Source organism: Lethenteron reissneri, chromosome 2 (genome assembly GCF_015708825.2).
Source record: "Lethenteron reissneri isolate LAM-NWPU_2019-01 chromosome 2, ASM1570882v1, whole genome shotgun sequence".
Taxonomy (NCBI): domain Eukaryota; kingdom Metazoa; phylum Chordata; class Hyperoartia; order Petromyzontiformes; family Petromyzontidae; genus Lethenteron; species Lethenteron reissneri.
In genome coordinates this window covers 4,588,488-4,732,666 of record NC_083780.1, presented here as the reverse complement: position 1 = coordinate 4,732,666, position 144,179 = coordinate 4,588,488, and the positions used below count along the sequence as shown (strand labels likewise).

General features: G+C 56.1%; 1 protein-coding gene and 1 long non-coding RNA gene across 2 annotated transcripts; one reads left to right on the top strand and one right to left on the bottom strand.

Moving 5' to 3' along the window:
- The first annotated feature begins 13,251 nt into the window (after positions 1 to 13,251).
- On the top strand, positions 13,252 to 20,244 carry LOC133342973 (uncharacterized). Its single transcript, XR_009755205.1, has 2 exons — positions 13,252 to 13,453; positions 19,466 to 20,244. It is a non-coding gene; the product is annotated as an uncharacterized LOC133342973 (long non-coding RNA).
- Positions 20,245 to 30,652: 10,408 nt separating this feature from the next.
- Positions 30,653 to 136,191, bottom strand: LOC133341979 (ankyrin-3-like). Its single transcript, XM_061550824.1, has 54 exons — positions 135,913 to 136,191; positions 121,746 to 121,964; positions 106,876 to 106,977; positions 105,495 to 105,593; positions 104,399 to 104,497; positions 103,901 to 103,999; positions 103,239 to 103,460; positions 103,084 to 103,107; positions 102,319 to 102,417; positions 101,670 to 101,768; positions 95,374 to 95,472; positions 94,453 to 94,650; positions 93,700 to 93,798; positions 93,208 to 93,306; positions 91,541 to 91,639; positions 91,127 to 91,324; positions 90,826 to 90,924; positions 89,792 to 89,890; positions 87,198 to 87,395; positions 85,910 to 86,008; positions 84,729 to 84,827; positions 83,824 to 83,922; positions 78,478 to 78,576; positions 78,028 to 78,100; positions 75,801 to 75,848; positions 75,371 to 75,497; positions 74,558 to 74,666; positions 73,372 to 73,463; positions 72,658 to 72,690; positions 71,921 to 72,092; positions 70,534 to 70,616; positions 68,984 to 69,138; positions 65,228 to 65,439; positions 64,650 to 64,760; positions 64,162 to 64,255; positions 63,483 to 63,579; positions 62,162 to 62,414; positions 61,549 to 61,674; positions 59,104 to 59,211; positions 58,938 to 58,964; positions 58,687 to 58,729; positions 47,519 to 47,596; positions 44,232 to 44,296; positions 43,869 to 43,983; positions 42,748 to 42,897; positions 41,436 to 42,416; positions 40,506 to 40,614; positions 38,848 to 40,390; positions 36,173 to 36,271; positions 34,748 to 34,831; positions 34,269 to 34,589; positions 32,962 to 33,108; positions 32,744 to 32,838; positions 30,653 to 32,238 (listed from the first exon to the last, which is right to left on the bottom strand). The coding sequence occupies exons 2-54, from the start codon at positions 121,941 to 121,943 to the stop codon at positions 32,142 to 32,144; spliced, it is 8,472 nt and encodes a 2,823-aa protein (XP_061406808.1). The 5' UTR covers positions 121,944 to 121,964; positions 135,913 to 136,191; the 3' UTR covers positions 30,653 to 32,141.
- Between the last annotated feature and the right edge of the window lie 7,988 nt (positions 136,192 to 144,179).

Below are 144,179 nucleotides of genomic sequence, written 5' to 3'. Positions count from 1 at the left end.
AGAGGAGCGGAGTGGCGAGGAGGGGAGGGAGAAGGAGGGGAGGAGGCTAATGGACGGGTTCACCACGGACACTCCCTGGGGGGAGGTGGGGGGGGGGTGTCTGGGTGAACGAGGAGGATTGAGGATGAGGTGGATGATGATGAGGGGTGAGGGGTACCTCCCCCACCACCACCACCACTAGTCCTCCCCGTGCCCCCCCCCCGGGGGGCTCTTCGCATAACTGCGCCCCGCCTCTGCCGCCTCTGCTCATGGCGACTCCGCTCTTGCTGCTGTTCTCGCTCCCGGCCCAATAATTAGCGCGCCCCCCTCCGCTATTAGTGCGGCCCCCGCCCTCGCGAATGGGGTGGTGGGGGGGGGAGTTTAGTGGGGAGGGGGGGGGTAAGGCTCTTTGGCACACACACACACGCAGGTACACACACGCACGCAGGTACACACACGCAGGTACACACACGCAGGCACACACACGCACGCAGGTACACACACATGCACGCAGACACACACTCGCAGGTACAGACACACGCAGGGACACACACACGCAGGTACACCCACGCAGGCACACACACGCAGGCACACACACGCACGCAGGTACACACACATGCACACAGACACACACTCGCAGGTACAAACACACGCAGGAACACACACACGGAGGCACACACACTTGCACGCAGGTACACACGCAGGTACACACACACGTGTATAAAGACAAAGATCCCTCGTATAGCCTGTTAGCGAGCACTTATGAAGGCCAGCACGGCACACAAAGGGGTGGGTGGCGAGCACGACGCCCGGCCGCCTTTGTCTCCCGAGTGGCGATGTTTACATGCCGCACCAATTACTCATTTGAGGCTGAGTCGACCTAGAGAAGGCCCAGGATCGGTTCAGATAATCATCACTGGTGTTGGCCGTTAGCGGGAATTCAACCCGGGTCGCCGGGTACACACACAGACAGACACACAGGTACATGGGCACACGCGCGAGTACGAACGCACGTGCACGCAAAAAGGGTACACGCAGGTATACATGTGTAGTGACTGTGATTGTCACTGTGTGGTGCCGGGCTTACGAAGGCACGGTGGATAATGTGCTGACATTATGTGTAGCCCGCTTATGGGGCATAGTACCAGCCCTAGCGGGGCTTGGGTAAGTGCTGGTCAGCGTGGAGGCACCGCGAGCAGTGTGCGGTGCGGGCTCCCGGTGAGGGAGCGAGAGAGAGCGTCAGCCAGCCTGGGTTACGTTGGGGCATGATACGTTGGTTGATCTGCTGACACATGACCGGATGATAATGGAGGGGGGAGCACCAGTGGACGGGGGCCGCTGGATGGTCATGTGGTCTTAAAGAGCTATCAGGAGTCTTCGAGAAAGAGCTCGAGAGATCTGGAAGGTGGGCGGGGTGAGGGGCGGGGCCAGCCATAGCCCAGAGGGATATAACGGGGGCCCCGTGAGGAGCTTGGGGTTCTTCGTGTGCTGGTGTGAAGAAGATCCACGTCGGGGAGAAGAAGCCTCGAGCCACGCGGTCCGGGACCCAGCTTGTGGTCCGGGCTGGGATAGCGAACCGTGTCTAGTTCTGCCGTAGCGTGCTTAGATGGGCGTTCGAGACCCAAGTGTAGATTGTGTGATGTTGTGTTAAAGTGGCGTAATAAATAGTGTTGCTCCCAAGAAAACGTCTGTGACTCAGTTGAACTCACTACAACCGGTGTCAGAAGTGGCCAACTTGCTAGACTGTAGCTAGTGGAAGACGAGTCATGTCTACGTGTCGCAGAGTTCGTGTACGTGTGTCGGACAACGAAGACGACGAGGAGTTGATTCCGCCCACAGCCACCGAGGAAGGAGCGAAGACGCTGCCCGTGGAGCAGGGCACAGTCGGGGTGCGGAGCGCCTCGCCTTCATTGGAGGAGCTCGTCAGGATTGCGCGCAGCCATCTCACTGACCTCCTCCAAGCGGCGTCCTCCATCCTCGTCGAGATGCGGTCCCTACCCTCGACGGCAAAGGAGATGGTGACTTGGCCGCCATTTCACAAAAGGCGGGAACGCCATCGCCGCTACTCGCACTCGTGGGCGCTATTTTGCCGCCGGCGGGGAGCACTGAGCCCGCCAAGCTTGAAGCCGGGACGTCCTCGTCGATCGACGTCCAGTCGCTCCGCCGTCGGCTACCCTTCATTAAGTTATTTGTTGCTGCCAGCGGCGATTGGGTGGCATTTAAGCGGCGATTTCTCACAAATGCCGACTTGGCGGGATGGTCGGAGGTGGACGCGCTGAAGGCACTGCCCGCCGCCCTCGACGATGATGTTTTGGCGGCGTTCCTCGCCATCCCGCTGTCCGAGAGGTCCACCCTCATGTAGGCGTTTGATCAGATGGCCGCTGTTTTCGAGCCTCCGCTGAACACCCGTCAGAAGTTCGCTGTGAAGTGGAAAGGGGAGGGTGAGTCGGCTCTCGCCTAGAGAAGTGCGCTCTTGGCGCTGGCGAAGGCCGCGTTCCCGAAAATGGATCACGATGGCCTTGACGCCTTGGTCCTCGAGAAGATGTTGGGACTCGCCAAGGATCTCCATACTGTGCTTCCCGCCAAGGACGGGGAAGTGTCTTTGCTCAAGATCGCCAGGTACATTCAGGCGCAGCAGAACCTGCAACGTGACAGGGTGTTGGTGGCGTGCTCCGCGTCTTTTGCGGCACCCGAGGCCCACGCAGACGAGGAGCCTGGTTCCACGTGCTCGCTGCATCAGCGGAGCGGCGATCATCGGGGTAATGGAGATCGGCGGTGGGTCGACCGGCAGCAGGCAAGGTCTGCTTTGTCCCAGTCCAGCAGGAGATGGGTCACCTGCTACAACTGCGGCCTGCCGGGGTACGTCCAGTCAGGCTGCCAGGTTCCTCGACGGTGGGCCCCGGGATGTCCGCCTTCCTACGACTCCCTGCTTTCTAGGGCGATTGGCGGCGCACCTCACACTCGGCCCCGGGGTTCACTTCACCCATCGAGGGGGTCCGATTTGCGTCGGATTCGCGCGCGGTTTCGGGGGGAGTCGGTGCATGTTCGCGATGCGTGGCCGCTCCGACCAGATTAGTGGTCGGAGCTGGCTCATCGCGTGGTCGCAGCGACCGTGGGGTCGTCGGCCCTGAAGATTTGTATCGACCAGGGCTGTTTGGAATTGTCATCGGGACGGTGTATGGCATTTCTTCTGTTCTCGACCCGCATGTATTCTGCTCACGCTACGGTGCAAGCACTTGCATGCCGAACGGTGCAGATTCCGCCCGGCGCGCAAATGTTGGTGCCCTTTCGATTGCGTAAACCGCTCGATGCGCACACTGTGGGGGACGGTATTGTGTTGGGTCCCTCCAATAAGCTTAGTCGGGGGATGTTGCTCGTAGCAGCTCAGATGCTGGTTTCCCGAGACCAGGCACCATTTATTCAAGTCCTTAATGCCGGGTCAGACACTACGGTTATTCAGAAAGGTTCCGTGATCACTCATGCGTCTCCGGTGTGTCTGGAGGCGGATGTCGTGGGGAATGTCGGGGTCGGCGTTTGGTCTTGTGGACCTCCGCTTGCGGATGAGGCATGGATGGACAAGCTGTGCTCGGAATGTGGTGATTTATCCGCGGGTCAAATGGGGAAGCTAAGAGCGCTCCTGCGGGAGTTTTCAGACATTTTTTGCAAAAGTAAATTTGATATAGGTCGCACGTTTCTGTTGAGCCACCATATTGACACGGGAAATGCCGCCCCCATTCGGCAGAATCATTACCGCCTGAGTCTGGCCAAAAAGGAACACGTTCGTGCGTTGGTAGATTAAATGTTGGCCGCAGATATCAATTTGCCCTTCTTTTTGATGTATGGGAGAGAGTATGATCCTCCCATCGATGTCCGATTACAGGCCGCGCCCGCCCCGAAGGTGTCCAAAATTTCTGACTCGATTTGGTTCACGATCGGAAAATTTTACGAGGCACGGGAAGCCGCCAGTATTACCTCTCAGGCTAGGCAGCTGGCCAACGAGCGGCTCAAAGGTGCCCGTGTTTCCATGTGCGATTGGTCGCTGGGGGACAAGTGGTCTAAAAGAGCTCTCGGGAGCCGTTGAGAAAGAGCTCGAGAGATCTGGAAGGTGGGCGGGGCGAAGGGTGGAGCCAGCCCCAGCCCAGGGGGATATAACGGGGCCCCGTAAGGAGCTCAGGGTTCTTCGTGTGCTGGTGTGAAGAAGATCCACGTCGGGGAGAAGAAGCCTCTAGCCACGTGGTCCAGGACCCACCTTGTGGTCCGGACCGGGATAGCAAACCGTGTCTAGTTCTGCCGTAGCGTGGTTATATGGGCATTGGAGACCCGAGTGTAGATTGTGTAATGTTGTGTTAAAGTTGCGTAATAAATAGTGTTGCTCACAAGATAACGTCTGTGACTCAGTTGGACTCACTGCAACTGGTGCAGAAGTGACCAACTTGCTAGACTGTAGCTAGCGTTAGACGAGTCATGTCTATGTGTCGCAGAGTTCGTGTACGTGTGTCGGACAACGAAGACGACGAGGAGTTGATTCCGCCCACAGCCACCGAGGAAGGAGCGAAGACGCTGCCCGTGGAGCAGGGCGACTCAGTTGGACTCACTACACGTGCACAGACATGTTTATATACAAAGATCCCCGTATAGCCTGAAAAGACTGTTGCGGCAAGTGCTGCTAGCGAGTACCTATGAAGGCCGGAACGTCGCGGCCTATCAGGGAGTGGCGTAATCCAGCAACCATGCCCCGGCCACCTTTGTCTCCTCAGTGCTGATGTTTTATACACACCACACCAGGTACTCATTTGAGGCCGAATCGACCGAGGGGAGACTCAAAACCGTTTTAGATATTCGCTCCCACTGTTATTGGTCCCGCAAGCGGGAATTAAACTCGGGTCGACGGGTTAGTAGCGTAGTGCGGCACGAAATGCTGCGCCACGGCTCCCCCCCCCCCACACACACGTACAGACAAAGACACACACACACACGTACAGACACACACACGTGCGTCTGTGCGTGAGCCTACCACACATTCCGGGTCTCTCTCTCTCCGACAATGACCAAATCAAGAGCCACACAGAGAGGAAGGGGACGTTAGCGAGTGACATGAATAGTGCGAGGGGAGACAAAGGCTGGCTCATGAACACACTCACACTCTCACAACACTCACACACTCACCACTGTCACACGCACACGTACACCTAACACACATACTCGCAAAAAAAAAAGATCCCAGTTTGGCCTTAACAGACTTTTAGCGGGCACCTATGAAGGCCGCCACGGCACACAGTAGCGATGTTTGCACACCGCACCAGGTACTCATTTGAGGCTGAGTCGACCTAGGGGAGGCCCAGGACCGGTTCAGATAATCGTCACCGGTGTTGGCCGTGAGCGGGAATCGAACTCGGGTAGCCGGGTTCATAGCGCAGCGTAGCGCTAACCGCTACACTACCGCTCCCCACACACAATCTCACACACACTCACACATAGACAGCACTCTAACATACACAGACACGCACACAGACACACTCACACACAGACAAAACAAAGGGGCCGTCCATGAATTACGTCACGTACCTGGGGGGGGGGGGGGGTCAGACATTTGTGACGATGTGTGACGAGGGGGGGGGGGGTGAGAAATGTGACGTCACATAAAAATGCGCAACTTTTTAATAAATATAGACAACACGTTCTACTTAATTAAATAGACTTTTTAATAAATGTTTTCTCCTACAACATCAGAGTGCAGCGCCACATTAAATACGCACTACAATGACAATATTTTAAAGCGATTTGAAGCATGTTTTTTTTGGGGGGGGGGCAGATCTTTGTGACGTCATATTTGAGGGGGGGGTCTGACTTTTTGTGACGCGAGTGTGACGAGGGGGGCGGGGGTCAAAAATCGTCCAAAATCGTGTGAAGTCATTTATGGACGGCCCCAAAGACAAAAATCCCCCCATATAGCCTGAACAGACTGTTGGACAAGTGCTGTTAGCAAGCACCGTTGAAGGCTGGCAAGGCACACGAGGAGATTTCTGGCGAGTAGCACAGCCGGCCGCCTTTGTCTCACCAGTGGCTCATTTGAGGCTGAGTCCACCTAGGGGAGGCCCAGGATCGATTCAGATAATCGTCACCGGTGTTGACCGTAAGCGGGAATCGAACTCGAGTCGCCGGGTTCGTAGCACAGCGCGCTGACAGACACATTCACACATAGACAGTACTCGCACATACACACTCACACAAACGTGACACACACAGCATCCATACACAGTGAGTAGATAGTGTGTGTTAGTGCGTGGTGTGTATGAGTGTGCGCCGCAGTAGAGAGATGTTAACAACCTCGCCTGGTATATAGGAGGTCGTGGGTTCGATTCCGACCATAATGCCTGTATATTTGGAGTGTGCATGTTCTCACCGGATCCTCCGGGTTTTAGAGTATTTGGCTGTTAGACATTTCCACGTGTTAAGCATTGCCAGGTATGCTGAGCTATCATTTCTAAAAAAAGAGCTCATTGGGCCTTACCTGGTTAAAAAAAAGGTTCATAGTGTGTATGTGAGTGATGTCGTGATAAGGTTTTAGATGCTGTGAGTGGTGGTGGTGGTGGCTTATGCCCCCACCGAGGATGAAGATCAGTGGAGGGATGCAGGCAAGGCTGATGAGTCGGATGCCTTCTATGACCTCTTGTCCCAGGTGCCGGCTAAAGTGGCCCCTCAGGATAAAGTCATCTTGTTGGGTGACTTTAATGCCCGAGTAGGTCATGACGCAGGCACTTGGGCCGGAATGATTGGAAGGCGTTGGCCAGATCAGCTTAATAACAATGGAAGGAGGCCGATAGACTTCTGTGCAGCCCATGGGTTGTAATCACCAACACGCTGTTCCGGCATCGGCACATCCGTATAACATCTTGGGTGTACGCCGGGTCCAAGCAAGAACATATTCTGGACTACAAAGTGACACCAGAACTCATTTGCCCACTGACCATCGGCTAGTCATCTGAAGGATGTGCCTGCATTCCATCGTGGTGGTGGGCGTCCACCTCGGACCCCATTCAAACCAGAAATAGTCTGGTCTCGGCTCGCTGATGAAGGTTGCAAGCGAGAATTTGATCATCGCTTGCAGCTGGTGTTGGCATCACCCCCCCCCCCCCTCCTCGTGAAGCCGAGGGGCAATGGGTAAAGTTCAGGACTGTGGCTCATGCAGCTGCTATGGCTGCATTGGGTACGCGTTCCAGACCTCCCCAGAGAACCTGGCTGACAAGAAGTGTTCCGGCTAGCTGAGACAAAACGACAGGCCCACGACCACTGTCTACAACATCCCACAATGGAGAATGAAGAGGCTTGCCGCAGCCTTCGCTCAGATGTTTGGAAAGCTGTGCAGCGCTGAAAGGATGAGTGCTGGTTATGGTTTGCTAATAGGATGAAAACTGCCTCAGTTTAGATAGCATTATTGGGGCAATATGAGGCTGACCCTGCTAGGTATGAAGTATACTCTTCGTTTTTTCGGTAAAGTCACGTAGGTAAAAAAATGTTTAATTAAAATTAATAAAAAAATTACTTGTATTTAAGAACTTGCATCTTGGAATCCCTGCCTCACTTGATACAGCAAATCTGGCTGTGACGGTCCCACCTGATGACGGAGACTTGTGTTGCCTCCGAAACGTCGTGAATTGTATTATTTTATTAATTTTAATGTAATGTTTTACCTACGTGACTTTACCGAAAAAACTAAGAGTATGAATCCTTGCAGTCACGAAAGCTTCAAATCTAGAATTAAAAAGGTATGAAGTAGCCACCCCATGTGAGTGGCTGGCTGAGGTGCCATCTCATGAGAAAGAACAAAGAGGAATCCGGCACCTGAGACCAGGCACAGCGCCGGGTCGAGATAACATCCCGAGCGAACGTCTAGGGTTGCGTTTGTGTGCAGGCTGCCATATGTGACATCAACACAGCCGTCTGGTCCACCAAGCCGGGTTGCGCAGAATTGGAAGGATGCCATGGTGGTCCCCTTTATGAGAGAGATAAGAAAAGGGACCGAACTCTTTGCAACAACTACCTGGGAATCACTCTCCTGGAACGGATTATTCAACATCGCATTGCCAGGTATGCTGAGTATACTCTCGTTAAGCCCCAAAATTAACCGGTACGAACTCCCCCGAGATCGACTCCCTGGTGTGATGTGTAAACATCGCCACTGGTAAGACAAAGGCGGCCGGCCGTGGTGCGTACCAGCCACCCCCTCTTGTGCCGTGCCGGCCTTCAAAGGTGCTTGCCAACAGCACTTGCTCCAACAGTCTGTTCGGGCTACACGAGGGGTCTTTGTCCTTGTTTTTGTCTGTTTTTCTGTGCGTGTCTCTGTGTGTGAGGGAGACGGTTAGTACTGGGCCTCCCCTAGATCGACTTAGCCTTAAACGAGTACCTGGTGCGCTGTGTAAACGTCGCCACTGGGGAGACAAAGGCAGTCGGGCGTGGTGATGGCCACCCACCCCCTCGTGGGCCGTGCCGGCATCTTCATAGGTGATCTCTAAAGCACTTGCCACACACAGCCTGTAAGAGGCTACACGGGGGATCTTTGTCTTTGTCCTGTAAGAGAGACGCGGATCAGTGGGGTGTGACTGCTGCCTCCGCTGTCTCCCCTCGCGTGCAATCCCCGGGATTAGGGAGCGAGGGGAGTGAGAGGGGAGAGGGAGGGGAGAGGGTAGGGAGAGAGATGAGAGAGAGATAGGAGAGAGAGGGGAGAGCGACAGGAGAGATTGGAAAGAGAGACGCGATCGAGGCGAGCGAGAGGGGAGAGAATCTGCACGTGCGCACATATTTGTCACGTGCGCCCAGGTATGTACTCACGTGAGCGCACGCGCGCTCATGCGTGTCTCCTGTATGTGCATGTCACGTACATGGTCAATCAGTCACAAGGAACTCGCTGATCTTGACAAATCGATCCCTTAGCCACGTCGCGCCAGGAGGACACGGGCGCCCCCTGCTGGCACATTGGCTCGATTCTCGACTCGGGCACATTTCTGTGTGGAGTTTGTGCCCCCCACCCCCCCCCCCCTGTTTTGCAGAGTGAGCGTGTGAGTGGACAAAGTCCTATAATCGGTAAGCACCTCCGGCAGGTGAGGCTGCGTTGGCTGGATCACGTAGCCCGCATGTCCAGCCACTACATGCCCAAGCAGCTTTTGTTCGGCCAGATAAAGGGGGCTAAACGGGCACGTCACGGGCCGGAGTAGAGGTGGAATGATGCGGTGCAGGAGGATGTGCAGCTGAGTGGATTTGCCAATGACCGGTACCAGCGGTGTCAAGATCAACCTCTGTGGAGGAGAGTCGGGAAGGCCGCTACTGGGCAGTTGGGAGGCAGTCGCCCTCCAAACAACAGCGGAGGGCGGAGGAGCAACGCTCACAACAACAAATAGGGAGCACAGTTCGTGCATCTGCCACTTATCTCAGTCAACCCATGGCATATTTATCTGTCCCGTGACCTGTCAGCGAGCCTTCGACAATTCACATGGCCTCAAAGTGCACTTAGCCTGGCACAGTGCGCCGTGGTGACATCACCGCTACTTCGTGGCAAGCAGCGCCAGTGGAATTGCTATCGGCCAAATCACATCCCCACATGGTGACCTAAAATTTCCTGCAAATCTCTCAACTGGGATTCCACATCAGAAGCAGCAGCAGCAACATTGCCACTGATACTGTGATAAACCCGACAGGACCCTCCTGAACACGAGTCCCGAGACTCAAGTGAGGCTTTACTGGGTGAACGAGCAGAATGAAAATCATAAAAATTATAATCCGTGCAGGGTTGGTCACGGAGGAGGCAGGAACACTCGGGAGTGTTTGTGCACAGAGGTACACCACTTGGATACAGATTGTACTGAGTGTGCTTCTTAACACCATCATCATCACTCTCGTTAAACAGTTGCGAAGATCATCCTTTCGCCCACAGAGAGTTGATGGGCCAGGGAATGGAGGAGAGATTTAACCCCATCTTATCAAAGCCGCATATATGTTATATTTATAGCGTGTGTCCACATGTCACCCCCTCTCGATACCCGATCTACCTCTAGAATGTTGGTTACTATTTCACCCCCCCCCCCAGAAAGAACAAAGCCATACCCTCCCTCTAGGTGGGGGGGGGGGGGTACCGAAAATTCAAATGTTGTTCTCCCCATTCCGAGACTTCTGCAAGTGCTGGACAGCTCCCTTCGTCTTCCCCCTCGTGCGGTTTGTACGTCTCCCACCCCTCTCCTTAGAAATCCCCGGCGCGTTATACCGGATTTGTGTGCGTATACTTCAATACAAAACATACTAAAAATATAATAAAAACTGTTGCAAAGATCAAAAGCCCCAAAATGCACAACGTAATACATATACATGCGTATATGTTCGACGACACACAGCTGATCAGCGAGCCCACCGCTACCACCGCACTACCGGCTGCCACTATATACATCTCATCAGCGATCCTGCCACCACCGCACTACCGGCTGCCACTACATACAGCTCATCAGCGAGCTCATAGCCACCACCACACTACCGGCTACCACCACACACAGCTCATCAGCAAGCCCACCCCCACTACCGCACTGCTGGCTTCCACTCCACACAGCTCATCAGGAACCCATCGCCATCACCGAACTGCCAGCTTCCAATACACACATTTCATCAGCGAGCCCTCCACCACCACCACACTACCGGCTTCCACTACACACATCTCATCAGCGAGCCCATCGCCACCACCGAACTGCCAGCTTCCAATACACACATCTCATCAGCGAGCCCTCCACCACCACCACCACCTCACTACCGGCTTCCACTACACACAGCTCATCAGCGAGGACACCAGGTGCACGAGTGGAGGAGATTCCTCCTGTGGGCTCTTGCGGCTACGAACACCACGGCCATAGAACCTCGCACTGCTACACATACAGGTGAAGACGTGGATGGGTAAGTAGGTAACTTGGTGAGTGGTTGGTGAGTGGGGGAGTTGGTGGGCGTGTGAGTAGGTTGGTAAGTGGATGAGTGGGCGAGTTAGTGAATGGATTGTTGAGTTAGTGGGTGAGTGAAGGAGTGGATGGGTGAGTGGATTAGTAGGTGGTTGAGTGAAGGAGTGGGTGGGTGAGTGGAGTAGTGGGTGGGTGAGTGTAGTGGGTGGGTGAGTGGAGGAGTGGAGTAGTGGGTGGGTGAGTGGAGTAGTGTGTGGGTGAGTGGAGGAAGTGGATAGATGAGTGGAGTAAGTGATTTTAGAAAGTTTTTCGGTTTGGCCATGTTTGTTTGTTGTAGTACAGAGTTAGACTGATGGCCTTAATCTCAGTTGTCTTGTGGTTGTTGTTGTTTGACTTGCATCCCACTGGGATTTTTGCACAGTGTTGGTGTACGGTGCTTTTTCTGCAATATTTTGCTATATTTTCTTGGATTTTCTGTTTGCACATAGTCACTTTAAGATGTTTTCTTGTTCATGTTTTTGTTTTTTGTTTGTTGCGGTTGCACCCGATTCAAGAGCCGAATGGCTCACAGGGCAAAACATAATAAATTAAACTTGAAACTTGAGTGAAGGCAGGGGGTGGTTGAGTGGTGGAAGTGGGTGGGTGAGTGGAGGAGTGGGTGGTTGAGTGGAGGCAGTGGGTGGGTGAGTGGTGGACGTGGGTGGGTGAGTGGAGGAGTGGGTGGGTGAGTGGAGTAAGTGGGTGAGTGGAGGCAGGGAGTGGTTGAGTGGAGTAGTGGGTGGTTGAGTGGAGTGGTGGGTGGGTGAGTGGAGGAAGTGGGTGGATGAGTGGAGTGGAGGAGTGGGTGGAGTAGTGGGTGGGTGAGTGGAGAAGTGGGTGGGTGAGTGGAGAAGTGGGTGGTTGAGTGGAGTGGAGGAGTGAGTGGAGTAGTGGGTGGGTGAGTGGAGTGGGTGGTTGAGTGGATTAAGTGGCTGGGTGAGTGGAGAAGTGGAGTGGGTGAGTGGAGGGTGTGGGTGAGTGAGTGGAGGAGTGGAGTCGGTGGGTGAGTGGAGAAGTGGGTGGGTGAGTGGAGAAGTGGGTGGGTGAGTGGAGTAGTGAGTGGGTGAGTGGAGGAAGTGGGTGTGTTCTATCTACAATTGACCAACTCTCAAAGAAATTGAATGGCGAAATCATAACTGAATCTCCAACAGTTTATCTTCATTTGGCCACACGAAATATGGAAAACCAATATGCTGACCACACACGGTCAGACGGATTAAAACAAACCACGTGCAGCTTTTGTTGAACCAAATGCTGCGAGATCACGGTCTTCCAAGGAGGCTGATGGGATGTGAAAAACACTTTTTGCACGTGGAGAGACAAACATGGGGAGGAGGCGAACGATGTGTTTTTTCAGCTCTGATCCGACACGAAGGCATCAACTCTACCACGTCACCTCCCGTCTCACTTGCAAGCCTCATCATGGCTGCTGAGGCGGGGTGGTTTCTCTTACATGCGACACGGCTACCGTGGACGACGTGGGGGAAATCTAACGTGGAGAAACTCACCCCGCCACTCGGGACAGCCATGACACCAACACCCCCAGCTAACAACAACCCAAGCAATGGGCGAATACACAACACAGGATGGCGTGGCTGCAGCGGGTGGTCGCGTTGGCTCTACAGCCGTGCTATTGCTGGCAATGTCGTGGTGCCACGGGGCCCGTGGTCCTGTGCCATGGGGCCTCGCCCCTGTGCCTGTGAATCCCACAAACAACGGCCGGGCACAAAATGGCGGCGCTGGTCAGTGCCTTCACTCCTTGCGGCCTCGTGCGAGCCTCAACCTGCGGGCTTTGCGGGCTCCGTTCGTCAAATGTGCACTGCCAAGTGTCGTCCCACGCTTGGGAGACGTGAACGACTGCTAAATGGTGCCGTTTATTCGCTCCAATATCTCGGCGAGGGCAAAAAAGTGACGGCCATTGGGCACCAATGCAAACGCCTCTCTTTGCCATTTGGGTTCTTGCTCCCTTCGATCACGTGACCGGGCACGCTGCCCACCGTGTGATTGGTTGCTCGGGAGGGCGGGGGGCGGAGGGAAATCACGTGATACGAATTACTTGCCTCTGATTGGTCAGCCTGGGCTTTGAGTTTGCACTTTCCGGGGCAGAGAGTTTGCATTGGGAGAAACCAAGTCAACCCCTCACGGGGAGGGGGGGGGGGTATTGTGGTCTGTGTGCCGGGGGTGCCGAGTATTGGGTAACTTTGGCTGCAGGGACTTGGCCACCCCTTCCTATCCGGACGACTTAGTCTGGTCAGGGCCGACATATAGAGGCAGCGCGGCCGCTCGCCCTCACAACGAGGGAGTTTGTGAAGCGGGAAGGTGGAGACGTTAAGGGGATCCTGGCCACGGTATCGAGGTCTAACCGGGGGTCTAACCGTAGTATGACTGGGTTCCCACAGAGCTCCCGTGTCCTCTGTGCAACAGGAGAAGGATGCACAGGGGTCGGACGGAGCAGGTGAAATGTGACCACGACCCCTCCCCGCGCACAGCGGACACTGCAGGTAAAGGTGAGTGCAAAGGTGCGTTTGCTAATGGGGTTATGCATGGTGTTAGGAGGGGTTGGATGAGGTGTGCATGCATGAATGTTGTTCTGCGTGGTGTGTGTGTGTGGTGAGTTGGGTGTGTGTGTGTGGCGTGTGCATTGCGTGCGTTGGGGGGTTTTGTACGCAGTAATAGATCATCGCTAACAGAACGTATACCACGAAGAGTCTGGGAAAACGCTGTATGGGTGATATTTCTCTGCATCGGGTGTGTGTGTGTACGTGGAGGTGTCTATGCTTGAACTTTGTGAACGAGATATGTGTACATTGGTGGGTGTGATGCGCGTGTCTGGGTGTGACACCCACTCCACACACACGCGGGGGAGGGGGGGGTATGAGGTGTGCCTGTGTGGCGTGTGAGGTGTGTGGTGCTTTGTGTGTGTGTTATGCACGGTGTGTAAGCGTATCCACCCATGATACAACGTTTTTATTCTAAAAGTTTGTTTGCCACAATCTGTCACTTTCTCCCATCACCAGCCATGCGCAACTCCAATGCTGGATGAAGGCAGATGCCAGTGGGATTTTAGCAACGAATGCAATGGATTTTAAGAAACCTGTCCCCAATGTTTCACCTGCCGTGCCGGGAGATGGAATTGAGCACAGTGACCTCTGGATTGCAAGGGCAGCGTGCTCCACTACCCCAGTGTCCCTCTAAGTCTGTGGGTCTCTGTGTGCGTAAGTTTATGGGTCTGTGTGTGAGTAGGTCTATGGGTCTCTGTGAGTAAGTCTATGGGTCTCCGTGTGAGTAAGTCTATGGGTCTCTGTGTGCGTAAGTCTATGGGTCTCTGTGTGAGTGAGTCTATGGGTTTCTGTGAGTAAGTCTATGGCTCTCTGTGTGAGTAAGTCTATGGGTGTTTGTGTGGGTAAGTCGATGGGTCTCTGTGCGAGTAGGTCTATGGGTCTCTGTATGAGAAAGTATATGGGTCTCTGTGTGGGTAAGTCTATGGGTCTCTGTGTGAGTAAGTCTATGGCTCTTTGTGTGAGTAAGTCTATGGTTCTCTGTGTGCGTCTGTGGGCCGGTGAGTAAGTCTATGGGTCTCTGTGTGCGTCTGTGGGCCGGTGAGTGAGTCTATGAGTCTCTGTGTGAGTCTGGGTCTCTGTGTGAGTCTATGAGTCTCTGTGTGAGTCTATGGGTCTCTGTGTGGGTTTATGGGTCTCTGTGAGTCGGGTGGGTCTACGCTGCTCATCACCTCCCCCCGCTGTGACGGCTGCTGCTGGAGTCTCGGATAAGAAGGTGAACGAGTCAATTGTATTTACTGCTCGAGACCCCGTGGTCTGTGTGTGCGGCAAATCGGTAATAACATACATTTATTTATTAATTTAACCGGGTTTATTGTGCAGTTAGGGTTGTTTTTGAGACCATAGTCACATATCCCAGCTGTTGAGAATATGGGTTACGGGGCTATATGGCTCTCTTTCAGAGGCGACCTGCCCAATGAAGTGGCTTATGTGGGATTGTCGAGCAGACAAATACACCACAAAAGCACGTATTTTTTTGTTTAATGTGGAGGGAAAAACCGGAGGACCTAGAAAAATCCACGCTACCATGGGGAGAACACCTCGTCACGCCCGTGCCCTGGTGAGGGGGGTCTCAGGGGTTCAGGAAGGGGACCAACAGGCAGGCATATTCACACTGGCACACACGCACGTACACATGCACGCGCATGTGTACAAACATCACCCGTATAACCTTTAGCAGACTGTTGGGGGCATGTGCTGTTTGCGAATAGCACATGCGAAGGACGGAAAAGCACACGAGGGGGGTAGGTGGCCCAACACGTGTACACACACATACACGTGTACACACACATACACGTGTACACACACACAACAAAGACAAAGATCCCCGTATAGCCTTAACAGACTGTTCGGGCAAGTGCTGTTAGCGAGCACCTATGAAGGCCGCACACATACACGTGTACACACACACATGCACGTGTACACACAGATGCATAGAGATAGACGCATGCACAGGTGTGTGTGTGTTTCTGTGTATTTGTGAGCCAGGTATATACACACACACGCGTGTACTAAGGTACACACATCCACAGGGGTGTATATCTGGGTGTGTGCAAGTCTGTGCACCCAGGTATTTTCACCTGCTCCCTCAGGTACACACACACCTGTACACATCCAGTTACTCTCGCACCTGCTCCCCCAGGTACACACACCCAGCCTCCGCACGCTCACCCACGTGCCCTTGAGCACATTCTTGTTGTTGCTGTCTGGGGAGTGGGCAGATCGAAACTTGTGGGTGCTCACCACAGGCATTCTTCCCACTGCGGGCGTGGGTGCGGGCGTGGATGCTTGCGTGCTGTTACTCCTGCGGTTACGCATGGCGCCTTTGCATGAGTTGAGTTTGTCAGACATCTCATTTAACCCATTGCACCTGGGTCTGTCCCGTGACCCGCCAGAGAAGCGAGCCGTCCACACGTCACGTGATGGCCTGCACCTAGCCTGGTACAAGTGATGTGGTAACATCGCCGGCAACTTCATGGCGAGGCTGTTGTGTGTTGTAGTGTTGAGTGTGTGGGTTGAACGAGGGGAGCGGTAGTGTAGCGGTTAGTGCGTTGCGCTACGAACCCGGGCATCCGAATTCGTTTCGCGCTCATGGCCAACACCAGTGTCGGTTATCTGAACGGGTCCTGGGCCTCCCCTAGGTCGACTCGGCCTCAAATTAGTACCTGGTGCGATGTGTGAACATCATCACTCGGGAGACAAAGGCGTCGGGGCGTAGTGCTGGCCACCCATCCCCTCGTGTGCCGTGCCGGCCTTCATAGGTGCTATTCGCTAACAGCACTTTCCCCAATAGTCTGTTGAGGCTATACGGGGAATATTAGTCTTTGTTTTGAATGTGTATTAAGGTGAGCAAGTGATTTATGGGTGTGCGAGTGCAGTTCTGTTCCCGAGTGAGTGAGTGTGGTGACGTGGTGGTGGTGGTTTCTGCTCTCTAAGTCGCATGGTGATTGTAACAGGATCCGTGAGCAGATGCGACGATTTTTCACCCAGGGAGAGCCTCATCGAGTCTCATGACTCTTTTAAGGAGGGTCCTGCCAAGTGGTCGAAATAGGGGGGGGGGAGGGAGTGATTGCCATTCCTGTGTAATCTCAGTTTGCGGGAAAACGTTGGATTCTTGTCGCCGACACACAATGGCCTACACTTGCTAATGATGTCATGGGAATCTTTATCGTCCACTGCGAGTGGAGCACTGTTATGGTTTTACAACCGCAGCATTAACCAGTGGGGCCGTTGCATTCGAACCATGAACCTTGGCAACGAGCGGCGATCGCCCCCCCGCTGCGCTGCGTCACTGCCCCACTGCCCCCGAGTGTCAAGACTCGGTGTGACGCCGGGTGACGCGGTGTGACGCCGGGTGACGCGGTGTGACGCCGGGTCACGCGGTGTGACGCCAGGTCACGCGGTGTGACGTCGGGTCACGCGGTGTGACGCCGGGTCACGCGGTGTGACGCCGGGTGACGCGGTGTGACGCGGTGTGACGCGGGGTGACGCTGGGTGACGTGGGGTGACGCTGGGTGACGCGGTGTGACGCGGTGTGACGCTGGGTGACGCGGTGTGACGCCGGGCTACCCTGTGTGACGCCGGGCTACCCGCCGCACCGTCTCCGGCGTGGCGCCCATGCCGCTCTCCGCATGGCGTGGGGGGGGGGGGGGACCACCCCAGTGAAATGAGAGAGTTTAATAACGAGAAGTGCTTCACTCGAGTCGAGCCCATTGAGCTAAGGACGCTGTTTTTCAAGGGCAACTCGGCCACGGCAAAAACGTTCCATCTCGACACGGTGCACAGTTTGTTGTTGTTGTTGTTTACTAAAAAGACACTCAATGAAATAGATGGTGTTCAACAATTACATTTTCACTTTGACGTTTTGCCGCGCACACGGATCACGTCTTAGAGCGGTCAACACGGACGAGTCGAGCTTCTTCTTAGCTGAGACATGGGGTGGCAGCTGTCACAGTGGGGGGGAATGGTGACTCGCACGGAGAGCCACAGACTGGAATAGAGGGGCACGGACACCGTGGTGGTGCGCTGCACTCGCAACCCAGAGCACTCGGGTTCGATTCCATCTCCCGGCACGGCAAGTGTGACGGTGCGGACAAGTTTCAGACGTGACCGCCCACGTATTGGCAAACGGTTGTGTGGATAGTGGTGTGTGTGTGTACGGTTAGTGAGTTGTGTGGTTAGTGGGTTGTATGGGTGTGGGTTGTGTGTGTGTGGGTAGTGATTGTGTGTGCGTGCGGTTAGTGGGTTGTGTGGATAGTGGTGTGTGTGGTTAGTGGGTTGTGTGGGTGTGGGTAGTGATTGTGTGTGCGTGCGGTTAGTGGGTGGTGTGGGTAGTGGTGTGTGTAGTTAGTGGGTTGTGTGGGTGTGTGGTTTAGTGGGTTGTATGTGTGTGTGTGTGGTTAGTGGTGTGTGTGGATAGTGGTGTGTGTGTGGTTGGTGGGTTGTATGTGTTTGTGGATAGTGATTGTGTGTGTGTGGTTTGTGCGTGGATAGTGATTGTGTGTGTGCGGTTGTGTGTGTGTGGTTAGTGGTGTGTGGTTAATGGTTTGTGTGGATAGGGTTGTATGTATGTGTGTGGTTAGTGGATTGTGTGTGTGGGTGGTTAGTGCGTGTGCGCGAGTGGTTTGTGGTTTGTGTGGTGGTTCATCGTGGAACGGTGGCACAGTGGTTTGCGCACTGTTCCAAACCCGGCGATCTCAGTTCGATTTCTGCCCACGAACAACATCGGTGGCATGTATCTGCACCTGCCATGGGTATCCCCTAGGTAGACTCAATCTTAAATACTACCTGGGTATGGTGTGTAAGTAACAGTACTAGGGAGACAAAGGTGGCCGGGCGTTCACTTGCCCCAACAGTCTGTTAGAGCTATACGGGAGGATCTTTGTGTACGCGTGTGTGCTTAGTCAATGTATGTGCGTGTGTGGTGATGGACACGTGTGTCTTTAGTGAATGGTTTATGAGCGCGTTCGTGCCAAACCGTATCCCGCAAGCCTGTTTTCTCATCCCGGTCTCATTCTCTCTCCACCGCAGGAATGTGTGTGCGTGTCTGGTTGCGCGTGCGTTTGCATGCGCACGTGTACGTAGGGTTCTTTTAGATGCGATGTAATGGTAATTGAACGGGCGCGGCACGGGGCGAGAGAAGAGATGGACTTATGCGGTACAGGATGTGGAGTTAATTGGACTTGCCGATGACCGGTACCAGCTGCGTCAAGATCGGTATATGTGGAGGACGCTACTGGGGAGTTCGAGGCAGTCTCCCTTCAGAAATAACGGAGGGCAGAAGAGCAGTGTTTACAACAACGAGCGGAGAGCCGTGCGGCTAATGCGCAGTTAACCGTCGGTCAACCGATGGCACTCGGGTCTGTTCCGTGACCTCCTGCTGCCTTGGACAGCAGGCCAATGACACTTAACATTGCCTCAAAGCACACCTAGCATGGCACAAGCGCGTGGTGATGTCACCGCCGCTGAGTGGTGAACGGTGGTTGTTATGACTGTGTGTGTGGATGTATGGCGGTGTGTTTGTGTGGGGAGTGGTAGTGTAGCGCGCTGCGCTACGATCCCGGCAACCTGGGTTAGATTCCCGTTCACGGCCAACACCGGTGACTATTATCTGAAACGGTCCTCGGCTTCCCCTAGGTCGACTCAGCCTCCAATGAGTACCTGGTGCAGTGTGCAAACATCGTCACTGGGGAGACAAAAGCGGCCGGGCGCGGTTCTGACCACCCACCCCCTCGTGTGCCGTGCTGGCCTTCATGAATGCTTGCTGACAGCACTTGCCCCAATAGTCTGTTAAGGCTATAGGGGACATATTTGTTATTGGATGGATGTATGGGTGTGTATATTATGGCTTTCATCGGTGCTTGCTGACAGAAATTTCTCCAGCAGTCTGTGTCGCCTGCATGGGGGATCTTTGTCTTTTTGTGCATGTGCCTCTCTGTGCGCATCTCTGTGCGTGGACAGAAGGACAATGGTGGCCGATGATCGCGGCTTGGAGTGGAACGCGTTCCAGAGGACGTCCACAGCGGAGATGGGGCGACGGAGAGAGCCCGTGACTGAGCTGTGAATCCACGTGTGGAGTCTGTGCCAAGGGCCCCATCTAGAGGCGCACGGAGGTCATTGCCAATGTGATGCTTGATGCGATACGCGGAATGTGGTGTGTGAAACTAAACTATTTGATATTTTACCAGGTAAGGCCCACGGAGCTAAATAGCTCTTTTTCAGAAGCGACCTGGCCTCAAATGGTAGCTCAACAGAGGCGGTGGAATTTCATAGCAGCCAAATATCCTAAATGTGGAGGGAAACATCTGAGGACCCGGAGGACAAATCCGCGTGAGCACTGTGAGAGAGAACGTGCAAACTCAAATATACAGCAGGTGTCAGCTTCGGGATGGAACCCACGAGCACCTGTATACCAGGCGAGGTAGTTAACATTTCACAACCGTGGCCAAAGGTGGCCGGTTGCGGCCTTTGTAGGTGCTACTTGCCAGCAGCACTTGGGCCTAACAGTCTTAAGGCTATACAGGGGATCTTTGTTTTGACCTGCAGTGTGGTGGTCGAGTGGGCGGTTGTTGTGGTGGACAAACGCGGCGCGATCGACACCAGCGTCGCGCTGACCGAGTCCTCGACATGGGAGGAGGAATTGAGCGAAGTTAACGGGAGCCGTATTCGTGGTAGTAGCCATTGTCGAGTAACGAGGCGACTAACCGCCAATGTTTGAAAATAAAACGGCTTGAGTACGATTTGGCTCCGTGTGGTTGACCCCATGTGTACCGACACGCCACACACGCGTACGTAGCCACAGACGCGTGTTTACCTGGAAGAGCCTCATCGAGTCTCAAGACTCGCGTTCATGATGCCTGCGCAGCGCGACTCACGACCTCCTCTTGATACCAAGATCCAGGATGGTCGTGTCTATGCGCTGCTTCTCGGTGGCAGCCCCAACAGTCTGGAACGATATCCCTCTGCACATTCGCAGCATCACCTCAATCGCCTCCTTCAAGAGAGACTTAAAAACTCACCTCTACAACCACGTGCTTTCGAGCGACTCTGAGCTTGGCTCCGCGCCTCTGAGTTGCAGCCACTACGTCTGCAAATTTGCGCGCGTTATAAATTTAACTATTATTATTATGAGGGTTCTGCCAGTTTTGTCACAGCAGTAGGGGGGGGGGGGGGGGGGGGGGGCTTTGTTTCTGTTGCTGTGAGATCCCGGTTGAGAGATTTGAAAGGAATGTCACCATTGGGGTTGTTGTTTGTCCGATAGCAGTTTCACGAGGTGTGTGGGTTTAGCCATGGGAGTAAACGGGAACCCGGAGGATATCCATGCACAACAGAGAGAGAGAAACATGCAAACACGATGCAGAGGCGCCCGGGTTGGGAGTCAACTCAGGGGCTGCTTGCGGTGTCACCATGGCAGAAGCGTGTACCCACACACACACAGGTGTCGCACACACCTGTACCCACACACACACAGGTGTCGCGCACACCTGTACCCACACACAGGTGTCGCGCACACCTGTACCCACACACACACAGGTGTCATGCACACCTGCACCCACACACCTACAGGTGTCACACACACCTGCACCCACACACACACAGGTGTCACACACACCTGTAACCACACACCTACAGGTGTCACACACCTGTACCCACACACACACACAGGTGTCATGCACACCTGTACCCACACACACACAGGTGTCACACACACCTGTACCCACACACACACAGGTGTCAGACACACCTGTACCCACACACACAGGTGTCACACACACCTCCACACACACACAGGTGTCACACACACCTGTAACCACACACCTACAGGTGTCACACACCTGCACCCACACACCTACAGGTGTCACACACACCTGTACCCACACACCTACAGGTGTCACACACCTGTACCCACACAGGTATCACGCACACCTGTACCCACGCACACCTGTATCCACGCACAGGTGTCATGCACACCTGTACCCACACACACAGGTGTCACGCACACCTTTACCCACACACACAGGTGTCACGCACACCTGTACCCACACACACACAGGTGTCACGCACACCTGTACCCACACACACACAGGTGTCACGCACACCTGTATCCACACACACACAGGTGTCACGAACACCTGTACCCGCACAGGTGTCACGCACACCTGTACCCACACACAGGTGTCACGCACACCTGTACCCACACACAGGTGTCACACACACCTGTACCCACACAGGTGTCACGCACACCTGTACCCACACACAGGTGTCGCGCACACCTGTACACACACACACAGGTGTCGCGCACACCTGTACCCACACACACAGGTATCACACACACCTGTACCCACACAGGTGTCGCGCACATCTGTACCCACACACAGGTGTCACACACACCTGTACCCACACACGCACAGGTTTCACGCACACCTGTACCCACACACGCACAGGTGTCACGCACACCTGTACCCACACACACAGGTTTCACGCACACCTGTACCCACACACAGGTGTCACACACACCTGTACCCACACAGGTGTCACGCACATCTGTACCCACACACACACACAGGTGTCACGCACACCTGTACCCACACACAGGTGTCACACACACCTGTACCCACACACACACACACAGGTGTCACGCACACCTGTACCCACAACACACAGGTGTCACACATACCTGTACCCACACACAGGTGTCACGCACACCTGTACCCACACACGCACAGGTGTCACACACCTGTACCCACACACAGATGTCACACACAGGTGTCACGCACACCTGTACCCACACACACACAGGTGTCATGCACACCTGTACCCACACACAGGTGTCACGCACACCTGTACCCACACACAGGTGTCACACACACCTGTACCCACACACGCACAGGTTTCACGCACACCTGTACCCACACACGCACAGGTGTCACGCACACCTGTACCCACACACACAGGTTTCACGCACACCTGTACCCACACACAGGTGTCACACACACCTGTACCCACACAGGTGTCACGCACATCTGTACCCACACACACACAGGTGTCACGCACACCTGTACCCACTCGCAGGTGTCACGCACACCTGCACCCACACACACACAGGTGTCACGCACACCTGTACCCACACACAGGTGTCACGCACACCTGTACCCACACACAGGTGTCACGCACACCTGCACCCACACACGCACAGGTGTCGCGCACACCTGTACCCACGCACAGGTACCCACACACAGGTGTCACACACCTGTACCCACACACACACAGGTGTCACGCACACCTGTACCCACACACGCACGTGTCTCCGCACATGTACTTGTGTACCCAGGCACACGTGTCACCCACACGTGTACCCAGGCACATGGACGCGTCTACCCGCACACAGGTGGCACTCACACGTGTACCCACACTCACACGTGTGTACCCACACTCACGTGTGTACCCCCACACACACGTATGTACCCACACTCACACGTGTGTAACCACACTCACACGTGTACCCACACTCACACGTGTGTACCCACACACACACGTGTACCCACACTCACGCGTGTACCCACACTCACGTGTGTGTACCCACACACACGCGTGTACCCACACACACGCGTGTACCCACACACACGCGTGTACCCACACTCACGCGTGTGTAGTAAGTATGTAGGAGGCTTACACCAACTTGTGCACACACAGTAATTACGGGTCACTTGGCTACAGGGATACACAACAGCTAACCCCGCTAACCTATGCCCAATTCCTCCACTACGGAGCTAGGGGAGGCTATCTATCCCAGCCCTGGTCAAGCTGGGATCCCGGCTCCCTGAGTCTCCAGACCAGCTTGTCAGTCTGGGCTCTCGGGGCCACGCCACCGGCTTGCCCTGGTCGGCCCTTATAAGGACAGCGAGCCAGGGGAGCTCTGGGGCCTATTCTAGTAGATCTTCCTTCTTCTCTGGTTAAAGCTGAGTTCCCACCCCGAGCCCTCCGGCTCATCACCTTTTATAGGACTCGGCCCCTGGGGGGGCCCGTGGGGGATGCAGGTGCGGACGTCGGTGCGAGCGCCACCCTTGTGTACGGCCGTAACCCCGCCCCTTGTGTTTGTTGGCCATCCGTGGCCATGCACAATTACACCTCAACATCCGTGGCCATGCACAATTACACCTCTACATCACCCCCCCCTGTACAGCTCGCAGCCGTCCCCGGCTGCAAAGAAAATCAGAATAAAGGTGCATCCCTCCCGAAAACCGTGTGTGTGCCTCGCATAATTTTTAACAAGAACAAAGAGAACCATAACAAGAACAACAACAGGAAGAGAGAGAGAGAAAAAAAAATAACCCGACGCACCCCCCCGAATAAACACCCCAAAACCAACATATATACACGCACTCCGGACGCCACCCCCCGCACTGTCCGCAAGGCCCCCCAACGGCCGACCTCACAATAGTCTGCGCGTTTTGGCGCGCGTTCTCGCGGCGGGCCCGTCACAAGGGCCCGTCCCGGCACGCTCAGTGGCGGTTGTTGACGATCCGGGTGCAAGAGAGTCAGGCGTCGCTGCCGAGTGACCCCCGACCCCTCCGGGAGGGGTTGGCGGGCGTGGACCCGTCACTCCTGTTGCACCTGGAGACGGAACAGTTGATGTCAGGTTAGGCGAGAGCAGCGACGTCGGGGAGTCGGCGGAACCCTCACACGTTTGGCCATGCGTGTGTGTGTGTGAACCACGGGGCGGCGCGATGAACGGTTTCAACCTTGAGGGGTGCACGTACCACCGACGCCTCCCCCATTTGACGCGAACACATTGCGGCCGCAAGACCTGTACGACCTCCACTGGCCCCCGCCACGGCCGTACCAACTTTGACGAGGTTGCCAGCGGCACCTGGGGACAGTGCAACCATGCCCTGTCCCCTGGTTTCCATTTGAACACATGTACCCGCCCCAGCCGAAGCCTCTCGTTCGCCCTCTGGCGGAGTTCAGAATTTTGCACGGCCGCTTCCCGCGCCTCAGATAATTTGCTGATGTTAAATTTAACGTGTTCGGACAAGTTAGACTTCGCCTGAGGGGCCGAGAGCTTCAGCTGGGTCGTCACAGGGGGGTCAGCCTCGCGGCCATACATTAAAAAGAAAGGGGAAAATCCGGTGGCCGCATGGGGAGCCATCCTGTAGGCCTGCAACACACCGGCTATGCGAAGGTCCCAATCTGTCTGGGATACCGACACCTGCTGGGACAGCATAGACGTGATGGTCCGATGCAGCCGTTCCACCATCCCGTCAGTTTGTGGGTGATACGGGGAGGTCCGAATTTTCTCCGTACCCAAGAGGTCGCACACCTCGCGGAGGAGTTTTCCCGAAAAATTCTTACCCTGGTCAGTAAGCAGCCGTTCCGGAGCACCCTTGTCGAGGACATAGCCCTGGACAAAGGCCTCCGCGATGGCTGCTGCCGACTGGTTGGCCAGGGGCCAGGCCATAGGCCATCTCGTGAAGTATTCGACCCCTGTCAATAAATACCTATTCCCCCTGGGTGTAGCGGGAAATGGGCCGAGTATGTCTAGAGCAACGAGCTCGTTAACCCGGGAAACCTTTATGGACTGCAGCGGAGGGTTGGACCCCCTAGCAGGTGGCTTCCGCTGCGCGCATTGCGTGCACGACCCCAGGAGATCCCCCACGTCCTTTGCCATGCCCGGCCAGAAGAAATCGAGCTGGAGCGTGGCAAAGGTCTTGTGGACCCCCAAGTGCAGAAGCCGCTCATGAACAGCCCATACCACCTTACCCCTTAATGCTGCAGGCACCACGAGCCGCTGGCGGCGGGTTTTTCCGTCCCAGTGCATTAAAAGACCCTGGAACAACCCCCACGAGTCAACGTTCGCCACCCCCTGACCAACCCCCCCGGCGCAACGGCGCAGAGCGAGGAGGGAGGTGTCCTCCATTTGGAGGCGTCCCCATTCCGCGACCGACAACCCCAGCAACGAATCCCTCCCTTCTTGCTCGATAGGACCCGAAGCCAAAGGCGCATCGGCGGTGGCCACGAGGACCGAATCGGTGGTGACGTTCGGGGGCCTACAACGCCCCGAACCCAAGAGGCAAGCGCACTCCGAAGTGGGTGGCAACCGCGACAGGGCGTCAGCGTTCGTGTGGCGGACGCCCTTACGATATGTGGTGACAAAGTCATAGTCTTGGAGAATTTCCAACCATCGAGACAACTGGCCCGATGGTTGTTGAACCCGCAGGGCGTACTGTAGGGCCGCATGATCTGTACGGACGGTGAAACGCCGATCGTACAGATACGGGCGGTACTGCTGAATGAAATAAACAATTGCCAATAATTCCCGACGGGTAACGCAGTACCGTTGTTCGGCTGGAGACAGTACCCGACTACCGTAAGCCACCACATGCTCTACGCCCCCAATGAGCTGGGACAGCACGCCCCCGATGCCCGTGTTACTTGCATCTGTATCGAGCAAGAAGGGTTGTGAGAAATCGGGGTAATTCAACGGCAGAGCCCCCACCAGGGCATTTCGGAGGGCGCGAAAAGCAGCTTCCTCCTCCGGCCCCCAATGAAACCTGACTCCCTTGGACGTCAAGGCATGCAATGGTTTCGCGATCGTAGCGAAGTCAGCCACAAACCGTCGATAGTACGACGCGAACCCAATGAAACTCCTGACCTCTCCCACCGAGGTGGGAGTCGGCCAGGAGCTGACGCATTCCGTTTTGGCGGGATCAGTGGATATCCCCGAGCGCCCAACAATGTGACCCAAATACCGCACCGATTCGCGGAGCAAATGGCACTTCTGCGGTTTAAATTTTAAATTGGCAGCCCGCATTTTGAGAAAAACAGCACGCAACCTCTGGAGGTGTTCCTCGAAGGATTTGCTAAAGACGATGACATCGTCCAAGTAAATTAAACACGAATCCCATTGCAAGCCTGCCAAGACCAGTTCCATTAACCGCTGAAAAGTTGCCGGCGCAGAATGTAAACCCATCGGCAACCGGTTAAATTGGAAGAGACCTTGCGGTGTACGAAAAGCAGTTTTAGGTTTTGATTCGTCATCCAGAGGAAGCTGCCAGAATCCAGATAGTAAATCGAGGGTGGAAAAGAATCGCGCCCCCGCCAAGGCATCGAGCGACTCATCCATTCGAGGAAGCGGGTACGCATCTGCCACAGAAATTTTGTTCAGGCGCCGAAAGTCGACACAAAACCGCAGTGAGCCGTCGTGTTTTTTCACCAAAACGATCGGCGCGCCCCACGGGCTGTTGGAAGGGGAAATGATATCGGCGGCCAGCATGTCATCAACAGCCGATTTGACATGATCCTTTTCGGCGGGACTCAACCGAAAGGGATTTTGGCGGATTGGCGCGCTGTCACCCGTGTCAATATGGTGTCGCAGCAATTTAGTACAACCAATATCAAATTTGTGTTGACTAAAAACGTCAGCAAATTCATTCAGGAGAACTCGCAGCTGCGCGCGCTGCGAGTCGGACAGGTCCACTGATCCCGCGCAAAGCGCATCCAGCCATCCGTCATCACAGTCCGAATGCGGTCGCGACGGAGGATCGGTGGTTACCTGACCCACGAGTGGTTCCTCATAGGGTACCGGCGTTGCGTGTGCAAGCACGGTCCCTTGAGGAACCACGGCCGTTCGCGATCCTACATTAAGGACTGCAATGAAGGGGTCCCCATCCCCTTTCACCATGGTCTGAGCCGCTAGCAAATCGGGTCCATTGACCCCGGCTCGAGATGGTCCCAACAAGACCCCCCGATCCGCAACCCCTTCAGCAAACGGCCGACGCAACCTAAGAGGGACGAGCATCTGAGCTCCCGGGGGTACGCGCACAGTTTTTGTCACGAGCGCCTGCACGGTGGCAAACGCCCGACGCTCCGTGGTGGGGGAAGACAAAAATGTAACACGTCGGCCCGATGGGAGCTCGATGCACCCCTGGTCAATCAAGATACGGATGGGCATTTTGGCCAAGAAATCCGTCCCCAACAGGCACGGAACCGCGAGTGAGGAGGAAACCAAAACAGGGCCGGATAATTTAATATCTTCAGTGCAAATTTTGGCGCGGATTTGCCCAATAATGCCCAGCGAGCCCCCGTTAGCAGCATAGCATGGCACGTCAACAGGGAGCAAGGGACGACTTTGAACGGGAAGGATGTTATAAATCAAATCAGATATAATGGTCGCCGATGCCCCTGTGTCAATTAAAATCCGCACCTCTACCCCATCAATATGACCGACCACAACCGATGATCCCGCCGACGCAGCAACGACACGATGGGCGAGCTCCGACCACTGACCCGGTTGGAGCGCTCGCCGCATTTCAGAACAATCGCGCGCAACGGGCGGCGATTTTCGAGCCCTGTGTAGTTGAGCGCGTGAGTGTGTGTCGGATGTGTGCATGGGCCAAACGTGTGAGGTGCCACGACTCGCCGTATTTCTCTGCTGGAGCTTGGGTGGAGACGGCGTGGCGTCCTGACGAGGTGTCGCCTCGCGCTGACGGGGAGCCCGGCACCCTGACGCAACGTGGCCTTGCAGGCCACAGTTGTAGCAGCGTGTGAGCGCCCCAGATGGCCTGGGCTGCTCCTGGCGGCTCAGTCCATTCCGAGCCTGTGGTGCCGCCGATCTCCATTCCCCCCGCCGCTCCACCCCGCAGACCTCCTCCGATGGGAGGGCGGTGGCCGCCATGGCATGGCCGGCCACCCCCTTGGCCGCCTTACGACGCAGGGACCGCAAGCCCCCGTGGATGTGGCGCGCGACCAGCAGGGACGACATCTCTGCGTCGTCTTGAGCCAAGACGTTGACGTCCAGCTCATCAGCGAGTAGCAGCAGCTTCTCAGCCACCATGGCGTCCACTCCCTCCTCGTCCATCCGTGGAAAAGCTGCCTTCGCCAGGGCCAGGAGAGCCGTCCGGAAGGCCAGGGGCGATTCGTTGGCGCCCCGATGCCGATCGTGGAACAGCTGCCTGCAGTCGGAAGGCGGCCCATAGACGGCTGACAGCAGCTGCAGCGCCAGGTGCAGTGTGGCGCGCTTTTCCCTAGGCGCCGAGGTGAGGGTAGCCAGGGCGTCGTTGTCCAGCATTGCCGGCAGCGCGCGTAGTGCCTCGGCGTCCGTCCAGTTCGCCATTTCTTGATGAGCGATGAACCGCCTTTTGAAGCCGCCCCAGTCTCCGTCGGCGCCCACGAATTCTTTGAGAGGCGGCAGATGCTGCTGTAACGCGACGTCCGTGGCTGCCGATCGCTCTCCGTCGCTCCCAGCAGATGATACAGTGTGGGCGGGCTGTGAGTATGGCATCGCCGGTCGCTCTGATGTTGACGCGCTGGCCGGTGTTGATGATGTCACGGCTTGTGCTTGGCGCTCAGCAGTCACCTGACGCGGGCCGGCTCCGCCCTCAGCTCGCACTGTAGTGATGGCGGGAAATTTAACCGCGAGCCGCGTCGGGGTGGCGGGAAACGTCGTCGCGCGTCGGCTGCTGTCGTCGTCCCGCGCTGCCCCTCCAGCCCCCAGCCGCGTGATCTCCTCCAACGCGGCGGCCGCGGCGTAGAGCAGCTCCGCCAGGCGGGAGTGAGCCAGCCGGAGTCCTTCGGCCGACGCATCCCCCCCTTCCTGTCGTAGCGGCGCGGGCGTACTCGGCCCCGGCTGCTCCGATCCGACCCCGGCCATCTCTGGTGGTGATTCGGCCGCGGCGTCTTCCATCTCCGACTCCCTGGTACGTGTCGTCCCTCGTGTGTCCATCGTTGAACGTTTTACTTCTGACGCCAGATGTAGTAAGTATGTAGGAGGCTTGACGACAGGATCGGAGGCACACTTGTTTATTACACCAACTTGTGCACACACAGTAATTACGGGTCACTTGGCTACAGGGATACACAACAGCTAACCCCGCTAACCTATGCCCAATTCCTCCACTACGGAGCTAGGGGAGGCTATCTATCCCAGCCCTGGTCAAGCTGGGATCCCGGCTCCCTGAGTCTCCAGACCAGCTTGTCAGTCTGGGCTCTCGGGGCCACGCCACCGGCTTGCCCTGGTCGGCCCTTATAAGGACAGCGAGCCAGGGGAGCTCTGGGGCCTATTCTAGTAGATTTCCTTCTTCTCTGGTTAAAGCTGAGTTCCCACCCCGAGCCCTCCGGCTCATCACCTTTTATAGGACTCGGCCCCCGGGGGGGCCCGTGGGGGATGCAGGTGCGGACGTCGGTGCGAGCGCCACCCTTGTGTACGGCCGTAACCCCGCCCCTTGTGTTTGTTGGCCATCCGTGGCCATGCACAATTACACCTCAACATCCGTGGCCATGCACAATTACACCTCTACACGTGTACGCACACTCACGTGTGTGTACCCACACACACGCGTGTACCCACACACACGCGTGTACCCACACACACGCGTGTACCCACACTCACACGCGTGTACCCACACTCACGCGTGTACCCACACTCACGCGTGTACCCACACACACTCACGTGTACCCACACTCACACGTGTACCCACACACACTCACGTGTACCCACACTCACGCGTGTACCCACACTCACGCGTGTACCCACACTCACGCGTGTACCCACACTCACACGCGTGTACCCACACTCACGCGTGTACCCACTCACACGCGTGTACCCACACTCACGCGTGTACCCACACTCACGCGTGTACCCACACTCACGCGTGTACCCACACTCACGCGTGTACCCACACTCACGCGTGTACCCACACTCACGCGTGTACCCACACTCACGCGTGTACCCACACTCACGCGTGTACCCACACTCACGCGTGTACCCACACTCACGCGTGTACCCACACTCACGCGTGTACCCACACTCACGCGTGTACCCACACTCACGCGTGTACCCACACTCACGCGTGTACCCACACACACGCGTGTACCCACACACACGCGTGTACCCACACACACGCGTGTACCCACACTCACGCGTGTACCCACACTCACGCGTGTACCCACACTCACGCGTGTACCCACACTCACGCGTGTACCCACACACACTCACGTGTACCCACACTCACACGTGTGTACCCACGCTCACGCGTGTACCCACGCACACGCGTGTACCCACACTCACGCGTGTACCCACACACTCACGCGTGTACCCATAACACGCGGATGTGTAACGACAATCACACAGCGGGTGCAGCTCGTTAAGTTTAATTGGCTGCTCATGCATCTGGGCACGGGGCGCCACATCGTTACGTGAAGGCAACCACAGCGATTCATCCTCGTCATTGTACTTACAGGGTATAGCTTCATCATCGCCGGTACGATTAGTCATTACAGCTGGAGTTGGCTTAAATATTTTTTGCGTAAGTAATAAAAGGTTTTTTTTTTAACGACAAAAGCCGGAGTAAACTCTCAAACGTGAGAGGGGAGGACCCACCACCCTCGCCCGCACTCAACCCCCTCGCTCGCCCTTCCCATGGCAGAGGGCACATCCCACCAGGGTACACCCCCATGCCGAGCCTGCCTGCCTGCCTGCCACATCTACCAATTGGGCCACTCCTCACCCCTCTCGCTGGCGTCAATGGCTGTGGTGGTAGTGGCGGTTGTGGTGGCGATTGTCCTGCTGGGCTCTCTCAAGCGCTTTCACCCACTGCCCATGCGAGTTTGTATCCACACGGCCCTGGCTAGCGCAGAGTCCAAGCGGGGGTGGGGGTGGAGGGGGGGGGGGGTCCGTATTGGAACCGGCTGAGTTGAGTAGAGGTGAGCTCCATCGCAAGCACGCATGCTCAATACCCAGCAGGAGATACCTCAGCAGAACATAAGGGGGGAGCGGGTGCCGGGCCTCCCCCCCGTGCCCCCCCTATGCTATAGCAAACATGCTCGGAAAGGTGGGGGTGTGGGTGGTGGGGCAGAGAAAAGCAATGCGGGGATCAGGGCCGCCCCCCCCCTCCTTCCTTGGAGATCGGTGCGAGGGGGGGTCTCTTGCTTTGGTCATGCATGCATGGGGTGACGTGGGGGGGGGGGGGCAGACACGGGTGGGAGAGGTGGAGCTGTGGAATCTTGTCGACGTCACTCGCGCCTGCAGTGATCGCACTCTCGTCTGTCGGTCCGACGGTGGCCCCCCGTCCACCGCACCCCGTGTGCCCTGGTGAACGTCGCTGGAGCCGCGGCTTTGTTGCTGTGCCGAGATCGGTCTCGGCATCAACGGGCGGGGGCCTCGCGGCTACAAGGGAGTCCATTGCTCGACACGCATTTGCGTCGGTGCGATATCCTCCTTTTCTCCCGCGAGCGAAGACGGTCGTTTTTTTCCGCGCAAATGGCCCTTTGCTTTTCATTGTTGCACTTCACTTAATCGGTTTTGCTTTTGTCATTGTGGTGATCCCCCTCCTCTCCCCTCCCCCCCGGCTCACTCTTGCGAATGAGACTCACCCCTGTCTCGGAGTTCTCACCCTGGTGGTTCGACCAGTCGTGAACTCGACATGGAGGCGGTGAGACGCGCCGGGTCGGGGAGGTGGAGACACACGCGGAGGAGACACGGACAGGTTTTTGGAAGTGTCCATCTGGGATGTGTGTGACCGGGAGACGGTGGGTGATAGTGGGAGGCGGTGTGAGATGGTGGGAGACTGTGGGAGGCGGTGGGGGGGGGGGCTGTGATGGGAGGCAATGGTACAGAGACCGTTGACACACGAGCCGTTCTCTATCCGCTGCTGTCTTCTCCCGGCCGCTCCAGCGCGCTCGCCTTGGGTGCGCGCGTGCGCGAGTGTTCCCGGGAGGTGGACTTCCTCATGCGCGTCCTGCGAGCGGGGGTTTGTGTGTGTGCGAGTGTGTGTGCGAGAGTGAGTGTGTGTGCGAGAGCGAGTGAGAGTGAGTGTGTGTGCGAGCGGGTGTGTGTGTGCGAGAGCAAGTGAGAGTGAGTGTGCGAGTGGGTGTGTGTGTGTGTGTGTGCGAGAGCAAGTGAGAGTGCGGAGGAGGTGAAGGAAGGAGTAGGGGGGAGAGAGTGCATGTGTCATTATATTACTACTATTATTGTTATCGAAATTATGCGTCTCACTGCAATCCGCCATCATTGCGGTGGTGGTTGTTGTGGTGTTTGTTGTGGTGGTGTTTGTTGTGGTGGTGGTTGATGCAGTGTGGTGATTTTTGTGGTGGTGGTCGCCATGTGGTGGTTGCGGTTGTGGTGTGGTGGTCGCCATGTGGTGGTTGCGTTGTGGTGGTTGCGTGGTTGCGGTTGTGGTGGTCGCCATTTGGTGGTTGCGGTTGTAGTTGTCGTGTGGTTGTGGTGGTTGTGGTGGTGGTCACCGTGTGGTGGTTGACCCGTCGGGGTTCACCGTCTCGGTCGACTCCAGGAGGTCGACATCCCCCACATGGGGGGGGGCCCCCGCATACAGCAGAGCCTGGGGGGCACGGGGTGTGAGGGGGGGGGCATGGAGGTCAAGGTGGGTTCGTCGAGAGCAAAGTAGAATGGTAGAGTGGCCAGTATCGTAATGAAGCGAGTCGAGTGGTGAGGAGCTGCGCACCTGCTGGAAGTCCAGGTGAGCGCCGCTCAGGTCCATGGTGAGCGTGGGGTCTCCATGGCGACGCTCGGCGTGAGAGCCCGTCACCACAGAGTCGCTCACCGCCCTCGTCAGCACCGCCTCGCCACCGCTACACTCCGTGAGGAGCACCTACACACCCTCGGCACCCCCAGCCATTGGTTACGCAACAGCCATCCTCCGCCACCATGGTGACATCACCGTGTCGTTTTTGCCAGGTGAGGTGCACTTTAAGGCCATCCTGTGAAGTGTTGGTAGGCTCTTGAGGAGTTCACGGGACAGACTGGGTGCCATGGGTTAACTGTGGATGTGCCACCTGTGTTCCCTACTGTGCCAACTCGCTGTGGTTTTATCCGTCCGGCGCTCTGCTCGTTGTTATGAGCGGTCGCTCCTCTGCTGTTGTTGGAGGGAGGCTGCTCCCAACTGCCCAGTAGAGCATCTTTATAGAGGTTAATCTTGACACCACTGGTACCAGTCATTGGTAAGTCCACTCAGCTCCACATCCTGTACCGCATCAGTCCATCCCTTCTCTAGCCCCCTCTATCCGGCCAAACAGAAGCTGCTTGGCCATGTGCTGGCTGGGCATGTGGGCTACATAAGCCAGCCAATGCAGCCTCGCTTTCCAGAGGAGCTCATTGATGGGACTATGTCCAGATCTTTCAAGGATCTGTGAGCTCTTCACATAATCCAGTCTGGTTAAACCCAGGATGGATTGTAGGCAGACCAGCCTTAATTGTTTCAAACCGGGGCCAGGCTGCACTTTTCACAAGCATAGAGAAGGGATGGCATGACTGTGGCCGACAAGACCAGGTTAGCTTCCACACAGCGTTACGCAGCCCTTTAAAAGATAATACCGCTTCAATCATTTGGAGTGAAACCTCCTCTGCCAAACTGGAGCTGGTCAGAAGTACACTGCCCAGGTACAGAAACCTCTCCACTCTCTCCATGGCTGCCCCCATCACTCATGGAACGGTCTGACAAAAAATACCGAGGCAGGTGCTTAGTTTTGGTGGGGCCCGATAGGAAAGCCCCATCCCTGAGCAGCATGCTCCAGGTTCAGCACTCGTACACACACTCACACAGATGCCAATCGCTAAGCCAGTGGGCAGTGACATCTGCACATTGCCCGTGCCAGGATAGGTGCGCCCGCACGCCACATGCATTCAGCATTAATCGGTGTGTGGATCGGTGCCGGTGGAGGGGTCAAGAGGTCACTCTCGCGGTGGGGGGGGGGGGGTCGATTAGTGAACACCCCCCCCCCCAACCACCCCCCTGCCGCCTCCACCCCTCACCCCGCTGTGTCGCTCATCGGCGTGAACCACGGTTCTCTTGTAGACGTGGGAGCGGCGTTCCCGCGCGTCGTCTCCTCCCTCCGCGCGTCTCTCCCGTCCCCCCGCGTCGGCCGTGGTTGGGGCTGCGTCTCCCCCCGAGTCGCTCACCTCCGCTGCTCCCCTCTGGGTGCCGGGCGAGGAGCCCACGGTGGGCGAGGAGCCCACGGTGAGCGGCGCGGCTGCTGGCCCTGGCTGGCCGTGGCAGCTAGGGTCCAGGAGGCCTCCTCCGGTTGTCGGGCCTGTTTCGGGACTCAGGATCCTTCGAATGATTTTCCTTGTAACCTGGGAAGGGAGGGGTGGGGGGTGGTCCCAGGGGGGTGGGAGTGGGGGCCGCGGGGAGGGAGAGAGGAGAGAGAGAGAGGACAAGTGAGTTTAGGCATTGTAACTCGGCGTGAGCGAGTGTGCGTGAATGAGCGAGCGAATGAGTGAGTGACCCATACCTTCCGTGTCACAATGTTGCCGAACTCGTCTGTGAATTGTTCCTCCGTCACCGAGTCCGTGGGCATGTCCGTAACGTCCTCGCCCTGCACGCACACACATGCACGCACACACATGCACGTACACGCATGCGCACGACAGCCACCATTTGCCACCAAGTCGTGATGTTACCATGACGATTGTGCCAAGCTAGCTGCACTTTGAGGCCATCGCATGAAGTGTGGAAGCCTCACTACTCACAGGAGGCCATGGGACAGACCCAGGTGTCATGGCTTGACTGAGATGAACCCCTCCTGTGCCAACTTGCTGCGTTTTAGCCGCCCAGCACTCTGCTCATTGTTGTAAGCATCGATTGTCTGCCCTCCGCTGTTTTTGGAGGGCGACTGCACCCAACTGCCCAGTAGCGTTCTTCACGAGCCTCCTCCACAGAGGCCGATCTTGACACCGCTGGTACCAGTCTTCGGAAAGTCCACTCAGCTCCACATCCTCCTGTACCGCATCATTCCATGTCTTTTCCATCCAATGTAACGCCCGTTTAACCCCCTCTGTCTAGCCAAACAGAAGCTGCTTGGGCATGCGGGCTACGTGACCCACCCTTGCTTGCCGGAGTAGCTCACCGATGGGACTGTGTCCGGATCTCTGAAGAATCTGTGAGTTCCTCACACTAATCCAGTCTGGTTAAACCCAGGATTGCAATCTGAATGTTCACAACCGGCACATGTTCCATTAGAGGGGTCCACGTTCCGCAAGAAACACATTCCTGCGGAGGGAGCTGGTAGGAACGTTGGGTTGCTCGGTCAATGGCCAGGGTCAACGGCGGCATGGTGTATTCCCGCACATATGCCCGACTGTGAGGGTGGGCACAAGCCGGCGTGAGTAGGTTAAACGTTGAGTTTTATAAGGGCACCACGGGGTGACCAGCATCTCCCCACCCAGCCCCACCACTCCCACCCTCCCCACCCAGCCCCACCCCTCCCACCCCCCACCCAGCCCCACCCCTCCCACCCCCCACCTATCCCCACCTATCCCCACCCTCCCCACTCAGCCTCTCCACACCCAGCCCCTCCCCACCCAGCCCCTCCACACCCACCCCTCTCCACCCAGCCCCACCCGTCCCATTTTTGGATGCACGACGGACAGACACAATAATCCCCTGTGGGCTGGTGTAACCAGGAGGTTCCTACCAGTATGAAGTGCTTGCCACAAATGAACCACAATACCTATCTGATCTCGTCAAGGAGCATAAACCATGATGCAAACTCCACTCACCCTCACGGAGGCTTTTGGCTAGCCATCACCTGGAACAGGAGGTTATAAAAGGCAACAGACCCATTCGCCTTGCCTGCATCCCTCCCCACTGATGTCCATCTTTGGTGGGGGATGTAAACCACCACAACCACCAACACTCAGTACTCGCGCACCCTCACCTTGATGATGACGCGCCGCCTGATGACGCGCGTGGTCACGAGCTCCTCCTCGTCGGAGCTGCTCGTTGTCTCTCGGCTGCCCAGAGCGCGTGACACCTCCTACACACGCTCAACAGCACAAAGAGAATGGGGAAAGTGCGCGGTAACTGGTTGTCACCGGAGGCGATCGCTGCAAAGCAGACCTGGAGGAGGCTCAAGACTGTCCGACTTGCTTACAGAGCCGCCCGTACATCTGCCAACCAACTAATTTTCAAGTCAACGCAGATCGTTCTATGCTCTGCACATCAATGAGTCGGCTCGCGACCCCCCCGTGCTTTGTGGCGCGTCGTGAAGGGGTCTGCTGCACTCTAAGCACCCATCAACGAGTCAACCCGGTCTGTGCACAGGACTTGCGACGTTCTTCGCCAGTAAAATAGTGACGATCAAGACGGCAGTTTCTTTAAGCAAACGCATTCTCCCGGTCTGCCATCTTGAGTTTTGATCAACATGGAACCGATGTAAAACTCGAGAAGCTGGCACCAGCGTCGGTGGCAGAGGTGTCGATGGTCACCGCACGGCTGCCAAATAAAACATCGCCACTCAACTACATCCACATGTGGATTCTCAAATCATGCTCGGACGTTGCTTGCACCGCTGATTGTCCACCAATATTTTGTTCAACTCGGGCGGTTTCCCAGACCGGTTCGAAATGACGCAGGTAACACCGCTCTAGAAAAAACACGTTCCTTCGGAGTGGGCAGGTAGGAACTTGGTTAGACAGCGTGGCGTTCAGGGGGGGGGAAGTTGGATGAGTGGGCATGTTTACCCTTCCCCACTACCCTCCCCGACATCGTCAACCAATCGCGGCGTAGCTCGGTGATCGGTGGGGAGGTGCATGGGTGGGCGGAATTCCGTGTATGCACGACAGACAGACAAATAATCCCTGGTGGGCAGTGTGGAACCTGTTGTTCCTACCTGTAAAAATTGGCTTGAGCCAGTGACCCCCAGAACTGTCTCCCGATCTCAAACCCGAGTACGATTTCAAGGGTCAGAGCGCTTTGGTCTGAAGTGGTTACTTCCCCACGTTTTTAGGATGGGCGCATTCAACCCATTGCAGTCAGGATACCGCAAATTCCACAGCATTGAGATGGCACTACTAAAGATCACTCAATACGATTGAAAGCTTTCGTGACTGCAGGGATTCATCGTCATTCAGACGCTGTCTTTCCGACAGCCCTGTTCTTCGCCTGAGGACGGCTTGCTTGCGTTATGGCCGAAACGTCGTGAGAATTGTATTTAATTTAGTTTTATTTTTATTATTTTATTATTTCCCTTCTACGTGACTTTACCGAAAGAACCAAGAAGATCACTCAATACCTCTACAAAATCATGGATGATCGGAGCACCCGCAGCGTTGGTTGGCCTCCTTTGACACCGTCGACCACAAGGTATTCATCGAGTGGCTATGGTCAAGGTTCGGTGTGTCGGGGATGGCACTGGGGTGGATTTAGTCATACCGACATGGCCGATCACAGTTGGTCTAGCTGGGTGATGAAAAGTCATCGCCGATGCCGTGCCCAGTTGGCGTACCAGAGCTGTTCGTCCTCTGGACCTTCCTATTTTAAAACATACGTCTCTCGAATTGCCGATTTCATCTCAAGGCATTCCATCAAGTTCCCATGAATATGCCGATGATGCACAATTGTACACTGCAGTGAAACCGAAGTTGGATATGGAGAGCCTCGGTAACCGCGAAGATCGCACGCGTGTGTGTTTAGCACGAAACGAGATGCTGCTTAACCGAGAGCAATCGGTTCTGCAGGCGAAACAATTTGTTGGAGGATTTGCTGTGGCCGTTGTAGACTCCAAGATTCAGTTTTCTACTCATCTAAAAAAGAGCCTCAACACGATATTATAAAATTATATGTCGCAAAATACAGTCGGGTCCTGCAATTTTCATACCAGCCATGATGTAACCAACATGGTGGCGTGTAGCCGAGTATCGACAAGGCTCGATTTTTGCAACTCGCTACTCTACGGGACATCTGGCAAAAAACATGAGCATGTATGAAATTCTTTGGTTCGTGTCGTGATGGGAATTGCAAGATCCGAGCATGTCCATCCGGTGCTCGCCCAGCTGCATTGGCTTCCGGTTGCTGAACGAAGACATTACAAGTTTGCCCTCATTACACACAGTGCTCGTCACAAATGAACCACGATACCTTCATATTTTGTTAAGGAGCTTAAATCATCACGCAAACTCTGGGTCATCCTCGCAGCGGCTTTTAGCTAGAAATCGAACAAAGCCAGTCACTGCATTGCGTGCTTTGAGATGCGGCCATCTGGAATGGTTATCCTTCGATTTAAAGCTTTCGTGACTGCAGGGATTCATCTTCTTGGTTCTTTTGGTAAAGTCACGTAGAAGGGAAATAACAAAATAATAGACCTAGCTGCTTGCGTTGTGGCCGAAACGTCGTGAGAATTATTTTATTATGTTTTATTTTTATTATTTAATTATTTACCTTCTATGTGACTTTACCGAAAGAACCAAGAAAATGGTTATCCTTCTGATATTAAGAAATGAAAACTAATTTCTTTCGAGCTACTTTTTGTGTTTACTTTGTTGTCCTTACCCTGCACCTCCGACAGTTGGGCGACATGTGGTGCGAAAGGAGTTGAACATACATATTACTTACCTCTTCAACAGGCGAACCCTCATCAGGACTCATCTCCTCATCCTCCTCCTCCACGACCTCAACTCCTCCTCGTGACAGGATTCTTCCCGACACCTCGTTGCCCTCCACAGGCTCCACTTCTTCGGGGATGGCTCCGAGCCGACCTTCGGCGATAGCCGGTGACCCCTCTTCGCCCTGACCGGCTCCCTCCTCATCCTCATCCTCCTCGTCGCCCCGAGGCTCCTCTCTGGCCAGGGGCGCAGGTGGGACTCTCCTCATCTCCATCTTCCTCTCCTGGTCCCTCTTTATCTCCTCCTCCACTCTCTTCATCTCCTCCTCCACCCTCTTCCTCTGCTCCTCCCTTTCCATCTCCTCCTCCACTCTCTTCCTCTCCTCCTCCATCCTCTTCCTCTCTTCTTTCTTCCTCTGCTCTTCTTTCTTCTTCCTCTGCTCCTCCACCCTTTTCTTCTCTTCCACCCTCTTCATCTCCTCCTCCTCCACCCTCTTTCTCTCCTCCTCCTCCACCCTCTTCATCTCCTCTTTCTTCCTCCTCTCCTCCTCCTCCAACCTCTTCATCTCTTCTTTCTTCCTCTGCTCCTCCCTCTTCTCCTCCATCTCTCTCTTCCTCTCCTCCCTTTTCATCTCCTCCTCCACCCTCTTCATTTCCTCCTCTGCCCTCTTCCTCTGCTCCTCCCTCTTCATCTCCTCCTCCATCCTCTTCATCTCTTCTTTCTTCCTCTCCTCCTCCCTCTTCCTCCTCTCCTGCTCTACCCTCTTCTCCTCTTCCACCCTCTCCTCCTCCCTCTTCTTCTGCTCCTCCCTTTCCATCTCATCCTTCTCCCTCTTCAGCTCCTCCCTCTTCCTCTGCTCCTCCTCTTTCTTCTTCATCAATCTCTTTCTCTCCTCCTCCTTCTTCCTCTCCTCCTCCACCCTCTTCATCTCCCTCTTCTTCTGCTCCTCCACTCTCATCTCCTCCTCCACCCTCTTCATCTCCTCCTCCAGCCTCTTCATCTCCTCCTCCCTCTTCCTCTGCTCCTCCATTCTCATCTCCTCCTCCACCCTTTCCATCTCCTCCTCCACCCTCTTCATCTCCCGCTTTGTCTGCTCCTCCCTTTCCATCTCCTCCTCCAGCCTCTTCCTCTCCTCCTCCACCATTTTCCTCTCCTCTTTTTTCTTCTCTTCCATCTCCCTCTCCTCCTTCTCCCTCTTTCTCTCCTCCTCCTCCTGCCTCTTCCTCTCCTCTTTCTTCACCATCTCCCTTCTCTGTTCCTCCTCCTTCTCCCTCTTCCTCTCCTCCTTCTCACTCTCCTCCTCCTCCCTCCTCTTCCTCTCCTGCTCCTCCCTCCCCTTCCTCTCCTCCTCCGCTCTCTTCCTCATCTCCTCCCTCTCCACCTCCTCGCCCCCCGGGCCCCCCCTCTCCTCATGACCCCCGCTCGAGGGTGCTTTGACACTGGGGGGCTGCTGCGTGGCTCTCTCCTTCAGGTAGCCGACCAGAGTTCCCGGGGTGGACAACCCACGCTGAGCTGTTTCGCCAGAAGAGGGGGGCGACTCGGCGTGACCTCGTCTGTGGGCATGGTGGGGAGGGTGGGGGGGGGGGTTACGAAATTACAAAGACCCCCGAGCGAACGAGCATGTGACCGAGCGGGTGGTTAAGCGAGTGAGTGAGTGCGGTGCCGCACCGGCGAGCCGCCCGTATCTGCTCAGCCGAGAGGTTCACGTGAGCGCCGTCGGTCTCCCTCTCCAGACGCTCCATGAGTGCGCGCACTCGCTCCTCCGACCACTCGGGGTCTGCCACGCACGCACACACGTGCACACACGCACACACGCGCGCACAAACATACGCACACTTACACACATGCTCGTACACACACGCACATACATAGCGTGCACACGTACGCACACGTACGCACACGCACATACATAGCGTGCACACGTACGCACACGTACGCACATGTACACACACGCACATACATAGCGTGCACACGTACGCACACGTACACACACGTACACGCGCACACACGCGTACACACGCGTCCACACGCACGTGAGTGTAGCAAGTGTTTGTATTCCCCTTGTTCCGAGTGTGTTTTCTCCGGGTTCTTCAGTTTCCACCTCCCACAGCTAAACTCGCACACCTCGTGGAACTGGTGTCGGCCAAACCCACGTCCCCATTGCTGACAAATTCCCTGTAAATCTCTCCACCGAGATCACAAAGCAGGACCAGCAGCAGCAGCATGTTCCCCTGCTGCTGCTACTGCGACAAACCTGGCAGGACCCTCCTCCTGAGACTCTTTATGGTGTTTTTTCTGCAATATTTTGCTGTCTTTTCTTGGATTTTCTGTTTGCACTCAGTCACATTCACTTTAAGATGTTTTTTGTTCATGTTTTTGTTTTTTGTTTGTTGCGGTTGCACCCGATTCAAGAGCCGAAGGGCTCACAGGGCTATAGCTAATAAATGAACTTGAAATTGAACCGGGTGAACGAGCGTAATCGTAACAACGGGAAGAGCCCGCAAATCGCCACCGACAATGACGATATGCCATTGCACGTGTGCCAGGCGAGGTGCACGCACAGGCACCCCAACGTTGTCCCCCCCCCCCCCCCCGCACCTGTCTTGAACTCGGCGAGCCGCGTTCTCTTCACGGTGGTGACGCGGAAGTTTGGGAACGAGTCCGGGGAAAATCCCTCTTCGCAGGGGAACCCCCTCGCTCCCAGGGGCACCCCCGGCGGCAGCCCAGGAAACAACTCGCCAGCGCGAGGGGGCAGCGACGGCGCGGCAGGGAACGGGAGTGGTGCGGCCGAGGCGCCGAGCAGAGATGTGGCTGCGGTGGCGAGCGGTGCGTTTTGAGTGGCGAGCGGTGCGGTTTGAGTGGCGAGCGGCGTGGCTGTTGTGGCGAGCGGTGATGTCAGCATCCTGTTCGTTATGAGCGTTGTTCTGGTGAACACGAACGACGCCGGGAAATCTGGCATCGGTGCAGGAGGCGGCGTGGCGGGAGTGGCGGTGGGGGCGGGTGGCGATGGCGGTGACGGACCGGCGGGTGGCATGCGAGGCGGCAGAGAGGCGGAGGGGAGTGACGAACGCTGTGGGGTGAACGAAAATCCCGTTGATGGCGGCGCTGACGATCGTGACGGTAGCGTCGACGATCGTGACGGTGGCAGCGGAGGTAGCGCCGATGATTGCGATGGTCGCGATGGCAGCGTTGGCATTCGCGATGGCAGCGTTGACGATCGTGGTGGGGGCGGTGGTGGTGTGGATGCTAGCGATGATGACGATGGCGCCGGCTGGGTCTCTGCGTGGCCTCGCCGTGCGTCTCGGACGTTGCGGAATCCAACGCTCTCCGCGCCGGTTGAGGAGGAGGAGGTGGTGCACAGTGGAATTGCGCTGGCAAACATATCGGAGAAATTTGCGGTGAAGTCATCGTCACGGTCGCCGTCATCGTGGGCCGGGACGGGCACATCGCCCGCGTCGTCACCCTCGTCGTCCGCGTCATCGTCATGGCAACCAAAATCAAATCGCTCGGAGAGGGCGTGCAGGTGGATCTTCGGCACGGGGGGGGCGGCGACGGCGGCAGGGACGGCCGCGCCGTGCGCTGCAACGGCGAGTGTGGGATGGAGACGCGGAGAGAACGGAGAGTGGAGGGGGAGAGAGAGAAAGCGGGGAGAGAGCGGAGGGAGCCCGGAGAGCGGAGAGTGGGTAGGGAGCCGTCGGAGTGAAGTCACGCGTGAGATGGAATGAGCAGAGAAGAAAAAAAAACGCAAAGTCAACCAAAGAGAAACATGGGGCAGGGGGGCCGTGCGGATATTTCAGATAAATTGCAACGAAAATAAATAAGAATTCATAACCAAGCGGGACCGCGCGTGTGATGTGACGGGACGACCCAGCCTGGAGGTTGGAGTCGGAGTGGGGGGGGGGGGGGTCACCTGTTTGCTCCAGAGTGGGGCGCTCGGGGCCCGTGGTGCTGCGGGGGATCCCGGGGAAGTGAGGGGGGGGCGGCGCCGAGCCCCCTACCGCCGCCACCTGAGCCACGTCCGGCCTCTTCATGGCAACCAGGTACCGCTCTAGCTGGGTGCCTGGAGACCACACACATCGATAGCAACCGCACATCCTCACTGGTTTCCAAGCAACCAAGTGCAGCATCATTGGCCCCCCCGAGTAACCACACATAGCGTCACTGGTTTCCAAGCAACCACACATCATTAGTAACCACATAGTATTGTTACTTGTCCCTACACAGCATCGTATTGTTACTGGTCGCCTAGCAACCATGCAGTACCATCACCGAGTGCCTAGCAACTACACATCATGATCATGAGTAACCGCACACCACGTTACTGGTTGATTAACAATATACCATCTTCTTGGTTCTTTCGTTAAAGTCACGTAGAAGGGAAATAATAAAATAATAAAAATAAAACTATTAAATTCTCGCGACGTTTCGATCGCAACGCAAGCAATCATCGTCAGGTGTGAAAACCACAGCAAGAAAATTAGAAAAAAGTGGTGGTTTTATTTTATTATTATTTTATTATTTCCCTTCTACGTGACTTTACCGAAGGAAGTAAGATTATGAATCCTGCAGTCACGAAAGCTTTAAATCGAAGCACACCACCTGTAAAGGCACTGTGAAGTTAAGCACGATGATACATCGCTGCGTTATAATCCCCAAACCATCTGTATTCAACTGGGACTCATTGTGAAGAGATGTCCCTTGCTGCCAGTTTGGCCGTTCGCTAACGTCGATTTCGAGCAGCGCGACTCTGCTGATGAGAAACTGAATGTCGGAACCAGTGCAGAGCTTTGCTTGTACCGAATCAATGCCGCTGAAACGCCTCGCTCTCAGAACGCCGTGCAGTTTACGGGATGTGTAAGAAATTCTTATTTGCTGTGTGGAGAGACGGAGATGTGAACGAGACATGGTCTGCCTGTTCTTGTTGTGTAGTTAAGAGACAAGTGATGATGTTGTGGTTACTAATGATGTGTAGTTCCCGAGTAACAATGCGCAGTATCAATGGTCCTCTAGCAACCATCCCCGCCGGCTCACCGGTGGCCCGGTTGCCCTCGCGGTGAGCCCACAGCTTGAGGAGGCAGAACGCCTTCTGTGCCTCCATCGACAGACCCAGCTCCTCCACCTCGTCAGCCACTTCCTCGCCCTCCCCCTGCACCACACAGCCACCATTGCCATCACCATCACAGCACCAAGTCACGGCGGGTGGACACGGGCTCACGCATCGTCATAACCCACACACAGCCTACACACCGTCGCCCACACACACAATGCTCACCCACACAAACCATCATACATGCACTGCTCACCCACACAGACCATCACCCACACATACTGCTCACCCACACACACTGGTCATCCACCCACACCGCTCACCCACGCACGAGGTTCCGGTCTCACCTCCTCCGCTTTCTGCACGGCCTCCTTCAGCTTATCTGGAGAAATCCCCATCTTCTCTGCCAAAGCTGCACATACGCAGGCACACACGCACACAGATGCACGCAGGAAAGTAGGCAAAAACAAGCCCTACCTCCTCGGAGGTGCTGGATGGTAATGCTGTGGTGGATGTGAGCAATGCTATATGGAAGGGGGGGGGGGGAAGGCCAATTCAATCGGCTTTTCCCCGCATGGTGGTCATAACCACCATAGTGGCTGGAGTGATTGGAAGGCATGGGCCAGATCAGCAATAACAACAGTAGGAGGCTGCTAGACTTTTGTGCAGCCCATGGGCTTGTAATTAGCAACACGCTGTTCCGGCATCGGCGCATCCACACAACATCATTGATGCACGCCGGGTCCAAGCAAGAACAATTTTTGGACTATATATGGACGGAACTGTGGATGATGGCTCATGTCCTTGACACCAGGACCTACCGTGGAGCTGATTTGCCCACTGACCATTGACTTGTCATCTGTAAGTTGCACCTGCCATTCTTCCATTCCGGAGGTGGGTCTCCATCTAGGATCCCATTTAAACCCAGTGGTCTGTTCTCAGTTCGCTGATGAAAGTTACACGTTATAATGTCATCATCGCTTGCAGCTGGGGTTGGTATCATCCCCCTTCTGATGCCGGGGGGAAATGGGCGAAGAGTTAGGACTGTGGCTCACGTAGATGCAATGGCTGCTTTTGGGTACACTTTCCAAACCTCCTCAGTGATGCTGGCTGACTAAGGAGGTGTTACCGGTTGGATGAACAAACGTAATAGGTGCACTCCCACCATCTACAGCATCCCACGTCGGAGAATGAGGTTTACTGCAGGCTCCGCAGTGCCATGCGGCGCTGCAATTATGAGGCAGATTCCATCTCCTCAGCAACCCATGATCACAAATCACTCTTTAATTCGATCAAAAAAGCAACTTTGAGTGCCACACCTATCATCATTCTTCGGGGAATGAAAGGCGATTCGATCTCCGACCCCCAGGAACAGGTTTGCAGGTTTGCTCAGCACAGAAAACATAATGGGGCAAAGTGGGGATGACCCTGTTGCGGCTGTGGTGCCTCAAATATTGGAAGAAGTAGTCACCCCCTCTAAGTGGCTGGCTGAGGTGCCATCTGTTGAGGAAGTATGAAGTCTGAGACCAATAAAAGCGCTGGGCAGAGATGATCTCCAAAGTGAACTGCTGAGGAAAGGTGGCATTTGTGTGCAGACTGCCCTATATGACATAATTGTTAAAGTCTGGACCACTGGTTGGGTTCCGCAAGATTGGAAGGATGCCATGGTGGTCACCGTCTTTAAGAAAAGGGACCTCACATTGTCTTGCCAGGTACGCTGAGGAGAGCCTTGCAGAGCTCCAATGTCGTTTCAAGCCAGGGCGGTCCTGCACAGATGCCATATTCTCTGTCCGTCTGCTACGGTAGAGTTGTCGCGAATTCCAACAGGACCTACGTCTCTGCTTTATTGACCTGGTCAAGACCTATGATGCAGAATCAGAATTTGTATTTATGCTGGAGAAATATGGATACTATTAATAGGTCAAGGCTCTGGGTTGTTCTTCATGCTTTCAGAGTCCCTGACTCTGTTCACGATCAATAAGGGCCTTCATGATGGTGGGCAGGCCCAGGTAAAGCTACGTGGCCAAGAGTAAGAGCCATTCCCTATTCACCTTGGGGTGTGTCAGGGATGCTCCTACATAAAAAAAAATTCGACCAAGTAGTTTGAGAAACCTTCCATGGCTGTAGCAGTGGAATTTCTATCTGGAACAGATAAAATGGGAAGCCGATGGATGTCCTGGCATGATAAAAGGATGGCTCCATACTGGTCAACCATGCTATTTACGGTGATGATCCGGTGTTTCCTGCTCTCTCTGAGAAGAAGTTGCAGGTTCTGCTGCTGAACCTGGTGCATGCTGCAAAGAGGTGGGGCCTTACCATCAGCCCCACCAAAACTAAGCACCTGCCTGGGTATGTTTTAACAGGTCCCTGCGGGGTGGGCTGGTAGGAACGAACAAATACGATACGAAGGGAGAGTTTGAGGCCTAGTTCTAGGCTTTAGGCCTAGCTGTAGGCTTTAGGCCGCTGTGAGTCAATTTTTAATTTAAATGTTTTAATTAAAAACTATCTCAGGGAATGAGTTAATTTTTAATTTAAATGTTTTAATAAAAAACTATCTCAGGGAATTAAAAAACTATCTCAGGGAATTATAAGGGAATGTTACACTTGTTTAGCCAGGAAAGCCTCACTGAGTCTAAAGGTTTTTGTAGGGTCCTGCCAAGTGTTTGCAGTAGGGGGCGATGTTGCTACACCTAATCGGAAATCAGACGGACGGACGGACGATATAATCTATTGTAGGCTGGTTCACTTCGTTCCTACCAGTATAATCCAATATTCCACCCCTTCAACTCGCTATGAGTGATGAGTGGAGAGGTTTTTTAACCTTGGTAGTGTGCTTATGACAAGCCTCGGTTGATAGCAGAGGTCTCCCTCCAAATTAGCCAAGTGGCATAATCTTTTCATCAGCTGCGTAACGCTGTGCGGAAGCTACCTGGTCTGTCGCTCCAAACGAAGCTTCAGGTCTTCTCGGCCAGTCATGCCCTCCCTTATTTTTGCTTGCGAATCATGTCCTCTAGTGGAACATCTGTACTAGTTTAAGACTTTCAGGCTGGCCTGCCTACAATATATCCTGCATTTAACCAGGCTGGATTGTAGAAGGAACTCACACATCCTTGAAAGATCTGAAGACATTCCTATCAGTGAGCCCCTCTGGCAGGCAAGGCTGCATTGGCTGGGTCATGTAACCTGCATTCTCAGCCACTGCATGCCCAAGCAGCTTCTGTTTGGCCAGATAGAGGGGGTAAATGGACGTGGCGTGGGATGGAGAAGACATGGCCTGATGCGGTACAGAAGAATGTGGAGCCGAGTGGATTTGCCGAAGACTAATACCAGTGGTGTCAAGATCGGCCTCTAAGTAAGAGGGTCAAGAAAGACGCTACTGGACAGTTGGAGGCAGTTGCCCTCAAACAACAACGGAGGGCAGAAGGGCGTTGCTTACCACGATGAGCGGAGGACCGGGCGGCTAAAAGTTGGGACAGTAGGGGGCACGGGTGGTGTATCTGCCAGTCATCTCAGTCAACTCTTGGCAACTGGGTCTGTCCTTTGACCTATCAGCGACAGGAGTGTACCTGGCCTGACAAGCGCTGTGGTGACGTCACCGCGACAAAATGGCGAATGGCGGTTGTTGTGCGCTCACCAGGCCAGGCCGAGTCGAGCTTCTCTGCGACGAGGGCGAGGTGCAGGTCTCCTCGCAGCATCTCGTCAACGTCTGAGTCTACGGCCACACGGACGACACGGCGGCCATGGCCAGTCACTGGCAGTCAGTAACGTGCTGTCACGGGCAGTCAGTCACAGGCAGTCATGGACAGTCAGTCACGGGTGGTCACGGGTGGTCACAGTCTCTATACCCACACAGCCACCACACACACGCAGACTGCACACACGTGCACAGCGTCCATACACCCACACACAGCCTCCACACTCACACAGACTCCATCAGGCGCACACGCACAGCCTCTACACACGCACATCCTCAACAACACACACACACAACCTCCACACACACACCGCCTGCATAAACACACAGCCTCCACACACACGCACTGTCCTCACACATGCACACACTACAGCTTCCACACACACGCACTGTCCTCACACATGCACACACCACAGCTTCCACCCACGCACAGCTTCCACATATGCATAAACAGTCTCTACACACAAGCACGCAACCTCCACAGTGATGGAGTGATGCACTTCCCACGATAGAGTGATGAAGTATTTCGGGGTCCCATTCACTCTCATAGTGATGGATTGATGCGGAGTCCCATTCACTCTCATTGCAATGGAGTGAACCGGGTTACCACGATGGAACGATTCGGGGTCCCATTCACTCTCATCGCAATGGAGTGATGTGGGGGAGTCCCTTCGTGAGTTGTGGTTCCCCATGTGGTGAGTGTTGCTGTGGCTTCGCTCTCTCGCTCTCAGACTCGCGCCCACTGGTGCCAACATTGAGGAGGTTACCTGTTTCCAGGAGGTACAGCAGTGTCACGATGGTGATGGTCGTGGTTTTTGTCCGTGTGACCGTTCGGCGCAACAGTCGGATGAGTCGCGTGTATCGCCTCCGCAGGACAAACACCACCTCGCTCGGCAGCTCAATGGCCGCCTCCTCGTCGTCTGGCCCAGTCGTACTCACCTTCGGTGTCTCCCGTACCTCCCCTGGCACTATCGTCACAACCTCCACTGCCTCTCTGGGCTTCCGAATCCTCATCTCCTTGCCGCGCGCTGTCGCATCATCGGCCTCCTCCGGGAGAATCATCTCAAAGCCCGCCACCGTCCCGGACTCCTCGACCTCTCTGGTGTCTTCGCTCGCCGTGCCCTCCGGCGTCTCTTCGTGGCCCCGTCTCCACGCTGGTTCCTCGGGTTGCGGCCCGCTACTGGCCGCGGTGCCGTTGCACGCTGCTGCACCGCGCCGCACGTCCTCCCACTCGGTCTGCGTTTGCGTCGTCTCCTTGCGCACGTCCAATCTCATCGTCGTGGTGCTCGTGCTGGCGGTGCTCGTGGTCTTCCTCACCAACACCTTCGTCCTCTTTTTCTTTTTCTTCTTCTCTTTCTCTTCGGTCGTCGTCGTCGTCTTAGCCATCGTCGTTGCCGTCGTCGTAGCGACAGTCCCCGTGCCTCCTCCCCAGCTGCTGTCCGAGACAGATTCATCCGTCGACCCCATCTCCTCGGCAACGTCATAGTAATCGCTGCTCTCGCTTTCCCTGGAGGTCACTTCGTGGCAGGTCAAATCGAGAGAGGTCACGTCGAGAGAGGTCACGTCAAGAGAGGTCACATCGAGAGAGGTCACGTCGAGAGAGGTCACGTCCAGAGAGGTCACATTGAGAGGGGTCACGTCAAGAGAGGTCACATTGAGAGGGGTCACGTCGAGAGGGGTCACGTCGAGAGGGGTCACGTCGAGAGGGGTCACGTCGAGAGGGGTCACGTCGAGAGAGGTGACGTACTGTGAGCTTGTGTCGCGAGATGTCGCATCATGGAACGTGGCATCCTGCGACGTTAACTCATCCGTGGAGACTCCCTGCGCAGTTTCAGATTTCTCCTCGAGTGGCGTCAATTCTCGAGTGGATTCCTCAACAATTTCTGGTGTCTCCGTCTCCCTCTCATCCCGAGTGTCGCCACTTAGCGACTCAGCCTCCTTCTCCTCTACCTCCATCGATTCAGCAATGTCTCCTACTCCCGTCCCTGTCATCTTGAAGACATAGATGCGCTTGTCGAACCGTAGCGATATTCCTGTTGCGTGCATCTCCTTCGCCGGCGTCAATGCCACGTCTGTCCCCCCCTCATTTACGCCGTCTCCCAGACGTTTGTCCAGGGTGCTCCCTTGCCCTCCCTTCTCCTCCTCCTCCGACTCCTTCTCCTCCTCCTCCTCCTTCTCCTCCTCCTCCTCCTCCTCCTCCGCCGCCGCCGCCGCCGCCGCCCCTTCAGGACTTAGGTAGAAGAGGAAGCCGTCTTCGTCGGAGGCCGGCGGGAGCGGGGAGGGCGGCTCCACGAGGATGAGCGGCTCCGCCAACATCCCCGCCGGCGGAGAGCGAATCAGTCGCTCGGCTGCCGGGTCGCGGGGAGAAGCGAGGCCACGCAGCTGCAGCAAGGGCATGCCGGCCCTGCTGGCCCTGCCGGCCCCACTGCGGGTCACCCTGCGGGCCGAGCTCACTATCGGGCTTGGGCCCATGGCAGGGATCTCATCGCTGTGATCGGCGACCGCTGCTCCGGGCTCCGACTGCACGGGGAGCGGTTCTCTCTCAACCGACTCTGCTCTCAGTTCTGGTTGTGCTGTTGGTTTTGGTTCGATTGGTTTCACTGGTTCCTGTTTTGATTCAAGTTTCACCGGTCCTAGTTTTTGTTCCACTTTCACTGGCTTTGGTTCCAGTTTGACAGCTTCTGATTTCACCGGTTCTGGTTTGGGCTCAAGTTTTGCTGGTTTTGTCTCCAGTTTGACAGGTTCTGGTTTAAGTTTCAGTTTCACCACCTCTGGTTTTGGTTCCAGTTTAACTGACTCCAATTTCACTTGTTCTGGTTTTGGTTGCAGTCTTACTGGTTCTGGTTTTGCCTCCAGTTCAACTGCCTCTGGTTTTGGTTCCAATTTCGCTGGCTCTGGCTTTGGTTCCAGTTTGACAGGCTCCAATTTCACTGGTTCTGGTTTTGGTTGCAGTCTTACTGGTTCTGGTTTTGCCTCCAGTTCAACTGCCTCTGGTTTTGGTTGAAATATCGCTGGCTCTGGCTTTGGTTCCAGTTTGACAGCTTCCAATTTCACTGGTTCTGGTTTCACTGGTTTTGTCTCCAGTTTCACTGGTTTTGATTTTTGTTCCAGTTTTACTGGTTCTGGTTTTAGTTTCAGTTTCACTGCCTCTGGCTTTGGTTCCAGTTTGATAGGTTCCAGTTTAACTGGTTCTGGTTCCAGTTTGACTGGTTCTGGTTTTGACTCCAATTCAACTGGCTCCGGCTTTGGTTCCAATTTCGCTGGTTCTGGTTTTGACTCCAGTTCAACTGGTTTTGGTTTTTGCTCCAGTTTAACAGGTTCTGGTTTTAGTTTCAGTGTCACTGCCGCTGGCTTTGGTTCCAGTTTGACAGCTTCCAATTTCACTGGTTCTGGTTTCACTGGTTTTGTCTCCAGTTTCACTGGTTTTGATTTTTGTTCCAGTTTCACTGGTTCTGGTTTTAGTTTCAGTTTCACTGCCTCTGGCTTTGGTTCCAGTTTGACAGGTTCCAGTTTAACTGGTTCTGGTTCCAGTTTGACTGGTTCTGGTTTTAGTTTCAGCTTTACTGGTTCTGGTTTTGACTCCAATTCAACTGGCTCCGGCTTTGGTTCCAATTTCGCTGGTTCTGGTTTTGACTCCAGTTCAACTGGTTTTGGTTTTTGCTCCAGTTTAACAGGTTCTGGTTTTAATTTCAGTGTCACTGCCTCTGGCTTTGGTTCCAGTTTGACAGCTTCCAATTTCACTGGTTCTGGTTTCACTGGTTTTGTCTCCAGTTTCACTGGTTTTAATTTTTTTTCCAGTTTCACTGGTTCCGGTTTTTGTTCCAGTTTCACTGGTTCTGGTTTTGGTTCCAGTTTGACAGCTTCCAATTTCACTGGTTCTGGTTTCACTGGTTTTGTCTCCAGTTTCACTGGTTTTGGTTCTGGTTCCAGTTTAACAGGTTCTGGTTTTTGCTCCAGTTCAACTGCCTCTGGTTTTGGTTGCAATTTCACTGGCTCTGGTTCCAGTTTTACAAGTTCCAATTTCACTGGTACTGGTTTTGGTTCAAGCTTCGCTGGTTTTGTCTCCAGTTTAACCGTTTCTGGTTTTAGTTTCAGTTTAACTGGTTCTGGTTTTGACTCCAATTCAACTGGCTCTGGTTTTGGTTCCAATTTCGCTGGTTCTGGTTTTGACTCCAGTTTAACTGGCTCCGGCTTTGGTTCCAGTTTAACAGGCTCCAATTTCACTGGTTCTGGTTCTGGTTCCAGTTTCACTGGTTCTGTTTGCAGTTTTACTGGTTCTGGTTTTTGCTCCACCTCAACTGGTTCTGGTTTTGGTTGTAATTTCACTGGTTCTGGTTCTGGTTCCAGTTTCACTGGTTCTGTTTGCAGTTTTACTGGTTCTGGTTTTTGCTCCACCTCAACTGCTTCTGGTTTTATCTCCAATTTCACTGGTTCTGGTTTTGGTTGCAGTTTTACTGGCTCTGGTTCCAGTTTTACAAGTTCCAATTTCACTGGTTCTGGTTTTGGTTGCAATTTCACTGGCTCTGGTTCCAATTTTACTGGTACTGGTTTTGGTTCAAGCTTCGCTGGTTCTGGTTTATGTTTCACTGGTTTTGATTTTGGATCCAGTTTCACAGTGTCTGGTTTTGGTTCCATTTTCTCTGGTTCTGGTTTTGGTTCCAGTTTTACTGGTTCTGGTTCAAATTTCACTGCTTCTGGTTTTGACTCCAATTCAACTGGCTCTGGTTTAAGTGTCACTGGTTCTGGTCTTTGCTCCAGTTTAAGAGGTTCTGGTTTTAGTTTCAGCTTTACTGGTTCTGGTTTTGGTTCCAGTTTGACAGGCTCCAATTTCACTGGTTCTGGTTTTGATTGCAGTCTTACTGGTTCTGGTTTTGCCTCCAGTTCAACTGCTTCTGGTTCTGGTTCCAGTTTTGGCAGTTTCACTGGTTCTGGTTCTGGTTCTGGTTCCAGTTTCACTAGTTCTGGTCTTTGGTCCAGTTTAACAGGTTCTGGTTTTAGTTTCAGTTTCACTGCCTCTGTCTTTGGTTCCAGTTTGACAGGCTCCAATTTCGCTTGTTCTGGTTTTGGTTGCAGTTTTACCGGTTCTGGTTTTTGCTCCAATTCAACTGCCTCTGGTTCCAGTTTCACAAGGTCCAATTTCACTGGTACTGGTTTTGGTTCACGCTTCGCTGGTTTTGTCTCCAGTTTAACTGGCTCTGGTTTATGTTTCACTGGTTCTGGTCTTTGCTCCAGTTTAACTGGTTCTGGTTTTAGTTTCAGCTTTACTGGTTCTGGTTTTGACTCCAATTCAACTGGCTCTGGTTTTGTTTCCAATTTTGCTGGTTCTGGTTTTGACTCCAGTTCAACTGGTTTTGTTTTTTGCTCCAGTTTAACAGGACCTGGTTTTAGTTTTAGTTTCACTTGTTCTGTCTTTGGTTCCAGTCTTACAGGTTCCAATTGCACTAGTTCCGGTTTCGTCTCTAGTTTACCTGGCTCTGGTTTAAGTATCACTGGTTCCGGTTTTGGCTCCAGTTTCACTAGATCTGGCTTTGGTTCAATTTTCACTGGTTCTAGTTTTGCTTCCAGTTTTTTCGATTGCAGTTGAACCGATTCTGGTTTCTTCCCCTCTGCTTCTGTCTCCATGACTGCCGATTCCTCCTCCTCCTCTGCCTCCCCTACCACCACCACCCCCACCTCATCTTCACGCTCCATCTCCGACCTCCGCCGCACCACTGTGTCGAGTTTGGTGAGAGGGAAGCGACACAACGTCACTCCCATGGTCACCATTTCCCGTTCCGCCACCGCTCCGCCTTTTCTCCTGCCGTCAGCTTCATCTTCCGCGTCATCCTCCGTCTCTTCGGGAATGGCCTCCTCCACCTCGTATGCCGAGGTGCGTCTCTCGGCGTCGTCGTCGTCGTCAGCCGCTCTGGTCACCCTGGCCGCCGCGCTCGTCGATACCTCGTACGTCACCTCTTCCGAACTCGGTGTGTCCGGCGTTGGAAACGGAACCTCTGAGCTCTCATCCTCCTCCTCCTCATCCTCCATGCCGGCCAGCTCGGTCGTTTCCCCGGGAGCCTCTTCTTCCTCTTCCATGGTTCTCCTACCCTCTTTGTAGGTCTCCTCTTCACCAGTGACACTCTTTGAGGTGTGGCCACCAAAGGGGAATATTTCGATCACCTTTTCCTTTCTTACCGTGACCTCTTCCCTTAGGACCCTTGTCTGCACCGCCTTCCGTCTGCCGCCAAGGGTCAGTCGACTAACCCAGCGTTCTTCCGACCTTCCTGCCTCGTCTTCATTCTCTTCATTGTCCTCCTCCTCCTCGTCGCCGCTGTCGTAATCGTCATTGACGAATATCCGCTGCACCTCGCCAGGAAGGCTCCGGAGTTTCCCATGGTCTCGCGGCGTTGGCTCGTCACTCTGCGTCCTCTTCCGCGTCACGACCACGTGCTCGCCGCTGGCCCCGGTTAGCTGGTACACGACGCTCTTCTTTAGGTTTCTCATCCTCACACACCTCGTCACGCCCGCCTCCTTCTCCTCGTAATCCTTTTCCTCCACCTGCATCGTCACAGTGCGCGGGAAATCAATTTGGAGCTTGTGCCGGTGTTGCCGTCGCGTCGTCTCCTCGTCCTGCTGGAAAGCCTCGCTCATCTCTCCCTGGAACGTTAATTTCTTCTCGACTTCCTCCTCATCTTCCACGATGAGACTTCTAGTCGTATCTGCATGGTATACAAAGGCGTCCTTCTTAGCCGATGCATCCTCCTCCTCTTCCTCTTTTTCCGTCTCCTCGTCAGCAATGTCGTCAGCCTCCGCGGGGGACAGCGCCTCCTTCTCCTCAACAATGGAGCTCTCCTTGAGAGAGAGATCTCCATATGCCGCCTCCGAGTCAGAGTCCACCTCGACCCACTCTGCCCCGTTGCGAGTCTCCGCGTCGCCCGCTACCACCATTTCCGCCGTTTCCTCCGGCTCAGTTTTTTCTGGTACTTCTGGTTCTTCCGAAACAGATTGAGAAATTTTGAGGACCAACACGGCCCGCGAGACTCTGGTGGGGGTGTCCCCATCCTCTCCTCGCTCTTCTAGTTTCGTTGCGACATCTTCACACAGATCCTCCGCCACTGCACTCTCCTTTGGGTAGGTGGAGTAGAGCTCACGTGCGATCTTCTCTTCTTCACTCCTCATTCCATCCAGCTCCTCGGCCTTCCTGCCCATCATCAGGCTCATGGCTTCCTCCACTCCGAGCTTCACCTCCTCCCTCATCTTGCGTTGTTCTTCACTCAACTCTACCATAACCTCCTCGCGTTTCATCTCCTTCCGGCTCCTGCTCCGGTTCACCTCCTCGACCCTGCGCTTTACATCCTTGTCAGACGGCCGTGACGCCATGACCGAATCCGCCATCGCTTTCTCTGAAACTTCTGAGCGTTCCTTTCTGGTGACTTCATCGCTCCGCTCTTCCCTTGTCACCGCAGCATCATCGGGGCCCTTCACGGACACCGTGAGTGGTTCCGGTTCCTCCACTCCACTCTTGACTGTCACGATCTCAGGACTTGACCACCCAGGAACAATATCTGGAGTGAATTTCCCCACCGGCTCAGTGGTGACATTCTGCGGCGCAGGTGACAGCCGCGGTTCCGTGTCCAGCTCGGCTTGTTGAGGAGGAAACACCTCGAAGGGCAACGAGTCGACGGGTGTGGTCACGAGTCCCGTCAGGTCCACCCTTGAGGCCTCCTCGTTGGCTGCGGTGTCACCGTTGGCCCCGAACACCATGATGCGCACCCACACCCTCCTCTCCACCACTAAAGCCCCCGCGTCTCCCCCGTCGACGTCTGCGCCGTCGACGTTGTGAAACGCGAAGTCCGCCTCCTCGTCGTGTGCAGTCATCTCAGGGTGGGCGGCCGCCACTTTGTGCAGGAGGCCCAGGGGCAGGGCAACACCCACGTCCTTCAGGGCGCCGGCTACGCCCCGGCCTGGCGGCACCACCACCGACACGGCACGGCATTCCGAGAGCGCCGGGGGGGTGGGCAACGTGACCCCCTGCATGCCGACGGCGAGCTTGGGGATAGGGCCCTCTGCCCGCCGGCCCCCCGGTCCTTCCGCGGACTTGGCGAATGCAGAGGCCAAGGATGTGGGCTCGGGCATCTCTGGCAAACGATGCTTTCCCAGATCTTCGCAGGCAAGTGCCGACCTTTCCGCCGATACCATTTCGGTTTCTGGCAAGGAATCCTCTGCTCGACTGACCTTCAGAGCCTCTCCACCTGACTCCCTTTGGGCTGCACCGAGGCCTTCCAGCGATGTCTCTGGACCCTCCGCATCCTTCCACGTCGTTGTGCCGTCGCCGGCGGTGGTGGCGCTGACCGGCGGCCGTACGTTTGCGGCGGCGGTGATGTGGCGCGTGGTGACTCGCTTGACGAGACTGCCGCGCCCACCGCCCTGGCGGCCTCCCCTGGCCCAGGACTCCGTCACCACAGTGTACTCGCGGCTCGCCAATCCCGCCGTCACGTCGAGGACCGATGCCAAATCTGGCTTTGGTTCCGATCCCGAGCTTGGCTTGTGCCTGGGAACTCCCGTTTGGGTTTTGACGGCGGCGACGATAGCGGTGGCGATAGTGGGTGATCGAGTCTCCTGTTCGCTCCTCAGCCACAGTTCCAACTCTGGTGGTTTTTGTTCTGCCGCCTCTTCCTGTGCAGGTCCCTCCCCGCTCTCCCTTGGCTCTCCTGTTTTCATTTGCAGCCTCAGTTCCAGTTGTTTACTACCCACTAGGTCGGCGCTGGGTTCTGGTAGAGCTGAATCGTCAGTTGGCATCGGGCCATGCCTTTCTGCCGCGTTGCTACGTGGCCCCATGGTCGCATCGTCCTCATCTTCCTCCTGCACCTCCCCACCCCTCGTCACCCACAGAACCCGTCGCTTCACTTCCGTCCCAACCCCACGTGACCCCGTGTTCCCCAGCTCGGTTGGCGATGTTGGGGGAGTCCTGAACGCTCCTCGCTCCTCAAGGGAAGATGATCCCGACAGAGAAATGCACGCCAGTTTCTCCACCTCCTCTTCCTCTTCCGGCTCGTCGTCGACTCTTGGGCCGGGTGCTGCTACGTCGTCAATTTTCGCAGTACTCGCCTTTGCGAGAGTTGTCGTTCTGTGCGTAAACATGGTCATGCGAACAACTGTTTGGGTCGGAGCAAAGACCTCATCCTCCTCCTCGTCCTTGGCCTCCCGCAGGGCCAGCTCCTGGGCCTCTGAGACCTCGCGTGCTCCAAACACCACCCAGCCCTCGCTCGACAAACCCTCCATCTCCTCGTCCTCCTCACTGGCAGCCGACATTGCAGCGGCAGTAGCATCGGCGGCGACGAACGTGGCGCCTTCCTCGGCGCGACCCGGCGCTGCAAATGCCAGCGAACGGACGATGTCGACCGTGCGAGGAGGAGCCCGCTGCCTCATCAGGATGTCCTCTTCTTCCTCTTCTTCTCTCCGTGCGACAGCGATCGCCGCCGCCATCATCGCGCTCACCTCTTTACCGTCGTCATCATTGTCCTGTTTCATCACAAAATCGGCCGGTGCCCCGGTCTCGAGCCGGACGCTCGATGCCTCTGCCAGACTGCGAGCTCCAGGCGCCAGGATCGCCGTCACGCGCAGAACCTCGTCACCCTCCTCCTTGAGGCTGGCGGCATCTGCATCGATGGCGCGAGACAAGCGTGCCGTGCCCTCCTCTGTCCACGTTGGGCCGCGCGTTCGTTTGCGTCCGTGAAGCCAGCGATGACGTGTCCGTTCGTCGGCATCGTCGGTCGAGTTTTTTTGGACGAATCCAGTTCGGGGGGGGTTCAAATCAAATGAATCCAGAACGAGCGGAGGATGGCGAAACAAAACCATCGCAACGGAAACAATGTGGAAGCCAGAATTGCGTGGAGGTTGTGGTGGGATGAGAACAAAGTGACCGCAGGAGCCGATCGGCGGGAAAAAAACAGGATTTTTGTTCGGTCGAATTGCCAAAGCCACAGACGCAAGCAGTGCGCGGGTACACGCAGCGCAACACAAAGGAGCGCAGGTACGCGCAGCGCAAATGCAGGTGGTGAACGGCAAAGGAGAGAGCGCGAACGCACACAGCCACGCGCAGTCACGCATACGCGGCAGGCACGCAAGCTCATGTCCACGGTACACACGACATACACGCCACGCAGTATGTACACGCACACAAAACGCACGCAATGCACACAAGGCAGTACGCACACACATAGTGCACACGGCGCACACACAAAGAATGTGCAACAGGCACGCGCGCACACGCACATCACAGCGTAGAACAAAAGAGCAAAGAAATTAGCAAAGAAAAGTTGGTGCTCGAGAGAGAAACCAGGTGGAAACCGCAGCAATAGGAAAACTCAGGAATGGGTGGAGAGGGCGGAGGAGGTGAAGAAAGAGGGAGAATGAGAGGAGGAGACAGAGAGTGGGAGACAGAGGGACAGGAGGAGCACAGACTCCTGGGTTAGCTTGCGGCACACACCCACAGCTCCCACAGGGTGCAGCACACACACACACAAACACTCGGCATATCCCGTGCCCTCCTCCTGTGGTGTGCCCTCCTCCTCGCACACAGTGAGACACCACAGCCAGAACCGCCCAGAGCCTAGGTCTCAGCTTGGTCACCCATACTCAGACAGAGATGCAGTAGACTCACGTGTGTGTGGTTACAAGCGTGGCGCAGGCCACCCACCAAATCACCCCCTCGTGCGCAGTGCCGGTCTTCATAGGTGCTCGCTAACTGCACTTACCCCGGCAGCCTGCGTGGGCTACACAGGAGACCTTTGTCTATATGTGCGCATGCGTGTGTGTATGCGTGTGGGGAGTGGGAGTCCAACGGTTAGCATGCTGCGCTATGTATCCGGTGACCTGAGTTCGATTCCCGCTCACGGACAACACCAGTGACTCTTAAATGAGTACCTGGTGCGGTGTGTAAACATCGCTGCTGGGGAGACATAGGCTGCCGGGCGTAGTGGTGGCCACCCACCCCCTAGTGTGCCATGCCGGCCCCAACAGTCTGTTAAGGCTATATGGGGGATCTTTGTGTGTGTGTGTGTGTGTACGTGTGTGCGTGTGCACACGTGTGCACGCGTGTGCGCGTGTGTATATGTGTGCGCGCTACCCACCTGGCGTCAGATACTCTCTGTCACTCTCATCATACAGGGGTTCCTGCATAACCACACACGTACGCACACACACATGCACGCACGCACGCACACATGCGCACACACACACACAAACACGCGGGTGCACACACATACACAAATGCACATGCACAGTGTTAACTCCTCCTCGTGGCGACGTCACTGAACAAAGACCTGTGCCGATGTTGGCACATGGTGCTGCTGGTGATGTGTGAGAGGGCGATGTCACTCACATCGTCATCTTCATCAGCCAGAGGCTCCTGTGGACGTCGACGGGAGATGTTGAGGGATGGGGGGGGAGGGGGGTAGGAGAGAGGCGCGCACACGCAAAGCGTTACCCTCCACTGCTGTGCGTACATACGCGTGTGTGTGTGTATGCGTGACCGTGTCAGTGCGTACGTGAGGCGGTAGCGTGATGTTGAGGCTGCACACTGGGGTCGCGTCTGCTGTCCGCGGCTCCTGGTAGAAGCAGAGGCGCCCACACGGCTCCAGGCTGGGGTCACGCACCTACTCACCACACACACACACAGGCAAAGGTTCCCCGTGTAGCCCACACAGGCTGCTGGGGCAAATGCTGCTAGCGAGCAGCATCTGTTAAGGACGGTACACGAGGACGGTACGGAGGGCACCACGCCCGACCGCCTTTGTCGACCCAGTGGCAATGTTTCCACACTGCACCAGGTACTCATTTAAGGCTGAGTTGACCTAGGGGAGATCCAAGACCAGCTCAGATAATTGTCACAGTTGTTGGCCGTGAGCGGGAATCGAACTCGGGCCGCCGGATTGGTAGCGCAGCTTACTAACAGTTGCACTACTGCTCCCCACACGCACACGCGCCCCGTCACACGCACACGCGCGCCGTGTCACACGCACACGCGCGCCGTGTCACACGCACACGCGCGCCGTGTCACACGCACACGCGCGCCGTGTCACACGCACACGCGCGCCGTGTCACACGCACACGCGCGCCGTGTCACACGCACACATGCACCCCGTCACACGCACACGCGCGTCGTGTCACACGCACACGCGCGCCGTGTCACACGCACACGCGCGCCGTGTCACACGCACACGCGCGTCGTGTCACACGCACACGCGCGCCGTGTCACACGCACACGCGCGCCGTGTCACACGCACACGCGCGCCGTGTCACACGCACACGCACCCCGTCACACGCACACGCGCGCCGTGTCACACGCACACGCGCGCCGTGTCACACGCACACGCGCGCCGTGTCACACGCACACGCGCGCCGTGTCACACGCACACGCGCGCCGTGTCACACGCACACGCGCGCCGTGTCACACGCACACGCGCGCCGTGTCACACGCACACCGCGCCGTGTCCACGCACACGCAGCGCCGTGTCACACGCACACGCGCGCCGTGTCACACGCACACGCGCGCCGTGTCACACGCACACGCCCCGTCACACGCACACGCGCCGTGTCACACGCACACGCGCGCCGTGTCACACGCACACGCGCGCCGTGTCACACGCACACGCGCGCCGTGTCACACGCACACGCGCGCCGTGTCACACGCACACGCGCGCCGTGTCACACGCACACGCGCGCCGTGTCACACGCACACGCGCGCCGTGTCACACGCACACATCGCGCCCGGTCACACGCACACTGCGCGCCGTGTCACACGCACACGCGCGCCGTGTCACACGCACACGCACCCCGTCACACGCACACGCGCGCCGTGTCACACGCACACGCGCGCCGTGTCACACGCACACGCGCGCCGTGTCACACGCACACGCGCGCCGTGTCACACGCACACGCGCGCCGTGTCACACGCACACGCGCCCCGTCACACGCACACGCGCGCCGTGTCACACGCACACGCGCGCCGTGTCACACGCACACGCGCGCCGTGTCACACGCACACGCGCGCCGTGTCACACGCACACGCGCGCCGTGTCACACGCACACGCGCGCCGTGTCACACGCACACGCGCGCCGTGTCACACGCACACGCGCGCCGTGTCACACGCACACGCGCGCCGTGTCACACGCACACGCGCGCCGTGTCACACGCACACATGCGCGCCGTGTCACACGCACACATGCGCGCCGTGTCACACACACACATGCACCCCGTCACACGCACACGCGCGCCGTGTCACACGCACACGCGCGCCGTGTCACACGCACACGCGCGCCGTGTCACACGCACACATGCACGCCGTGTCACACACACACATGCACCCCGTCACACGCACACGCGCGCCGTGTCACACGCACTTGCGCGCCGTGTCACACGCACACGCGCGCCGTGTCACACGCACACATGCGCCCCGTCACACGTACACGCGCGCCGTGTCACACGCACACGCGCGCCGTGTCACACGCACACATGCGCCCCGTCACACGCACACGCGCGCAGTGTCACACGCACACGCGCGCCGTGTCACACGCACACGCGCGCCGTGTCACACGCACACGCGCGCCGTGTCACACGCACACGCGCGCCGTGTCACACGCACACGCGCGCCGTGTCACACGCACACGCGCGCCGTGTCACACGCACACGCGCGCCGTGTCACACGCACACGCGCGCCATGTCACACGCACACATGCGCCCCGTCACACGCACACGCGCGCCGTGTCACACGCACACGCGCGCCGTGTCACACGCACAAGCGCGCCGTGTCACATGCCAGTCGTGTCACACGCACACACACACGCCGTGTCACACGCACACGCGCGCCGTGTCACACGCGCGCCGTGTCACACGCACACGCGCGCCGTGTCACATGCCAGTCGTGTCACACGCACACGCCACCGCGGCACACGCACACGCCGCGGCACACGCATGCACATGATGTTGTCACCTTCACGCCGAACGATAGGCGGTTCTCGCGAAACGCGTGGAACGGCAGCGACAGCCCCTGACCCCGTGGGGTCAATGGAGTCAGGTTTCCTTGGCAACTAACGAGAAGGGGTGCCCCGTCCAGCACCTACACGCACCACACAAAGACAAAGTTCCCAATGCAGCCTTCAACAGACTGCCAGGGCAAGGGCTGTTCGAGATCAGCACCTATGAAGTCCGGCATGGTACACGAGGCCGTGGATGGCCAGCACCTCGGCTGTCCACCTTTGTCTTCCCTGTGGCGATGTTTACACATTGCAGCAGGTACTCATTTGAGGCTCAGTCCACCTAGGGGAGGCCCAAAACCAGTTCAGATAACCATCACCGATGCTGGCTGGGTCACTGTGGGTGTGTGTGTGTGTTCACACCTGCCCGTGTGTGTGTACTCATCTTTCCTGGCATTTGTGTGCTCCTGCGCTCACGCGTGTGCGCACACTGTGCATACACATGCGTACGAGCGCGTGCACACGTGTTCGCGCACGCGTGTGAGTGCATCCGTGCTCGTGCGTACGTCGGTGTACGCATACACGCACGCGTGTCTGAGCACATGTGCCAGTGCGTGTGCGTGCGCCCACCTCCACCGTCTTGCTGCGAGCCAGTTGCGTGTGGCGCGCCCGCGCGGGAGCGCCCCCCCCTGACCCGCCGCCCCCCGCGTCGCGCTCCTCGCAGGCGCAGGCGCAGGAGAGGCGCGCGAGCCGCGGGTCGGCGTCGTGGCGCCGAGCCCACACGCGGAAGTGCGCCAGGTACGGCACGCGGGACAGCTCGCCGTACGCCAGGGGGGCCAGCGCCGGGGCGTCGCGGGCGGCCGTGCATAGCACCGGCCAGAACCTGCGCGGTGGTTGGGGTGGGGGCGCGACCGTGGGGGAATGACCACGTGGTTGATCACGGTGGGTGAGGGGGAGCGGGGGGGGGGGGGGTCGGCGGGTGGTGACCACGGGAAAACGTGACATCACAGCGACTACACTATGAGACCTTTACCAGTGGCAAAATATTGCATTAGGGTTTTACCCTTTCAACTGGTACAAAAACTGACACCTTTATACAAGGCATCATGTTTGCAATAACCACAACACAAGCAGTCATAATGCAAACAAAAAGAAACAACTCTGATGATGATAATGATATGCACTGTCCTTGAAGTTTATTGGTCCACAACCGAGACAGCTTTTCTCAGAGCCTCGTCTCCATTGGTGTTGGAACAGATGACGCCAACAGACGCCTTTTGTTTGCATTTTGACTGCTTGTGTTGTGGTTAACGCAAACATGATGCCTTGTATAAAGGTGTCAGTTTTTGTACCAGTTGAAAGGGTAAAAAGCTATTACTATCACAGCGACTATAACAACATACGACGGCAATCGCCGTTGCCCACTAAGTGGCAGTGACGTCGCCACACTGCTTGTACCGGGCTCAGTGCACTTTGAGGCCACGTGGAGTGGCGAAGTATGTCTGCTGGCAGGAGGCCACGGGACAGACCCAGGTGCCTTGGGTTGGCTACAAAGACAAAGATCAGCCACCATAGCCTTTACAGACTGTTAGGGCAATTGTTAGCAAGCACATATGAAGGCCAGAACAAGGGGGTGGATGGCCAGAGCCTTGCCCGGCCGTATTTGTCTCCCCAGTGCTGATGTTTGCACACTGTACCAAATACTAATTGGACCAAGAGAAAACCCAGAATCGGTTTGGATATTCGCCACCGGTGTTGGTAGTGAGCGGGAATCCAACTCTGGTCGCCGGTATCGGAGCGCGGTGCACTTACCGGTGTTCCACCACTCCACCCATCACAGGTACACGCTGGTACACCCCGAATCAACGACAGCGCCCACGTGCTGTGGCACGTACCCACGTATGCGTGTGTGTGTGCGCCACTGCCCATGTGTGTGCGCGCATGCGGTTACCGTGCCGACACGCTGGTCTGGAAGGTCAGGCTGTCTCCGGACACGGTCAGTGGGGTCGTGTCCGTGATGTCCTCCCACACGGCCGGAGCAACGCCTCCTACCGACAACAATAAAGGCAAAGCTCACCCGTGCAGCCCACACAGGCTGCTGGGGCAAAGGGCCCTTTGCAAGCAGCACCTACGAGGGGGTAGGTGGCCAGCACCACACCTGGCCGCCTTTGTCTTCCTAATGCTGACGTTTATATATTGTACCATGTGTTCATTTAAGGCTGAGTCGCCCGTAACCACAAACAAAAAAAAGACAAATATCTCCTGTATAGCCTTAATAGACTGTTTGGGCAAGTGCTGTTAGCGAGCACCTGTGAAGGCCGGCACAGCACACGAGGGGGTGGGTGGCCAACAGCACGCCCGGACGTCTTTGTCTCCCCAGTGGCGATGTTTACACATCACACCAGGTACTCATTTGAGGCCGAGTAGACCTAGGAGAGGCCCAGGACCAGTTCAGATAATCGTCACTGGTGTTGGCCGTAAGCGGGAATCGAACTCGGGACAACAGGTTCCTAGCGCAGCGCGCCAGCCGTTACACTACCGCTCACAAAAACGCATGCATACACATACGTGTACACACACGTGGGCGTGTGTACACACGTTTAGATACGCGCACACGCATACACTTGTACCGGCGATGCTGCACAACAGGCGTAGGTTGCCGTGGTGGCGCAGGGGCGTCGTTTCGGCTGGTGTCCCGTGCGGTTGTGGTAGTGGCATTGTCACCTGCACAACACAACCACAACCATGCACACAATGGAACAACCACAACCGCAACCACTGCGTGCGTTTTATACCAACTGCGCGTGTCTTCTGATCCACGGGCTCCTCTCTCTGTGTGACTATCATCACGATGGTCTATGCACTGCTAGATGGAGATCAATGTGGTGACGTCTTCCATAATACAGGTTTTTTTGGGTTAGATCGCGTACATTTTATTATGGATGATATTGCTCGCGAAAGCATACGTATTAACGTCTCTTCCTCTAAGCGTGTCCTTTAAATCCGCGTGTTCTCTGCGCACTTCTCGGTGTGCGTTGGAGAGCTCTCTGCGTTTTCCGACCACGTGCATCCATGCCAACTCCTCTGTGCGCATGCTAAGGCCGCGCAAAGCACTTACCGTGATTGGTCGATGGAACTTGCGTCGGCGTGGTTCGAGGGTGACGACTGGGCCAAAGGTGACGCGGTTTCCCGGCCAATCACGAGCCGGCGCGTCGGGCCCCGCTTGAGCCTGCCAGCGACACGAAACGAGCACCGCCACCCCCCCGCCCCCCGTTAGTTAGCCTGGCCGCCTCTCCCGGCCACACCCTGCAATATCGCCATTCCTATTGCACTCGCTCTCCCAGGAGAGCCTTACCAAGTCTCAGGCCTCAGTGAGACTCAGGATGGCCCTGCTGCTGGTGCTGCTGCTGGTGCTGCTGCTGCTGTGCGATCCCAGTTGAGTGATTTGCAGGGAATATTTGAGCATGGGGGACATTTGGGCCGATAGCAGTTCAAGTGGGTGGGTGGGTTTCGATATAGGAGGGAATCTGAGAACCCGGAGGGAATCTGAGAACCCGGTGTAAATCCACGCAGAATCGAGGAAGAACATACAAACCCCACACACTCTCGCTCGCTCGCTCACTCACTCACTTACCCACTCGCTCACTCACTCACTCACCCAACCACTCACCCAACCAATCACTCACTGCTGGTCACCTGGAGGCCGAGGCGGATTTGTCGAGTGAGGGCCCCCTCGGGGAAGGCCACGCGCACCCCAGGGACCCCCCGGCTCCACAGGGCCCCCCCCTGGGGGCCCAGCATCCCCGTCTCCATGGTTACGCGTGACACCAGGGCCAGGAACTTGGGAAAGTCCTTGGTGAGGACGCGGCAGGACTGACGCGTGAGCATCGGGGACTCGCCCTCCAGATCTAAAGAGACAAAGGGCCCCCCAAAGAAAGCCCACATGGACTGTTGGGGCAAGTACTGTTAGCGAGCACCCTTGCACATCAACAACAGCCGCCATTTGCCACCAAGTCCGTGCATTCTATTTAGCTCTCCTCTCTTGGCCTTTCCTTAATCCTATTTGTAGAAGGTGCCTTGAGACATTAGTGCAAGGCGCCTTATAAATGTCGATTATAATTATTAAGTGGCAGTGGCGTCACCAGAGCATTTGTGCCAGGCCAGGTGCACTCCAAGGCCACGTGAAGCGGAGAAGGCTCGCTAAAAGGAGGTCACAAGACAGACCCAGGTGCCATGGGTTGACTGAGATGAACGGCCGATGCACCACCTACACCACCTACTGTGCTAACTTGCTGCATTTTAACCATCCAGCACTCCGCTCGTTGTTGTGAGCGTCACTTCTCTGCCCTCCATTGTTGGAGGGCGACGGCCTCCAATTGCTCAGTAGCGTCCTTCGCAAACCTTGTCCATCAAGGCCGACTTTGAGACCGCTGGTACAAGTCATTGGCAAGTCCACTCAGCTCCACATACTCAGCCTAACTGTGCCCATTTCGCCCCCTCTATCTGAGGAAACAGAAGTTGCTTGGGCATATCGTGGCTGGGCATACAGGCTACATGACCCAGCCAACGTCTCCCTGCCCGCTGGAGGAGCTTACTGATGGGAATGTGTCCAGGTTTTTTAAAGATTTGTGAGCTCCTCACACAATCCATCCTAGTTAAACCCAGGATGGATCATAGGCAGGAAAGTTTCAAACTGGTGCATATGTTCCATCAGAGGGTTGCATGTTTCACAAGAAAAAATAAGGGAGGGCATAACTCTGGTGACAGACCACACAGTGTTATGAAAAGATAATGCTGATTGGCTGATTCTGTGAGACCTAGGTTGCCAAACCAGAGTTGACATAAGCACACTGCCCAGGTATGGAAACTTCTCGACTCTCACCATAACTGCCCCATCACTCATGGGGAGTTGAGGGGATGGAGTGTTGGATAATACAAAGTACCCAGGCAGTTGTTTAGTTTTGGTGGGGCTGCTGGTAAGGCCCGACCTCTTAGTGGCATTCTCCAGGTTCAGCAACCACCAGATCATCAGCGTACATAACATGGTTGCCCGATAGGGAGCCATCCCTTGACCGCACCCGGGCATCGATCAGCCTCTCATTGTATCTGTGCCAGATAGAAATAACACTGGTACAGCTTTGGAAGGCTTCTTGAACTACGTGGCTGAATGTGGGACCCAGGAGACATCCCTGTCGCACCGCAACGTGAACAGGGAATGGCTCTGAATCCTGTCCACCATTATGAAGTTCCTGTACAATTGTGAGCAGAGAGTCAGGGACTCCGAAAGCAAGAAGAACAACCCAGGGCCCTGGCCTAATCATGGTATCATAGGGCTTGACCAGGTGAATAAAGCAGATATGTAGGTCCTGTTACAATTCCCAACACCTCTGCTGTAGCAGACAGACAGAAAATATGGCGTCTGTGCAAGACCACCCCGGCCTAAAACCACATTCAGGCTCCGCAAGCCTCTCCTCAGCGTGCCTGGCAAGGCGATATTGAATCATCCTTGCCAGGTCCTTTCCTGGCACACCGAGTGAGATGCCACAGTAGGTGTTACAATCTGTGCGGTCCCCCTTCAGGGCATCTTTCCAATTCCTGCGGAACTCATCCTCTGGTATAGACAGTTGCGATGATGTCACATAGAGCAGTCTGCACACAGAAGCCACCCTCCCACGGCAGTTCGCCTGAGAGATAATTTCTGCCCGGATGCTTTTCCTGGTCTCAGACTCCGTATCAACCTTCGTACTTCTGCAACAGATGGCACCTCAGTCAGCCCCTCAAGGGGTGGTTACTCCAGCCAATATTTGAGGCACGGCAGTCCCAGCAGGGTTTGTATTCCACACAGGTGCAGGTGGTACCGGTCCATCTCCCGACAGAGGAATGGTAGTCTCTTCTCCACAGCGAGCATTCGAACTTTCCACGTGGCCAACCGCAGTAGTCTCCTGTTCGAGGGCGTTTAGTCTGGCTCTGCCAAATGGGGATTGGCCAGAAGGTGCCATAAACAACTTAGTTGGGTGTTTCCACCATGGTGTTTGGTAGAAAAAGTGCCAGGTGGAGGGGTTACCAGCCCCTTGCAACAGAACTAGATATCCACCCTCCACTCACACTCACTCCATCACGGCCGATACACACGCACGTGCACAAGGTTTACATCCCAGGTGAGAGGGAGGGAGGAGGTACGGCGAAGAGGTAGCTAGGAGGAGGTGTAGCGAGGAGGTGAGAAGGTAGCGAGGAGGTGAAGAAGGTTGTAGTAAGTAGGTTGTGGTGTAGTGAGGAGGAGGAGGTTGAGGAGGAGGTTGATGAGGAGGTTGAGGAGGTTGAGGAGGGAGGAGGTTGAGGAGGGAGGAGGTTGAGGAGGTTGAGGAGAGAGGAGGAGGAGGTTGAGGAGGCAGAGGTTGAGGAGGTTGAGGAGGGAGGAGGTTGAGGAGGTTGAGGAGGGAGGAGGAGGAGGTTGAGGAGGCGGAGGTTGAGGAGGTTGAGGAGGGAGGAGGTTGAGGAGGGAGGAGGTTGAGGAGGTTGAGGAGAGAGGAGGAGGTTGAGGAGAGAGGAGGAGGTTGAGGAGGAGGTTGAGGAGGAGGTTGAGGAGGGAGGAGGTTGAGGAGGTGGAGGAGGTTGAGGAGGAGGTTGAGGAGGGAGGAGGAGGTTGAGGAGGAGGTTGAGGAGGAGGTTGAGGAGAGAGGAGGAGGTTGAGGAGAGAGGAGGAGGTTGAGGAGGAGGTTGAGGAGGAGGTTGAGGAGGAGGTTGAGGAGGGAGGAGGTGGAGGAGGTTGAGGAGGAGGTTGAGGAGGAGGTTGAGGAGGAGGTTGAGGAGGAGGTTGAGGAGGGAGGAGGTTGAGGAGGAGGTTGAGGAGGAGGTTGAGGAGGGAGGAGGTTGAGGAGGAGGTTGAGGAGGGAGGAGGTTGAGGAAGGAGGAGGTTGAGGAGGTTGAGGAGGTTGAGGAGGTTGAGGAGAGAGGAGGAGGTTGAGGAGAGAGGAGGAGGTTGAGGAGGAGGTTGAGGAGGGAGGAGGAGGTTGAGGAGAGAGGAGGAGGTTGAGGAGGAGGTTGAGGAGGAGGTTGAGGAGGAGGTTGAGGAGGGAGGAGGTGGAGGAGGTTGAGGAGGAGGTTGAGGAGGGAGGAGGTTGAGGAGGAGGTTGAGGAGGGAGGAGGAGGTTGAGGAGAGAGGAGGAGGTTGAGGAGGAGGTTGAGGAGGAGGTTGAGGAGGGAGGAGGTGGAGGAGGTTGAGGAGGAGGTTGAGGAGGGAGGAGGTTGAGGAGGTGGAGGAGGTTGAGGAGGAGGTTGAGGAGGAGGTTGAGGAGGAGGTTGAGGAGGGAGGAGGTTGAGGAGGAGGTTGAGGAGGAGGTTGAGGAGGGAGGAGGTTGAGGAGGAGGTTGAGGAGGGAGGAGGTTGAGGAAGGAGGAGGTTGAGGAGGTTGAGGAGGGTGGAGGAGGAGGCGGCATGGTGGGGCCCCCGCACCCTCGCTGGAGGCGGCCATCAGCTGGCGCAGCTCCTCGTCGCTGGGCGTGTATTTGTGCTCGGCCCACGTGGCGCCGTCGTCGCTCCGCAGCACCACCACCTCGCGGAGCCCCCCGCGCAGCGACGCGTAGTGGGGCGCCTCCAGCAGCACGGGCCTGACGGCGGTGACACACGAAGACACACGAAGACACACGAAGACACAAAGCGCAGGCCGCCGGTGACAGGGTTGCCCGTAAGGCGAGCGGGTGCACGCGAAAAGCCCACGTCGCCTTTGTCTCCCCCCCCGCCCCAATACCGATTTACAAACTGCGGGGGGCTGGGTATCTCGTTTACGGCCGAGTCGACCCAGGGGAGGGCCCAGGACCAGTTGAGACACTCGTCGCTGACGTTGGCCGCGAGCGGGTATCGAACACCGGGTTCACCGGGTTCGTCGCGCAGGCCTCTTAGGATCGGAATCGTTATTGAGACTGGAGGAATCCGATGAGCTATGAAGCTCTTTTCCACAGATATCCAGCACAGGGGGGTCAGCTATTGCTGCACAGCTCCACACATAGTGACAACAAAGACAAAGATCCCCGTATAGCCTTAATAGACTGTAGGGGTAAATGCTGTTAGCGAGCACCTATGAAGGCCGCAAATGGTACACGAGGGGGTGGGTGGCCAGCACCACGCCCAACCGCATTTGTCTCCCTAGTGGCGATGTTTACACATCGCACCAGGTACTCATTTGAGGCTGAATCGACCTAGGGGAGGCTCAGGACCGGTTCAGATAATCGTCACTGGTGTTTGCCGTGAGCGGGAATCGAACCCGGGTCGCCAGGTTCGTAGTGCAGCGCGCTAACCGCTACACTACTGCTCCCCACAGATATCCAGCAAAAAATAAAGGTTTTTTGGGTTAGACAGTGACACACACACACAGTGATACACACACACACAATGACACACACACAGTGACACACACACAGTGACACACACAGTGACACACACACACACAGTGACACAGTATGTGGAGGTGACTTGCGGAGGCTTCCATCCAGCAGTGGATTGCGCATGGTTGATGACGGTGAGCGTGCGTAAGACTGTGCGTGCGTGTGCACGTACGTGCATGTGTCGTGTGTGTGTACACTTAACGTGCACGTAGCCTGGCACAAGCGCCGTGGTGACATCACCGCCACTTCGTGGTGAATGGCGGTTGTTTTTGTGTACATGCATGTGCCGGGCAGATGGTTCATTTACGTGCGTGTACATGTGCATGTGTGTATATGCGTGTGCTCACAACAACGAGTGGAGCGCCGGGTGGCTAAAGCACAGCAAGTTGGCACAGTAGGGGGCACAGGTGGTGCATCAGCCAGTCGTCTCAGTCATCTCAGTCAGTCGACCCGTGGCACCTGCTGGGTCTGCCCCGTGACCTCCTGCCAGCGGGCGTTCGACACTTCCCGTGGCCTCAAGGTGCACATGGTCTGGCACAAGCGTCGTGGTGACGTCACCGCCACTTAGTGGCGAATGGCGGTTGTTGTTGTGCGTGTGTGTACGTGTGTGTGTGTACGTACCCAAGGAAGCGGCCAAGGGGAGGGCCCAGCTGGATGATTCGAGCGGCCAGACCCTCGCCATCCACCACCGGTGGTCCCTGGGGCTGGGGCACACACGCACGCACACACGGATACACACGCATGGGTACGGATGCATGTACCCACAGGCACGTACATACATACACACGGGTTCAGATGCACGTACACACACGCACGTACACATGCATGCACGCACACAAGCACACATACACACGGGTACACATGCACGTACACACACACACGTACACACGCGCATACACACAGGTACAGACGCACGTGCACACATGCACGTACATGCACGCACAAACACAAAGATCCCCCATATAGTTTTAACAGACAGTTGGGGCCAATGCTTTTCACGAGTACCTATGAAGGCCGGAACGGTACACGAGGGGGTGGGTGGCCACCACCATATCCGCCCGGCTGTCTCCCTAGTGCCGATGTTTACACACCGCACAAGGTACTCATTTGAGGCCGAGTCGACCCAAGGGAGGTCCAGGATCAGTTCAGATAGTCGTCACTGGTGTTGGTGGCCGTGAGTGGGAATCGAAGTTGGGTCGCCGGGTTCACAACGCATTACGCTAACCACTACAGTACCACCCATAATAAAGTTTTTTTGGGTTAGATTAGCCAAATCTGGCTGTCGCCTGATGAAGCTAGTTATAATTACTGGCGTAACGTCGTACTCAGAATGTAAATGTTTTGGTCTGGCTCTCCAACCCTTACTAGTTGGCTGTGTCGGGTGGTGGCGGGTTTAACGACACATTTATCACCCAAAAACCTCTATCATGGATGATATTGGTCGCGAAAGCCTCCGTGTTAAACTCACTACACGACCACTCTTCACACACGCACGTGCACACGCACACGTGCACACGCACACGTGCACGCACGCACACATGAGTATGCATGCGCGCACGTACGACGGTATGCCACACAGGTACACCAAGATCCCCTGTGCAGCCTACACAGTGTTTTGGAGGGGACTCGGGACTTGTCATTGTGTTACTGTGCGTGTCACCATGTATCTATGCGGAGCGGTGGGACAGTTGTTAGCTCACTGCGTTACAAACCTGGCAACCCGACTTCGATTCGCGCTCACGGCCTCCAACGTCAGTGACGATTATCTGAACCGGTGCGGGGCGTTACCTAGGGCCAGACTCAGCCTTGAGCGAGCACTCGGTGCAGTGTCTATAAAAATAACATCAACCCTGGGGGGGGAGACAAAGGTGGCCCGGCGCGGCGCTGGCCACGCCGCCCCGCTCGTAGCAAACACTCGCGCCAGCCTCCGCGGGCGCCGCTCCCCGGCTGCCACTTGCTCCGGCGGGCCGCGTGGGCCATGCAGGGGGTGTGGGGGGAGGGGAATTACTTGAGTGTCTCCGGGTGCGGAGCCCGTGGCGGGGGGCTGCTGCTTGGCGAGGCGGCAGGTGACGCGCGTCGGGGAGGCGCAGGCACCCGGGGGCACGAGCAGGCGAAGTCCGGGGGGGCGGCAGCCACGCATCGAGCCCCCCCGCGCGTCCACCAGGAAGCTCACCAGGAAGCTGCATCACACCGCATCGTGGTCGTCGTCATCGTCACACCAACATGTTGTCACCACCACGCCGACATCATCATATTATTATACCATCACCAGACCTATGTCATCTCGACATCATATCATTAATCGTCATCATGCCATCATTATACGGACATCATCATCCCAACATCATCACATCATCAAACCATCCCATACGTTCACCAGGAAACTGCATCACACCGACTTCATCAACATCAACATCACATCGATAATTTCAAGATCATCCCGCGACCGTGATAACAGCGTCACGCGCATCAATACCGACATCATCGAGATCACCGTCACACCAACACCATCATACCATCATCACATCATCACACGATCATTTCAAGATCATCCCAAGACCGTGACAACAACTGCATCACTTGCATCAATATCATCGATATCGTCGTCACGCTCTCACGGGGCTGCTCCCCGTAGTGAGGGGTGGGGGGGGGGGGTGGTTTGTCACGCTCGCCACACTCGCCACACTCGCCGCGCGCGCGCAAGCACTCAGTCTCACGGTGGTGCGTGATGGTGCGGAGGGTCACCTGTTGTCATACTGGGGCAATGGCGTGCAGGCACTGGTGGAGAGAAGCGCAACATCAACGACGGCGACCGGCGCGATATTGCTGGCGTCAGGGTTTAGGCCGCGCAACCATCTGCCCGGAACATTGTTTTCGTGGAGGCCCTCCACCGCCCGACGCGGCCAAACGGGTTCAATTACGCGGTGCACTACGCGGCAACCGTGACTGTTTCAGAACGATCACTCGGTGAGTTGGAGAGCAATTCTCAGGGTCAGATTAATCGCTCGCTCTCCTCCTCACTCACCCGGTCAGTGAGGGGGAGGGGCGGGTGAGTACTTGAGTTGGGTGGGCGAGTGGTTGAGTGAGAATGTGTGAGCGAGTGAGTGGGCGAGCGGGTGGGTGAGTAGGTGGGTGAGTGTGTGTGAGTGCGTGAGTGGGTGAGTGTGTGAGTGGGTGGGCGAGTGGTTGAGTGGGGGTGGGTGAGTGTGTGTGCGTGAGTGGGTGCGTGTACATGTGACAATTTAAATTTGTTTGGCCATGTCAGTTGGTGGAGGGTTTCCTGAAACAGATATTAGCCGGATTGTTACGTGACCTAACCCAAAAAAACAATAATGAATCAGAATATGAACAACGGTTATAAATAAATAATAAATATAAGAAAGAAAGGAGGTTGACACGGGGGAGCGTGCAATGGGGAAATGGGTGACGGTAAACAGAGCGACAGAGCAGACACGTTACCCAGAATGCATGGGGCTGGAAGACAAGGTGACGTTGTCCCAGTGTTCCGGTGTCCCCCACCTCATCATCGCTCGCTCCACATCGTCATCCACCTACGCACGCACGTACACACACACGTGCACACACACGCACGCACGCAAGCACACTGTGTTCAACCACCACCACACACTCCAGGCCACAAAAACAAAGATCCCCCGTATAGCCTTCACAAGGGCTGTTAGCGAGCACCTAAGAAGGCCTGCACGGCACACGTGGGAGTGGGTGGCCAGCACCACTCCCGGCCGCCTTTGTCTCCCGAATGGCGATGTTTACACACCGCACCAGGTGCTGAAGTGAGGCTGAGTCGACCTAGGGGAGACCTAGGACTGATTCAGATAATCGTCACTGGTGTTGGCCGTGAGCCAGACTCGAACTTGGGCCGCCAGATTCATAGTGCAGCACGCTAACCGCGACAACACACTCCCACGTTCACCTACTTGTCACTCGCCTATCCACCCACTCTCACCACTCTACCTGTCACCTCACTTCTCATTCTGCGATTTTCCTTGCGGTGCTCCACTACCGTCATTGTCGTCTCTTCCCCCCCCTCCCCACCAGGCTCTCAATAACAACAACAACGACGACGACAACATCAACAACAACCTAGGTCAGTTGTGAGCAATCTCAACGCCCCCCTTTATTACACTGTTCACACTTTTTCTGGCATAAGGTATTCCAACGGGTTTAAGGTAATTTTGGGGTGCTGATTCCAAATCTATCACATCAGGTTTTTGAGATATCAAATATTGCATTTTCAATAAAAACTGCAGAAGAAAAATATTAAATAAATGTGGATATCTACGTAAAATGATATTATAAACACACTATCCTAAAAATACAGCACTATATTTTAACACTAAAGCAGTCACTGACTCGCAACAACTTGCAATCATAAGTGACAGAGTTAATTTCGGGTAAAATCAATGAAAATGGGCTATACCGATAGCATAAAAATGAGATGTGATAGAGCAAATCTGAGATCAAATTTGGAATCAGCACCCTGAAATTAGTCTAAAACAGCTGCAAAAGTCCAGGCCAGAAAAAAACTTTTTTTTGTTGACCAGTGTTATTCATTCATCGCAACTGCCGGCAGCGCCGTTCGCTTGCTGGCCCCCCGCTCGGCGTTTTAGGGGCCGGTGCACAGAACCTGGAGAGGAGCGGCGGCGGCCGAGCGGAGCGACGTCTCGTCCTCGCGGGAGCTCAAGGGAGCTTCGCGCATCAGGGACAGAGAGAGGCCGCCAGGAGACGCGAAGGGGCTGCAGGCGTGGCGACAAGGGCCGGAGGAAGGCGATCGGGACACGGTGGTGGGGGGGGGGGGGGGGGGGGGGACCAGGGCAGAGACAGGGAGACGACACAGAGACAGAGAGACAGACAGAGACAGGGAGATAACCAGGGCCAGAGGACGGGGGGAGAAAGGGAACGGAGGGGAGCGGAGAGAAAGTCAGGACAGGCAGGGAGATCAGACAGAGAGAGACACACAGAGACACATGGAGATCAGACAGAGACACAGCGAGACACAGCGAGACACAGAGACAAACACAGAGACAGGTCAAAGGAAGGCACTGGGACACAGATATGGAGATAGAGACCAGGACAGAGAAGACACTGGTAGGAGCAGGGCTTCTGGAAAAGATTTACACCCACGGTGCACAACATCCAGTATACCTCTTGGCTGTGGATACTGCTAGCACCACCTACTCCAGTCTGGCAGGGGCAGGGGACGTACTGAGAGATGAGTGGTGGGACAAGTGGTGAGGCGAGTGGTGGGACAAGTGGTGAGGCGAGTGGTGGGACAAGTGGTGGGACGAGCGGTGGGACGAGTGGTGGGGCGAGCGGTGGGGCGAGTGGTGGGACGAGTGGTGGGGCGAGTGGTGGGGCGAGTGGTGGGACGAGTGGTGGGACGAGTGGTGGGACGAGTGGTGGGACGAGTGGTGGGACGAGTGGTGGGGTGAGTGGTTACCCGGTGGAGGGTGCAGCGCCTAGCGACCGCGCCGGGGTCCTCAGTTCTGATAGTCGAGTTTCGTCGGGGAGCGAGTCGTCCGTCAGAGCCAGGATGTCATCCGGGTGGAGTGTTGGGCCTCCGTCTCCTGGGCGAAGCGCATCACATCCTCGCATCACATTGTCTCGCATCACATCACAATATCACAGCACACACATCATCACATGACACACGTGACAAAGCAGTGCATCAATGCAGATGTTTATATGACGACAGGACACGTGAGATTACTCCGCACAGAGTGATACCACCACCACCACCACCAATATCACCACCACTAACATCACCAGCACCACCACCAATATCACTACCACCACCAACATCACCACCACCACCACCCCAACCATCACCACTATCACCACTATTACCACCAGCCCCGCAGCGCCGTTACCTTCGTCGGTGTCGGATGCCACGTCGTTACAGCTTGGAGCCTTACGCACTGGCGCAACCACAGCGACACGCACACGTGTGTGTCGGACACACACACGCACGCACGCACGGGTGAACAGGCAGGCGCACACACGCACACGGCAGACACACACGTGGACACACACGGGGAGACACACGCATACACGTGGACACACACACACACGCGGGCACGTACAGACAAACACGAGGGCAAACACACAAAAGGGAAATGGACGTGAGATGATGGCGAAAGTGGAGCAAACAATACACACGTACACACGCACGACAAATGCACGTGTCATGAATACACGCGTGTGGGAAAATAAACTGAGTGAAGTGAGGATCTCACAACCCAAACAGGGAAATGGCGTACACACGCACATAACCATGCACATGCGCGCGCACACACACACACACATACATGCAAATAACCCCCCCTATAGCCTTAATAGACTTTTGTGGCAAGTGCTGTTAGCGAACACGTATTAAGGCCTGCAGGGCACATGGTACGCCCGACTGATTTTGTCTCCCAGGTGGCAATGTTTACACATCACACCATAGTAGAGGTTTTTGGGTTAGATCGAGTAAATAAATAAATGTGTCGTTAAACCCGCCACCACCCGACACAGCCAACTAGTAAGGGTTGTCACGTAAACAGAACGTGCCAATTCGTCACTAGTACAGCACCACCGGTGTGTTGGAGAGCCAAGCCACAACATTTGCAATCTGAGTACGACCTTTCGCCGGTAATTACAACCAGCTTCATCAGGCGATAGACAGATTTGTGGAGAAGTCCACCTGTTTCGTTCCTTATATAGGGGCGCAGATGTGGTGACCACAGTTCTGTGCTCTTGCGCAAAGTGGGGGGTGGATTAATGAGTCAACGTACATCATGCATGCGCATTCTGCAAGCCCTTTGATCTTGTCCTTCCTGTCCATTGTGTGTATTAAAAATTGCCGTACCAACGGTAATCACACCAGTTACTAATTTGAGGCTGAGTCGACTTAGGGGAGGCCCAGAACTGGTTCAGATAATCATCACTGGTGTAGGTGGCTGTTAGCAAAATTTTTGCGTTCGAGATTGTTAAGGGCGCCGCGGTGTTGAGATGTTAACTACCTCGTCTGGTATCACGGAGGTCGTGGGTTCAATCTCGACCCTAATGCCTGCTGTATATTTGGAGTTTGCATGTTCACTTTTCCCATCGTCACGTGGATTTTGCTCCGGGTCCTCCGGTTTCCCCCCCCCCCCCACAATTAAGAATCAACATAACGCATTCAGAGTATCTTCTTGGTTCTTTCGGTAAAGTCACGTAGAAGGGAAGTAATAAAATAATAAAAAGAAAAATATTCATTCAGAGTATTTGACAGCTACACATTTCCAAATCATGATAAGCCACTTTCGTTTGGCGATCATTTGTGGCCAGGTCGCTTCTGAAAAAGAGCAACATTGCTCAGTGGGCCTTACCTGGTAAAATAAAAAAAAATATCGTCGTTTAGTTTAAAATAGTTGTAATGCTCTTTGGTTCTTTCGGTAAAGTCACGTAGGGATAAAATAAAATAAATTAAATCACGACGTTTCGATTGCAACACAAGCGATCATCATCAGGTGGAAAAACCACAGCAATAATACATTGTTTGCTGAAGTGGGAGAGAGAGTTGTCGTGGTAAGAGGTTATATAGTTAAGAAAGGGGGAGGAACAAGGGGGGAGAGAGGGAGGGGTGGGAGTGTGGGGTGAGGGTGTGGGGTAGGGGGAGGGGAAGCGCTGCGTGGAGTCGTAGTACACGGCGGATATGATAGACGAAAACCGCTACAAAGCAGTTAGGGTTTTACCTGGTTCATATAACCTCTTACCACGGCAAGTCTCTCTTCTTGCTGTGGTTTTCCCACCTGATGATGATTGCTTGTGTTGCAATCGAAACGTCGTGATTTAATTCATTTTATACCTACGTGAGTTTACCGAAAGAACCAAAGAGTATGGATCCCTGCAGTCACGAAAACTTCAAATCTAGATTAGTTGTAATGGTTTCGTAGCACAGTGCTGTGGCAACCGCTGTAGCGAGTACGTGCACGTGCGTGCATGAGTGACTGCGTGAGTATCTGCGTACGAATGCGTGCGTGTGCGTGCGTGTGTGCGTGCGAGTGTGTGTGTGTGTGCGTGTGTGTGTGCGAGTGTGTGTGCGTGTGTGTGTGTGCGCGTGTGCGTATTCACCATCGTCGTCGGACACGTCCAGCATCTCAGTCATGGTCTCCGGGATGCTGAGCCGGTGCCTCTGGGAAACCGACTAGAAAAACACAAAAGATACTCTGTGGTCCTTTCGGTAAAGTCACGTGGGTATAAAATGAAATTAAATCACGACGTTTCGGGCACAACACAAGCGTCCGTCATCAGGTGGGACAACCACAGCAAGAAACAATTGCTAAAGTGGGCAAAAGGGCTGCTGTAACAAAGGCCAAGATGCCCCATGTAACCCACACGGCCAGTCGAGGCAACCTGCCGTCAGCGAGTCGCGCTTACGACGTCTCCACGGCGCCGATATACTCGCACCGCAACCAGTTGCTCATTTAATGCCGAGTCGACCTAGCGGAGGCCCGGGTGTTGGCTGCAGCGCCGCAGATATCAGGACTAATGGGGTTGCAATGGCGGCAGTGAGCTGGTTACCATGGTGACGGTCTGAGTCTCCGTGGTGATGGCCTGCAGGGTGTCCACCACGGAGATGTAGCCCAGGCGGTTGGCGATGGAGAGCGCCGTGTTCCCGCCCTGTCACACGGCGTGCCCCACCACACAGCCCACACAACAGCAACCCGCTAGACAACAACAACAACAACCTGCCAGACAACAACAACAACCTGCCAGACAACAACAACAACCTGCTAGACAACAACAACCCGCCAGACAACAACAACAACCCGCTAGACAACAACAATCTGCTAGACAACAACAACAACCCACCAGACAACAACAACAACCCCCCAGACAACAACAACAACCCGCTAGACAACAACAACCTGCTAGACAACAACAACAACAACCTGCTAGACAACAACAACCCGCTAGACAACAACAATCTGCTAGACAACAAAAACAACCCACCAGACAACAACAACAACCCCCCAGACAACAACAACAACCCGCTAGACAACAACAACCTGCTAGACAACAACAACAACCTGCCAGTCAACAACAACCTGCCAAATTTCGATTTAAAGCTTTCGTGACTGCAGGGATTCATATTCTTGGTTCTTTCGGTAAAGTCACGTAGAAGGGAAATACTAAAGTAATAAAAATAAAACAATAAAATTCTCACGACGTTTCGATTGCAACAACAACAACCCGCCAGACAACAACCCATTAGACAAAGATGACAACCATCCAGACAACAACCACTCACTAAACGACAACAACAACAACCCACTAGATGACAACCCGCCAGACAACCCGTTAGACAACAACCCGTTAGACAGGTTGTTGTTGTCTACACACCACCACCACCACCACCCACAACACAGCCTACCGCACACCTCATCGCACACCTCATCACACACGTCCTCACCGTGTCATACTCTCATGGGGGGGATGGATATAATGGGTTGTGTGACGAGGTGTGTGTGTGTGACGAGGTGTGTGTGTGTGACGAGGTGTGTGTGTGTGACGAGGTGTGTGTGTGACGAGGTGTGTGTGTGTGACGAGGTGTGTGTGTGACGAGGTGTGTGTGTGTGACGAGGTGTGTGTGTGACGAGGTGTGTGTGTGACGAGGTGTGTGACGAGGTGTGTGACGAGGTGTGTGTGTGACGAGGTGTGTGTGTGACGAGGTGTGTGACGAGGTGTGTGTGTGACGAGGTGTGTGACGAGGTGTGTGTGTGACGAGGTGCGTGAGTGACGAGGTGTGTGTGACGAGGTGTGTGTGACGAGGTGTGTGTGACGAGGTGTGTGTGTGACGAGGTGTGTGTGTGACGAGGTGTGTGTGTGACGAGGTGTGTGTGTGACGAGGTGTGTGACGAGGTGTGTGTGTGACGAGGTGTGTGTGTGACGAGGTGTGTGTGTGACGAGGTATGTGTGTGACGAGGTGTGTGTGACGAGGTGTGTGTGACGAGGTGTGTGTGTGACGAGGTGTGTGTGTGACGAGGTGTGTGTGTGACGAGGTGTGTATGTGACGAGGTGTGTGTGACGAGGTGTGTGTGACGAGGTGTGTGTGTGACGAGGTGTGTGTGTCACGAGGTGTGTGACGAGGTGTGTGTGTGACGAGGTGTGTGTGTCACGAGGTGTGTGACGAGGTGTGTGTGTGACGAGGTGTGTGACGAGGTGTGTGACGAGGTGTGTGACGAGGTGTGTGTGTGACGAGGTGTGTGACGAGGTGTGAGTGTGACGAGGTGTGAGTGTGACGAGGTGTGTGTGTGACGAGGTGTATGTATATGACGAGGTGTGTGTGTGACGAGGTGTGTGTGTGACGAGGTGTGTGTGTGACGAGGTGTGTGTGTGACGAGGTGTGTGTGACGAGGTGTGTGTGTGACGAGGTGTGTGTGTGACGAGGTGTGTGTGTGACGAGGTGTGTGTGTGACGAGGTGTGTGTGTGACGAGGGTGTGTGTCACGAGGTGTGTGTGTGACGAGGTGTGTGTGTGACGAGGTGTGTGTGTGACGAGGTGTGTGTGTGACGAGGTGTGTGTGTCACGAGGTGTGTGTGTGACGAGGTGTGTGTGTGTGACGAGGTGTGTGTGTGTGACGAGGTGTGTGTGTGACGAGGTGTGTGTGTGACGAGGTGCGTGTGTGACGAGGTGCGTGAGTGACGAGATGTGTGTGTGACGAGGTGTGTGTGTGACGAGGTGTGTGTGTGACGAGGTGTGTGTGACGAGGTGTGTGACGAGGTGTGTGACGAGGTGCGTGTGTGACGAGGTGTGTGTGTGTGACGAGGTGTGTGTGTGACGAGGTGTGTGTGTCACGAGGTGTGTGTGTCACGAGGTTTGTGTGTGTGACGAGGTTTGTGTGTGTGACGAGGTGTGTGTGTGTGACGAGGTGTGTGTGTGACGAGGTGTGTGACGAGGGGTGTGACGAGGTGTGTGACGAGGTGTGTGACGAGGTGTGTGTGACGAGGTGTGTGACGAGGTGTGTGTGTGACGAGGTGTGTGTGTGTGACGAGGTGTGGTGTGTGTGACGAGTGTGTGTGTGTGACGAGGTGTGTGTGTGACGAGGTGTGTGTGTGATCGAGTGTGTGGTGACGAGGTGTGTGTGTGACGAGGTGTGTGTGTGACGAGGTGTGTGTGACGAGGTGTTGTGTGTGACGAGGTGTGTGTGTGACGAAGGTGTGTGTGTGACGAGGTGTGTGTGTGACGAGGTGTGTGTGTCACGAGGTGTGTGTGTGACGAGGTGTGTGTGTGACGAGGTGTGTGTGTGCACGAGGTGTGTGTGTGACGAGGTGTTGTGTGACGAGGTGTGTGTGTGACGAGGGTGTGTGTGTGACGAGGTGTGTGGTGTCACGAGGTGTGTGTGTGACGAGGTGTGTGTGTGTGACGAGGTGTGTGTGTGACGAGGTGTGTGTGTGGACGAGGTGTGTGTGTGACGAGGTGGGTGTGTGTGACGAGGTGTGTGTGTGACGAGGTGCGTGAGTGACGAGATGTGTGTGTGACGAGGTGTGTGTGACGAGGTGTGTGTGACGAGGTGTGTGACGAGGTGTGTGACGAGGTGTGTGACGAGGTGCGTGTGTGACGAGGTGCGTGTGTGACGAGGTGCGTGTGTGACGAGGTGTGTGTGTGTGACGAGGTGTGTGTGTGACGAGGTGTGTGTGTGACGAGGTGTGTGTGTGACGAGGTGTGTGTGTGACGAGGTGTGTGTGTGACGAGGTGTGTGACGAGGTGTGTGTGTGACGAGGTGTGTGTGTGACGAGGTGTGTGTGTGTGACGAGGTGTGTGTGTGTGACGAAGTGTGTGTGTGTGTGACGAGGTGTGTGTGACGAGGTGTGTGTGACGAGGTGTGTGTGTGACGAGGTGTGTGTGACGAGGTGTGTGACGAGGTGTGTGTGTGACGAGGTGTGTGTGTGACGAGGTGTGTGTGTGACGAGGTGTATGTGTGACGAGGTGTGTAACGAGGTGTGTGTGTGACGAGGTGTGTGTGTGACGAGGTGTGTGTGTGACGAGGCGTGTGTGCGACGAGGTGTGTGTGTGACGAGGTGTGTAACGAGGTGTGTGTGTGACGAGGTGTGTGTGTGACGAGGTGTGTGTGTGACGAGGTGTGTGTGTGTGACGAGGTGTGTGTGACGAGGTGCGTGTGTGACGAGGTGTGTGTGTGACGAGGTGTGTGTGTGTGACGAGGTGTGTGTGTGACGAGGTGTGTGTGTGACGAGGTGTGTGTGTGACGAGGTGCGTGTGTGACGAGGTGTGTGTGTGACGAGGTGTGTGACGAGGGTGTGTGTGACGAGGTGTGTGTGTGACGAGGTGTGTGTGACGAGGTGTGTGTGTGACGAGGTGCGTGTGTGACGAGGTGCGTGTGTGACGAGGTGTGTGTGTGACGAGGTGTGTGACGAGGTGTGTGTGACGAGGTGTGTGTGTGACGAGGTGTGTGTGTGACGAGGTGCGTGTGTGACGAGGTGTGTGTGTGACGAGGTGTGTGACGAGGTGTGTGTGACGAGGTGTGTGTGGGACGAGGTGCGTGTGTGACGAGGTGTGTGACGAGGTGTGTGTGACGAGGTGTGTGTGGGACGAGGTGCGTGTGTGACGAGGTGTGTGTGACGAGGTGTGTGTGTGACGAGGTGCGTGTGTGACGAGGTGTGTGTGACGAGGTGCGTGTGTGACGAGGTGTGTGACGAGGTGTGTGTGTGACGAGGTGTGTGTGTGACGAGTTGCGTGTGTGACGAGGTGCGTGTGTCACGAGGTGTGTGTGTGACGAGGTGTGTGTGTGACGAGGTGTGTGTGTGACGAGGTGTGTGTGTGATGAGGTGTGTGTGTCACGAGGTGTGTGTGTCACGAGGTGTGTGTGTGACGAGGTTTGTGTGTGACGAGGTGTGTGTGTGTGACGAGGTGTGTGTGTGACGAGGTTTGTGTGTGACGAGGTGTGTGTGTGTGACGAGGTGTGTGTGTGACGAGGTGTGTGTGTGTGACGAGGTGTGTGTGTGACGAGGTGTGTGTGACGAGGTGTGTGACGAGGTGTGTGACGAGGTGTGTGACGAGGTGTGTGTGACGAGGTGTGTGTGTGACGAGGTGTGTGTGTGACGAGGTGTGTGTGTGACGAGGTGTGTGTGTGTGACGAGGTGTGTGTGTGTGACGAGGTGTGTGTGTGTGACGAGGTGTGTGTGTGACGAGGTGTGTGTGTGACGAGGTGTGTGACGAGGTGTGTGACGAGGTGTGTGTGTGACGAGGTGTGTGTGTGACGAGGTGTGTGTGTGACGAGCTGTGTGTGTGACGAGGTGTGTGTGTGACGAGGTGTGTGTGTGACGAGGTGTGTGTGTGACGAGGTGTGTGTGTGTGTGTGACGAGGTGTGTGTGTGTGTGACGAGGTGTGTGTGACGAGGTGTGTGTGTGACGAGGTGTGTGTGTGTGTGACGAGGTGTGTGTGTGTGTGACGAGGTGTGTGTGTGACGAGGTGTGTGTGACGAGGTGTGTGTGTGACGAGGTGTGTGTGTATGACGAGGTGTGTGTGTGTCACGAGGTGTGTGTATATGACGAGGTGTGTGTGTGACGATGTGTGTGTGTCACGAGGTGTGTGTGTGACGAGGTGTGTGTGTGACGAGGTGTGTGTGTGACGAGGTGTGTGTGTGTGTGACGAGGTGTGTGTGTGACGAGGTGTGTGTGTGACGAGGTGTGTGTGTGTGTGACGAGGTGTATGTATATGACGAGGTGTGTGTGTGACGAGGTGTGTGTGTGACGAGGTGCGTGAGTGACGAGGTGCGTAAGTGACGAGGTGTGTGTGACGAGGTGTGTGTGACGAGGTGTGTGTGTGACGAGGTGTGTGTGACGAGGTGTGTGTGTGTGACGAGGTGTGTGTGACGAGGTGCGTGAGTGACGAGGTAGCGTGCCTACATTGGTGACGTCATCGGGCCGGGCTCCATGCTTGAGGAGGAGGCTGACAATGTGCGTGTGGCCCTGCTGAGCCGCCTGGTGTAGGGGGGTGTATCCGCTCTGCGATGGACGTACGGTCACACACGCGCACACACACACACAGAGGGGTCCCCCTTAACAGACTGTAGGGGCAAGCGGCTGTGAAGGCCGGTACAGCATCCACCTTTGTCTCCCCCAGATGCTTACGCAACGCTCCAGGCACTCATTAATGTCCGAATTGACCTCGGGAAGCTTCTGGACCGGTTCATGGGTTCATGAGTCACTGGGTTCACGGCGCAGTGCGCTCACCACTGCGCTGCCACTCCGCCCTCGCATGGTTCAAAGTTCAAAGTTCATTTATTAGGTATAGCCCTGTGAGCCATTCGGCTCTTGAATCGGGTGCAACCGCAACAAACAAAAAACAAAAACATGAACAAGAATACATCTTATAGTGACTATGTGCAAACAGAAAATACAAGAAAAGACAGCAAAATATTGCATGGTGAGCCGAGTGGACTTGCCGATGACCGGCACGAGCGGTGAGTGTCAAGATCGGCCTCTGTGGAGGTTCATGAAGGACGCTGCTGGGAAGTTGGAGGCAGTCGCCCCCTCCGAACAACAGTGGAGGGCGGAGGAGCGACGCTCACAACAATCGGTGGGGTGCCGGGCGGATAAAACGCAGCGAGTTGGCACGGTAGGGAGCACAGGTGGTGCATCTCAGTCGACCCATGGTGCCTGGCTCTGTCTCGTGACCTCCGGCTCCTGAGCCTTCGACACTTCACGTGGCCTCAAAGTGCACCTAGCCTGGCACAAGCACCGTGGTGATGTCCCAATGGCGGCTGCTGTAGTTTGTTGTTTTTTGTTGGCGACGGCGACGGCGAGGTTACCTTGGTTTTGTGGTTGACGTCAGCCCCATTGCGCAAGAGGAATTCAACCATCGGAGCGTTCCCATAGTGACAGGCCACGATCAGAGGGGTGTAGCCCAGCTGTGGTGACACACCGCGCCATACACACCGCACATCGAGTAGAGATTACACCGCACAACACCGCACCACACAAACCGCACCATACACACCGCACATTGTGTAGACATTCCACCGCACACACCGCACCACACACACTGCGTCATACACACCGCACATCGAGTAGAGATTAAACCGCACACACCGCGCCATACACACCGCACATCGTGTAGACATTCCACCGCACACACCGCACGACACACACCGCGCCATACACACCGCACATCGTGTAGACATTACACCGCACCACACCGCACCACACACACCGCGCCATACACACCGCGCCATACACACCGCACATCGTGTAGACATTACACCGCACCACACACACCGCGCCATACACACCGCACATCGTGTAGACGTTACACCGCACCTAACACACCGCGCCATACACACCGCACATCGAGTAGAGATTACACCGCACACACCGCACCACACACACCGCGCCATACACACCGCACATTGAGTAGAGATTACACCGCACACACCGTACCACACACACCGTGCCATACACACTGCACATCGAGTAGAAATTACACCGCACACACCGCACCACACACACTGCGCCATACACACCGCACATCGAGTAGAGATTACACCGCACACACCGCACCACACACACCGCGCCATACACACCGCACATCGAGTAGAGATTACACCGCACACACCGCACCACACACACCGCGCCATACACACCGCACATCGAGTAGAGATTACACCGCACACACCGTACCACACACACCGCGCCATACACACCGCACATCGAGTAGACATTCCACCGCACAACACCGTACAACACACACCCCACTATATACTCCGCACATCGAGTAGACATTACACCGCACACACCGCACCACACACACCGCGCCATACACACCGCACACACCGCACCACACACACCGCGCCATACACACCGCACATAGTGTAGAAATTACACCGCACAACACCGTACAACACCTGAAAGTGGACAGCGACGTTGATTATGATGGAAGTGAGACTGGGTAGTTATAGAGGTCGCCATGGAGATGTGGTTGCCAGACTGTTACCTTGGTGACGGGGTCGATGGCGGCTCCGTGAGCCTCGAGTTGCTGAGCAACTTCCACGCGGTCCTCCTGGGCAGCAAGGTGCATTGGGGTGAGCCCCATCTGAAAGCACACACGCTCACCACTTACTCACCACCATCACGCTCACCACGCTCACCACTTACTCACCCCACACTCACCACTTACCACCATCACGCTCACCACGCTCACCACTTACTCACCCCACACTCACCACTTACCACCATCACGCTCACCACGCTCACCACTTACTCACCCCACACTCACCACTTACTCACCCCACACTCACCACTTACCACCATCACGCTCACCACACTCACCACTTACTCACCACCACACTCACCACTTACTCACCACCACACTCACCACACGCTCACCACTTACTCACCACACGCTCACCACCACCACACTCACCACACGCTCACCACTTACTCACCACACTCTCATTACTTACTCACCACACGCTCACCACACGCTCACCACCACCACACTCACCACACGCTCACCACTTACTCACCACACTCTCATTACTTACTCACCACCACACTCATCACACGCTCACCACACGCTCACCACACACTCACCACACGCTCACCACACGCTCACCACACACTCACCACACACTCACCACACGCTCACCACACACTCACCACACGCTCACCACACACTCACCACACGCTCACCACACGCTCACCACACACTCACCACACGCTCACCACACGCTCACCACACACTCACCACACGCTCACCACCACACTCACCACCACTCACCACACGCTCACCACACACTCATCACTTACTCACCACACGCTTACCACAGTCACCACACGCTCACCGCCACCACACTCACCACTTACTCACCACCACACTCACCACACGCTCATCACCACATACTCACCACACTCTCATTACTTACTCACCACACGCTCACCACACGTGTGTGGCGTGTGTGGTATGTGCGGTGTGTGGTGTGTGTGCGGTGTGTGCGGTGTGTGCGGGGGTGCGCGGTGTGTGTGCGGTGTGTGCGGTGGTGTGTGCGGTGTGTGCGTGGTCTGCGTGGTGTGCGGTGTGTGCGGTGGTGTGTGCGGTGGTGTGTGCGGTGTGTGTGCGGGGTGTGCGCGGTGTGCGCGGTGTGCGCGGTGTGCGCGGTGTGTGTGCGGTGTGTGTGCGGTGTGTGCGGTGTGTGCGCGGTGTGTGTGGTGTGTGCGCGGCGTGTGTGCGGTGTGTGTGTGGTGTGTGGTGTGTGTGCGGTGTGTGTGTGTGCGGTGTGTACCGTGGTGCGGGGCGTGTGCTGAGCGCCGTGGGTCAGCAGGGTGCTGCACACCGCGCCGTGGCCCTGCTGGCTGCTCAGGTGCAGCGCGCGCACCCCCTGGTGGGTGTGCGCATCCACGTCGGCCCCGTGAGACAGCAGGGAGAGACAAAGGGGGTCCTGGCCCTTGCGGGAGGCAATGTGCAGGGGGGTGTACCCATTCTGCACACGCACACACGCGCAAGACAATGGGCCACAAGTCACTCTCGTGATGGGGGTTGAAGAGTGATTTGTGATCGCGAGCTGCTCACGCAGCATCCACCTCCTCAGCAACCCGAGGACCACCGCTCAATCCTCGCAGCGCCGCAATGGCTTTTTGCCAAGTCTGGGGACAGCCCTCCTCGTTCTCCGACGTGGGATGCTGTAGGCGGTGGGAGTGGGGGCCTGTCGCTTTCTCTCGGCCATCTGGAACACCTCTACTCTGTCAGCCAGGGTCTCTGGGGAGATCTGGACTGTGTACTCTCAATGCAGCCATAACAGCTGCATTAGCCACCGTCCTGAACCTTACTCATTTCCCCTCGGCATCAGGAGGGTGGTGGGGTGGGATGATTTTTAACCCGAGCTGCAAGCGATGATCAAATTAACACGTAGGCTTTCGCGACCAATATTATTCATAATCAACTTTTTGGGTTAGATCGCGTTATTTATAAATGTGTCGTAACCCTCCACCACCCGACACGGCCAATCAGCAAAAAAGTGTCACATTGACAAAAGACAAATAGTTCACTGCTTTAGCCCACCGGTGTGTTGAAACGTGAAACCACAACATTTACAATTTTTGAGTACGATGTTTCGCTGGTAATTGCATCTGGATGACCAAATTCTCACTTGCAACCTTCATCACTGAACCGAGACCAGACTATTTCTGGTTTGAATGGGGTCCGAAGTGGACGCCCACCACCACGATGGAATGCAGGCACATCTTACAGATGATTAGCCGATGGTCAGTGGGCAGATGAGTTCCACGGTCCGTTCTGGTGTCACTTTGTAGTCCAGCATTAGTTCTTGCTTGGACCAGGCGCGCACCCAAACTGTTGTGCGGATGCGCCGATGCCGGAACAGCGCGTTGGTGATTACAAGCCCAAAGGCTGCACAGAAGTCTAGCAGCCTCCTCCCGTTGTTATTGAGCTGATCTGACCAATTCCTTCAAATCACTCCGGCTCAAGCGCCTGTATCACGACCCACTCGAGCATTAAAGCCATACAACAGAATGACTTTATCCTGAGGGGCCACTTTAGCCAGCACCTGGGACAGGTCATAGAAGACATTTTACTCATCAGCCTGGCCTGCATCCCTCCACTGATATTCATCTTCGGTGGAGGTGTTAGCCACCACCACCACCATTTCTTTCCTCCCATTGATGGGGAGGTGAATCCACAACAGCCTGAGACTCACAGCTTCCCATACCTCCGCCTCCATGCTCCCACTCCCCCTTCATTCTTTTGTTTAGAACAAGAGCACATTGTTTGGCCCCGAGTGGAGAGCGATGCACCCATCGCGGTGATTGGAGCCAGAACCAGTCCACAGGACCTCCTGTATTCCACAGGCGGTAGCGGTCCAGCTCCCGAAAGAGAAGTGGCAGCCTCTCCTCCGCTGTGAGGGTTCGGACATTCCACGTGGACACCGGTGGTGGTTTCCTGTTCATGGTGGGAACCACGAGGTGGGTTCAGTCTCCCGGCTCCGCCAAACGGGGGCTTGGCCAGGTGACATTGCGGGCGCCTGTCTGGTTATGTTCCTGTGGTCCTCGTGGTCACGCGATCGAGCCCCTCGCGCCCATCCTCAGGCCCCAACGCCGCCGTAGTGGCCGTGAGTGCCGCGAGGGTAACAGCCTCTCAGCCTTCTCACAACCAGCGGCAGTGCTCGCAGCACAGTGCGGCTGCCATTGTGCGACACGAGCCAGATAGAACACAAAGATCCCCCATATAGCGAGCACCTATGAAGGCTGGCACGGCACATGAAGGGGTGGGCGGCCAGCACCGTGCTTGGCTGCCTTTGTCTCCCGAGTGGCAGTGTCGACACACCACACCGTGTCCTCACTTGAAGCCGAGTTGACCAAGGGGAGGCCCAGGACCAGTTCAAATAATCGTCGCTGGTGTTGGCTGTGAGAGGGAATTGAACTCGGGGTCGCCGGGTTTGTAGCGCAGCATGATAGCTACTGCCCCACCTCTCCCTTTTGTCAGACACGCACACAGGCGCATACACACACGCACACAGGCGCATACACACACGCGCACAGGCGTGCACACACACGCGCACAGGCGCATACACACACGCACACAGGCGCATACACACGCACACAGGCGCATACACACACAGGCGCATACACACACGCACACAGGCGCATACACACACGCACACAGGCGCATACACACACGTGCACACACACACGCGCACACAGGCGCATACACACACGCACACAGGCGCACACACACACACGCACACAGGCGCACACACACACACGCACACACACACACACGCACACAGGCGCATACACACACGCGTACAGGCGTGCACATACACACACACACAGGCGCGCACACACACACACGCACTGGCACCTTGGCGGTGGCCGTGGGTGAGGCTCCATTCTGCAGCAGCACCAGGGCCACCTCCTGGTGGTCGTAGTGAGCGGCGACGTGGAGCGGGGTCAGCCCGTTCTGCACCGCACCGCACCGTTAACGTGACACACGGCACCGTACCACACACGGCACCGTACCACACACGGCATTGCATTGCATAGACCACACAGCTTGGCACTGCACTCACCAGACAGCACCACACCGTACCGCACCACCACACAGCACCGCATTATACAGCATCACACAGTACCACACTGCGCGTACTACACAGTACCACGCAATACTGCACTGCCCACAATTAACACCACAGAGTGCATGGGCGTGTCTGTGGGTGCGTCTGTGGGGCGTCTGTGGGCGCGTCTGTGGGTGTATCTATGTGTGTATCTGTGGGTGTGTCTGTGATTGTGTCTGTGGGTGTGTCTGTGGGTGTGTCTGTGATTGTGTCTGTGGGTGTGTCTGTGTCTGTGGGTGTGTCTGTGGGTGTGTCTGTGGGTGTGTCTGTGGGTGTATCTGTGATTGTGTCTGTGGGTGTGTCTGTGATTGTGTCTGTGGGTGTGTCTGAGATTGTGTCTGTGAGTGTGTCTGTGTCTGTGGGTGTGGGTGTGTCTGTGATTGTGTCTGTGGGTGTGTCTGAGATTGTGTTTGTGGGTGTGTCTCTGATTGTGTCTGTGGGTGTGTCTGAGATTGTGTCTGTGGGTGTGTCTGTGATTGTGTCTGTGATTGTGTCTGTGGGTGTGTCTGTAGGTGTGTCTGTGGGTGTGTCTGTGGGTGTGTCTGTGATTGTGTCTGTGGGTGTGTTTGTGATTGTGTCTGTGGGTGTGTCTGTGATTGTGTCTGTGGGTGTGTCTGTGATTGTGTCTGTGGGTGTGTCTGTGATTGTGTCTGTGGGTGTGTCTGAGATTATGTCTGTGGGTGTGTCTGTGATTGTGTCTGTGGGTGTGTGTGTGTCTGTGATTGTGTCTGTGGTAGTGTCTGTGCATGCCACCCTGCCCACGACACTGTCTCTCTCTCACCTTGCCCGTGATGTCAGTTTGGGCTCCGCCCTCAAGCAACAGTCGCACCACGTCGGTTTGTCCATACTTGGCGGCGACGTGCAGAGGGGTGAAGCCTTTCTGTAAAAGGCCACGCGTCACACCACGTGTCACACTGTGGGTCACCCCACCCCACGTGTCACACTGCGTCACACCACATCCCACGCATCACACCACATCTCACGCGTCACACCACACGTCACTCCACCCGCCACCGTGCGCGACGTTGTGGGTGGTGAGGCTGTGGGCGGTGAGGGCGTGGATTAGGGCGGAGGGTGCTCACCCTGGTGGGCAGCGTGTGGTCGGCGCCCGCGTGCAGCAGGCTCGCCGTGGTGAGTGTGTGGCCGGCGCGCGCGCTGATGTGCAGCGGGGTGTACCCTCCGGCCGAAACCGCGTCGGTTCGCGCCCCGGCCTCCAGCAGGGCGAGCGCAACCTCCGGGCGAGGCAGGCGGGAGGCCAGGTGCAGCGCCGTCTGCTCGTCCTGAAAGCGCACGGGGGTACAGGCAAAGGTGCGCTGCGTGGACCAGCGAACAGCTCCCACGATGGCCGGATCGAGAGGGGGAGGGCCGCGGTAGTTGCCAGCGGTTGCCCCCTCACCCTCGTGGTTGTGCGTTGTTGCGCACTCACCTGTGTGGTTGTGTGTGGTTGTGCTCTCATCCTTGTGGTTGTGTGTAGTTGTGTGTGGTTGTGCTCTCACCCGTGTGGTTGCGTGTGGGTCCGCCCCGGCCTTCAGTAAACTCTTCACGGCTGGGAGCTGCCCCGCACGGGCGGCCATGTGCAATGGTGTCTCACCACGCTGCAACCACAACAACAACACTATACAAACACAACAACAACACTATACAAACACAACAACAACACTATACAAACACAACAACAATACTATACAACCACAACAACAATATTATACAACCACAGCAACACTATACAAACACAACAACAACACTATAATACCACAACAACAACACTATACAACCACAACAACACTATAATACCACAACAACACTACACAACCACAACACTATAGAATCACCACAACAACACAATAGAATTAAAATCACAATAACAACACTATACAACCACAACACCACTGTATAAATAAATACACCAGAACCACCAAAACAACCAAAACTCAACGATAGCCAAAACAAGAATGCCAGGCACACTGCGACCACAACAACAGCACGGCAAAACCACGGCGCAGTCACACACAACCACGCTACAACTAAAACAACCACCGGGGTCGAATTTTGGACACGTCCCATCAGCCCCACGGCCTTTCTTCTGGGAGAGCATCATCTCAACAGGAAGCAGCAGCAGCAGCAGCACTGGTCTATCAACACGAGCAAAGTTCGGGAGCGGGTTCGACATTCAGTCTCTCATCAGCGGCAAAGTCAGCCGCGCTGCTGGAATCAATGCTGGCCACACTGCCAGGCGTTCAATGGCAAGGTGCCCTCCGTCTTGACTGGGATCCATGTCTTCAGTGAGGGCCTCTGCGGGGTGTGTCTTGTGGGGCGTGGACTGGAGTGGTGCGGAGCAGTGGAGTGTAGTCTGGACTCTTTGTTCTTTTCGGTAAAGTCACGTAGGTAAAAAACTAAATAAATGAAATAAAATAGAATGAAAAGAACTAAAATTAAATTAAATCACGACGTTTTTGGCACAACACAATATGCCTTCTTCATGTGGGGACAATGTAGCGAAAACACAGACACACTGAAGCGGTTGTTTTGTCGCTACATTGTCCCCACCTGCAGAAGGACGCTTGTGTTGCGTCCAAAACGTCGTGATTAAATTTTATTTTAGTTCTTTTCATTCTATTTTATTTCATTTTTTTTTTACCTACGTGACTTTACCGAAAAAACCCAAACAGTAGGAATCCTTGCAGTCACGACAACTTCAAATCTAGAGTGTAGTCTGGTTTGTGATGCTTGTGCAGTGGAGAGTGGTGTGTGTGGTCTGTGATGCGTGTGCGGTGTGGTGCTGTGTGGGGTGTCGTGCGGTGTGCGATGTGTGTGTGGTGTGATGCGTGTGCGGTGTGGTGCTGTGTGGTCTGTGATGCGTGTGCGGTGCGGTGCTGTGTGCGGTGTCGTGCGGTGTGCGATGTGTGTGTGGTGTGATGCGTGTGCGGTGTGGTGCAGGGTATGGTGCATTGTGATGTATAATGCGTGTGTAGTGTGGTGCAGTGCAGTGTTGTCCGTGATGTGTGTGTGGTATTGTGTGCGATGCGTCTGTGGTGTGGTGCAGTGCGGTGTGGTGCAGGGTATGGTGCATTGTGATGTATAATGCGTGTGCAGTGTGGTGCAGTGCAGTGTTGTCCGTGATGTGTGTGTGGTATTGTGTGCGATGCGTCTGTGGTGTTATTACCACGTTCGGCGTGTCCAACGTCGCTCCGTACTGCAGCAGCAGCGACACCACCTCCAGGTTCCCCATGAACGCGGCAACGTGGAGCGGAGTCAGGCCAGACTACAGCCCACAGTGTGACACAGAACACCGTGACACACCATACCGTGACACCCCACAGCCCCTTTAAAGGTGACCCCTCGTAATTAGGATCCCTTAAAGGCACCCCTATTAAAGGTGACCCCCTGGTAATTGGAATCCGTTAAAGGCACCCAGATTAAAGGTGACCCCTGGTAATTGGTATTCCTTAAAGGCATGCCTATTAAAGGTGGCACCTCGTAATTGGGATGCCTCTAAGGCACCCCTATTAAAGGCGACCCGTCGTTATTGGGACGCCTCGAAGGCCCCCTTATTAAAGGTGACCCCTCGTAGCTGGCATGTCTCTAAGGCACCCCTATTAAAGGTGACCCGTCGTTATTGGGATTCCTTAAAGGCACCCTGGGGCGGGGGGACCACCTCGGTGACGGCGCCGATGGTGGCGCGGTGGCGCAGCAGCAGCTCCACGACGCGCGCCCGGTTCTTCTTGCTCGCAATGTGGAGCGGCGTGAAACCATTCTGCGTGGAGGGGGGGAGGGAGTGAAGTGACCCCGTGTCTCCCCTGTCTGCCCGCATCTCCCCCGCATCTTCCCTAGTCTCCCCTATGTCTCGCTGAGTCTCCCTGTGTCTCCACTGCATCTCCACTGCATCTTCCCGATCCTCTCCGTGTCTCCCCTGTGTCTCCCCGCATCTCCCCGAGTCTCCCCTATGTCTCGCTGAGTGTCCCTGCGTCTCCCCTGCATCTCCACTGCATCTCTCCTGTATCTTCCCGAGTCTCTCCGTGTCTCCCCGCTACTCCCCGAGTCTCCCCTATGTCTCGCTGAGTCTCCCTGCGTCTCCCCTAGTCTCCCCTGCATCTCTTCTGCATCTTCCCGATCCTCTCCGTGTCTCCCCGCATCTCCCCGCTACTCTCCGAGTCTCCCCTATGTCTCGCCAAGTCTCCCTGCGTCTCCCCTGCATCTCCACTGCATCTCTCCTGTATCTTCCCGAGTCTCTCCGTGTCTCCCAGCTACTCCCCGAGTCTCCCCTATGTCTCGCTGAGTCTCCCTGCATCTCCACTGCATATCTCCTGTATCTTCCCGAGTCTCTCCGTGTCTCCCCCGGTTTACCCGCCTCTACCCCGCGTCTCCCGTGCATCTCCCCCCCGGTGTCTCCCCCGTGTCGTCGTCTCACCAGCGCGCGGGCGTCCGGCTCGGCCCCCAGCTCCAGCAGGAGCTTGGCGGAGTGGTAGTGGCCGCAGTGGGCCGCCACGTGGAGTGCGGTGAGGGAGTCGAGCGTGGCGTCGTCCACTGGGGCGTCGCGCGCACCCAGACCCCGCACGCAGCCCACGTGGTCGCCCTGCGCCGCCATGTGCAGCGGGGAGAGCCCGTTCTGTGGCACGCGGCACGTCAGTGGCACAGTGGCACACACGTACAGTCTTAGTGGCACACGCACAGTGTCAGTGTTGACGAAGGCCCATGATGATGATGGTAATGATGACGGTGTTTTAGGTGATGATGATGTTGATGATGATGTTGACCGTGATGATGATGTTGATGATGATGTTGACCGTGATGATGACCTATCATGATGATGTTAATGATGACGCACAGTGTCAGTGTTGACGAAGGCCCATGATGATGATGGTAATGATGACGGTGTTTTAGGTGATGATGATGTTGATGATGATGTTGACCGTGATGATGACCTATCATGATGATGTTAATGATGACGCACAGTGTCAGTGTTGACGAAGGCCCATGATGATGATGGTAATGATGACGGTGTTTTAGGTGATGATGATGTTGATGACCGTTATGATGACCTATCATGATGATGTTGATAATGACGGTGTTTTAGGTGATGATGATGTTGATGATGATGTTGTTGATGGTGATGATGTTAATGATGACGGTGTTTTTGGTGATGATGTTGTCGATGATGATGGTGAGGATGTTGTTGACGGTGATGATGTTAATGATGACGGCGTTTTTGGTGATGATGATGATGATGTTGTTGATGATGATGGTGAGGATGTTAATGATGACGTTGATGACGGTGATGTTATTGATGATGATGATGTTGTTGACAGTGATGATGTTGACGATGTGGCACCTTGGTCTTGGCAAGGATGGGTGCTCCCTGCTCGAGGAGGATCTCCAGAGTTCCATCGTGGCCGCTCCGAGCTGCACAGTGCAGCGGAGTGAGGCCGTCCTGCAAAATACCCCGAAAACACCAGCACGCTGACACACGCCAACACACACAAACTAACACTCACCAACACACGCTAACATCAGCAGACTAACACCAGCAGACTAACACCAGCAGACCAACACCAGCAGACCAACACCAGCAGACTAACATCAGCACGCTGACACACGCCAGCACACACAAACTAACACTCATCAACACACGCCAACACCAGCAGAATAACCCCAGCACACTAGTGTTGTGGGTGCGGTGCGTGTGGTGTTGTGGGTGCGGTGCGTGTGGTGTTGTGGTGAGGTGCGTGTGGTGTTGTGGTGCGTGTGTTGTTGTGGGCGCGGTGCGTGTGGTGTTGTGGGCGCGGTGCGTGTGGTGTTGTGGGTGCGGTGCGTGTGGTGTTGTGGGTGCGGTGCGTGTGGTGTTGTGGGTGCGGTGCGTGTGGTGTTGTGGGTGCGGTGCGTGTGGTGTTGTGGGTGCGGTGCGTGTGGTGTTGTGGTGTGGTGCGTGTGGTGTTGTGGTGTGGTGCATGTGGTGTTGTGGGTGCGGTGCGTGTGGTGTTGTGGTGTGGTGCGTGTGGTGTTGTGGGTGCGGTGCGTGTGGTGTTGTGGTGCGGTGCGTGTGGTGTTGTGGGTGCGGTGCGTGTGATGTTGTGGGTGCGGTGCGTGTGGTGTTGTGGGTGCGGTGCGTGTGGTGTTGTGGGTGCGGTGCGTGTGGTGTTGTGGGTGCGGTGCGTGTGGTGTTGTGGTGTGGTGCGTGTGGTGTTGTGGGTGTGGTGCATGTGGTGTTGTGGTGTGGTGCGTGTGGTGTTGTGGGTGCGGTGCGTGTGGTGTTGTGGTGCGGTGCGTGTGGTGTTGTGGATGCGGTGCGTGTGGTGTTGTGGGTGCGGTGCGTGTGGTGTTGTGGGTGCGGTGCATGTGGTGTTGTGGGTGCGGTGCGTGTGGTGTTGTGGTGCGGTGCGTGTGGTGTTGTGGGTGTGGTGCATGTGGTGTTGTGGTGCGGTGCGTGTGGTGTTGTGGTGCGTGTGTTGTTGTGGGCGCGGTGCGTGTGGTGTTGTGGGCGCGGTGCGTGTGGTGTTGTGGGTGCGGTGCGTGTGGTGTTGTGGGTGCGGTGCGTGTGGTGTTGTGGGTGTGGTGCGTGTGGTGTTGTGGGTGCGGTGTGTGTGGTGTTGTGGGTGCGGTGCGTGTGGTGTTGTGGGTGCGGTGCGTGTGGTGTTGTGGGTGCGGTGCGTGTGGTGTTGTGGGTGCGGTGCGTGTGGTGTTGTGGGTGCGGTGCGTGTGGTGTTGTGGGTGCGGTGTGTGTGGTGTTGTGGGTGCGGTGCGTGTGGTGTTGTGGGTGCGGTGCGTGTGGTGTTGTGGGTGCGGTGTGTGTGGTGTTGTGGGTGCGGTGCGTGTGGTGTTGTGGGTGCGGTGCGTGTGGTGTTGTGGGCGCGGTGCGTGTGGTGTTGTGGGTGTGGTGCGTGTGGTGTTGTGGGTGCGGTGCGTGTGGTGTTGTGGGTGCGGTGCGTGTGGTGTTGTGGGTGTGGTGCGTGTGGTGTTGTGGGTGCGGTGCGTGTGTTGTTGTGGGTGCGGTGCGTGTGGTGTTGTGGCGCGGTGCGTGTGGTGTTGTGGGTGCGGTTGCGTGTGGGTGTTGTGGGTCGCGGTGCGTGTGGTGTTGTGGTTGCGGTGCGTGTGGTGTTGTGGGTGCGGTTGTTGTTGTGGGTGCGGTGCGTGTGGTGTTGTGTGTGCGGTGCGTGTGGGTGTTGTGGTGCGGTGCGTGTGCGTGTTGTGGGTGCGGGTGGCATGTGGTGTTGTGGGGCGTGGTGCGTGTGGTGTTGTGGGTGCGGTGCGTGGGTGTTGTTGTGGGCTGGTGCGTGTGGTGTTGTAGGCGTGGTGCGTGTGGTGTTGTGGGTGCAGTGCGTGTGGTGTTGTGGGTGCGTGCGTGTGGTGTTGTGTTGCGGTGCATGTGGTGTTGTGGGCGTGGTGCGTGTGGTGTTGTGGGTGTGTGCGTGTGGTGGTTGTGGTGCGGGTGCGTGTGGTGTTGTGGCGTGTGCGTGTGGTGGTTGTGGGTGCAGTGCGTGGTGGTGTTGTGGGGGTGCAGTGCGTGTGGTGTTGTGGGTGCGGTGCGTGTGGTGTTGTGGGTGCGGTGCGTGTGGTGTTGTGGGTGCGGTGCGTGTGGTGTTGTGTGTGCGGTGCGTGTGGTGTTGTGTGTGCGGTGTGTGTGGTGTTGTGGGTGCGGTGCGTGTGGTGTTGTGGTGCGGTGCGTGTGGTGTTGTGGGTGTGGTGCGTGCGTGTTGTGTTGTGGGTGCGGTGCGTGTGGTGTTGTGGTGCGGTGCGTGTGGTGTTGTGGGTGCGGTGCGTGTGGTGTTGTGGGTGCGGTGCGTGTGGTGTTGTGGGTGCGGTGCGTGTGGTGTTGTGGGTGCGGTGTGTGTGGTGTTGTGGGTGCGGTGCGTGTGGTGTTGTTATGCGTGCGGTGCGTGTGGTGTTGTGGTGCGGTGCGTGTGGTGTTGTGGGTGCGGTGTGTGTGGTGTTGTGGGTGCTGTGCGTGTGGTGTTGTGGGTGCGGTGTGTGTGGTGTTGTGGGCGTGGTGCGTGTGGTGTTGTTATGCGTGCGGTGCGTGTGGTGTTGTGGTGCGGTGCGTGTGTGTTGTGGGTGCGGTGCGTGTGGTTTGTGGGTGCGGTGCGTGTGGTGTGGGGTGGGGTGGTGTGTGGTGTTGTGGGTGTGGTGCGTGTGGTGTTGTGGGCGTGGTGCGTGTGGTGTTGTGGGTGCGGTGTGTGTGGTGTTGTGGGTGCGGTGCGTGTGGTGTTGTGGGTGCGGTGTGTGTGGTGTTGTTGGGTGCGGTGCGTGTGGTATTGTGGGTGCGGTGCGTGTGGTGTTGTGGGTGCGGTGCGTGTGGTGTTGTGGGTGCGGTGCGTGTGGTGTTGTGGGTGCGGTGCGTGTGGTGTTGTGGGCGTGGTGTGTGTGGTGTTGTGGTGCGGTGCGTGTGGTGTTGTGGGCGTGGTGCGTGTGGTGTTGTGGGTGTGGTGCGTGTGGTGTTGTGGGTGCGGTGCGTGTGGTGTTGTGGTGTGTGTGGTGTTGTGGGTGCGGTGCGTGTGGTGTTGTGGGTGCGGTGCGTGTGGTGTTGTGGGTGCGGTGCGTGTGGTGTTGTGGTGCGGTGCGTGTGGTGGTGCTGGTGCGTGTGTGTTGTGGTGCGGTGCGTGTGGTGTGTGGTGCGTGTGGTGTTGTGGGTGCGGTGCGTGTGGTGTTGTTGGTGCGGTGCGTGTGGTGTTGTGGGCGCGGTGCGTGTGGTGTTGTGGGTGCGGTGCGTGTGGTGTTGTGGGCGTGGTGCGTGTGGTGTTGTGGGTGCGGTGCGTGTGGTGTTGTGGGCGTGGTGCGTGTGGTGTTGTGGGTGTGGTGTGTGTGGTGTTGTGGGTGCGGTGCGTGTGGTGTTGTGGGCGCGGTGTGTGTGGTGTTGTGGGTGCGGTGCTTGTGGTGTTGTGGGCGTTGTGCGTGTGGTGTTGTGCGGGCGGTGCGTGTGGTGTTGTGGGTGCGGTGCGTGTGGTGTTGTGGTGCGGTGCGTGTGGTGTTGTGGGTGCGGTGCGTGTGGTGTTGTGGGTGCGGTGCATGTGGTGTTGTGGTGTGTGTGGTGTTGTGGGTGCGGTGCGTGTGGTGTTGTGGGTGCGGTGCGTGTGGTGTTGTGGGTGCGGTGCGTGTGGTGTTGTGGTGCGGTGCGTGTGGTGGTGCGGTGCGTGTGGTGTTGTGGTGCGGTGCGTGTGGTGTTGTGGTGCGTGTGGTGTTGTGGGTGCGGTGCGTGTGGTGTTGTTGGTGCGGTGCGTGTGGTGTTGTGGGCGCGGTGCGTGTGGTGTTGTGGGTGTGGTGTGTGTGGTGTTGTGGGTGCGGTGCGTGTGGTGTTGTGGGCGCGGTGTGTGTGGTGTTGTGGGTGCGGTGCTTGTGGTGTTGTGGGCGTTGTGCGTGTGGTGTTGTGGGGGCGGTGCGTGTGGTGTTGTGGGTGCGGTGCGTGTGGTGTTGTGGTGCGGTGCGTGTGGTGTTGTGGGTGCGGTGCGTGTGGTGTTGTGGGTGCGGTGCATGTGGTGTTGTGGTGTGTGTGGTGTTGTGGGTGCGGTGCGTGTGGTGTTGTGGGTGCGGTGCGTGTGGTGTTGTGGGTGCGGTGCGTGTGGTGTTGTGGGTGCGGTGCGTGTGGTGTTGTGGTGCGGTGCGTGTGGTGGTGCGGTGCGTGTGTGTTGTGGTGCGGTGGTGGTGTTGTGGTGCGTGTGGTGTTGTGGGTGCGGTGCGTGTGGGTGTTGTTGGTGCGGTGCGTGTGGTGTTGTGGGTGCGGTGCGTGAGGTGTTGTGGGGGCGGTGCGTGTGGTGTTGTGGGTGCGGTGCGTGTGGTGTTGTGGTGTGTGTGGTGTTGTGGGTGCGGTGCGTGTGGTGTTGTGGGTGCGGTGCGTGTGGTGTTGTGGGTGCGGTGCGTGTGGTGTTGTGGTGCGGTGCGTGTGGTGGTGCGGTGCGTGTGGTGTTGTGGTGCGGTGCGTGTGGTGTTGTGGTGCGTGTGGTGTTGTGGGTGCGGTGCGTGTGGTGTTGTTGGTGCGGTGCGTGTGGTGTTGTGGGCGCGGTGCGTGTGGTGTTGTGGTGTGGTGCGTGTGGTGTGGGTGCGGTGCGTGTGGTGTTGTGGTGCGGTGCGTGTGGTGTTGTGGGTGCGGTGCGTGTGGTGTTGTGGTGCGGTGCGTGTGGTGTTGTGGTGCGGTGCGTGTGGTGTTGTGGTGTGGTGCGTGTGGTGTTGTGGATGCGGTGCGTGTGGTGGTGCGGTGCGTGTGGTGTTTTGGTGCAGTGCATGTGGTGGTGCGGTGCGTGTGGTGTTGTGGGCGTGGTGCGTGTGGTGTTGTGGGTGCGGTGCGTGTGGTGTTGTGGGGGCGGTGCGTGTGGTGTTGTGGGTGCGGTGCGTGTGGTGTTGTGGGCGTGGTGCGTGTGGTGTTGTGGGCGTGGTACGTGTGGTGTTGTGGTGTGTGTGGTGTTGTGGGTGCGGTGCGTGTGGTGTTGTGGGGGCGGTGCGTGTGGTGTTGTGGGCGTGGTACGTGTGGTGTTGTGGTGTGTGTGGTGTTGTGGGTGCGGTGCGTGTGGTGTTGTGGTGTGGTGCGTGTGGTGTTGTGGGCGTGGTGTGTGTGGTGTTGTGGGTGCGGTGCGTGTGGTGTTGTGGTGCGGTGCGTGTGGTGTTGTGGGCGTGGTGCATGTGGTGTTGTGGGTGCGGTGTGTGTGGTGTTGTGGGTGCGGTGCGTGTGGTGTTGTGGGCGCGGTGCGTGTGGTGTTGTGGTGTGGTGCGTGTGGTGTTGTGGTGTGGTGCGTGTGGTGTTGTGGGTGCGGTGCGTGTGGTGTTGTGGTGCGGTGCGTGTGGTGTTGTGGGTGCGGTGCGTGTGGTGTTGTGGTGCGGTGCGTGTGGTGTTGTGGTGTGGTGCGTGTGGTGTTGTGGGTGCGGTGCGTGTGGTGTTGTGGTGCGGTGCTGTGGGTGCGGTGCGGTGCGTGTGGTGTTGTGGGTGCGGTGCGGTGCGTGTGGTGTTGTGGGTGCGGTGCGTGTGGTGTTGTTGTGCGGTGCGTGTGGTGTTGTGGGTGCGGTGCGTGTGGTGTTGTGGGTGCGGTGCGTGTGGTGTTGTGGGCGCGGTGTGTGTGGTGTTGTGGGTGCGGTGCGTGTGGTGTTGTGGGTGCGGTGCGTGTGGTGTTGTGGGCGCGGTGCGTGTGGTGTTGTGGTGCGGTGCGTGTGGTGTTGTGGGTGCGGTGCGTGTGGTGTTGTGGGCGCGGTGCGTGTGGTGTTGTGGGTGCGGTGCGTGTGGTGTTGTGGGCGCGGTGCGTGTGGTGTTGTGGGTGCGGTGCGTGTGGTGTTGTGGGTGCTGTGCGTGTGGTGTTGTGGGTGCGGTGCGTGTGGTGTTGTGGGCGCGGTGCGTGTGGTGTTGTGGGCGCGGTGCGTGTGGTGTTGTGGGCGCGGTGCGTGTGGTGTTGTGGGCGCGGTGCGTGTGGTGTTGTGGGCGCGGTGCGTGTGGTGTTGTGGGTGCGGTGCGTGTGGTGTTGTGGGCGCGGTGCGTGTGGTGTTGTGGGTGCGGTGCGTGTGGTGTTGTGGGTGCGGTGCGTGTGGTGTTGTGGGCGTGGTGCGTGTGGTGTTGTGGGCGTGGTGCGTGTGGTGTTGTGGGTGCAGTGCGTGTGGTGTTGTGTGTGTTGTGGGCGTGGTGCGTGTGGCGTTGTGGTGCTGTGGTGTGAGCCTCACCCTGGTGCGTGCGTCGATGTTGCCCCCCTGGCTGAGCAGCAGCGTCACGAGCTCCGAGTGGCCTCGCTTCGCCGCAACGTGCAGCGGAGAGATCCCGTTCTGCACACGCGCACGTACAAGCAAAGACAAAGATAAAGATCCCCCGTATAGCCTTAACAGACTGTAGGGGCAAGTGCAGTTAGCGAGCACCTATGAAGGCCGGAACGGTACACGAGGGGGTGGGTGGCCAGCACCACGCCCGACCGCCTTTGTCTCCCCAATGGCGATGTTTACACACCACACCAGGTACTCATTTCAGGCTGAGTCGACCTAGGGGAGGCCCAGGACCGGTTCAGATAATCGTCACTGGTGTTGGCCGTGAGCGGGAATCGAACCCGGGTCGCTAGGTTCATAGCGCAGCGCGCTAACCGCTACACTATTGCTCCCCACAAGCACATGCACGTACACACCCACCCATGCTAGTTGTGGTGGTGGTGGTAGTGGTGGTGACTATAGTGGTTGTGGTGGCTGTAGTGGTTGTGGTGGTAGTGGTGGTAGTAGTTGTGGTGGCTGTAGTGGTAGTAGTGGTAGTTGTCATGGTGGCTGTAGTGGTTGTGGTAGTGGTGGTAGTTGTGATGGTGGCTGTAGTGGTTGTGGTAGTGGTGGTTACGTTGGCCATGTAGTTGGGGTCGGCTCCACACTCCAGCAGGAGCCGGGCGACGTTGACATTGCCATAGTGAGCGGCGATGTGCAGCGGCGTGAACCCACTCTGCACCACCACACGGACAGGGGAGGGGACCACATCCAGACTCGACACAACATCCCGGCCTCACCACAACATCCCGGTCTCACCACAACATCCAGACACGCCACAACATCCCGGACTCGTCACCACATCCGTGCTTGCCACAACCTCCTGAACTCGCCACCACATCCGTGTTTGCCGCAGCATCCAGGCTTACGGAGGAGACTCGGCAGAGCCGCACGACCCGAGGGGGGCGGGGGGGGGGGGGTACAACTGCTCCGCGCGCCACGCCGGTGAAGAAGGGCACCGAGCGGAGACGCTCGCAGAGTGTGGCGCCCAGTTCCACCGGGTGTGGGGGTTTAGCTATTGGAGGGGCAAACTGGAGAGAGCCCAGAGGAAACCCATACAGAGAATACGCAAACTCCACTCGCACTGAGCAGGCGAGCGAGTGAGCGGTTGGGTGTGTGGGTGAGCGAGCGGGCGAGCGGGTGAGCGGTTGGGTGTGTGGGTGAGCGAGCGGGCGAGCGGGTGAGAGGTTGGGTGTGTGGATGAGCGAGCGGGCGAGGGCACAGCGCGCCACCGCTGCCTCATCTGCGTGCGACTCGTCCGTCGCGTGCGACGGAGGTGGAATGGCTCGTATGTGCCAGTGGAAAGGGGCGTCCGTGTCGCTCCCACGAGCCGGGTGCTCACCTCCGTGGTGCGGTTCACCAGGGCCTGTGTCACGCACACGGCACAGAGAGAGACAGAGATGGGGATGATTGAGGAGGGAGAGACGCAGAGATGCGGTTCACTCGCGTTGACGCGCGTGGTGTGCGCGTGGCATGGCGCTTGTGCGGAGGGCACACCTTGGCGTGCTCGCTCTCCGGCTGCTGCTGCTGCGTGCTGCCACTGCTGCTGCCGTTGGTGCCGCTGTGCAGCAGCAGCGCGGCACTGCGAGTGTCGTCCTTGCGCGCGGCGATGTGCAGCGCGGGGAGGCGCACGCGGCCGCGCGCGTCGCCCTCCAGCAGCAGCTCCACCACACGCTCGTGGGCCTGCTGCAGCGCCACGGCCAGCGGCGTGAAGCCGTCCTGCACAGCGGCACACATGGTACGCATGGCACACGTGGTACGCATGGCACACGTGGCACACGTGGTACGCATGGCACACGCGGTACACGTGGCACACGCGGCACACGTGGTACGCATGACACACGTGGTACGCATGGCACACGTGGCACACGCGGCACATGGGAAGCACGGGACGCATAGTACACACGGCAAAATATACAAGGCCCGCACGGGCCACATAGTACACAAGGCCCCTACGGCCTGCACGGGAAACATAGTACACATGGCCCACACGGCCCACACAAGGCCCACACACGGCCCACACAGGAAACATAGTACACATGGATCTCACGGCCCGCCCGGGACACATGGGGCGCACGTATGTGTGCGTGTGCGTGCGGGCGCGCGCACGCGTGTCTGGGCACGTGTGCCCATGCGTGTGCATGTGTGTGTGTGTGCACCTCGGTGGCGATGGCCTGGTTGGCCCCGGTGCCCAGCAGGTGGGTGACGACGGCCACGTGGTTCTCCTGGGCGGCCATGTAGAGCGCCGTGAATCCATTCTGCACGAGATACAGACAGAGGTCCCCCGTGTAGCCCACAGAGGCTGCTGGGGCAAGCGCTGTTAGCCAGCGCTTATGAAAACCAGCACCACACCCGGCCTCCTTTGGCTCCCTAGTTGCGAAGTTTACACACCGCTCCACGTATTCATTTGAGACTGAGTCGACCTAGGGGAGGCCCAGTACCGGTTCACATAATTGTCACTGGTGTTGGCCGTGAGCGGGAATCGAACTCGGATCGCTGGATTCACAGTGCAGCGCGCGAACTGATGTACCACTGCTCCCCCTACAAACACCTGCATACGCATGTGAACATACACACACACACGGGCACGTGCACACACATGTGCACACACATGCACAAACCCACACACACACGTTCCCAAACACACATGTCATTACCTCTGACTGCGCATTGACGTCAGCTCCATGTTCGGTGAGCAGGGTCACGACCTCTGTCTGCCCAGCTAACGAGGCGATGTGCAGAGCCGTGTTCCCTTTCTGTGGAGAGATACGCACACACACGCGCACGGACACACACACACACGCACACACGCATGCGCACACGCACACACACGCACGCACACGGACACACGCACACACACACAAGACAAAGACAAAGATCTCCCGTATAGCCTTAACAGACTGTGGGGGCAAGTGCTGTTAGTGAGAACCTATAAAGGCCGGCACGGCACACGAGGGGGTGGGTGGCCAACACCACGCCCGGCCGCCTTTGTCTCCCTAGTGGCGATGTTTACACACCACACCAGGTACTCATTTGAGGCTGAGTCGACCTAGGGGAGGCCCAGGACCGGTTCAGATAATCGTCACTGGGTATTGACTGTGCGGGAATCGAACTCGGGTCGCCAGGTTCGTAGCGCAGCGCACTTACCGCTACACGACCGCTCCCCACACGCACACACACACGCACGCACCTACACACACACACGGACACACACACATGGACACACACACATGGACACACGCACACGCACGCACACACACACGCACGCACACACACACACGACTCGGTCTACCAGAGCGACTATTTTATCACAACGACCAAAGCCCAGGTGACCACAAAACACCGACCTCGCTCACCCAATCACTCGCTCACCCAAAAAAACTAGATCCCCCATATAGCTGTTAGTGAGCACCGATGAAGGCCGGCACGGCACATGAGGGGTGGGTGGCCAACACCATGAACGACCGCCTTTGTCTCCCCAGTGGCGACGTTTAAACCCCGCACCAGGTACTCATTTGAGGCTGATTCGAGCTCGGGGAGGCCCAGGACCCATTCAGATAACCGTCGCTGGTGTTGGCCGTGAGCGGCAATCGAATTCGGGTCACCGGGTTCGTAGCGCAGCGCACTCACCGCTATACTACCGCTCTGCGTACTCATTCGCACATCCACTCTCTCACTCAGCCACCCACTCACTCAGCCACCCACCCACTCACTCAGTTACCCACTCGCCCACCCACCCACCTACTCGCTCACCTTGGTTGTAGAATCAACTTCTGACCCGCGAGTCAGTAACTCCTTCACCAACGCGACGTGGCCCTCCTTGGCAGCCAAGTGCAGCGCGTTCAGCCCATTCTGAGGATCACACAAAGCGTCACAGCGCCACACACACAGCACATCACACACACAGCACATCACGCGCACAGCACATCACACACACAGCGCCACACACACACAGCACATCACACACACCACACACACAGCACATCACACACACAGCACCACACACATAGCGCCACACACACAGCACATCACACACACAGAGCCACACACGCACAGCGCCACACACACAAAACATGACACGCACAGCGCCACACACACAGCACATCACACGCACAGAGCCACACACACAGAGCCACACACACACAGCACATCACACGCACAGCGCCACACACACAGCGCCACACACACACAGCACATCACACGCACAGAGCCACACACACAGCTCCACACACACAGCACATCACACACAGCGCCACACACACAAAACATGACACGCACAGAGCCACACACACATAGCGCCACACACACAGCGCCTGCTCGTGGGAATGAGCGGCACGCGGCGAGGGTGACAGAGGCCACGCGAGGGCGACAAGGGATCGAGCCGCGTTGCGCACAAAACAACGCGACACGGCGACGGAGCATCACCCAACACGAGGCACGCAGCTGATCGTGTGTGAGTGGGCGAGTGAGTGAGTGAGCAGGTGATAGGGTGAATGGGCGAGTGAGTGTATTAGTCAGTGGGTGATTGGGTGAGTGTATGAGTAACCGAGCGAGTGGGTCAGTGAGTGATTGAGTAGGCGAGTGAGTGAGTTAGCAGGTGATAGATAGGGTGAATGGGCGAGTGAGTGTATTAGTCAGTGGGTGATTGGGTGAGTGTATGAGTAACCGAGCGAGTGGGTCAGTGAGTGATTGAGTAGGCGAGTGAGTGAGTTAGCAGGTGATAGATAGGGTGAATGGGCGAGTGAGTGTATTAGTCAGTGGGTGATTGGGTGAGTGTATGAGTAACCGAGCGAGTGGGTCAGTGAGCGATTGAGTAGGCGAGTGAGTGTGTGAGCAGGTGATAGGGTGAATGGGCGAGTGAGTGTATTTGTCAGTGGGTGATTGGGTGAGTGTATGAGTAACCGAGCGAGTGGGTCAGTGAGCGATTGAGTAGGCGAGTGAGTGAGTGAGCAGGTGATAGGGTGAATGGGCGAGTGAGTGTATTCGTCAGTGGGTGATTGGGTGCGTGTATGAGTAACCGAGCGAGTGGGTCAGTGAGTGATTGAGTAGGCGAGTGAGTGTGTGAGCAGGTGAATGAGTGGGTGAGTGATTAACTGAGCGAGTGCATGAGGGTGCAGGCGAGTGAGTCTCACACCTGGTTTGTTGTGTGGATGTCAGTCCCGGCTTTCAGGAGCTCCAGAACCTTCTCCAGGTTCCCAGCACGAGCCGCTCGCAGTAAACTCGTATTCACATCCACCTGTACAACCACATGACAACCTTAATTCTAGATTTGAAGCTTTCGTGACTGCAAAGATTCATATTCTTAGGTTTTTTTGGTAAAGTAACGTAGGTAAAATAAAAGTAAAATAAAAATAAAATAAAAATCACGACGTTTCGGAGGCAACTCAAGCTTCCGTCTTCAGGTGGAACCGTCACAGCACGATAGCTGTATCAAGTGAGAGAAATTCCAATAATAATATTATTTAATAATATTCAGGGCCTACCTTTGCTACTCCCACCCTCAACCAGTATATATACCACGACTGTTTTCTTGGAATTTCTCTCACTTGATGCAGCTATCGTGCTGTGACGGTTCCACCTGAAGACGGAAGCTTGTGTTACCTCCGAAACGTCGTGATTTTTATTTTATTTTTATTTTACTTTGATTAATTTTTATTTTTTGCCTACGTGACTTTACCAAAAACACCTAAGAATACACATGACTACCGTCACAATCCGGCACTGCATGCACACATGTGCACAGGCACACACCGCCACCTACACAACTGCACGCTCACTCTGGGGTCTAATCACAGTGCACAATCAAACAGAGTAACAGAGACACTGATCGTCGGTGAGACAGACCCCTTTTACACTGGTACATCAGAGCCAGTACGGGCCCACCACGGCATGGGTGGTTTTCCACTGGACCATTACCGAGCCAGAATCGAGACGTACGGCATTTTTTATCGATGCGTGAAATTACGACGTCAGGCTTGACACCATGGTTAACTTCCCTCATCCAGAGACAAGAGCGTAACGCGGAGCGGCGGCTCCATCATGCGCCTTCCTTAACATCTCCCCCTTTCCACGTGAACAATTAAAAGCCAAACAGTCAGGCGCCTCCACTGCAAAACCCTCCTCTCCTCGGGCTTGTCCCGTCCCCAAGTGGGCACCTCTGGCAGGCCGGCGCAAGCGGTCCGCGCGCACCGGGTCCGCATGGCCGTCCCTTCCGCGGCTTGAAAATCCACTTGGTCATGGCGCTCGAGGATTCCATTGGGCATGCACGAGGTGCACAGGCAATATGGCTGTCCGCTCGTGCGCGGCGCGGCTCTCCGCACGCACAGTGGGGCGGCCCAGTCTACCGGCGGCGGCCTGCTCCGTCTACACGCGACGGCTTCACGCGGAAAGGTTCCCCGATGCTCAACTCGGGCATGTCTCCGGCGGATGTATCGTGCACCTGCTTCGACAGCTTCTCCGTTACCCACACGGGGCTCACTGCCAAACATGCCTTCCGCCTTCTAGAGAGTGGGTGCTGTGATGGGCTGCTATCCGGTCCCTCTGTTGGCGTTTTCCTCCAATGCAAGATGGCTTTCCAGGAGTGTTTAACCTCGCCTTTAGCTTTCTTCCTCAGGTTCTTTGACATATCGACCGCGGGAAATCGCTGAAGTGCAAAATTGGAGCTCCGCTGCCGACGAGGACTCCGTACGATCGTGACATGGAAGCCGCAACAACTCGATTTCCTCAGAAGTTCCCAGGGGCGGTCGACAATCAGCAGGTAATCCTCGGCTTGTGTTGTTGAAGAAGTCCACGCCGACAATCTGCCAGGGCTGTGTCAGGATTCAAGTTGACATCAGGGGTTTCTTTCTGCTGCGCGTGCACTCATTGCATGCTGAAGAACTGCTAACAAAGGCTTTGATTTTGCCAGGAAGGGGAGTTGTGTGTCTGCTCCGTATCCGAGCTTCTCCTCCAATGTGGCCGTGAGTGTCTCCTGTCACAGTAGCTTTGTGGCGATGGCCGGTGTTCTCCCACAATGCACTCCAGGATCTCACCCTTTGTCTCTGGCCATCAGGTCAGAACAACGGACGTCACACGCCTCGTAGACCTCCATCTCTCGCAGTGCGCCGCACACGCCGGCGCAGCCTGTGATCGACCTGCTGCACGACCCTCACACTGCCTCCGGGACGTCCCGTCTGCTGCCGTCGCTCTGCCGAGCGTGCCGCTGATGTACATCTCCGGGCCGTGCAGGGCGACATCAAGGTCCGTAGCGTTGTGAAGTTATAACAGGGCATTCTGAAGTCATCTCCGGAGCATTCAAGAGGGGCGGGGGAGGGGCTTCTTGAAAACAACTGCAAGGAGGTGTGGGGTCCGTTTTTCCGCTGCGGTCGCTCCTCGGCCGTAGAACCGGTGTGGAAACGCGGCCCGGTGAACTGTCTGCTCAGGGCGTTCCGTTTCTACGTGGGCGTGCGGTTCTGTTTGGTTTTGGGTCGGCGCCCCAGACGCGAAGGCGACGGGGTGGACCTGCTGTATGGCGACGGGCTACGTAATGTTGTGGTACTTAACAAAACTAAAACTGTTAAAAGAAATATTTTACCAAGTAAGTACTACTGGGCTATACAGCTCTTTTTCAGAAGCGACCTGGCCACACGTAATGATAGCCAAACGAAGTGGTTTATCACGTGGAAATTTATAGCAGCCAAACACTCGAAACGCACGTTTCTAAATATGGAGGGAAAATAACAGAGGACCCGGAGAAAAATCCACGTGACCACGGGAAGAGTGAACATGCAAACTCCAAATATACAGCAGCAGGCGTCAGGGTCTGGATCGAACCCACGACCTCCTGCATACCAGGCGAGGTAGTTAACATCTCCTAGCCACCGTGATGATGATGAGAGAGAGACGCAGACTCCAAATACACAGCAGGCGTCAGGGTCGGGATCGAACCCACGACCTCCTGCATACCAGGAGAGGTAGTTAATATCTCTTAGCCACCGTGGTGATGATGATGAGAGAGAGACACATACTCCAAATATACAGCAGCAGGCGTCAAGGTTGGGATCGAACCTACGACCTCCTGCATACCAGGCGAGGTAGTTAACATCTCCTAGCCACCGTGATGATGATGAGAGAGAGACACAGACTCCAAATACACAGCAGGCGTCAGGGTCGGGATCGAACCCACGACCTCCTGCATACCAGGCGAGCTAGCTAACATCTCATGACCGTGGCATCCATTTGAACATTGGCATAGCTGTGGCCGGCTGCTTTATGCCCCGCAACGTTTTGGAAGCCAGTGCCAGGCTGCATCATTGTCCAGGAGCAGTCAAAGGCTCACACACACACACACCTCTGACAGGCAAGGCTTAAACTTGGCTCAGTAGTTAACAACCACGATGTATCGCTGCACCGATTTCACATCGGTGGGCTGTGGCATCTCTGAGATGGCTCCGAATTTGTCCCGGAGGTTGGCTTTCAAGCCTTTTGAGGACGGGAATGTGTCCATGGAAGCGGACCTCCCTTCACTTTGAATTGCAGCTCCTTCAGGCCAAGCTTCAGGTTCACCGAGCCTGCACCGGTCCCCGCGTGCCTGGAGGTCATTGCCGTGGTCACGCTCCGCTTCATCGTACATACGTGTGTACATACGTGTGTACATATGTTGAACTTCTCTCGCACCGTATGTCGTCAAACTGTACTAATCGGAGGCGAGTGGCAGGGACAACAAAAACTGAACGCGAAAAGCAGTTTCGGTCGTCCATATCCCCGAAGCCGAGCACGAGGACGTCACCTGCTGTTGGCTCAATTCTGTCGCGCCCAGCCGACAGCTCGTGCCACTTGCGCCAACGCACAGCCCTCGGATGCCCCACCGAGACTCCACACGGTAGACTAAGCCGCCTCTTACTACCCCCCCCCCTAGGGGGGTACCAGAAGGTGATCAACGCAGCCCCCCCCCCTTCAATCGAGTTGCGTCGCAGGAGCGCATCGCGTGTGTGACGAGCTCGACCCCCCCCCCCCATCTCCCGCTCTGGGCAATTTGCACAGGACGTCTACGGAGCGTTGCATCGACGACACAGCGAGATCGCTGCGAGGCACTCGGTTCCAGAACGTCTGGACTATGCAGCCTTCTTCACCAGCACCACCGTGTGTGTTCACCCCATCCGGTTGGCTCCGTCACCGATGCGATGTGGCCGGAGGAGCAAATATGGGGGGTGTGTGGCAGCATTATGCGATGCATAGGGGCCCAGATCGGCCACAAGGGGGGGGGGGGGGGGCGAATCAACCAGATAAACCAGTAAAAAATGTAGCGAAACGTTTAATATATATAAAAAAAGAGAACAATAATGTAGATATAGTTATAGCCCACATATTATTGTATACGGGGTTCAAAACATCCGTAGCTATTTCAGTAAAAGTGAGTCGGGAGAAAGGAGGTGGGGGCCCACCCCCGCCCCCCGGGGCCCACCCTACCACCCCGGGACCCACCCCCCCCCCCCGTTGAAAAAAGCAGTTGGACCCCTGGACGTGGTCATCTGCTTCACGCTCGTCCGGCTGTGCCTTCACCCCCTGGCCCGATGGCAAGTGGCATGCTGCGTGGGGGCGCATTGCGCTGGGTGGAATGCGTGGCTCGAGTTCAGAGTGGACTTCCCCTGGAACGGATCCGTATTGGCCCGTTAAACGCGCCGGATAACGTAGCGACGTAATGCGGCCACGGAACGCTGGTCTCACAAAACGCCCGAGTCTGCCTCGGGGGGCCAAGCAGGGCCAGGGGAATTATTTGCGTGCGACGTCAGTCGGTAAGCTGTGGGGACACGGTGTCAATGCGTCATCTACACGCGTCTCAACTCGTTCATTGCATCTCAGAGTCTCATACAGCCTAACACAGCCTCTCATAGCCTCTCACACAGCCTCACAAACCTCTCACAGCCTCTGACACAGTCTCTCACCGCTTCTCAGTCTGACACAGCCTCTCACACAGGCAGCCATCTCAGAGGCTCCCATCGAATGTGAGGAACAGCTGCAATAATAAGATGGAGCCGCCACGCACAGTCTTGTCTACGGTGTGCAGGGCTGCACTCCCACACCACTGTCACACCTCACCCCCCCACCCGCTCCAAGCTGAGCCCAAGCCTCACTCACTGGCTCGCCCCCCACAGCCGCTCGCACTGCGATGGATCAAGGCCACTGCTAATTTCACTGCGTGTGGCTGTGGTTATAATTGATGACACTTTCCCAATAGAACTCATGCGCACAATTTTTTTTTTGATACATGTAAAAAAAATAGTGACCGAGCACAGTCCGAAAGGGCACAAACGTCACGAGGGTACACGATGTGAGCCAGGGGTTTTGTTGCGAGAGCCAGCCTGGCGAGAAGAGACGGTGACGACGGGAGGAAAGAAATTCCCGAACAGAGCAGCGCGAGGGAAGAATCAGAATGAGAAGTGGTGACCTGCAGTGCGGCGAGTGGGTGGACATTTGAGTAGTTGGTGAACGAGTGGGTGCATGTATGCATGTCAAGCTTATTTCGCACCGTACATCGCCAACTGTGGTAAGCAGAGGTGCGGGGTAAGGACAAAAAACTAAACTCAATCAGCAGTTGTGAAGATATTCGTTTTCAATCTAGATTTAAAAGTGTACGGGTGGGTGAGTGTGTTGTGACCTTCAGTTTGATGAGTGGGTGAGTTCAGTATTTGAGTCTGTGAATGAGTGAGTGGGTGGGTGAGTGGGTGGGTGAGTGTGTTGAGGCCTGCAATGTGATGAGTGGGTGAGTTAAGTATTTGAGTCTGTGAATGGGTGAGTGGGTGGGTGAGTGTGTTGAGGCCTGTAGTGTGATGAGTGGGTGAGTTTAGTATTTGAGTCTGTGAATGGGTGAGTGTGTTGAGGCCTGTAGTGTGATGAGTGGGTGAGTTAAGTATTTGAGTCTGTGGGTGGGTGAGTGGGTGGGTGAGTTAAGTATTTGAGTCTGTGGATGGGTGAGTGGGTGGGTGAGTTAAGTATTGAGTCTGTGGGTGGGTGAGTGGGTGGCTGAGTGTGTTGAGGCCTGTAGTGTGGCGGTTGAACACGGCATGGATGAGAGATGACGCAGCCAGGGTCTGGTGGACCTTGGGTGGAGCTCTCAACACGGATGGAGGAATCAACGAGTGAAGTTCACGGGAACAGTGACCATGGGCAGTAGCGAGAGAGGAGCGATTTTCATATTGGTCGAGTGGCTATTCCACGTATCCAGGCCCTACGAGAACCGCCACGGCACGGGAGGCGCCGAGCAGGGTACATGTGCCCGCAGCAGCTGACTTCACCGCGCGACTCCCTGGGGTCATGCACCGTGAAGGCTCCAACGCATTCCCACCCATCCCAACTATCTTCGTGTCTCCCTCTCTCACACATTCACAGATCCACTCGCGCTTGCTCAACAACAACGGTCGCCATTCGCCGCAAAATTGTGGCGAATGGCGGCTTGATTTAAGATACCCGGATGCGGTTAGCGGACCCCCGCGCGAGATCGCGTTATATTTCTGATACCCGTGCCAGATCCCTGCACACGTGGTTAGCGGACTCGGTTCCGACTCAGCGGCGCAGAGTTGATGATGCGCATCACCTGGCAGGCAATGCGCATCATCTGGGGTGACACGGTGGCTAAGAGATGTTAACAACCTTGCCTGGTATAAAGGAGGTCGTGGGTTTGATCTTGATTCTGGACGCCTGTTGTATATTTAGAGTTTGCATGTTCACTTTCCGAATGGTCTCATGGATTTTTCTCCGGGTCCTCCGGTTTTTCTATCCACATTTTAGAATCAACACGTGTTCAGAGTATTTGGCTGCTACAAATTTCCACGCGATAAGCCACTTCGTTAAACGATGATCTGTGATTGCCAGGTCGCTTCTGAAAAAATAGCGATATAGCTCAATGGACCCTTACCTGGTAAAATAAAAATAGTTTTAGTTAGTTTAGTTTCGATACTCGAGTGGTGTGTGACCCCAAATGTTGTTGTCCTCCAATGTGTTTGCTGCTCTGTGTCTGCAATGTTAGGATTTATACGCCGCTGTAACTGATTTTTTTTCTGACCAAGCTGCCCCACGGTGTTATTCTTGTTAAACAGCTGACTGTCAAATGCTTCTTACCCGCGTCAACAAATACAACAAGTGACAGCGATGTTACCCCAGTGCTTGCGCTAGGCTAGGCGCACTTTTGAGGCCATCACGTGTGTCGAAGGCTCGCTGATAGGAGGCCACGGGACAGACCCAGGTGTTGTTGTGGGTTGACCGGCTGAGACGAATGGCAAATGCACCACCTGTGCTCCCCACTGTACCAACCTTCAATTCGCACGGTCGGCTACGTATGGCACAAAAGAAGTTCAACATACATACAACTCGCTGTGTTTTTTATCCATTCGATGCTCCGCTCATTGTTGTGAAAATCGCTCCTCAGCCCTCCGTTGTTGCTGGAGGGCGACTGCCTCCAACTGCCCAGTAGGGCCCTTCACGAGCCTCCTCCACAGAGGCCGATCATGACACCGCTGGTACTGGTCATCAGCAAGTCCACTCAGCTGCACATCCTTCTGAACCAAATCAGCCCACCTCTTCTATAGCCCGTGCCGTGCCCGTTATGTTCCCTCTATCCAGCCAAAAAGAAGTTGCTTTGGCATGCGGTGGCTGGGCATGCACACACCCTCACTAAGACACACACACACACTCTCGCACACTCGTTCTGATTTTCTCACACAAAGATCCCCCGTATATCCTCTAACAGACCTTCATAGGTGCTTGCTCAAGCATTCGCACAAACACATCACTACCCACCGCATTGCGACCCACCGCATCGCGACCCACCGCATCGCGACCTACGCATTGCGACCCACGCATCACGATCCACTGCAACGCGTTCTCACACAACGCGACCAACTGCATTATGACCCACACATCGCGACCCACTGCGAGCCGCCACATCGTGACCCATCTAATAATGAGCGATCGCATCACAACTCATCGCATTGAGACTCATTGCATCGTGACACATAATAACCTATCGCATCACCACCCAGCAAAATTGTGACAAATTGCAATCACATCCCATCACGACTCATCTCATCCCATTACAACCCACCACGACCCACCACGACCCATCACGACCCATCACATCCCATTACATCCCACCACGTCTCATCACAGCAATGGCGAGAAGCTTGTGTCGCTCACCACCGCTCACCAGCAACCCCTCACCTCGGTGTCTACATCCTCGCTCTTCCCTCCAGCGCATAGCGGAGCGTTTCCCATTCCTGAGCCTCCTCTCCTCCTCTTTCTCCTCCACCTCCCACGCCTCCTCTTCGCACTCGAGCCTTGCGACTCCCAGTAACGTCCCAGTTGGACTCGAGAGGGAGGCACCGAGAGAGAGAGTGTGTCCCTGCGACTGCCTCGGACAGAGTCCCTGCGACTGCCTCGGACAGAGTCCCTGGGACTGCCTGGGACAGGGGCTGCCTATGCCTGGAGGGACTGTGGCTGCCCGCGCCCGTGCGGTGTGGTGGGTGTGAGTGCCCAAGGCTCGTGGCCAGGCAAGGGCGTCTGTAACGTGATCCGCGCGCTATTTCTGGAGTCAGGATTTCATGCACGGTGGGAGGGAGGAGTCATGGTGGCAGACGCACTTTACTGTGCGTGCAGGGCACGCGCACACCACTCGTGCGCCCCAAGGTACACCCCAAGGTACACCCCACTCTACACCCCACCTCGCACACACCCGGTGCGCACACCTCACACGTACACCGTGCAACGCCTCACGCACACCCCACACGCACGCCACGCGACTCCCCAAACGCACACTCCACACGCACGCCACGCGACTCCCCAAACGCACACCCCACACCCACGCCGCGCTATACCCCACGCGCACACCGCACTGCACGCAGCAATACCATCGCGCACGCAGCTCATAAAGCCCACACAATGTAAGTGGCATTCGCCAAAACGACCCGACCTGTAACCAACTCAACTGGGGTCACACACACAGCAGCAGCAGCAGCATCGCTTCCTCGTGCGTACAACTGGGCAGGACCCTCCTGAAAAAGAGTCTTGAGACTCCACGAGGCTTTCGGGCTAAACGTGCGCAGGTGCACAGACCGATACCCAGCGCAGACCACTTCGCCAACATCGCCACCGCCATGGTCAGCTGTGGTCAGCTGTGGTCGTGATGCTGGCCCGAGACTTGGTGACACGGAGGAATCACCGACACGGAGAGCAACCGAGATGTTGCACACACGCACGTGCGCACAAAAGACAAAGTTCCCCATGTATAACCCACACAGACTGTTAGGGCAAGTGCTGCTAGTGATTAGCACCTATGAGGGCTAGCACGGCACACAAGAGAGTGCGGTGGCCAGCACCACGCAAAGGCCACTTTTATATCTCCTCAATGGCGATGTTTACGTATCGCAACCAGGTACTCATTTGAGGCCGAGTCGACCTAGGGTACGCCCATCAGTGGTTCAGATAATCGTCACTGGTGTTGGCCACGAGCGGGAATCGAACTCGAGTTTGCCGGGGTCCGTAGCGCGGCACAAGAGCTACCGCTCCCCGATGCACACAGGTGCACACCCACAAACGCACCCACGCGCACGTGCCAGGCTAGGTGCACTTGAAGGCCGTCAGGTCAAGTCAGCAACGCCTGCTGGCAGGCCACGGTACAGACCCAGGTGTCATGGGTTAACAGACTGAGATGACCGGCATAAGCACTGGCTCTCTACTCCCCACGGTGAACACAGCGGGACGTACGCGACGTCGCTAAATGTCCGCGGGCCAGAACAGACACCGGTGCCAGCTCAACGTGGGAAGGCTTTCGTCATGCCGGAGTAATCCTGGATGATTGGATAACCCACTCACCTCACATGGGCATCACATCATTCGCTGTTATTCAAAGTCAAGAGTGAGCGTGGAGGCATTTGTACTCATCTCCCGTCTGCGGCCCCGAGCCTGTGGTGGAAATTCAACATTCCTATGACAGGGGCGGGTCTATCCGTAGGAAAATCGCTGCTGGTGCAAGTCACCCCCCCCCCCCCGCTTGAATCCTTCCGATTTGCGAGCCGCTCGCTGCGAGCCACTGCTACTGGAGACGCGGGCGCCCCGCATGGGAGGAGGCCCTGGCCATGTTGATGCCACATTCACACTGTGGGTGTGCACACACGTACAAAGACAAAGATCCCCCGTGTAGCCCTAACAGGCGGTTTTGGGCAAGTGCTATTAGCGGGTAGCACCGACAAATGCCGGCACGGCACAAGAGGCGGGGGGGGGGGGAGCAGCACCATGCCCGCGCACACACAGATACACACAGATACACACAGATACACGCAGATACATGCAAATATACATACACACATATGCACAACACGTGCATAGGACATACAAACTAAACTATAAACTAAACACATTTTTTCTTCCAGGAAGGGTCCTTCTGAGCTGTACAGCTATTTTTCAGAAGCCACCTGGCCACAAATAAATGTGACGGGAAAAACGGGAGGACCTGGAGAAAAATCCACGCGACCACGGGTTGAGAGACACACAAACTTCAAATATACAGCAGGCGTCAGGGTCGGAATCGAACCCACAACCTCCTCCATACCCAGGCGAGTGAGTTCACATCTCGAAACCGTGGCACAACCACAGCTCCCACACACACGGAGCTCACACACACCCACATAGCTCACGCATAGCTTGTGCATACCACGCATAGCGCGCGGCACAAGCAGATGCGAGCGTCAGAAATAGCTGCTCCACAGAGTCTCTAATAATACAGACGTGCACACACACACACAGATACATACACACAGATACACACATACATAGAGAGATACACACACACAGAGATACACAAACACACAGAGATACACACACACACAGATACATACACAGACAGATACACACACACATAGATACACACACACACAGATACACACACACACAAATAGATACACACACACAGAGATAGATACACACACAGAGATATACAAACACAGAGATATACACACACACAGAGATACACAAAGAACAAAGAACCCCCGTATAGCCTTTAACAGACTGTTGGGGCAAGTGCTGTTAGCGAGCACCTATGAAGGCCGGAACGGTACACGAGTGGGTGGGTGGCCAGCACCACGCCCGATCGCCTTTGTCTCCCTAGTGGCAATGTTTACACACCGCACCAGGCACTCATTTGAGGCTGAGTCGACCTAGGGGAGGCCCGGGACCGGTTCAGATAATCGTCACTGGTGTTGGCCGTGAGCGGGAATCGAACTCGTGTTGCCGGGTTCATAGCGCAGCGCGCTAACCGCTAGGATAGAGATACACACACACACAGAGATACACACGTACAAAGACAAAGACCTCCCCCCCGTATAGCCTTAGTAGACTTTTGGGGCAAGTGCTGTACGAGTACCAATGAAAGCCAGCATGGCACACGAGGGGGTGGGTGGCCAACAGCACGCCCGGACGTCTTTGTTTCCACAGTGGCGATGTTTACACATACAGCACGTGGTACTGAACCAGTTACAATAATTGTCACTGGTGTTGGCCGTGAGCGGGAATCGAACCCTGGTCGACGGGTTCATAGCGCAGTGAGATAGCTGCTACACTACCGCTCACCATCACACACATACACAACAGCCACCATTTGCCACTAAGCGGTGATGACATCACCACAGTGATTGTGCCATGTGAAGTGTTGAAAGCTCGCTGGCAGGTCACGGAACAGACCCAGGTGCTATGGATTGACTGGCTGAGATGGCCGGCAGATGGACCAGCTGTGCCCCCAACTGTGCCAACTTGCTGCGCTTTATCTGTCCGGCGCTTGGCTCAACGTTGCAAGCATCGCTCCTCTGCTCTCTGCTGTCGCTGGAGGGAAACTGCCTCCAACTGCCCAACAGCGTCCTTCACGAACCTCCTCCACAGAAGCCGATGTTGACACCACTGGTACCAGCGATCGGCAAGTTCAATCAGCTCCACATCCTTTGGTACCCGCATAATTCCATCTCTTCTCTAGCTCGTGCTGTGCTTTTTTTTAGCCCCGTCAGAGGTCGCAAACGGGTTTTGATTCCTTACCCGTACCCGTACGCACCAGGGTCGCAAACGGGTACCCGTACCCGTACCCGATACCCGGCCGGGTACGGGTAGCCGGGTATCGGGTAGGGTACGGGTATCGGGTACCCGATTGCGACCTCTGAGCCCCGTCCATGCGAATGCCCAGCCACCACAGGGTCAAACAGCGTCTGCTTAACCATGCGGTGGCTGGGCATGTTGGCTACATGACCCAGCCAACGCCGCCTCACCTTCTGGAGGAGCTCATCAATGGACCTGTGTCCAGATCTTTCGAGGATTTTTGAGCACCTTACACAATCTAGCCTGGTTAAACCCAGGATGGAGCGTAGGCCCGACTAATTCAAATTGGCGCAGATGTTCCTATAAAGTGTTCCACATTTCGCAAGCGTAGAGAAGCGAGGGCATGCCTGTGAACGAGAAGAACCTAAGCTACGTATGGCGCAACAGACCAGGTAGCTTCCAAACAGTGTTATGCAGCTGACGAAAAGATAATGCCACTCGGATGATTCTGAGCGAGACCTCTGATGCCAAACCGGAGTTGGTCATAAGCACACCTACCCATGTACGGAAACGTCTCCACTTGCTCTTCACAACTGCCCCATCACTCAGCAGGAGTTGAGAAAGTGGTGTATTGAATGATATGCCCAGGCAGATGCTTAGTTTTGGTGGGGCGGCTGGTAAGGCCCCACCTCACAGTGGCACACTCCAGGTTCAGCAGCAGAACCTCAAAATCCTTTCTTCAGAGTGAGCACTAACCATCACATCATCAGTATACGCAAGACGGTTGACCAGTAAGGAGCCACACACACAAAGACAATTATCCGTAGAGAAGTTCACAGACTGTTAAGGCACGTGCTGTTTGCGAGCACCTATGAAGGCCGGCATGGCACCCGAAGGGGTGGGTGGTCAACACCACGCCCAGCCGCCTTTCTCTCCCCAATGCTGATGTTTGCATACTGCATCAGGTACTCATTTAAGGCTGTGTTGACCGATGGTAGATCCAAGACCAGTTCAAATATATCGTCACTGTTGTTGGTCGTGAGCGGGAATCGGACTCGGGTCGCCGTGATTGTAGTACAGCGCGCTAACCGCTACACTCCCGCTCCCCAACATCAACAACAACCGCCATTCGCTACTAAGTGGCAGTGATGTCACCACGATGCTTGTGCCAGGCTATGTGCACCTTGAGGCCAGGTGAAGTGTTGAACGCCCGCTGGCAGGAGGTCACGAGGCAGACCCAGCAGGTGCCACGGGTCGACTGACTGAGATGAGTGGCTGATGCACCACCTGTGCCCCCTACTGTGCCAAATTGCTGTGCTTTAGCCACCCGGCGCTCCGCTCATTGTTGCGAGCGTCACTCCTCCGCCCTCCATTGTTGTTGGAGGGCGACTGCCTCCAACTGCCAAGTAGCGTCCTTCACGAGCTTCCTCCACAGAAGGCCGACAATATAATGCCGCTCGACTGATTCGGAGTGAGACCTCTGCTGTTAAACCGGAGCCGGTCATAAGCACACTGCCCAGATATGGGAAACTCTTCACTCTCTCCACAACTGCCCCATCACCATTTTGGAGTTGTGGGGGTGGAGTGTCCAATGGTACAAAATACCCTGGCAGGTGCTTAGTTTTGGTGGGGCTGAGGGTAAGGCCCCACACCTCTTAGTGGCAAGCTCCAGGTTTAGCAGCAGCGCCTCCAACGCCTCATCTGAGTGAGCAGCGATTACCAGATCATCGGCATATATAACATGGTTGAGCAATAGGGAGCCATCCCTTGACCACACCCGGGTATCGATCAGCCTCCCATTATATCTGTACCAGATGGAAATTCCTCCGGTACAGATATTTAAGGCCTCACGAACTACGTGGTCAAAATAGATGTTAAATAATGTGGGAGCCAGAGGACATCCCTGTTGCACCCCAAGGTGTACAGTGAATGGCTCCGACTCCCGGCCACGTAGTTTTACCTGAGCCCGCTCACCATTATGAAGGTCCTTAATGATCGTGAGCAGAGGGTCAGGGACTTCGAAAGCACGAAGAACAACCCAGAGCCCAGGCCTAATGATGGTATAATAGGCCTTGACCAGGTCAATAAAGCAGAGATGTAGGTCTTGTTGGAATTCCCTACATCTCTGCTGTAGCAGACGAACAGAAAATATGGCATCCATGCAGGACCACCCTTTCCTGAAACCACATTGAGGTTTGAAGTTTTCGTGACTGCAAGGATCCATACTCTTTGGATCTTTCGGTAAAGTAACGTAGGTGAAAATAATAAATAAATAAATACAAATAAAAATTACTAAATTAAATCACGACGTTTTGGAGGCAACACAAGCTTCCGTCATCAAGTGGGACAACCACAGCAAAAACAGAATTACTGTAGTGGTCACTATGTAGTCCAGAAGATGTTCTTGCTTGGACCCGGCATGCATCCATGCATGATATTGTGTGGATGCACCGATGCACACTCACAGACACATACACACACAAAGACGTTCAAGAGCAGCCACCACCGATTCTGCGTTTGCATTGTACCGGGGTCACGGAGTCAACATGCAGGAAGGCACATCGCCCCAGATCACAGCACGTGCCACGTCCAGTCCCCACCAATATCAGAGAGCTTTGGCAGTGGCCCGGGCGTTGCCTTCCACCGCAGATTTGTCGGGACCCCTACACCACCCAGGTCGCCCGTCCATTCTGCGCCTCGACAGCGCAGCAGGGCTCGCTCGTCTGACCCTGCGATTGTAAAGTCGCCGTTGATCGCTAAGAACGGGCGCTGTCCACGCACCCATCTCCGCCGTTTCCCCCGTTCCGGGGACCGGTTCATCCTTGTGTCGTGGGCATGGCCCAGACAGCGGCGCGTGCGCCACAGCATGCCCTGAACTCCGACCCTTACGGGGACCAGCACCCCACCCCACGTCTCACCACCCTACTCACCCCCTGCCCCCCCCCCCCCACTCACCTTGCGCCTGCGCTCCGTGCTGCGCCTGCGGGTGCTGCCCCCACCGCGCTTGGGCCGCGCCGAGTCCGCATCGCCGCCGCTGTCCCCCCCACCACCTCCTCCTGCTCCCCCCACGCCCACCCCCCCGGGGGTTCCAGGCTCCTCGGTGGGCACCACCACGTCCCGAGACTTCTTCATCTGCGAGGCGGCGTGCGCCATGGCGCCGCAGCGTCACTCCTCCTGCACGGGGCAGCGGTGGCGCACAGCGACGTCACTGCCTCACCCCCCCAAGGGCGACACTCTCTCACCCCCCCAGGGCGTCACTCCCTCACCCCCCCAGGGCGTCACTCCCTCACCCCCCCAGGGCGTCACTCCCTCACCCCCCCAGGGCGTCACTCCCTCACCCCCCCAGGGCGTCACTCCCTCACCCCCCCAGGGCGTCACTCCCTCACCCCCCCAGGGCGTCACTCCCTCACCCCCCCAGGGCGACACTCTCTCACCCCCCCAGGGCGTCACTCCCTCACCCCCCCAGGGCGTCACTCCCTCACCCCCCCAGGGCGTCACTCCCTCACCCCCCCAGGGCGTCACTCCCTCACCCCCCCAGGGCGTCACTCCCTCACCCCCCCAGGGCGTCACTCCCTCACCCCCCCAGGGCGTCACTCCCTCACCCCCCCAGGGCGTCACTCCCTCACCCCCCCAGGGCGTCACTCCCTCACCCCCCAGGGCGTCACTCCCTCACCCCCCCCGGGCGGTCACTCCCTCACCCCCCCAGGGCGTACACTCTCTCACCCCCCAGGGCGTCACTCCCTCACCCCCCAGGGCGTCACTCCCTCACCCCCCCAGGGCGTCACTCCCTCACCCCCCAGGGCGTCACTACCCTCACCCCCCCAGGGCGTCACTCCCTCACCCCCCCAGGGCGTCCACTCCCTCACCCCCCCAGGGCGGACACTCTCTCACCCCCCAGGGCGTCACTCCCTCACCCCCCCAGGGCGTCACTCCCTCACCCCCCAGGGCGTCACTCCCTCACCCCCCCCAGGGCGTCACTCTCTCACCCCCCCAGGGCGTCACTCCCTCACCCCCCCAGGGCGTCACTCCCTCACCCCCCAGGGCGACACTCTCTCACCCCCCCAGGGCGTCACTCCCTCACCCCCCCAGGGCGTCACTCCCTCACCCCCCCAGGGCGTCACTCCCTCACCCCCCCAGGGCGTCACTTCCTCACCCCCCCAGGGCGTCACTCCCTCACCCCCCAGGGCGTCACTTCCCTCACCCCCCCAGGGCGTCACTCCCTCACCCCCCCAGGGCGTCACTCCCTCACCCCCCCAGGGCGTCACTCCCTCACCCCCCCAGGGCGACACTCTCTCACCCCCCCAGGGCGTCACTCCCTCACCCCCCCAGGGCGTCACTCCCTCACCCCCCCAGGGCGTCACTCCCTCACCCCCCCAGGGCGTCACTCCCTCACACCCCCAGGGCGTCACTCCCTCACCCCCCCAGGGCGACACTCTCTCACCCCCCCCAGGGCGTCACTCCCTCCCCCCCCCAGGGCGTCACTCCCTCACCCCCCCAGGGCGTCACTCCCTCACCCCCCCAGGGCGACACTCTCTCACCCCCCCAGGGCGTCACTGCCTCACCCCCCCAGGGCGACACTCTCTCACCCCCCCAGGGCGACACTCTCTCACCCCCCCAGGGCGACACTCTCTCACCCCCCCAGGGCGTCACTCCCTCACCCCCCCAGGGCGTCACTCCCTCACCCCCCCAGGGCGACACTCTGTCACCCCCCCAGGGCGTCACTCCCTAACCCCCACAGGGCGTCACTCCCTCACCCCCCCAGGGCGTCACTCCCTCACTCCCCCAGGGCGACACTCTCTCACCCCCCCAGGGCGTCACTCCCTCACCCCCCCAGGGCGTCACTCCCTCACCCCCCCAGGGCGTCACTCCCTCACCCCCCCAGGGCGACACTCTCTCATCCCCCCAGGGCGTCACTGCCTCACCCCCCCAGAGCGACACTCTCTCACCCCCCCAGGGCGACACTCTCTCACCCCCCCAGGGCGACACTCTCTCACCCCCCCAGGGCGTCACTCCCTCACCCCCCCAGGGCGTCACTCCCTCACCCCCCCAGGGCGACACTCTCTCACCCCCCCAGGGCGTCACTCCCTCACCCCCCCAGGGCGTCACTCCCTCACCCCCCCAGGGCGTCACTCCCTCACCCCCCCAGGGCGACACTCTCTCACCCCCCCAGGGCGTCACTCCCTCACCCCCCCAGGGCGTCACTCCCTCACCCCCCCAGGGCGACACTCTCTCACCCCCCCAGGGCGTCACTGCCTCACCCCCCCAGGGCGACACTCTCTCACCCCCCCAGGGCGACACTCTCTCACCCCCCCAGGGCGACACTCTCTCACCCCCCCAGGGCGTCACTCCCTCACCCCCCCAGGGCGACACTCTCTCACCCCCCCAGGGCGACACTCTCTCACCCCCCCAGGGCGACACTCTCTCACCCCCCCAGGGCGTCACTCCCTCACCCCCCCAGGGCGACACTCTCTCACACCCCCAGGGCGACACTCTCTCACCCCCCCAGGGCGACACTCTCTCACCCCCCCAGGGCGTCACTCCCTCACCCCCCCAGGGCGTCACTCTCTCACCCCCCCAGGGCGTCACTGCCTCACCCCCCCAGGGCGACACTCTCTCACCCCCCCAGGGCGTCACTCCCTCACCCCCCCAGGGCGTCACTCCCTCACCCCCCCAGGGCGTCACTCCCTCACCCCCCCAGGGCGTCACTCCCTCACCCCCCCAGGGCGACACTCTCTCACCCCCCCAGGGCGACACTCTCTCACCCCCCCAGGGCGACACTCTCTCACCCCCCCAGGGCGTCACTCTCTCACCCCCCCAGGGCGTCACTCCCTCACCCCCCCAGGGCGTCACTCCCTCACCCCCCCAGGGCGTCACTCCCTCACCCCCCCAGGGCGTCACTCCCTCACCCCCCCAGGGCGACACTCCCTCACCCCCCCAGGGCGACACTCTCTCACCCCCCCAGGGCGTCACTCCCTCACCCCCCCAGGGCGTCACTCCCTCCCCCCCCCAGGGCGTCACTCCCTCACCCCCCCAGGGCGTCACTCCCTCACCCCCCCAGGGCGTCACTCCCTCACCCCACCAGGGCGACACTCCCTCACCTCCCCCCACAGGACGCCACTCCCTCACCCCCCCTAACAATCTCCCAGATTGTTGGACTCTTTAATCTATGAACTTAAACCTTGTTGATTCGAGATCGGCTACCACTCTGCAGGTCACAACGACACTCGCTTGCCCGGACAAACACTTACTCATACACTCACTCACTCACCCAGACACACACTCCACCATACACTCAGTCACCCGGACACACTGTCCACCATACACTCACTCACTCAGACACCCAGACACACACTCCACCATACACTCACTCACTCAGACACCCAGACACACACTCCACCATACACTCACTCACTCACCCAGACACACACTCCACCACACAGTCACTCACTCACCCGGACACACACTCCACCATACACTCACTCACTCACACAGACACACACTCCACCATACACTCACTCACTCACCCAGACACACACTCCACCATACAGTCACTCACTCACCCGGACACACACTCCACCATACACTCACTCACACAGACACACACTCCACCATACACTCACTCACTCACCCAGACACACACTCCACCATACACTCACTCACCCAGACACACACTCCACCATACAGTCACTCACTAACCCGGACACACTCCACCATACACTCACTCACTCACACAGACACACACTCCACCATACACTCACTCACTCACTCACCCAGACACACACTCCACCATACAGTCACTCACTCACCCGGACACACACTCCACCATACACTCACTCACTCACACAGACACACACTCCACCATACACTCACTCACCCAGACACACACTCCACCATACACTCACTCACTCAGACACACACTCCACCATACACTCACTTACTCACCCAGACACACACTCCAACATACACTCACTCACTCACTCCGACACAAACTCCACCATACACTCACTCACTCACCCAGACAGAAACACACTCCACGATACACTCACTCAATCACCCGGACACACACTCCACCATACACTCACTCAGTCTCACTCACTTAGACACACACTCCTCCATACACTCACTCACTCAGACACCCCCCCCCCCTACACTCTCACTCACTCACTCTGCCCCTACACTCCGTTCACTCACCCACCCAATCACTCACCTACTTAACCGCAAATTCACATACTCATGCACTCTCTCAACACACTGTAGGTCACATCAATTCCCTCGCACGGCTCTGATCTGGAATTCCCTCCTCCCTCCATCGTCTCGTCTGCATTGCTCCATTCAAGAGACTTCTGAACTCTCGCCTATTCTGCCTTCCATGGTGCTGTTTGTTGCTGGCGCCTTGACGTTGTGGACCTGTGCTCTGCAGCTGTTAAGGAACATCTCCAAATGATCTCATTCTCCCACTGGTCTCATTCTCTCCACAGGGCCCCGCCCTTGCCCACCTCGCCCACCACACCCACCTTGTCTACCTGGTCTACCACACCCACCACACCTACCACGCCCTCGCCCACCTCGCCCACCACACCCACCTCGTCTACCTGGTCTACCTGGTCTACCACACCCACCACACCTACCACGCCCTCGCCCACCTCGCCCACCACACCCACCTCGTCTACCTGGTCTACCTGGTCTACCACACCCACCACACCTACCATGCCCTCGCCCACCTCGCCCACCACACCCACCACACCCACCACACCCACCTCGTCTACCTGGTCTACCACACCCACCACACCTACCACGCCCTCGCCCACCTCGCCCACCTCGCCCACCACACCCACCTCGTCTACCTGGTCTACCTGGTCTACCACACCCACCACACCTACCACGCCCTCGCCCACCTCGCCCACCACACCCACCTCGTCTACCTGGTCTACCTGGTCTACCACACCCACCACACCTACCACGCCCTTTGCTCACCAGGCCCACCACACCCACCTCGTCTACCTCGTCCTCGCCCACTTCGCCCTCACGTACCTAATCCTCGTCTACCACACCCTCGCATACCTCGATAGGAGCACAAAACCAGAGCGGTCAACTCACTGCCATTCATACATATACAGGATAAGACAAAGATCCCCCGTGTAGCCCACACAAGCTGTGGGAGCAAGTGCCGTTAGCGAATCCCACCTACGAAGGCCGGCCGCCTTTGTCTCCCCAGTGGTGACGACTACACCCGGCTCCAGGTGCAAGGCTGAGTCGGCCTAGTGGAGGCCAGGGACCGGTTGAGATCATTCATCACTCATGTTGGCCGTGAGCAGGAATTGAACCGCTGCTGCTGCTCTGTGGTGTGTACATTACACACACACAGAGCAGCTTGATAGGGGGTCGGGACAGGGGTATGGGACGGGGGAGGGACAGGGGACAGGGGTGGGGTGCAGGGTGGGGGACAGGGTGGGGGGCATGAATGGGGTGCAGGGGTGGGGTGCAGGGGTGGGGTGCAGGGGTGGGGTGCAGGAGTGGGGTGGAGGGGTGGGGTGCAGGGGTGGGGGACAGGGTGGGATCAGGGCGGCCTCTGCTGGGTGTTATGAGACGCGACACTGATGCTGCTGCTGCTGCCTGGATGATTCAAACGCTGCACCCACCGCTGCACGGGGTAGGCTCATATTAAACCCAACGCTGCAAGGCTGAGCCACTGCTGTAACACGAATCCACTGCTGCACAGTGAAGCCACTACAGGCAGGGCTAAGCCACCGCAGGCAGGGCTAAGCCACCGCAGGCAGGGCTAAGCCACCGCAGGCAGGGCTAAGCCACCGCAGGCAGGGCTAAGCCACCGTAGGCAGGGCTAAGCCACCGCAGGCAGGGCTAAGCCACCGCAGGTAGGGCTAAGCCACCGCAGGCAGGGCTAAGGCACCGCAGGCAGGGCTAAGCCACCGCAGGCAGGGCTAAGCCACCGCAGGCAGGGCTAAGCCACCGCAGGCAGGGCTAAGCCACCGCAGGCAGGGCTAAGCCACCGTAGGCAGGGCTAAGGCACCGCAGGCAGGGCTAAGCCACCGCAGGCAGGGCTAAGGCACCGCAGGCAGGGCTAAGCCACCGCAGGCAGGGCTAAGCCACCGCAGGCAGGGCTAAGCCACCGCAGGCAGGGCTAAGCCACCGCAGGCAGGGCTAAGCCACCGCAGGCAGGGCTAAGCCACTGCTGCCCGCGTTAGGGAGGAGGAGGAGGCGGCGACTTCTGCGGCAGAGCTGCACTGCGCCTGTCTCTGCTGCAACAGCCCCGCGTCACCGCAGCCCTGAGCCAAGGGGGGTGGTGGGGTGGGGGACGGTACCAGCTGGGTGTAAATACTGCCCAGCGCCCACCACGGGCAATGCCCAGCACTGGCAGTAAAGCAGCGTGATGATGAGCGTGCATATTTTCCACTGCTAAAGCTAACAACAGTGGGCCCGATTTCACGATGTTTATTCATTTAATCCCAAAGAACTACCGCCCTGTCCTCGCTATCGCAGTCATTCGCGATCGCCCGAAACGGAATCTGCAAGGAAATCGTTGGTAGCGGTCGCCACCACCCCCCCCCCCCCCGATTTTGAACCCTGCAATACGGCGCGGCGTGTAAACATCGGCACTTGGGGAGACGAAGGCGGCCGGGCGCGGTCCCATCCGTTATGCGGCCCCCGCAGCTGATCGCTAACAACACTCGCCACGAATCAACACGACGATCTGCCGTTGTACGCGTGTGCGTGTGTACACGTGTGTGTGTGTGTACACGTGTACACACACACACACGCGTGTGCACATGCGTGTACACGTGTGTGTGTGCAGCCTCTCTCATCCTCGTGTTTACGAACTCCGAGCCAGAGGTGGGGGGAATGGTGCATGTGTGTGTATATACACGTGTGTGTATATACACACACACACGTGTACACGTGTAGCGGTTAGCGCGCTGCGTTACAAACCTGGCGACCCGGGTTCGATTCCCGCTCACAGCCAACACCCTGTGACGATTATCCGAACCGGTCCTGGGCCTCTCCTAGGTCGACTCAGCCTCAAATGAGTACCTGGTGCGATATGTAAACATCGGCACTGGGGAGACAAAGGCGGCCGGGGGCGTGGCGCTGGCCACCCACCCCCTCGTGTGCCGTGCCGGCCTTTATAGGTGCTCGCTAACAGCACTTGCCCCTACAGTCTAAGGCTATACGGGGGATCTTTGTTTGTGTACATGTGTGCGCGCGTGTTTTTCTTCGTGACCCGCATGTAAATATACATGGGCTGCATACCGAGTGCTGTATCATGTGTAGGCATGTACACGTGTGTGTCACGCCTGTGCTTGTATGATGCACGAGTGTTGATGTGTACGCACGCATTCTCTACGCATGCATGTGTGATTGTGTGTCTGTGCGTTGTACGTGTCAGCGGTTGTGTATATTTATTTCCCTTAATTATCTACATTATTGCCTTTGTATATGTATGCACGTGTGTGTGTGTGCGCGCTTGTGTATCATTAACGTGTGGATTTGTACGCACACACATCCACGTATTGCGTGCGTGTGTATAATGCCTGCGCGTGTGTGTGTCTAATGCCATGTATGCGTGCATGTATGTGTTTACACACACACACACAAGCAGCCGTATTGCGTGCGTGTGTACACGCGTGTCTGTGTGTAGCGATAGCCCAGCTGGATCTCACCTCTTTGCTCCCTGTCGCCTCGCCGCCCCGTGCCGCACTCTGCAAGCTCCCCCGACTCTCCCCCCTCACTCCTTGATCCCCACTCCCACGACTCGCACCGCCGCTTTTGCAGCGAACGGCTGCGTCCAATCGCGAAAGAGTGCGCGGACCGTACCAACTCTCTCCCCCCCCCCCACGCGGAGGGGGTGAGTGAGTGATGGGATGGGGAGGGGGGTGAGGGAATGGGTGAGTTGGTGAGTGGGTGGGCGAACGGGTGGGTGGGTGGGGATGTGAGTGAGGGGACAGACTGAGCGGGTGAGTGGATGACCGATCGAGTGTGTGAATTCGCGAGCGGGTGTGTGGGTAGTTGGGTTGCTGGCTCAGTGGGTGAGCAAAGGAGTAAGCAGACGGACGAGTTGGTGAGCGGGTGAGTGGATGGGTGTGCGAGCGGGCCGACGGGTAGATGGGGTGGGGAGACGAGGCGATGTTCGTGACGCAGCAGAATAACCAATCGCACCGTCGTGTTCCGCATTCCCACTGCGCAGTGCAGCCGCGCGGCCACTGGTAATTATGATGATGCAGATCCTACGATCATGATGATGCAGATGTCATGATAATTATGATTCAAACACCATGATCATGGTTATTCAGATCCTATGATCATGAAGATGGTGCAGATTTCATGATGATAATTCAGATGCCATAATGATGATTCATATTCCATGATGATGCAGATCCCATAATGATGTTGCAGATCACATGATAATAATGATGCAGGTCCCATGATGATGATGCAGATGTTATGATGTTGATGCAGATCCCACGATGATGATGATGATGCAGATCCCACGATGATGATTCATATCCCATGATGATGCGGATCCATAATGATGTTGCAGATCACATGATAATAATGATGCAGGTCCCATGATGATGATGATGATGCAGATGTTATGATGTTGATGCAGATCCCACGAAGATGATGATGCAGATCCCACGATGATGATTCAAATCCCATGATGATGATGATGCAGATCCCAGTGGAGCAGCATCACAGGGCGTGTAGCAGTGTCACCCTGGACACTCCGCGTCGCGCTAAGCCCAGACAGGTCGCCTCTTTCACGGATCTCTCTCCAAGTAGGTAAACATTGGCAACGTGGACATTTTATGGGTTATATGTTTCGGCAGCATTCGTTTAATCCAAGAAAACGCTGCCGGGGTTTGAGAGTCGGTGTTTCATCAGCGGTCAGATTAGTTTACACCAATTTTGGCGAACTTCCAGATGTTTATAGGCAAGATCGGGGTCGTCTTAGTTAACTGTATGTCTTTGCCTTTTAACATCTGGCAGTTCACCAGCATTGCTTCAATCGAGCGTGACTGCTGATGAATAACCGTATTGTCGAAACCGGCCCAGTGTTTGTTTGCGTTGAAACAATGCTGATGAATCTTGATTAGAAGCTTTCGTGACTGCAATATTTCATACTCTGAGGTTCTTTCGGTAAAGTCACGTGGATAGGAAAATAAATAAATAATAGATCACGACGTTTTGATCGCAACAACAAGCGATCGTCCTCAGGTGAAAGAGAGGAACAAGCTTCTAATCAAGATTGAACCGCCTCTACGGAGAGGTTTTCCACACAACTCAGACATAATTTCAAACGAGAAGATGGATGCAAAATTTAGCAATCTTTGGAAGGACTTGATCAACCGGGTAGAGTGTTAACTGTTGTGTTAGTCGACTCTCTGAGTTGCATTACATTTCTAAATTTTGTTAAGTTTGATATCTCAGCTTCCTTGTCACATTTCTTTTAAAATCCTTTATATTAAGTTCGCTTGCTTGCTTGCTTGCGTGCTTGCGTGCTTGCGTGCTTGCTTACGACCGTGCAAACCTTTCGGTCGTTTTTTAACCCACTTCCCGTGATCCAATCGAGCTGACATTTTGCACACAGACTCGTTGTGCGTGACAATTAATTTTCGTGAAAAATCTTTTCCAAAATTTTACACTGTTTAGGGAAAAATAATTAAATATTTAATTACCAATTGTTTAATACTGCAGACAATCATCTGACCCATAGGTGGCAGCCATCTCAAGCCAGAGGACGAGAGGACTCTAGCCGCCACGCATATAAAGGATTTATAGTGAAAAACTTTGTTTTTACGGGTTAATTTTTTTTCTCTCTCTCACCCAAGCCCTCTTTGAATTGTATCCCCACCCTCTCGCCCCTTTACGGCCTCCCCTCCCCCCTCCCCCTCTATATATGCCTCGTCACAGAGGCATGTTTCTCTCTTTCACCTGAGGATGATCGTTTGTTGTTGCGATTGAAACGTCGTGATCTATTACTGATTTATTTTCCTATCTCCGTGACTTTACCGAAATAACCTAAGAGTATGAAATGCTGCTGAAGTTATGTTTCCCTAAAGGAAAAAAAAAAGATCTCCAAAATTCTAAACAAACATAAGATCCAAGTCCGATTCAGTACAGTGCATAAAATCCGTGATTTGATTCCATCTGTGAAGGATGTCGTTCCTGACTTACAGTATCCTGGAGTCTACAAATTGAGTTGCATTTGTGGTGATTGCTACATTGGAGAAACGAAACGTCATGTTTCTGATCGTGTCCGCGAGCACAAGTCAGATCTGAAACACGGCAGAACTGATTCTTCGGCCGTTGCCGATCATTGCTACAACTCGGTGGGCTCTCATGAAATTGTATTTTCCGAGACCAAGGTTATCTGCAAACCTCCTGGCTACCATCAAAGGTTTGTACACGAAGCCATACAAATATACAAACACAGACATAATTTCAACCGTGATGACGGTTACAAACTGACTAATCATTGGAAAGATGTGATTAACCATGCAAAAAAGATTTAACTACACTTATTTGCCAATCTTATTTTTTCAGACAACCATCACAGTTTTACCATGTTTAGTGGTGGTCTCCCTGTTACAGGTTGAGTCACAAACCGCACCTCTCCATAACAAAGGCTCAGCCTTTGTTATCCAGTCTATTCTTAGTCTCAAGCCTCACCTTACCATATTAATAAAAGTATGCGGCCCTTGCCCCACCATTATATAAACGGAGTGGTAGCTTCTGCAATCTCTCATTTACTTGATACAGCTGTCGTGGCTGTGACGGTACAACCTGAAGACGGAAGCTTGTGTTGCCTCCGAAACGTCGTGATTTTTATTTTATTTTACTTTTTAATGTTTTTACCTACGTGACTTTACCGAAAAAACCTAAGAATATAAAGGAAAGCCGTTTAACGTGATACACTGATCCCAAACGCGGTGTTACAACGGTCCCACACCCCAAGTTGCATCGGTCCCGCACACCAAGATACATCGGTCCCACCCCCCGAGTTACATTGGACCCACCCCGAGTTACACCGGTCCTATAGCCTGAGTGACACCGGCCGCACACCCCGAGTTACGCCGGTTCCACCCCCGGGTTACACTGGTCTCACCCAGAGTTATACCAGTCCCACCCCCCGAGTTACACTGGTCCAAAACCCCAAGTTAAACCGGACCCACCCCCTAAGTGACACCGGTCCCACCCCCAGTTACACCGGTCCCGCACACCAAGATACATCGGTCCCACCCCCAGAGTTACACCAGACTCACTCCCCGAGTTACACCAGCCTTACACTCCAAGTTATACCGGTACCATACCTCAAGATACAAGCGCAATATACATCAGTCCCACACCCAAGTTTAACCAGTCCCACTCTCGAGTTACGCCGGTTCCACCCCGCGTGTTACAGTGGTCCTATAGCCTGAGTTACACCAATCCTATAGCTTGAGTTACACCGGCCGTACACCCCGAGTTACTCTGGTCCCACCCCGAATTACCCCGGACCCAACCCCAGTTACACCGGTCCCTCACCCCAAGTTAGAAAGGTTCCACACCGAGTTACACAGGTCCCATTCCCCGAGTTCCACCGGTTTGATCCTCCGAGTTACACCGGTCCCACCCCAAGGTACACTGGTCCCTCCCCGAGTTATACCGGCCCCACCCACCGAGTTTCACCGGCCCCACCCCAAGTTACAACGGTCGTATAGCCCGAGTTACACCGGCCTCTCCAAGTGACACGGGTCCTACACCTCAAGATACCAACAGTCCCACACCACAAGACACACCGGTCCCACACCCAGGTTACACTGGTCCCACCCCAAGTTCCACCGGTTCCACCCCAAGTTAAACCAGACCCACCCCCCGAGTTACACCGGTCCCACCCCAGTTACACCGATCCCACCCCGAAATATACCGGTCCCACCCCCCGAAGGTCAGCATACATACACATGCATAGTGGGTAGGCACAGGTGCTCACGCAGCGACACCCGCTGGCTGTTACACGATTGCCCCGGTAAGCCGGTAACCATTCCGGAATCCCGTGGAGTTTCCCGGAATGAACGCACTTGGCCCGCACGCGCGAACGTACGAAACGTCACGGCTATACCCACTCACCATTTGTGCGGCATTCTCCCCCCCCTCCTCCCCCCCAGTTCACCAGCCTCTGCGATCGTTCGCCCAGGCCACTGCTGCCAGGCTGGAGGCGGGGGGGGGGGGCTCGTCGGTGCGATCGCTCCTCTCGGGGTGGATTTTGGTCCACACTTTCACGCTCACCGTACACGTTTTAACCACAACCACACGCAAAGTTTGCCGACGAGATATTAACCACCTCGGCTGGTATACAGGGGGTTGTGGGTTCGATCTTGACCCTGACGACTGCTGTATATTTGAAGTTTGCATGTCTCTCTCTCTCTCCCCATGGTCGCGTGGATTTTTCTCCGGGTTTATCCCTCCACATTTAGAATCAACACGCGTTTAGAGCATTTGGCCGCTATACATTTTTACACGATGAGCCACTTCGTTGAGCTATCATTTGTGATAGCCAGGTCGCTTCTGCAAAAGAGCTACAGAGCTCGGTGGGCATTACTTAGTCAAATTAAAAAAATAGTTTACTGGTTCCGGGAGATGGAATCGAACCGGCGATCATCTGAATCACGTGCCCAGTTGCGCTGCTGATCGCTCCCGCCACGGCGGCTCTTCCCGTGACTCCGTTAAAGAAGTGAACACGTCTGTGTCTGTCGCTCTCGACATTTATATTTGTGCGGCAAACTTTTATTGACCGGTTCTTCCAGGATGTTTTCATCGTGTTATCGCTGCAATGATGACTCTCACACACACGCACATGTACACACAGATATTACACACAAGTACACACATGGTACACACACACACACAGATACAGCAACGTACAACAACTGCCATTCGCCACTAAGTGGCGGTGACGTCACCACGGCGCTTGTACCAGGCTATGTGCATTTTTGAAGCCACGCGAAGTGTCAAAGGAACGCTGGCAGGAGATCACGGGACAGACCCAGGTGCCATGGGTTAACTGACGGAGATGGCTTGTAGATGTACCACCTGTGCCCCCCACTGTGCCAACTCGCTGCGTTTTAGCCGCACGGCGCTCCGCTCGTTGTTGTGAGCCTCCCTCCTCTGCCCTCCGCTGTTGTTGAAGGGCGACTGCCTCCAACCGCCCTAGAGAGTCCTTCAAGAGCCTCCTTCTTCACAGAGGTCAATCTTGACACCGCTGGTACCAGCCACGAAGTGGCGGTGACGTCACCACGATGCTTGTGCCAGGCCATGTGCACCTTGAGGCCACGTGAAGTGTCGAACGCCCGCTGGCAGGAGGTCACGGGGCAGACCCAACAGGTGCCACAGGTCGACTGACTGAGATGACTGGCTGATGCACCACCTGTGCCCCCTACTGTGCCAACTTGCTGTACTTTAGCTACCCGGCGCTCCGCTCGTTGTTGTAAGCGTCGCTCCTCCGCCCTCTGTTGTTGTTGGAGGGCAACTGCCTCCAACTGCCCAGTAGCGTCCTTCACGAGCCTCCTCCAGTAAGGCCGATCTTGACACCTCTGGTACCAGTCATCGGCAAGTCCACTCAGCTCCACGTCCTCCTGTACCACATCATTCCATCTCTTCTCTAGCCCGTGCATGCGGTGGCTGGGCATGCGGTTTACATGACCCAGCCAACGCAGCCTTGCCTGCCGAAGGAGCTCACCATTTGGACTTTGCCCAGATCTTTCAAGGATTTGTGAGTTCCTCACACAATCTAGCCTGGTTAAACCCAGGATGGATCGTAGGCAGGCTAGCCTAAATGTTTCTAACCGGCGAAGATTCTCCATTCGGGGGGGTCCACGTTTCGCAGGCGTAGAGAAGGGAGGAAATGACCGTGGCCGAGAAGACCTGAAGCTTCGTGCGGAGCGACAGACCAGGTAGCTTCCACACAGCGTTACGCAACCGATGAAAATATATTGCTGCTCGACTGATTCGGAGTGGGACCTCTGCTGTTAATCCGGAGCCGGTACACACAGACACAGGTACACACAGACACAGGTACACACAGACACAGGTACACACAGACAGGTACACACTCCGCGGGTGCACTCACCGCCCAAGTTCGCCTCCTGATGTAGGCTATGGGTTTGCCGCCGTTGTGTGGCACCTCTACCTCGTCCATGGCGGCCGCGTCCTCCCCGCCGCGTGCAGCGCCGCACTCCGCAAGTCCCGCCCCGAGTGGGATGTGGATTGTCACGGCGTCCACGGGAAGCCACGGGAGGCGACGTCCCTCGCCTCGTCCACCTCGCAGACCCCGGGGTGCCCTCCTTGGGCACGCGGTCCACGATCGCGACGCGCGGACGGGGTGGGTGGGGTCGTGTGGTTAAGGGCGCGTTGAGCAGAAGTGACACACAGAGTGTCACTGCGCCACGCTGCTCAGCGCAAACACGTGGTGCTGTGCTCCGCACGCACCTCCACGCGGCATGTCACCGCAGCGCGATGCGCCGATCGCGAGGAGGAGCTGATTTTGCGGCGCGGCTCGCAATCAGCTAAGTGCTGCTGCTGCTGGGCGAGCGATTTCATCGTTTTTGACCTGCGGCTCCCAATCCGCTAATGGAGCGGCGCGCGGGCAGCAGCAGCAGCAGAGGCGGCCGTGCCCTTCCCACCGGGCAGTAGTGGTCGCTCAGTGGGATCATGAGTTCCTCCCTGGTCCTCCAGGTGATGAGTCACGGCGGGATGTGGATTGTCACGGCTGCTGAGCGCAGGCGTGACACAGTGTTGGTTGTTCAGTGAGTGATGAGTGAAAGTGTTGTTGTGACATTTACTGTGGTGGTTGAAGACAGTGTGGTGGTTGAGTGAGTGAGTGGTGAGTGAGTGTGTTGTTGTGACCTTTACTGTGGTGGTTGAAGACAGTGTGGTGGTTGAGTGAGTGAGTGAGTGGTGAGTGAGTGTGTTGTTGTGACCTTTACTGTGGTGGTTGAAGACAGTGTGGTGGTTGAGTGAGTGAGTGAGTGGTGAGTGAGTGTGTTGTTGTGACCTTTACTGTGGTGGTTGAAGACAGTGTGGTGGTTGAGTGAGTGGTGAGTGAGTGTGATGTTGTGACCTTTAGTGTGGTGGTTGAAGACAGTGTGGTGGTTGAGTGAGTGAGTGAGTGGTGAGTGAGTGTGATGTTGCGATCAGCTGTATGGGGGCGGTTCAATGGTGTAGGTCGTTGAGTGGTGAGTGAGAGAGTGTGTTGTTGAAACCTACGGTGAGGTAGTGGTTAAACGCAGTGTTGTGGTTGAATTAGTGAGTGGTGAGTGTGTTGTTGTGACCAGCAGTGAGGTGGTGGTTGTGGTTAAACACAGTGTGGTGGTTGAGTGAGTGATGAGTGAGTGTGTTGTTGTGACCAGCAGTGAGGTGGTGGTTAAACACAGTGCTGTGGTTGAGTGAGTGGTGTGTTGTGACCAGCAGTGAGGTGGTGGTTGTGGTTAAACACAGTGTTGTAGTTGAGTTAGTGAGTGGTGAGTGTGTTGTTGTCACCAGCAGTGAGGTGGTGGTTGTGGTTAAACACAGTGTGGTGGTTGAGTGAGTGAGTGATGAGTGAGTGTGTTGTTGTGACCAGCAGTGAAGCGGCGGTGGTGGTTAAACACAGTGTGGTGGTTGAGACAAAACATGCAGCATCTGGAGACCTCAACGTGGTAGGAGTTTACTTGAGTGTAGTTTACAAAAACCGTGACCATGGTAGTAGCAAGAGAAGAGAGATCAGGAGGCGACTGGAGTGAATCAATCTAAAACAGTGTGCTGGGTGCAGCAGTGGAGATTGCGTTTCCTGGTGCAGCAGCGGAGATTGCGTTGCCTGGTGCAGCAGTGGAAATTGCGTTGCCTGGTGCAGCAGTGGAGATTGCGTTGCCTGGTGCAGCAGCGGAGATTGCGTTGCTGGGTGCAGCAGTGGAGATAGCGTTGCTGGGTACAGCAGTGGAGATTGCGTTGCCTAGTGCAGCAGTGGAGATTGCGTTGCCTTGTGCAGCAGTGGAGATAGCGTTGCCGGGTGCAGCAGTGGAGATTGTGTTGCTGGGTGCAGCAGTGGAGATTGCGTTGCCTGGTGCAGCAGCGGAGATTGCGTTGCCTGGTGAAGCAGTGGAGATTGCGTTGCTTGTGCAGCAGTGGAAATAGCGTTGCCTGGTGCAGCAGTGGAGATTGCGTTGCTGGGTGCAGCAGTGGAGATTGCGTTGCTTGGTGCAGCAGTGGAGATTGCGTTGCCTGGTGCAGCAGTGGAGATTGCGTTGTTGGGTGCAGCAGTGGAGATAGCGTTGCTGGGTGCAGCAGTGGAGATTGCGTTGCTGGGTGCAGCAGTGGAGATTGCGTTGCCTTGTGCAGCAGTGGAGATAGCGTTGCCTGGTGCAGCAGTGGAGATTGCGTTGCCTGGTGCAGCAGTGGAGATTGCGTTGCTGTGTGCAGCAGTGGAGATTGCGTTGCCTGGTGCAGCAGTGGAGATTGCGTTGCCTGGTGCAGCAGCGGAGATTGCGTTGCTGGGTGCAGCAGTGGAGATTGCGTTGCCTGGTGCAGCAGCGGAGATTGCGTTGCTGGGTGCAGCAGTGGAGATTGCGTTGCCTGGTGCAGCAGTGGAGATTGCGTTGCCTGGTGCAGCAGCGGAGATTGCGTTGCCTGGTGCAGCAGCGGAGATTGCGTTGCTGGGTGCAGCAGCGGAGATTGCGTTGCCTGGTGCAGCAGCGGAGATTGCGTTGCTGGGTGCAGCAGTGGAGATTGCGTTGCTGGGTGCAGCAGTGGAGATTGCGTTGCCTGGTGCAGCAGTGGAGATTGCGTTGCCTGGTGCAGCAGCGGAGATTGCGTTGCTGGGTGCAGCAGTGGAGATTGCGTTGCCTGGTGCCGCAGCGGAGATTGCGTTGCTGGGTGCAGCAGTGGAGATTGCGTTGCCTGGTGCAGCAGTGGAGATTGCGTTGCCTGGTGCAGCAGCGGAGATTGCGTTGCCTGGTGCAGCAGCGGAGATTGCGTTGCTGGGTGCAGCAGCGGAGATTGCGTTGCCTGGTGCAGCAGCGGAGATTGCGTTGCTGGGTGCAGCAGTGGAGATTGCGTTGCTGGGTGCAGCAGTGGAGATTGCGTTGCTGTGTGCAGCAGTGGAGATAGCGTTGCCTGGTGCAGTAGTGGAGATTGCGTTGCCTGGTGCAGCAGCGGAGATTGCGTTGCTGGGTGCAGCAGTGTAGATAGAGTTGCCTGGTGCAGTAGTGGAGATTGCGTTGCTGGGTGCAGCAGTGGAGATTGCGTTGCCTGGTGCAGCAGTGGAGATTGCGTTGCCTGGTGCAGCAGCGGAGATTGCGTTGCTGGGTGCAGCAGTGGAGATTGCGTTGCCTGGTGCAGCAGCGGAGATTGCGTTGCTGGGTGCAGCAGTGGAGATTGCGTTGCCTGGTGCAGCAGCGGAGATTGCGTTGCCTGGTGCAGCAGTGGAGATTGCGTTGCCTGGTGCAGCAGTGGAGATTGCGTTGCCTGGTGCAGCAGCGGAGATTGCGTTGCTGGGTGCAGCAGTGGAGATTGCGTTGCCTGGTGCAGCAGCGGAGATTGCGTTGCTGGGTGCAGCAGTGGAGATTGCGTTGCCTGGTGCAGCAGCGGAGATTGCGTTGCCTGGTGCAGCAGTGGAGATTGCGTTGCCTGGTGCAGCAGCGGAGATTGCGTTGCTGGGTGCAGCAGAGGAGATTGCGTTGCCTGGTGCAGCAGTGGAGATTGCGTTGCCTGGTGCAGCAGTGGAGATAGCGTTGCCTGGTGCAGCAGTGGAGATTGCGTTGCCTGGTGCAGCAGTGGAGATTGCGTTGCCTGGTGCAGCAGTGGAGATAGCGTTGCCTGGTGCAGCAGTGGAGATTGCGTTGCCGGGTGCAGCAGCGGAGATTGCGTTGCCTGGTGCAGCAGTGGAGATAGCGTTGCTGGGTGCAGCAGTGGAGATTGCGTTGCCTGGTGCAGCAGTGGAGATTGCGTTGCCTGGTGCAGCAGTGGAGATTGCGTTGCTGGGTGCAGCAGTGGAGATTGCGTTGCCTGGTGCAGCAGTAGAGATTGCGTTGCCTGGTGCAGCAGTGGAGATAGCGTTGCTTGTGCAGCAGTGGAGATTGCGTTGCTGGGTGCAGCAGTGGAGATTGCGTTGCTGGTTCCAGCAGTGGAGATTGCGTTGCCTGGTGCAGCAGTGGAGATTGCGTTGCTGGGTGCAGCAGTGGATATTGCGTTGCTGGGTGCAGCAGTGGAGATTGCGTTGCCTGGTGCAGCAGTGGAGATTGCGTTGCTGTGTGCAGCAGTGGAGATTGCGTTGCTGGGTGCAGCAGTGGAGATTGCGTTGCCTGGTGCAGCAGCAGAGATTGCGTTGCTGGGTGCAGCAGTGGAGATTGCGTTGCCTGGTGCAGCAGTGGAGATTGCGTTGCTGGGTGCAGCAGTGGAGATTGCGTTGCCTGGTGCAGCAGTGGAGATAGCGTTGCTGGGTGCAGCAGTGGAGATTGCGTTGCCTGGTGCAGCAGCGGCTTACGTTGCCCTCTTGTGGCCGAACCGAATATTACGGCAGGCGTACATTATTGTATGTACGCTGAAGTTCTTTCGCACCGTACGTAGCCAACTGCACTTATCTGAGGTGTGAAAACGCAGGTTAACAACAAATCAACAAACCAGCATATAGCACTGCATCAAAAGAACAACGAATACAGCCAAATGTTTCGGGCAATGCCCCTTCTGTCCGAGCTAGTGGCTCGCCAACTTCACCAAGCGGGAACGACCGTCCCGAGTGGCTGGGTCGGTGGGAATGCAACCTGAACACTAGGAGGAGGGCTTGCATAATGCACGTGCAATAATGTAGGTTTCCTCAGTAACCCCCCCCCTTCACATTGTGCAAGAGCGCAGGAGGGTGAACAACACATCTACGCCTCTACATAAGGAACGAAACGGTAAGACTTCTCCACAAATCTCGCTGTCGCCAGATGAAGCTAGTTGTAATTACTGGCGAAACGTCGTATACTCAGTTTGGAAATGTTGTGGCTTGGCTCTCCAACACACCAGTGTGCTGTACTAGTGACGAATTGGCCACGTTCTGCTTACGTGACAACCCCTAGTAGTTGGCTGTGTGGGGTGGTGGCGGGTTTTAACGACACATTTATATATTTACGCGATCTAACCCAAAAACCTCTATTATGGATGATATTGGTCGCGAAAGCCTCCGTGTTAAATGGACACGCCTAAAATGAACTCACCAACATGGGCGCCCCTAACACGAACCAACCAACATGGACGCCCACTAAATAAATGAACCTACACAGACCGGCCCGCTGAAATGAACTAAGGAACATGAATTGCCGCAAACTGAACTAATGCGTGTGGGCGAGACGCTGCACTCACACGGGAGTTTATGCCCCTCGACAACAACAACAACTACCGCCGTCCCACAATAGGTCGCGGTGATGCCACCACAGCACTTTTGGCAGGCTAGGTGCACTTTTATGCCACATTAAGTGTCTACGGTTCTCTGGCAGGTCATGGACCCAAACCAGGTGCCATGGGTTTATTGAAACAACCGGTAGATGTGCTCCCCACTGCGCCATCTTGCTGCGTTTTAACCGACTGACCCTCCGTGAGTTGTGAGGGTCGCTCCTCCGCCCTACGCTATTGTTGGAAGGCAACTGCCTTCAAATGCCATCTAGCCTCAAGGTGTACATAGCCTGGCACTGCTCAGTAGCGTCCTTCACGAACTTCTTCCTTCACAGAGGCCGATCGGGACAAAACTGTGACCGGTCATCGGCAAGTCCACTTAGCTCCACAGCCTCATGCACCGCATCAATCAATTTCTTTTCTCGCTCATGCCGCGCCCAGTTAGCCCCTTCCACCCGGTCAAACAGAATCTGCTTCTTTTGAGGATCGTGTTAGGGGTTAGGCAATGTTTTGAATAACTTATAGTATTAAATAACGCCACCAGATGGCAGCATATAACCATGCACAGTACAATATTGCATAATATTATGGGTGATGGTTAGTGAAGGTGTAAAGATAGCAGGGCGCAACTAAGGAGAGGCGTTTTAAAAGGCCCCATGGAGGGAAACAGTTTCTACTCCTTGCCAGCCCGAATGTCGACCTCACCTGAGACGCCGAGAGACACAGTTGGGTACGTGTGCGATTTCTCATCCCGATGAATCTGCACAAAGAAACCCGTTCACCTTAATAATTGTGCGGCGCTGCAAGGATGAGTGGTGGTCGCGGGTTGCTGAGGATATGGAATCTGCCTCAGTAGCCCGCGATCACAGATCACTCTTCAATTCCATGAAAAAAGTAATTTACAGCACCATACCTATCACCATCGTTAGTCTTAAAGTCTTAAAGTCTTAAAGTCACTTTATTGTCAAGTGTGTTACATGCATGACATACAACACAGATGAAATTACAGTCCTCTCTCTTGGTCCCACGGTGCAACCAAGCAATTACAAAATTAATCACAATTAACAGACATAAATAAACAATAAACAATCGGCGATCAACACAAGATAAATAATCAAAAATGTAATAGACTTAAAATAAACAACAGTCAAGAATTTTTAAAATGTAAAATATTATTTAAATAAAGTATTTAAAGAAATAAGATATTTAAAAGTGTGGTAGTGCGATGTAGTGCAATGTGCAGTCCAGAGATCAGGATGTACGAGTGAATGTGTGTGTGGGGGTTGGGGTCAGGGGGCAAAGGGAGGTGGGTGGGCAGAGGGGGGGAGTGATGGTAGAGCAGGGAGGGAGTTGAGTCTCCTGACAGCCTTAGGGGAAAGAAATTAAAATTAATAAAAGTAAAAGTCAACACCCCCCTCTGGGAGTCTCTCAATGCGATTGTTGTCCAAATCCAGCAACTGGGTATTATCAGAGGTCCCAGCGAGAACTGAACTCAGTTCCTTGCCTGCACAGTTCGTCCTTTGGAGTCCAAAAACCACACCGCATAAACACTGCGAGGAACATGCGACTCCACTTGGTCCCAGCTCTGGGCGAGACCCAAAGACTCCAGCACAAACCTCGCCTCCCTCAATACCCAATCATCATTCTCACCGCTTGTAGCAGATGTTACACACCGCTCACTCACGATACATCACAAATAAACAACAGATGGTTGCATCTCATATAGAAAGCATTACACAGAGGAATATCCACCACTTGTCCGCCGACACGATGTGACTATACTGCTCCAAGTGCCCCATGTCATATGTACAGTCTCTATGACATACCTACTACGCTGGTAGCAGGACCAATTTCTGTAATAGAGAAGAAATAATGAAGAACGGCGCACGAGGGAATGCTGTGGCTGCTGTTATCTCCCCAGTGCTTGTTTACCGGAGGCACCTAGGCAAGGGCCGGGACTGGTACAGGTAAGCGCAAATAAATATAGCCATTGTCGGTGTGCTAAACTACCATGCTACTGTAGTGAGTCCAACTGAGTCGCAGACGTTGTCTTAGGGAGCAACACTTTTATTATACTATGAACACAACATACTCTAGGGTGGTGACCACTCAACTAACCATGCTACGGCGAATCCCCTCGATGGGTTCGTGATCTCGGTCCGGACCATGAGCTGGGTCCTGGACCACGTGGCTGTAGGCTTCTTCAAGCTGGACATGGATCTCCTGCCTCTCCAACAGTAAGAACCCCGAGCCCCTCTCAGGGCCCCCCTTATATCGGGCTGGGCTGGCTCCACATCTCGCCCCGCCCACCTTCTCGATCTCTCTCGCCCTTGCCCGAAGGCTCTTGAGAGTTCTTTCCGGACCATGTGACCACCCATTGGCCCTCTCCACCGGTGACCCCCCTCCAGTATAATCCAGTCACGTGTCCCAAGGTCAGCCAGTAGTATCATGCCCCAAATGTAACCCCAGCTGGCTGACACTCTTGCTCTCTTTCAACGGGAACCCGCACCGCAGGCTGTGCGTGGTGTCACCACGCTTAACCAGCGCTCACCCAAGCCCCCACTAGGGCTGGTACTACATCCCGTATCCGGGGTGTACACACAACAGTATACCTCCCGCCGTGGCCTCGCAGGCCCGGCACCACACAGTGACATTCCCAGTCACTCCACTACCACTCCACCAGCCTCCAGAGCTGGCCATCGTATCTGGACGTGAAATAGGAAACCAGGCAACGCAGAGGGATGCACAATATCTACAGATGAGCGCATCTCCAGACGCTGTGCACAACAAGGGGGCATGTTTATTTTGAGTCTCAATCCTAGTTTTCATGGGGATCATGTTTCAAGACGTTTTGCCACTTTCGTTACAAAAGGGTTTGCACGGAGAAGGAAACCAGAGAAAACCAAACGAGGCGAGGGGATATCACCCTTAGGTTCCCACAGAGAGGTGTGCAAAGGTACTTCCTCTGCTATCATCACCTGTTCACCT

What these genes read in the sequence shown, in the direction of transcription:
- LOC133341979 (XM_061550824.1), bottom strand. Translation starts at nt 121,943, where the DNA reads ATGGCGCACGCCGCCTCGCAGATGAAGAAGTCTCGGGACGTGGTGGTG. An exon ending in ACCAGGCCATCGCCACCGAG is followed by an intron (nt 103,461 to 103,900) that starts GTGCACACACAC and finishes GCCGCTGTGCAG; the next exon opens with GACGGCTTCACGCCGCTGGC. An exon ending in CTCACCTGGACTTCCAGCAG is followed by an intron (nt 32,839 to 32,961) that starts GTGCGCAGCTCC and finishes CGTGCCCCCCAG; the next exon opens with GCTCTGCTGTATGCGGGGGC.